The sequence below is a fragment of the Lipophrys pholis genome (genome assembly GCF_963383615.2).
Source record: "Lipophrys pholis genome assembly, chromosome: 16".
NCBI classification, from domain to species: Eukaryota; Metazoa; Chordata; class Actinopteri; order Blenniiformes; family Blenniidae; genus Lipophrys; species Lipophrys pholis.
Genome location: NC_137634.1, coordinates 21,266,118 through 21,409,559, shown reverse-complemented (window position 1 = coordinate 21,409,559; position 143,442 = coordinate 21,266,118). Strand labels below are relative to the sequence as shown.

Here is a 143,442-nt window from a genome sequence, read left to right as displayed (position 1 = left end):
TTGAAGTGCTGTTGATGTTCTGGCAAGGTTTGCACGTTCTACCTGTGCCTGTGTGGCTTTATCTGGCTTTGTTTGGTTAACTGGTGAGTCTAAATTGGTTGTATGTGGGAACGTGTCCAGCAGGGACAAGCTCACCTCCACTCAGATGAAGCTTACAGGATGCCTGAATGGATAAACGATACACAGAAAGCTTGTTTCGTAGCTAACCACATTGTCTGCAGTGTGCACACGTAGACAAAAGCAGTTGTCAGAGCTGACAAAACAGCTCTTGTAATACTTTAATCCGCCATTTAGCCTTGATGGAGAGTGGATAAAAACTCAATTAATGTTTCATGCCCCACTCGAATGTCATTGTAACAAGATATAAGATGACACCTAAGTTTTTAGCTGGGTATAAACACATAATGTGATATCTTGCAGTGTCAGAGCTGTGATGAAGGAAAGAATGTCATATAATTGCTGGTTTTCTGAAGAGTTCATGGGGACTGACTCCAGAAGACAGATCAATGCTATAACACACTGAGCAGCAGTTGCTCTGTGAGTTTCTCTACAGTACATGTCAAGAAGAATTCATCATGTGTTGCAAAAACTCTCTCTAGGTTTAAGAATTAGTGATCGCTGTTTGAAAGAGCTAAACTAAGAGTTCATTTTAAAAGGAGAAAAGATGCACAATAACAGCAAGATTTCTATTATAAATTCCTTTTTATGTTAAGTCTGCATGTTCTCCCTGTGCATGGTTTTCTCAGTTTTCCTTCCACCGTGCAGAAGTAGGCATTTGAAGTTAATTACCTGGATTGATGGATGGATCGACTTTAAAAAGTAACCCTAGCCCTTTTTTAAAAAATTCTTTTTCATGGCTCATTTTGAGGAATAGCACACAGACTTCAAATATCACTGTAACTTGGATGACAATGATAACACACTTGATGTCCTCTGATTGATTGAGCAACTCAATCCAAGCTTGGAACAAAAGAAAAATAGCGTGAAGCACAGAAAAATAGTCCCAGAAACCCGGAGGTATGTGGCTGAAAGAAATAAAGAGAAATTAGAAGTTGTAACTTTCATCCATCACTCAGCTCTGTGCTCATCTGATTGGCTGCAGAGTTTTCCAGGGTTAGAAATTGCACTTGGTGACACATAGAAATACACTGGAAGTAACCTGGAACATTTCTGTACCATCGAGCTCAGTGAAACAAGAAATCTTTCAGGTACAAAATCTAGTTTTTCATACGTGGATTATTTATTTTTTTTGCTGTTGTATAAGATTGTACACGCATACATCTGTGCATACTGAAAATTATATTTGTAAATCTATGCATGTATCATAAAGATTTGGAAATCCTTCTGGAGGCATTCATTGTTTTGGTATGAAAGAGAAAACAGCTGATTCACCAATCAAATAAAATAAAAAATCTGTGGATGTCTTGTATTAGTGTCTTTATTACTTCCTATGTGAAATCTTCATTTATGATGCAAAATTTGAGCTCTGCACATTTTATTAATTCATGTTTTCTGCTGAGCCGAGCGATCCGCCTGAACACCACAGGCCAGTTATGCAGAGGGCGATGTCTTGTATACACAGGAAACTGGTACAGGCAAATGCCTTGTTTTGCATTCGATCACCATAACGGAACATATGCGCCACGCCAATGGTCTTTCTCATCCACTCTCTGCATTTGAATAAAAATACACCTTGACGCTTCAAGAACAAAAGGGAGAGGGGAGAAAAAAGAGCCCTGAAACGTAAACTCGTCTCTCCTTGATATCCCGGCCAATTTATTCAGCCTGTCTGTCAGCGCTGCCATCCATCTGTAACATGAAGACAATGATGAAGTTGTTTCTCATTTGGCAGCTGTGGCCTCTTGTCAGGAGCTAACCAGTTCCTTTGCATGCGATGCGGATGTGCCAGCATACCTTTTAAAGCAGGCCAGTCTTCATATTAAGCTGGTCGAGCTGGTTGAAAACAATCAGTAGCAGAGGCGTATGTGGAGGTGGAGGGATCCAGAAAGGAGGGGTGAACATGAATTAATCAGACCGTGCATGTGAATGCTGTTGACATCTGCATACGCCGATGCAATCAGACCAAGCCGAGGCAAGACGGGCAGGTGGAAAACTTGGAATGAATGCCACTGGAAGTGCCGAACGTCGGGCGCACCTCCTGAGACAGGAAAAAATAGCATTCAGGTGACACATCCTGTGTGTTTAAAAAACATCAGTAAATGCTTGAAAAGCTGACAATGGAGCGGCAATTCATTACAGCAAATGTTGAATACGCCCAGATGAGGACAAAGCGCACACCTACTGTAGAAATGTGACTGAGTGCAACCACCACATCCGCGCAGACCGCAGCCTTTCAGACCACAACGGCAGTGAAAAGGATGTCAGTCAGCGTCTGACAGCAGAAAGTGTCCCGCTCCCGTAGCCTTTCTTTAACCCCGCTTCAGCATTTAGAAAATGCAAACACATGTTGTTCAGATCTGCTGCGTGCCGACGTTTTGTGTTGATATTTTCTCATTTGTGCACGTCACATGAATGAAAACCGCAACTGTACGCAGCAGACTGCGGAGCAGCTGGCCGGTCAGGCTTTGCTCAAAGGCACCTTCATGCTGTTTACAAAAAGAAGGAGAAAGATTTACACTTTTCTACACGCGCTGGAGCCTCCGATCTTCAAACCACAGTCAGAATGTGCCTGGTCCTCCAGCTGCTCTGATGGAACAACGCAGAGGTATCAAACATGACACCTTCTCGCATATACAAGTGAACGATTCATTCGTCACGAGATGAGACGACCCAGCCTCTGACACTTGAAGCAGTGATGGATGGACTCAGAACAACTGACAAAGCCGAGGACGATACTTTAGTGGAGGCTCTTTTGTCAACCGGAGGAGGCGTTTGACTGGATGAGGGAAGGAGACACCAAAGTGGACAACTCGACTCCCCTAAGCAAACTCCACCAGAGTGTGTAGTTCAGATTACACAGATACTTAAAACGCACTGCAGACGATGAACGCAACAAATACAAGAGCAAATAAGTTCTTACTGCCCATATGTCCATGCACGCAGAGACAGGAGAGCGTAGACACATAAATCATGTGCGCTGACATCATAATCTTCTTGAATGCAGAGTGAAGCCTTCAAAAGAGCACGATGACGGGCCGTCTATTCTTATTTGGATCCTGAGAACAAAGATTTGTGGGTAAATTAAGGACTTTGGGATCTATTATCGGGCAGGAGTGAAATCTGAGTCTGAATGACGGAAGAGTTCAATGGAGCTACTGGTGCAGGAGAATGAAATAAATTAATATTAGACCATATGCGCATGTGTTTTCAGTAAACCCTAAAAGAAGTCTACTGGTAAACACATGGAAAATCTGTATTTATCTTAGGCTCAGGAGGATATAACAAAATGGTCCAAACTTCAGTCCTGGCTTATATATTACTGGATGAACAACAGCTTCCTCGAGGCTGTTTGTGATAATGGCAATTTTTACAGCCGTTGATGCATAAGTATACTACATGATCCACACTATGGCTTCATGGATTGATCTATTGGGGTTTCTTCTTCTTCTTCTTTGCCACTGAGCATGAAACTTCTCTGGGTGTGTGGTGTGCTTAACTAATAGGTATCGTAAAATTATCCACAAAAAGCATGAAAAGAGACAGATTATGAGACAGATTTTGTTCACATATACCACTGTTGTGCTGGGCTGTCTCTGATAGATACATAAAATGCCTTTCATCAGAAAACAGATCATTTTTCATGTAACACCTCATGTATGTATGTTGCATATTTTTATCTGCACTTACAGTAACTTGAGTGACTGTGATTAAAAAAAGATCATGTTTGGTTACACTGTCGGTTTTAACTTCACATGGATCCTTCAATGATTAAGAATTGGCCCAAAATATGCATCAATACTCTACAAATAAAGCTTCAAATGTCAGTGCAAAAACAGCCTCACTCCCTTTCTGAAGAGATACACACTCTGTGAACACTGCTGCATTTATCTGCACACAAATCATAATGACTTTGTGACTTTGGCTGCAAGAAAATTATCAGATTAGAGCACTGAAGGATGAACTGGAGCTTCACCTGTGACCCTCAAATTCAGTGGCCAAGTTCACCGATACTGGGAGCAAATCCCTGCAGCCACTTTCTGTAACCAGCGGAGTCTAAAGGAGACGTTCAGCAATCAAATATAGGTTTAAAGTTCACGTGTCTGTGTACTGCGGGGCCAGATAGACAGACCTTTCACAAGGTCACAGATGAAAGAGCAGACCAGTTCCACAAACGAGATAGAAAGAAGGAAAAGACTGATTTATTGGCAACAACGTGGAGATGTGATGGATCTGGCCATCGAGGGAGCATTCCTCACTGAGCAGACGCGATAAAGAGGCAGAGAGAGAGAAACAAAAAGAGAACAGATGTGGCGAAGGGGTAGAGCGAGAAAGCAAGCAGGAGAGAGAGGGAGGAGAATCGGAGCTAACAACAAGCAAATGTGTCAAAGTGAGAAGAACAAGAAAGAGGATCATCAACACGATAAAGAAATACACACACATATATATATATATATAAGCAAAGAAACAGAGTAATGCTACAAAAAGGGCAAAGAAAAAGGATAAGAGGCTGATAACAGAGGGAAGACTGAGAAAACAGAGAAGGGATTACAAAAGGAAATGAGGAGAGGTCAGATGGAGTCGCTGAAGTGAGCGAAAGGAGAGACAGAGGGGGGAAAGGAAGATCCGAAAGAAAAAGTGAAGAGAAAGATAAAGGAGAGAGACGGGAGGGGAGGGGAGAAAAATCGGAGAAAACAGCTTCTTTTTTTTTTTTTTTTTAAGCCAGCCAGGAGGAGAGTGCCAGCTGTGTTTATCTGACCTTTGACCTCAAGGCCACTCCAATCTGCACACAACCCGAGTCCGACTAGCAGGCGTTCACAGACACACTCGCCTGCGTCTCGCCACGGCGTGGATTACTGCCGCACTGCTTCACCTGATTAGAACAGAGCAAAGGTTAGGGCCACCGAGCAGAGTTGGTGAGGAAAACACCTGGAGGAGCAGTAATCATCCCCAAACAGACCAACTGCAACATTTTTGTACGTCTTTCAAATCATGAAATATTTGAGATGTTTTGACATGAGATTAGGTCATCGGTTGTTTAGCCCTTTCCTTGTCGCACAGTGTGTACTGGCTGGCATCATAGAGGTGCAGTTTGCATGTTATCCCTGTGGAGGAGGTCAATAAGTGTCCATGTTCGGATGTACTCTCGTGACTTCTCTGTCCACATTGCTGATATTTACAGGGTTGAAAATGGGATTTACATTGAATTGTGCCACAGGTTATGCTTTGTTGACAGTGTGGTGGACTGAATTTGGCAAAAGTCCATAACCTCCCTATCTATCATTTTTTAAATTATTTTTTCACTGCCCAGTTGGAATTTTGACAATTTGTCTTGATTTTTCTGTGTGAACTCTCATGTCCTCCCACAGTCCAGAAACACATTCAATTGAGGTCAATTTGTAAGTTTAAATTACTTGTATGTGTGACTTTTTCTGTGTTTGGAACACATCGCCACCACTTAATGACGATCCGTGACTCAAACCAAGAAAAACCTTCCTTTCATTCATTCATTGGATTAAAAAAAAGGTGCAGTTTGCACTCGAGATAGATGGTTAAGTATCACAGTGTCTTAATACAACAGAAAAAAACAAGTTTAATGACGAACGATAATGTAAGATGTAAATAATCCCCCTTTTATTCCCAATCAGCTTCATTTTAATTAAAGCCAAAACTGTTCACTTATGCAACTTCAGCCTTTTTTCGTGCACAGAAATGAACTAAAATAACTCTGAATTGACATAAACCTCCAATTTTTTGATGACAACACCTCAATCCACAAAGCGTACAAAAACCAACTGTGGGTTTCTTCCACTGTGGTTGTCAATTCAGATGACAAGGGATAATCATCACCTAATGTTAAGTAGTCGGATTCAACGATGGATGGATGGATGGATGGATGGATGGATGGATGGATGGATGGATGGATGGATGGATGGATGGATGGATGGATGGATGGATGGATGGATGGATGGATGGATGGATGGATGGATGGATGGATGGATGCCAAAAAGGGCTGAGAGATCAAATTATATTGAAGAATCAAATATTACTAACTTGGAATTTTGTGGAAAAACAGACCAAAAAGCAAAAGCTAAAGAGATGAGGGATTCACAGAGAAATGTTTTAATAAGAATATTGTTTAACCCGAATGTCTTCCGAACTGAACAGGAATGCTCAATAAATGTAAATACTGCCTCCGTCTTGTAAACTAAAATGCTGTGATGATTCTTTTTTAGCTCAGTTTTTTCTCTCAATAGTTCTTTAGCTGTTTACAAGCTCATCTAGTAAAAGAATATGAATTATTCTATATTCTATGAATTCATTTGCTGCAGCCTCAAGGAAAATGTTATAGTTCTCTTAAGCTATTGAATGAATGGCAATGTTTGTATTCCAGACACATATATCACAACTTTGTCATTAAAAACATGTGTACATGCAGTATATACACAAATACAACACAGTCCATGTATTATCTCTACAGCTATAGTGTTTATAAACTCACTCATGTCACAAATGCCCACAAATAGTAATTATGTCTGAAAAGGAGGAAGCAAAGCTGGTTTGATCCTACTTCTTCTTCTATATCTCAATTACTATTTGATGTGTTCCTCAATCATATAAAGCCTGTTTGTGTCACTGACTACAAAGTTGTCTGTTGTTTCCGCGTTTGTCGGGGGAATTTAAAAAAACAACAGCTTATGGGCGACAGAGCAGTTTGACGCAGGAGGAAATTGAAGATGAAGTCACTGAAATTATTATTAGATAATGAGGCCCAACATCACCTCACACCAACAGGTACAACTCTACCAAACTTCTTTACATTCCTTTTGGAATATGTGTGCGGACACTGTCCATCTTGTTGTTGGGTCTGTCACTGTACTGTAAAGAGGGCTCGCTACAAGGAAATGTCTCTGCAGCAGCCTCAACCGATGGCTCATGTCTTGACTTTTAGCCCAAAAAACAATGGATCCTTTATTTTCCATAATGACAAAGACCAGCACAGTGTAAACCAGGCTAATGGGGATTTTTTTTTCTTCAGACTTCACAAAGCTCCCCTAATGCCAAATGAGCTCTTGTGCAATAGTTTATTCAGCCCGAGTATTAACTAACCTGAGTAAACCAACCTGAACATGAAAACTGTTTTACAGGTTGATGATTTCAGTTGTGAACATGATTTTATCTTTAGGTTTGAAGTCACAATATGCAGTGTATGAGCAAACTATTGATTGAATAAACAAGTTAGAGCCAAAAAAACGCTTTTTCTCTTTTGTTTACAGCTTCAACTGTATTATTAAGTTTCCAGGAGTCGGACCAACATGAGGTGGAAGAAAACCAGAAAGGGGGCTGTTTTTCTTGATTTTTGGAGCCAGAGGAGGAGAGCTGCTCCCTAATTCTGCAGCCCTGGCCTCTGGCAGTCGGCTCCTCTCGCAGACTAGACACACACAAACACACACTTAGAAAACAATGTGTAGGCCAGATCAAAGCCTGACAGCCTCCGCAGACCCCCACTGCAGACTGAACTTTGTCTTCGGTCCTCGGTGCCCGGCTCTCTTTTGTCCACAGTCGGGGATTTCTGAGTCGTTGCTTGACATCTCCTCCATACCCACATTTCTGAGGTGTCCTCCCAGGTTTCCTCTCCCTATTTCAGCCCTCCGTCCTTTCGTCTGTCCCTGTGAAATATGTTCTGCCGGATTCAGCTCCTTCCTCCTTCCTCCTTCCTCCTCAGCTCGCCTGTCCAGGAGAGCGAAGCAGAAGCAGCTGGCTTTACACAGGAGAGGATGTAGATGGAGGAAGAGATATGGGGCGTGGGAGACAGGAGAACACGGGAGACTGTGACAGTGGGTGAGAGAGGGACTGAGAGAAAACTACACATGCAGTAAATATGAAACTGTTATCACAGGAAGATTTAGATTTTGACAGAAGCTCAGCGTCTTCCTCAGTGTGCTACACCAGGCTCCAATGTTAAGGTTTAAGGAAGATGAAGAAATGTGTGCATCAGCGACATTGCAAAGCAAAAAGTAGAAGCCGGGATGTCAAAGTCATTTTAGTTCAGGGGCCACATGCAGCCCAATTCCATCTGGAGTAGGCCGGAATGGTTAAAAACTGCTATAATATACTTTAAACTTACACTTTAAAGTTTTTCTTGGTTGTGGTGCAGAGTATAAGTGATGAAAATGTTTCTGTAAAACCAAACGATTACTACTGAAAATGACTACAATCTCAACATAAAGCCGATTTTAATGATACTTTCTGGTGCAACATGCAGTGAAATGTCCAAAAGACTGTTGTATTATGTATATTTTTACAAACCCACCCTGACAAATGCTAATTTGCATTTCCGTGGCGAGGTTACGAGGTTACGAGGTTACGAGGTTACGAGGTTACGAGGTGGCGAGGTTGCGAGGTTGCGAGGTTGCGAGGTTGCGAGCTTTCATGTCAATGTCTCAGCTCCATCTCGGCCATGGCAGGCTGGTTTTGGCTCACGGGCCATATGTTTGACACCCCCAGTAAAAAAGCGTGGACCTCTTATAGAAACAAACCTGCCTGAAGCAAGTCGAAGATGAAGTATTCTAATATTTAAATACTTGTCCTCTTTAGGAGACTAGAGAAATATAAGCAAACATTACATGTTTAATTGGAATGTCTTTTCAAAACCAATCAACTAAGAATGGACCAATGGTATCTGACAGCAAATAACAGAAATAAACTTTTAAGTCCTGGAAGGTGCACCATGTGGCCTCCACGTGCATAAATGAGCCTTTGTCACAAATAACCCTCTTCTAGTGTCACTAATTTTCCTCTGTAGTACCAGTTCTGAGTAATGCAGGTTGGAATTTTCACGCTTGCCCATTTTTCTGATTCGAGAACATGATGCGCAGTATATCTCTCCAACTCACGTGCCATTTTATTTTTTGTTTAACTGTAATCTAAATGAAAGACGGAACCAACTGAGGCAGAAAACTTAAAGACGATGTCGAGGAAACAGCTATGGTCCCACATTTGGAAGAAATACTGCCAGTGAATATATTTACTTTTTCTGCATTTTCATCATTTCAGGAGTCTCAAAGCATTTTACATGATCACCATTGGGAGCAAGTTCTCTTAACTCTCGCCTAAAGACACTTTGGCACGTAAACAGTCGGAGATGGGGATCAAACTGTCAACCACACAATTGGAAGATTACCACTTGAGCCTCAGACAGCTCAGTGAGATGTGTATTCACATTTTTAAGGTGCGTTTTCGAGTATGACGTACATTACAACAAAGGCTACACGCAGAAGTACTGTAGCCTCTGGTCAAGTCTTAAATATTGGCAATTATTATACAGCTATGTTGTTATTGGTATTTTACAAGTTCAGGTATTGGGAAGGCTGTTTTATGCCTGTGGATGGACTGATGGAGAATAGCAGGGAGCAGAATGGGAATTTGATACCAAAACATTAACAAAATAGAACAAAAACTATTTAAATCAGCCTTTTCCAAGTGTCTTGTCATTGAGCGAGTTGTCAAACTTAGATATCAGGTTCAAACCCTATGCAATGATTTTAAACATTTTAAACAGACTTTACTTATATAACACATAATCACCATGGCGACACCACAACATAAATCCATAGCAGAAACTAAACAGATCCTTGATGTTTTCTGAGAGACTTCAGTCTGAATCAGTGAGAATCCACAAACACAACATGTGGCTGACATCAGCCTCACGGTTAACATTTGAAGAGCATCGTTTGGCCACTAACCAGTTCAAACTGGAACATCACGTTCAGATATATCCATATTTCAAGTAAACAGTGTCTCTATGGTTTGTTGCTACAAATGATCGGAGACTCTCTGCATGCATGAGTGAATTTCATTTTCTTTTTCTTTTTGTATTTGATTACTCTTGTCCTGGTCTTTGATTGAAACTGAATAACTTTAAGTTTGCGTTTCCAGTTTGTCTTGAGTTTGTGCACCAAGGTTGCCTCCAACGAGGAAAAAGAGGTTAAAATATGCATCATACTGACAGCAATACTTAAACAAGATAGAGATAAGTGTTCAATATGCAGCTTTTAGTTCAAGTGAGGCCAATTGTAGGCAGAAACCCATTTACTGCACTCTCCAAGTACATGAAAGTATACACTGTACATCTAGACAAATCTGATGAAAACGTACATCAGATCATGATTACATACAGAAAAGGAGCATTTAAACCTTCAAACATACAAACATCCTCCCCCCTCATCTTCCTCACAATGGTTAAGGCCATTTTCCTGTTTGCAGATCAGTGGAAGTGTGTCAGAGCGGCTGGGAAGATCCACTTTACATCGACTCTCCTAAACGAGTTCTCCTATTAACTGTAGATCATACTGTCAGTATACACATGGAACCAGTTTGTTTGATTAGAATTATGGTATGCTAATTAACAAAACTACATTTATGGTTGTTTTACATAATTACTTTGGATTTTAAAGACAGTAATGCCCATATTTCTAAAAACCTTCAAGACCACAATCGCCCATTTAAGGTGGTGTAATGGGTAATTCTCTCAACTTTAAGATTATCTCCCCTATACCTCTCAAAAATACACACATTTGAGACTAAATAGTAGCTCTAAGGATCAATTTACACAACATCGTTAAGTAAAAGTTGCAAACTTTTGTTGCCGTTTTGACCTTTGGTGTACATGATGACGTTGTCCGTGTACATCCGAGTACATCCCCAACAATGACAGTGCAGGATTTCAGAGTGTTTTGTGCGGCTCTGTCTCTTCAAATTAACAGCACTCCAACAAAGAAAAACAATTCTACTCTCATTCACCACACCATCATCTGGATCTGACACATTTCTCGCATTCACAAGCTACCGAGTCAGATTATACCACAAAGAAAGACAGATTAAAGAAGCTTGACTGTTTACATTGTATTGTTCTCGGTGTGATTGTATTACAGAAAACGCAGCACCGACTAGTGGCCCGGCATGCAAACTACAGCTTTGGATTTGGATGAATTCTTTATTCATTTCAAAGAAATATTGTAATTTCACCATAAACTAATTAAACTTCAAGGGTAAAGTCTCTCACATCTCAATTTCGATCATTTTGTGAATTCAAATGAAAACAGGATTTCCACTCTCGTCGCCAACAACAACAACCCCCACGTAGCCTGAAGAGAAAAAGCACCGCGTTTCATCATCATGAATTCCATGACATAAAAGACACAACGGCATCACCCACGCAGTCCCGAATGAAAGAAAAAGCCAAGATCTGGAGGATTACCACTGCAAACTCACCCCCACTCGTCTCAGATGGGAACACTTGGAGTCGACACAGGCACCTTTCACATCATTCAATCTCACATATACTTAACATATTAATTTGGCATTTGAGGATTAGTTTCCTAAATTACAGAGGCGACTGTTGATTTCGATGATCGATAGAGTGCTTTGGGTTTTAGCACACCCGCTGTGGGAATGACTCACTGCATTATGCTTCTCAGACTGAGACAAACAGAGATTACCGAGCTTATCTGCTGCCACACAGGTAGACGCTCTTTCAAACACACACTCACGGACTTTCGAGGACACACACTGGCAGAGGCAGACAGTGGCTAAAGCCTTAAGATACACACAATTAAGCACAAGCACCAAAAGCCTGAAAACAAATCCTGCACTGTTGCAATTACTGAAGTGCCGCCGACTTTTGACATTAAAGAAAAAAGAAAGGTAACTTTTTTTTTTTTTTTTTCCTCAGCCCTTGCGCCCATGGCGCCGCGGTGGTTGACGCGTACGGCGGCCGCACCTTCGGTGCTCCTGTGGCGCGGGGCGGGTAGCTGGACCTGCAGGTCCTCACTGGGCCGGGCAACGTGTCCTCGCCGAGGTGACGGTTTGTCATGAATGTTTATCCGATGAATCGCATGACGAAGCAGTTTCATTCAGCACACGTGATTGTGGAATGGTTGACCTCACCCGACGCTATCCATCTTTACAGTCTATCACATTAGTGTCTGTGTTCTTTTTCTCTTTTCACTTTTAATTGGTGGAGTCTCCTCGTTTCTGGTGGCCAGTGCACTTCCTTTTTCATTTCCACTAAAAACAACAATCAGTTTGTGTTTGCTTCTTGTCTTGTTGCGTCGTGTCTTTTACGTGTCCGTCCCCACTCACCCTATAATAATGTGTTATTTCCCACAATGGTTCTGTCTCGGTTCCATTTTTTACTCGGTTTCGTCACTCACCGAAATGATGATCACTCGTTGCTCTGAGATCTAATGATGAGATTTTAAACTGTAGCTTTAAGGAACAAATAAGAACTTAAATTCTCAGTTTTACTGATTACATTTTCACATTTTAGTTTTAAAGCCTATTTAAATCCTGCTGAAAAAAACAAAAAAAACCTCTGTGTCACGTCCAAGGACTCATCAATGAAAAGTAGTATCTCATAGTCCCATGATCGCCTTTACCAACATGTGGTTTTCAAGTTAAATATGCAGCTTGAGTAAGAGGATTCCACTTCAAATTTCAAAACTTGGATCACTAAAACGCTTTATTGAAATGATCTAGTTGCATATGAGAGGATATTACACAAGACCGAGTCAGAACAATGAAGTGTACGAACCACAGATGTCCCAACTTTTGTCATAAATTACTTTAGCAGTAGTATAATTAAAAACATTGACGTTCCAGATGTTTTGGTAATTTACAGACACAATGTATTTTTAGCTCATGAAATCTAAATTTAGGGACATCTTCCAATATTAAAAGCTTTATTCAAAGTTCTTACACAACAAAACTTGATTTTATTGCCCATTTTCCTTTTAACAAATTCAATAAACTCTTCAATTTAACTGAAATGCGTCCAAAACTACGTTGAATAGCTCTAATACTATTATATTAAATCCACATAAATGATGATCCGAACACTTAAGCAAACAGCCATCCTGCAGTTAGAGAGGAAATCATTATTAAAAAATGTTTATCTCTGTAATAAGGCAAGTAAAGCTAAAACATAGACGATTTTTTCTTTCTTTCTGGCAATACAACGTTAGATGTCATTTAAGTTCCACCACATTTATAAAAACAGGCGGTGAAGCCCGACGACATTATAATTCACATTTAATTCATTCTTTCACCGCTGAGTAATGTCTTGTTGGTTATGTCTTCATTCACAGCGGCCTTCCTGCTCTTATTGGAGAAGTGGGGTCACTCTGCTTCACCGACAAGATTTTTATGAGTCTGGATTTTAAATTGAGACTTTAAGTGTCCTGAGATTATGTCGGTGTTGGTTCAGTCTTAACTGCCTCCCAGACAATATACATTTTGAGTAAACAGAACTACCTGTTGACTACTTAAGATTATTTTTTTCCACCGTTCAGGTTATTCAGAGAAGCAGAATTTGGCTGATAACATTATAGATAAATTTCATCCGTGTGAGCCTCTCTCGGAGAGTTCTGTTATTCAGCTTATGATATGAGTCTATTGTCTGGAAATGAGACATAATTATTGAAACTTATTTTAGAAGTGCTTTAATGGCTTTTATGTGACAAAGTGGCAGAATGAGAGGAAAAAATAAAAGTCATATTAATGGTGATAAACATTGTGTCAAGTCTGAAATATATGTGAGTATGGAAATACTTTGAAGTTTTAAGAAACTGAAAATACACACAGATTATATTTAAATTTAAATGGTTGACTGTAAAATATACAAACTATGAGAAATGTAATTCTATCAGATTAAGAAAGAAAATTAACGAAGGCAATAACGAAAAAGGGTGTGTGTGTGTGTGTGTGTGTGTGTGTGTGTGTGTGTGTGTGTGTGTGTGTGTGTGTGTGTGTGTGTGTGTGTGTGTGTGTGTGTGTTTAATATGCTGTATAACTAAATGTTTAATCTACTGCAAATTAAAAAAAATGTTTACACTCATTGGCCACTTTTTCAGATAAAATTCTTATTCTTAAACTCTTAAATTCTGCCACTCTCTTGAATGTTTATGAAGTGGACAGAATATTAGAAACACTCACATATAATAGAGCCAAGCTAAGATTTGGTTGAAATAAAACTGAACAAAAACAATCATGGTGAATCAGTGGCAGACCTGTTGTGATGGATGATTCTGATTTCAGCCGCCTTTAAAGGCCCAGTCTTGATGATGGAAACACGACAAATTATTTACATTATTATTTCCCAAAATTGTTAAAGTTACACTGGAAGCAGGAAAATATTGGATTAAAAATAAAGGAAGTTTTCATAAGAAGACAGTGGATGGCTTCCTTTATCATGTGTTTCTACTAAAGAACAACAATTTCACAGCTTCATTAAATTACTCTTTCTAGAGTCCATCTTCGTGGCATTTATACTGCTCTCTATAGTGGGGTTTTATTAAGAATAACAAATGTGAGTATCTAAATGGCAGTGATCAAATTACATACATGGACTAACACCCCCCCCACACACACACACACACGCACGCATGCACACACAAGCTTACATGATGCATTCCTTGGCCTTTGACCTCATAACGTTGTGCCTAATCTTAACTCTAACCTTAAACTAACTGCAGCCCCTAACCATGTATACATTTAAAACAAAGCGGAGTCCAGCTGTTTGTTTTTTCACAAATCCCAAATAATGTCTTAAGTTTTACATCTCACAAAGAAAGTAAAGTCCGTGCGCGCACAAACACACCCCCCCTAACCCCGGACCCAACTCGTCAGCTATCCACCTTGTTTGCTCTCGGTTGGTCCTGAAAAACAAATTAGTCACACACATATTTGACTTTTGTACACACATACACCCGGCAACAATCACAACAGGGACTTCACCGTCGTACGCGCATGTGCAGACGCAGACGCACGCATCTCACACGCATGTGCACGGCGGCAGTCAGTGGAACACGTGAGGACGTTAAAGCGAACACACCCTAAGACAAACACGCCAACATGAGCGCATTCACGCTTCTGCAATTCAAACGCGCACACACACACACACCGACGCTACACTGGTGGTCCCGCTTGGGGAAGAGCTAAAGCTTCTTTTCTTTTGTCTCCCGTGGGAGGCCCAGACAAAAGCAACAACCTGACAGGTAAACAAGCCGTCATGTTTGGGCAGACCCACCTGAGAAAGGCTCTCGCCCTTCTCAGCCTCACCCAGGAACTCCCTCCTCCCACCATCTCAGGCTCCAGTCTGCGGTTTGGCCTCCTACCTGGGTCTCCTCTTTGTGTCTTAAACCATCCAGCGGTTGACTTAACGTCCTGATGTACTTCATAAATCTGAACAGAAACACAGAGCTCATCTGGAGCTAATGGGGAAGTCTCACATGAAACAAACCAGGAATTCTCTTTCTCTCTCTCAGAGGTTTTTTTTTTTTTTTTTTTTACTCCCCAAGAATAATATTTTCACTGCGAAGCTGAATGATTTGAAGCAGACCCAGTAAAATAGTTATTTTTTATGTTGTAATAATGCTCCACAAGCACAGGACATTTTTCAGCTTTAACAATAATCGCATCAATAACAAATAATTGCAACAAGAGGACGACATTCTGTGGTTTGATATGTGTGTAATAACCAACTGTCTTTAGGACACGAGGGTTAACGCGCAGTGAGAAATTCAGTTGAGACTGTAAGAAATATATAATTAGGACAATATGGTTGATTTTTGTTGGGTTTTTTGGGGGGGGGGGTTACTGACATTTCTCTATTGGCAAAAGAAATACAAGTTTCAATGTTCTTGAATGGTGCCACTTTTGGATAATTTGACTAAGTGAACAAATACAAGATCAAAATTAGTTCACAAAGGCAAACACTGGGAGATAATGTGCATTGGGTTAAGATAATATTGATCTTAGTTGTGCTTGTTCAGCCTATGCGGCACTGATGTGAACATTTTCGGGTCAAAACATGATTGTCTACAAGCTGTAAAACATCAGTGCCCTATTTGATCAACATCAGAAGAGGACGTGTGTCGGGATTCAGAAACTACAGAGTCTCTTGGAGGACAAAATTTAAATTATATAAAAAAATCATTTTACGTTTGTTTTTGTTTTTTTAATTTAATGCTTAGTTCGGTTGTGGCAGATTATAAGGTTTGATTAGGAAGTTTTGAAGTTAAATAACTTTAAAAAAAAAAAAGTATATCTATGCACAGGAAAATCTGCTAATACAACCTAATGATGATCAGACGCGTAAATAAAACAAAAATATAAAAAGATCTGAAAATAAAATGGGACCTCTGTGACACATCAATACATCAAAAGGGTTCAAATGTCGCATTGACGTCACTGTGAACACCGACAAGTAAAACTACAGCACAATGATGCGCTTCATTATCAATTATGGAACTCATTTAGCCAATTTCTGCGTGTTTTAACTCAGTTTGAACACGGGGAATTTTTTCACGGTGAGGTATTTGTTATTAGCAAAAGTCAAAGGTCAACGTTTCATTTAAACCTACAATCGCTCGATAAAACTGTCAGTGGGAGGGCAATAAAACCCGGAGGAGTTAAACTCTGTGTTACACGAGAAAGCATGTGAAGCTCCGATTGCGTGTGCGGCTGTGGGAAAACTCTCTTTACTGAGTGAAGATAACCAGAGTCCCGGCAGTTCATCCTCCTCCTCCTCCTCCTCCTCCTCCTCCCCGGCTCCTCTTTAACCTGGCCTGCCGGGTCAGGCTACTGTATGTGTGCTTGTGCATTAGTGTGTTTGTACCTGTTCTGATCAGCGCTTGCGTCTGTGTGTCTCTGGCTCAGGCAGGCCGCCATGGGAAAAACATGGAGGCAACGAAACAGAGGAGAACGAGTTTCTCCTGTTGGAAACAATTACCTGACGAGTTCTGGTGCTTTTACTTTGCCCTAAATATTTATTAATCGTCAATTTTTGCTCATTTTGACCCCCTCTCTTTGGCAGAGCCGGAGCTCTGTGTTTGAGCTTTTGATTGATGCACTTTAAATAAGAGGTTTCTTTTTTTTTTTTTATTTCTCCACAAGCATGCCGCTGCCTTAAATAGCAGTCTTCAAAAGAATCTCCAGTCCTCGTGCACATTCCCCCGGCCTTGTTAATGACAGTGTTTTAGTGATTTTTTTTTTTTTAATGTCTTTTTTTATCAGAAAGCTGAACGTGAGAAGAAGCTAAAGTGGTTCTCGCTAAAGACTCTGGTGTACAGCTTCAGAGCGGCAGATACTGTTTTATCTGACAATCAAGATAAAACTGCCAGAGTGAGTTCACCCCTGCAGCTTCTCCCTCGCTCCATTCCCATACCTGGATCATGTAGAGTTCCCAGGGAAGGGCAGTAAATTGTCCGGCGGGGCGACGTTGTCCTCTCCCTCCTGAATACCTTTCACTCTGAGAAAGAGAGACAAGAGAGGAGGCATGTTGAGTTTCACCTACGTGTCTTTTCTGAAAAACACATACATCACTTTTCTCTTTTTCTTGTATTTCTTCTTCTTTTTTTTCTTTTAAGGGGAGGATGTGAGTCCGAGGTGGAGCAGCACGTGCGTGCGTGTGAACATGTGCACTACTTTCTCAGATGCAACAAAGTCGAGGATGAGATGAATAGGCGGCGTGGCGCTATTGTGAGAAATCAAATGTGTGGTTGACCTTTTGTTAGTGGACAAACACTGCAGAGGTCCGACGGCAAATATGGAATCGGCTTAATCAACCTCGGCGGTTTCACTAGATCAATAAGTGAAGCGCACACCGTGCCAGGAGCACGTCACCTCCACGACGCTCTTCTGACGCTTTAACATCTCCGAAAGGAGTCAAATACACAGGAGCTTTTTAAAAATAAAACACACAACGCCACAGTCTGGAAGCTGAGGTGTAACTCAGAGCTGCGTGCAGTCATTACTGGACCCGAGACCGACGTTTGACGTTGTTTATGACCTTCAGACCCGTTTCAGCAGTCACTTGAAATTTTATGTCTTCAGTGACCCTAAAACTCTGAACAAAAAGTAAAAAAAAAAAAAAAAGTCTGATTTGTTGTTGCAGGTTTCTCGATCATCATAATTCAAACAAACATATGCAAACCCCCCAACAAATGTGAATATTTAACAAGGGTCACATTTGGCTATTGAGCAAAAACATTCTATTGATCAGATCAGAAACGTTCCTGGAAATTGTAGGTATTTGATGTGAGATTAGCCCGGGAGGTGACTGCACGCCACTATATCCATTGTGTATTTTACATAATTGATAATGATGAATTGTAATTAATGTCACAGTTATTACCTTGATAATATATTATTGTCACTGTTGATATTGTCTTTCATACTCTTTTGTTTTGTTATTCTTCATTTACTGTCCACTCACTGCTGTAAAGCTGCAAATATCCCCACTGCAGGACACATTATGGACTATCTGATCGTATCGTGTCGTACATTACCTCTCCTCACCTCCCAATCTTATCTTATCTTATCTTATCTTAACACCTGGTCTAACCCAACTAAGCCTCATTTACACGACAACAATTCTAAGAGAAAACCCCAAATTTTGTTGCATTTTGCGCGTACGTTTACACGACACCGTTGCTCGGACTCACTGAAAACAACATTTTGAAAACGGCTCCCAAGGTGGAACCTTTCATGAACATTCCAACTGCGTTGTTGTGGGCAATGTGCAAATCTAAATATTCGCTCCTTGCAGCATCCGATGCCTCCGCCCAGAGATCTCCTGTGACCACTACGCCGAGGTCCCGGACCCCAGGTCAGGAACCACAGGTCTAACGTTACAGCATATTGGACCATATAGCCCGGCGTTATGAAGAGACAGAGGGTCTAGACACCCGCTTTCTTTGAAAAAGAGATTATTTCTTCAAATCATTGATGTTGGGATGGACACGGTTCATGTCAGATGCACTGGTTTGGTACATGGTGACACAAAAAGAGTTCATGTAGTGCACAAAACATGACACTATCTCAACAAGAGATCCAATGGAAACACTGCAAAGGTTTTCTACCAATTCAATTATCTACCAAAACGTGGGAAAACTGAGCAAGCTCAGTCGTCCTGCAACATTGAACCCTGCAGCTGAAGAATCCCACTGTGGAGCCTAAACCAGCTGAAGCTATGCTTGTTCCTTATCACAGTTTACTCTGTCGCGGATAATAAAAACCACCACGTCAAAGACTCTGTAAAGGTCTGCAGTGAGTCATGACGGCATCTCGTGAGAACTGTGTACACTTGCATGGGTTTTTATTTTTTGTGAGTGTGCAGCTACACTGCAAAATGTCCTGCAAGGATCCTTATCTAGTTACCATGTGTATTGGTTTAGCTTTTGTTTTTTATTTGGTGTGACCCATTTAAGAGGCATCACTTCAGTGAAATATGTGGATTTGTCCAGATTTATGTGTTTAAAAGAAAATCTACAGAATCTAGAAACAAAGCACTATTTTGATTTCACTGAAATCGTATCATATATGAAGTGTTCTTACATATTTAACGAAAGACAAGATGAGTGCAGACTTTTTGCAGTGTACCTTGTCTTTTTTCTGTGTGAGCTTGACTAACCTGTCTCTGTGAAACAGCATCACTGAGAAATTTACTGCCAGAGTCACTGAGGAAAAAGGGATCAGGCATCAGAATAAGTCATTATATTGGGGGAAATCAACATGGATCACCAGCCACGAATGAGCTCATAACAGCGGCGTGTGTGTGAGTGTGTGTACACATGGGAGTCTGTTTATACAGTGGGGCAAAAAAGTATTTAGTCAGCCACCGATTGTGCAAGTTCTCCCACTTAAAATGATGACAGAGGTCTGTAATTTTCATCATAGGTACACTTCAACTGTGAGAGACAGAATGTGAAAAAAAAATCCAAGAATTCACATTGTAGGAATTTTAAGGAATTTATTCGTAAATTATGGTGGAAAATAAGTATTTGGTCAATAACAAAAATTCAACTCAATACTTTGTAATATAACCTTTGTTGGCAATAACAGAGGTCAAACGATTCCTATAGGTCTTTACCAGGTTTGCACACACAGTAGCTGGTATTTTGGCCCATTCCTCCATGCAGATCTTCTCGAGAGCAGTGATGTTTTGGGGCTGTCGCCGAGCAACACGGACTTTCAACTCCCTCCACAGATTTTCTATGGGGTTGAGGTCTGGAGACTGGCTAGGCCACTCCAGGACTTTCAAATGCTTCTTACGGAGCCACTCCTTCGTTGCCCGGGCGGTGTGTTTGGGATCATTGTCATGCTGGAAGACCCAGCCACGTTTCATCTTCAATGTTCTCACTGATGGAAGGAGGTTTTGGCTCAAAATCTCACGATACATGGCCCCATTCATTCTTTCCTTCACACGGATCAGTCGTCCTGTCCCCTTAGCAGAAAAACAGCCCCAAAGCATGATGTTTCCACCCCCATGCTTCACAGTAGGTATGGTGTTCTTGGGATGCAACTCAGTATTCTTCTTCCTCCAAACACGACGAGTTGTGTTTATACCAAAAAGTTCTATTTTGGTTTCATCTGACCACATGACATTCTCCCAATCCTCTGCTGTAGCATCCATGTGCTCTCTAGCAAACTTCAGACGGGCCTGGACATGCACTGGCTTAAGCAGGGGGACACGTCTGGCACTGCAGGATTTGGTTCCCTGTCGGCGTAGTGTGTTACTGATGGTAACCTTTGTTACTTTGGTCCCAGCTCTCTGCAGGTCATTCACCAGGTCCCCCCGTGTGGTTCTGGGATTTTTGCTCACCGTTCTCATGATCATTTTGACCCCACGGGATGAGGTCTTGCGTGGAGCCCCAGATCGAGGGAGATTATCAGTGGTCTTGTATGTCTTCCATTTTCTGATAATTGCTCCCACAGTTGATTTTTTCACACCAAGCTGCTTGCCTATTGTAGATTCACTCTTCCCAGTCTGGTGCAGGTCTACAATCCTTTTCCTGGTGTCTTTCGACAGCTCTTTGGTCTTGGCCATAGTGGAGTTTGGAGTCTGACTGTTTGAGGTTGTGGACAGGCGTCTTTTATACAGATAACGAGTTCAAACAGGAGCCATTAATACAGGTAACAAGTGGAGGACAGAAGAGCTTCTTAAAGAAGAAGTTACAGGTCTGTGAGAGCCAGAGATCTTTCTTGTTTGAAGTGACCAAATACTTATTTTCCACCATAATTTACAAATAAATTCTTTAAAATTCCTACAATGTGAATTCCTGGATTTTTTTTTCACATTCTGTCTCTCACAGTTGAAGTGTACCTATGATGAAAATTACAGACCTCTGTCATCATTTTAAGTGGGAGAACTTGCACAATCGGTGGCTGACTAAATACTTTTTTGCCCCACTGTAACTGTTAACACTCGCTGTGTTCGAGCCTTTGCTCGGCCTGGTTCCCCCGAGCGAACAGGTACTCAGTGACAGGCAGGGAGGCTGTGGCAGCTTCTTAATCATTCCTCCCAACTTTTTGTTTCTCCTCTGACAGTCCTTCGCTCTTGTGTGACGGCCCACATCGCCGCCCCGGCCTGCTTCCCCTTTCAGGGCTCCTGAAGCGAGACTACTAATGCACTTGCTGCTCTTTTCGCCGCCTCGTCGGCCCACCCTGAGCTCCAAACTGCCGTGACTGCACAGGACGCTCACTTTGTCTCTCCTGTTTGTCCAAAAATTGTTTCAATATGTATTTTTGGGATCGGTAATGTTTGCATAATAAATCTTTGTGTCAGGGGAGAACAAAGAGAGCTATAGGTCAGAACCTGGGCGGGTCTCTCACACACACACACACACACACACACACACACACACACACACACACACACACACACACACACACACACACACACACACACACACTATCTCTCTCGTTCCCTCATTAACTCTCTGCTATACTTTCCATTCTCTCGCTCTGCCAGGTTGTTTTTCCAGCCTGCTGTCAGTCGGTTTACGTGGAGACGCATCAGACCCTGTGCAGAGGCTCGAGCCAGCTTCTTCTTCTGACTAACCTTTGGTAGTTCTCATGCCCCGAATTTCGCTTCCCTCACATGACCAGATACAGCAAGGTGCTGAGCATCTGCAGAAATATACAACATGAAGCAGAGACGAGCTATAAACGTGCCGCTTCCCCACAAATGTAGCACATGATCCAAGCGAGGGTTATATGAGTAGATGAAACATGAACACATGGAGAGATGAGCGGATAATGTATAAAAACAAAACAACTATCTGATTAGCAAGCATGCTGAACACGCTTGAACAGTAAAAGGTGATGCATCTCACACTCATTTTTAGAGACAAGTTCAAAATTGTGAAAGTGACTGTTAAATATCACTTCAACCTCCAGAAATGGATCTGATTGCTGGGGTATTATAGCATAGTGGCATTCTCTGAAGTGTCATGACTCCCAGTCCAAATTCTCCTGGGACTTGGTAGTTTTCTAGTTAAGAGTCACTGTAATAACGATCCAACTTGGTCGTCTGTCAATACGAATGTCCATGGACTCACTTTTATTAATGTTTATAGCTTATTAATAATAATAATAATGCATTGGTTTTATATAGAGCTTTTCTGGACACTCAAAGATGCTTTACATTGCATTATTCATTCACTCCATACTGGATGGTGGTAAACTACGTACGTAGCCACAGCTGCCCCGGGGTAATCCGACGGACGCAAGGCTGCCAAACCGCACCATCGGCCCCTCCGACCACCACCAACTACTCACTCTCACACTGCATTCACCCAGGCTTCCTGGTCCCTCACAATCCCCCATCCAGGCACTGACCAGGCCCGACCTCACTTAGCCTCTGAGATCCGATGGGATCAGGTATCTACAATGTCGGATTGTTTTTTGCATGCACATCTGTGTGTTTTCATCACAGAAGCCACCAACAACACAGGTAAACGACATAATTCTTTGTTTCTGCTGTTTCTGTGGAAACGAATGTCGTTTTCGAAACGTTGCCGCATAAATAAGGTACTTTTCGGAAACGAAAATGCCAAAACTATGTTTTCACTTGAAACTTTTCCATGTAAATGGGGCGCAGATTTGCCCCTGCACCCTGCAACCTTAAGTTAGATAAAGTGTTGTAGAAGATGGAAGTATTTTGTTGATACGGGTTCAACTTGTGTACATTTCTGTTTCATCTTTCATATTTGTTTGGCTCCATAATCAGTGGATGTGATGAGAAGGCTGAACCAAAAAATACATTTTCTCTCAAATTTACTACTTTTTCCCTATTTCTGTGAATAAGATATAAAAGTTATTGGTGGTACACTGACCTTGAGTGTACATAACCCAGGTTGTAATCTTTGTTGTAGTTTGAAATTTATCCGCTGTAAAAATAAAGTTTATGTTACAAGGTGCAGAATTTCTGTGGGGAGTATTTCAATCAACTACGCAAGGTAAAAAGTCCAGATGAAAACAACATTTTGTTGAGAGCCAGATACGTCCTTAGAAAGTTGGTAAACTATTGTAAAACAATATTAATTTCACACCACCAACTTGTGTACATCTTTGTTATCGCTGACATCAGTTTGTTTTTGGTGCAACAGAGCAAGTTTCATAACATCTATTCAGCAAAAATTGTCCAGCGTGGTTCAGAAATCTGTCAAATCACAAAAAAAGAAAAATCAAAGAACCGAGCAGACTTGTTCAGCCACTTCACTTTATACCAAACAGTCTGTAACCAGAGCAGTTACATGACCTCAAGGATTTTATCATCCCGCGCTGGTGACAGAAGCAGACGGAGGGGAAAGGAGGGGGCGGACAGGTTGGCCTGATGAGCGAGAGGCTGGGTTTGGAAGCTGGGGAAGCAGGAGAGGGGAGAGTACGGCGATCTTAGCGAGACGGCGCAGGGCAACGCAATCCCAAACACAGCAGAGTGCTGTAAGCCCGAACCATAAATCTCTGAGCTCGACCAGAGCCAAACTTGTTCAGTGCTTTGTGCTGCACCAAAGGCCAGAATCCAGATGTTAGACACAGAGATGGTAAATAAAACAATTTTTTTTAAATTGAGAGAAAAACTTTTTTTTCAAAAGCTTCTTGTTGGAAAAGTGCATTTTCTCTACATGTCTTTAATGATTATTAATATAAGCCATGTGCAGCACAAAGAAGATTCACATTATATCCAACAGAAGCTCCCTCAGTGATTGAAATCAGTACTTTAATCCCATTCGGAGCAGCACAGATATTATAGCACCATTGGCTCATTGTAGCTCAAGGTGTTCCTGAATACAAAACAGGCCTGTTCCTCTGGATTAGTTTTTATCATTTATAGATGCAGGTGGATTGAAGGGATAAACAGATATGGGAACCTCATTGTAGAATAAATGTCTGAGGCTTAAAATCTTACTGTGCAGAGCACAGCGATGGTTTATTGTTTAAGACCTTTGCCTCTGGACATGAACTCCCGCTGGTGCGGGACCCATTTGTATCCCATGTCCTTGCTGCCGTTGAGCCTTTTCTCTGCTTTCAGTTGCCTCAATAAACAAAATAAAGGCAGCAGACGACTCAGACTGCAACAAAACATCTTGATCAGTTCATGATTGCCTCTGATGTTCCACAGAGGAACAATAGTATTTAGGGATTTGGAGCTACTGTGAAAAATGAAAAACTCTTGAGAAAACTACAGTGCTGCTCTTCCACCACATTTATACCCACCTAATTCAGGTACATTCTTAAATACAACCACACAAAGAAAATCAGATCACAGAATATGAAAAAAAAAAAAAAAAGACATTTAAAATAGCAGCATTCGGCAAAAAGCTTTTGCTACAGCCTCATTCTTAGTCAACTGTGATTGGCTTAAATTAAACCTGTAATTGAACCTTTATTTTGAAATATCACACTGGTCTTCGCTGATAGTTTTCCAATTCTCTCAAATGGGAATTTTCTTAACCAGACTTTCCTGAAACAAAACAAGAAAGTGAAATAATTCTCACTTTTTTATGTGCATGTCACTATGCAGTGGATGAATTTATGAATTTTAAATCGATAACAAAGTAATATCTGTTAAAATTGAATACTGCTTAAATTTAGAATTGTATTGTTAATGTTTTTGTATAGAGCTTAATATAATTGAGGGTTGTGGGGCTTTGCAGTCGAATCAGTCCATCACAGGTCAAACACAGAATCCCACGCCTAAGGGCGATTTCGAGCCACTAATTAACCTCAGATGCATGTTTCAGGACTGTGGGACAAAATCTCAGTGCCTGGTCAAAACGTATGCAAAGGAAAAACATGCAAACTGCAACATGAGGCTCCAAGACCAGAGAGTCTCACTTAATAGCAAATAATCACATATTTATATTGTGGTTGCACCTAATTCTTCTAGAAGAGTCAGAAAACGGTTCAAGAGCAGGCTGCATGCCTTTAGAGTAAAGATTTCTTGAAGTTCAGTCAAAGTGCAGACAGCAGGACAGTGGAGCTACCAGTTTTGGTGGTCGGCCATTTAAACATAGTACAGAGAGGAAATCTCACTTTAGCCAGCACCGGGATCATGCTCAGATGAAAAACTGGAAGTGAGATGTCCGACTCTCATCAGCGCTAAGCCAAAGAGGGCTGCCGAGTTTGGACAAAGTGGAAAAAAGCGATGATGCCTCCTTCTGAAATGATGATCTGTGCAGCGGCCCTGTTTACGTTGGTAATCTCTGAGCCCAGCGTAATCAAAACATCGCTAATTTCACTGCCGATTGGAAACTGTGACATCTGTGTTTTCTACACACTTCAAGGGGGATGGCTTCAAAGAAGAAGAAGAAAAAGAAAAACTCTACTGGGAAGCATCATTCCTCATAATAGCCCCAGTGATGAGAGGATGACTTCATCCTTGTCCGCTCACATGTTTTCAAGTTGATAGATATCCATAGGAGTGGAAACTTTATGCAGTAAATATTCCTGCATCGAGTCTGTCTCGCAGGCTGTCGGGTATCTTCCTGAGCATCTGGATAGGCCGGGTAGACGGGTGTTCGGCTCGTTGATGTGCAGAAAGACTTGTGAACTGCTCAGCAGCTGAAGGGTTTCCATCCTGTCGGGCCGCCAGACGTCGAGCTCAAGAAACCCTCCTGATGGATTCTACAGAGTCTGGGCGACACGAGATTCATAACATGGCACTTCTTTTGCTCTTCGCTCAGCGGAAATAGGCCTCACACAACTAAAGCCACCAGCTCTGCCTTATTATGACTGTCCTGGATGGGGACCTCGCTGGGAGTCAGGAGAGAAAGCCCCACAGCAAAGAGGAATCACACACACACACACACACACACACACACACACACACTAAAGACCATTGCTTGGAGGTTAATTAGATTTGAGGAGCCTGAAACATGATTCATAAAAATACACCAACTCTGCAAATGTGACATGCTCGTGTGGGCGTGTGGTCATTTCAACTTTAAATACACACTTCGGTCGCAGCACAGAGCCACAATTATGTCATCCTCACTGGGAGGCCAACTTGTGACCGAGCTCCTCCAGCACAAGGACAGATTCGAATTACAGCTAATTAATCAAAACAACTAACAACAGTGTCTATATTTCTATTAAAGTAACAGGATAATGTTTTTCAATTTACAATGCATGTATTTAAAAAATATAATTGACATTAATTCTTTTGGAAGTTTGGCCACATATGATGAAGACATCTGTGGGCCACAAGCTACCAGTTGCCCAAGTCTGACTTACACATTGAGCTCTGACAGAATCAAACCCTCGCCTGATGGGGTGTGGGCTTGTTTACCATCTTTCAAGCTTGTATCAGCCATTCTGTTATTTAGGAATAACTATTTACACTGCGGAGGTGACCATCAGACAGGCCCTGGCCACAGACACAGACACAGACACACACACACACACAGACACACACACACACTGAACGGGATAAATAATCCCTCCACCTATTTGCACAGGAGAGAAGAGGTCTCGGCCTCACCTTCAGGGTACTACTTAACTCCTCGAGTCACTCGTTGAGTAATCACAGCATTCTGCTGCCTGCCTACTGCCTAATTACAGTGTGTGTGTGTGTGTGTGTGTGTGTGTGTGTGTGTGTGTGTGTGTGTGTGTGTGTGTGTGTGTGTGCTGGAGTGTGAAAGACTCATTATTTAACAATGCAGGCCTCACAAGTTGACAATTGCACAGGCTGATAGTGAATATTATTATTTTGTGTACACAGTTGCACACAGACTAGCTGGGGTCACTGGAGAGGCCCAACAGGAGCCAGAACTCCTATTGTAGCTCCAACAAAACATGCAAGTTTGATATGTAATCATCTGACAAGAACATATTACTGTCACATACACACGTATAGATAGATAGATAGATAGATAGATAGATAGATAGATAGATAGATAGATAGATAGATAGATAGATAGATAGATAGATAGATAGATAGATAGATAGATAGATAGATAGATAGATAGATAGATAGATAGGTGTGATAATAGAATATGTAACAAATAGAAAGATAATTATATATACAATGATATTGGTTGATTGACAAGAGAAAGGTTTCGTTTTTATATTTTACTTTTCTTTTTGCTTTGTTGTTTTTTTTACATGAATCCACATGTTTAACATAACATCCTAATAGTAAATCAATTTGCATAAAAGTGCATTAATGTCATTGTAATGTCTCTTTGGAGCATGTTATCCAAACAAAACTTAAATCAAACACACATTTTAGACCAAATCGGCTCTTTAAGTTTCCGTTTGGGTTAAGTTTAAGCACCTTGAAGAAGTAAAAGTCCAAATCATCTGTTGTTGTTTTTTTTCTGCACATCACTCAGTCTTCTTTGTTCAAATATTGACATGTCCATTTTAACTCGAAGCTCACCTGGTGTGCTCCCCCAACCAGAAAAGGAAGAAAGAAAGAGAAGAAACAGCTGACGTGAGGAGAGGTGATGGAAGTCTGAGAAGAAGGAGGTCTGTCCCTCCGTGTCCTGGAGGGAGGCCCGCAGCTCCCCTCTAATCCCCGCAGGATCCCTCTCTCAGCTCGCAGAGCCCGGCTTTGCTTTGTGCGCAGCTCTTGGCCCAGTTAAAAAGGAAAGTGTAAAGGGTGGGACAAATTTCACACTTTCTCCCATGTCTCAGGCCAAAAGAAGGAGCTTGTAAATCGAATATGTGGAGCTGGAAATTATTCTTTTTTTTTTTTTTTTGTAGCAGCAGTGGTTCGGTGTCTCCGCTTTGTATTGAAATCAGGCCTGAAGCAAGTTTTGCGCAACAACAATGATAAGAACGCCAACAACTCCCACGATATCTTAAATCTAAATTGAATTATTTTCTAATGCCTTGTTTTGATTTTATTGAGACTTTAATGCTTTAATTAAGTTTTAATCAGAGATGCAATCGGCCCTCATCTTCCAGTCTAAATACTTTAATCTCAGTTTTGTGCGGCCAGGCGCTACTTTGCCTTTTTAGGCCTTTTTTTTCTCTCCATTAGTCGAACAGCGCCACAGCTTACCTGATCCAAACCAGTAGAGTATTTGCTTTAGCCTGAGGATTGTTTTGTTGTCATCGTTTTTCCTGTTTCCTTTCTCTTTTTTCCCTCTATGCGTCCACATTTCTCAGGAAATATTAAACAAGTACTATTTGAAAAGAAAAAAAACAAAAACATGATGACACTCGTTCACATTTTAAGTATTCAATAAAATGTTTCATTAGCAGAATGAAACTTTGCTGGATTGATGGAGACTTACAACATCCAGATGATATCCCATGCAATAATATAGAAATAATTTAACGCACGTGAATGTATGCGTAAAAATTTTATTTTCTGTATTGTTAATAATTATTATTATTATGAGTGAAGTTGCGTCAGGAAGGGTAATCCTGCGTAAAACTTGTACCAAATCAAACTATGTGGATCCCATGACTTGTTATGACGACACTGGATTGAAGCAACGCAAACGTAATTGTCTGCGTATTCATGCGCAATAAATAATCAAATGTTTTAAATTTATAACAGGGCAACAACATTTTCATTTTTATTATTATTATTATTATTATTATTATTATTATTATTATTATTATTATTATTATTATTATTATTATTATCAGTAAAACAACCAGAGGACCAGAAGTACGCTTGTTTTCTAACAATTCTACAGCGGAAACATACTTTTCAACACTTTTCAAGCACTAAATGTTCCTTTTTTTCGACTCCAAGAAAACCTCTGTGAGTTCATCATGAACATCACAACTATTTTTAAAACACAGAACGAAAACATTACGATTGTCCCCAAAGTTTCGTACAGTCCAACTGATTATTCATGTATTTGTCTCGTGAAATCAAGAATAGAAACTGTGTATGTAAACATTAACGGATCCAAAGAAACAGGCAGAAATAAGTCGGACCTGGAGGGTGAATTTATCTAAATACGATGATAATAAATGCGCGGGGTAAGAGGAGAGACAGTAACAGGGAATCATGCGGGTGATGAAGTTTATGGGTGACGGGGATGAGGAGACTGACAGACTGAAGATGGGAGGTGTTGGCGGCTGCTGGGGGTTGCGGTGTCGTGACGTCATCCCGAGGCGTGCAGCGGAGCGAGGCAGAAGAAAAGCGAAGGCTGCACATCGGACACAACCAAAGCGCAGATTACCGCGGACGCAGCATTTTACGCGCAGCCGACGCTAGTGTGGATTTACTGAACACCTGCATGGGGAAACTGTGAGGCTTCTTTCTTTTTTTTCTGTCGTCGGCTGGGACACGTCTGGTGAGTAGAACACGCACCTTGTCCGTGGGTTCGGCGGGCTTTCATCCGCAGACGGTCATCTCCTGTCTCTCTTTTGGGTTGTTTTACGTGTCGGGATGTGTGGACGTGAACTATGCATGCCCCTATGTTTCGAGTGAAATAGGGATTAAATATTTGCAAGGCTGGCTTCATTAATAATTCGTAGACGTACGTGAGATGATGGTCAGAGAGGCTGTAGTGACCGTACAGAGGCCGAAGACTGTGTTGAAGAAGCTTTACGCACAGCTGCGCGCTCCGGATTTAACCGTGCCTTCATTAATCCACGTTATCACTGTTATTCAGAGTGTCTGAGCATTAATATAACACAGATGAAGCATGCTGTATTAGAGTGAGTGTGTCCTTTGAACTGGGACCGACTCTTAAATTAATATAAGTGGTGGATTTTGTGCACACTGAAGCATTCCGTGACCAAAAGGTGCTGAGTGAAGATTTACCGAGGACGTAAAAACAGCACTGCAAAGGATTCCTGCAGATAAGAGGTGTGTGTGTGTGTGTGTGTGTGTGTGTGTGTGTGTGTGTGTGTGTGTGTGTGTGTGTGTGTGTGTGTGTGTGTGTGTGTGTGTGTGTGTGTGTGTGTGTGTGTGTGTGTGTGTGTGTGTGTGTGTGTGTGTGTGTGTGTGTGTGTGTGTGTCACGGCAAAGGTAAACGGATAAATGGGTTAAGGGAGGCACAGGGGCCTCAACATGAAAACAGGAGCAGAAGCTATTCAGGTCATAAACCAAATATATGAAATAAATGTGTGACGCGATTAAGACAAAATCTTTGATGAAGGGTTTTTGTACAATAGAGCTTAGTTTTATTTCTTTGCTTTCAATTTAGCTTCGTTATCCTTGAACCTTCCTTTCAGTGTTTTTTCTCTTGTACCATTTGCCTATGTGTTCAACATATGACTTAAAATAGAATTATACTAAACATGTTATTTAGAGGAAATTAACTGTACTTAGCTTTGAGAAATATTGAATTTCAGAGAAATGTTTCTTCTGATGTGAATCTTCTTGGTTTTCAGGCTGCTGGAATGGAACTGAATCTGACGAAAAATGTGATTTCTTGTGGAGACTCGGGTAAGACCTCTGTATGAAACGTGAAATGTCTGATCCTTTTTTGACAAAACTATCACTTAAAACAATGGGGGGTGTATGATTTTGCCACAACTTTGGTTTGGAGCAAAGTCAGATCCAGTGCGCATGAAAACAAATAATGCTTTTATGCGTAATACGTAGCAAATGTAAGACTGTGGCACAACTAATGTGCGGAATAAAGCAGTGCAATTTCAGATAAAATACACATTCAGCAATTTATTCATTTGTGTATTTGTTGATGTATTTGGTTGTTTGATTTCCAGTGTTAATGGCCTCCTTCTCAGGTTTTTTATATGTTTTTGTTTGCCTCTGACGACAAAAAAAAAAAAAAGAATCAAGCAAGAAGCATGCATGAATATGTTTCATCTTAGGGTTTTCTTTACACTATATATATTTTTTTTACACAAAAAAATAAAATCGACGTTTTCTGGATGCAATCATCAGACCAAAACAAAAAGGCCAATGCCTTAAATTGGAGACGTGACAACTTTGGAAAATATCCGAGGCTTCTGGCACGTTAAATGCCAGACATGCGTGTCAGGCTGAGACTGATTGTGTGCAATCCATTTTAACCTAATTTTCTCTCAGGAAACAACCATTTATAATAACAAACCAGCTTTAGCCTAAAAGGTCAGACTCCAAACAGTGTGGCATACGGTTTGGATTGCCCAGCCGTCTTTGTTCCTATAGTTTATTAGCCCAAGCAGGAGCTTTTTTTTTCATCATTTATAAAAATGACTTCTGCTTGTTTTGGAAAACTCTTTTTGTTGAACTTTCTGTCTTCACACTTAAGGATCATCCCGATTTTAGTTCAATTATCAACACTTACTTTCTTGTACAGGCTTCAAATCCATTCAGATGTCAGTTTGAACTGGTCCACTGAGGATGTTTTATTTACACCTGCATTCCCTCTGGACGGTTGTTTGTTGGTTGTCAGACTCCAGGTCAAACAGGCCTTGGACCAGGCAGGGAAACCATCACCAAGGCAATAATCAGCTCTGTCCTTCTCCAGTTACTCACCGGGTCCTGTTACATCTCCTCTGCCCTCCTGCCTTTGAATCTGCTGGCCAGCTTTAATTTTCTATATGCTTTGTTTTTCACCCTGTGGTTCGCTTTGGCTGTGCTTGGGGAGAAAACAATATACCCAGACTGTATTCTCATGTGTGTTTGGTGCCTGATTAATGGTGCTCGCCGAGTTTATTTTCACTTCTTGGAGGAAAAATATGAGTGTTTGCATTGCCACTGGCCTTTAACCTGTCCTGCCGGATGGAAAGGCTTTTTAACTCATCCATCACACGCAAGTGCCCTCCAGAGCAGAGGAGGAGCACCATGCGGGCAAAGGATGGAGGCTGAGGAGGCTGGGTATTTAGATTACCCCCATCTATCAGGCTGTAAAGTACGGGGGCAACAGACGGCAGAAATCACAAGGACTTCACCGCGACAACCTCCATGTGCCGCAAAATCTTTCTAAAATGGCCTTTACAGTTGGTTTATTATTATTGTAAGTAGTTATTGCTCTGTAATGGACTTTCAAGAACCAGTTTGTTTGATAATACACAACGTAACAGATTTCTAATATATTTTAAAGGAATTTAAAGCGACGCTAAACTCAGTTCCACCTCAGCGCCGATACTCAGTGACCCCAAAAGTGTATTTAACCTTCAGACTCTGCATAGTAATTACCACCTGCTGATCAACATCGCTCATCATTTATCTGTCAGTCATCTGTTTTGTGACTGTGTAGTCCGCAAAAAAAAAAAAAAATTACAAGTGGGGAGAGGACTGTGGTTTACTGCACACGAAAAAACACTGCGGATAAACAATGACAGCAGAAAGCCTCAGTGAGGCATGGAGCTGGACAAGCTAATAATAATAACAACACATATTTTGATATAACATTGCTATAAATATTTAAAATCACTGTGTTGATCTGTCAATGTGTCTCCATATGTATTTATTTAAATACACGCTGTCAAAAAGTGAGCCGCTTTCTGCTCCAATGGGCTGAATGAACATAGATGGGAAAAAAAGCAAGTGATTCTAAGGAGCTTGCACAATTGTCTTTTTGAAAGGCCTTCGGGGGAGTTTTCCGGTCGGACGGGGATCTCATGTCAGAAGTCACTGCTATACAATGGTCGAAAATGCTCGAGACTGGCGCCGGTGACAGTCCGAGTCTCAGACAGTGAGGCCTGAGCCGATGCGTTTATCTGACGCAGATAGATCAGAGACCGAGCTACCACAAGTCAGCAGGTCAGCGGATCTCATATTGCATCGGATACTGAAAACTAGGACCCAATAATCACCCGAGAAAATGGAATTAGGAAGCTCGATTGTGTTCAGCTGGTAAATTATTCTTTGCGTAATTGCGCATAGACCCAAGGGACTTTTTTTTTTTCTGACCGGCAGATTGTATTCTGGGTGCATTTTTTTTCCAATGTCGTGATTCAAAAAGGAAAAAAATTAATTTCTTGTAACCACTCGCAAGATTTCATTAACAAAAGCTACAGACCAGTCGAACTGAACGGAGACCAGCGCACCAAGTTCACTATGAAGCTCCAAACATTTTAAGTGTTTCAGAAGGGCCACTTTGAACAGTAGTGCGTAAAAGGAGGATCAAAGAGACGGCGGCCTATTTTGGTCCAAATTTTAACAAAAATACATCTTAATCCCGACTTGACGAAATGCACCACATACTCAAACCTTCGGGCATGCACAGCTACTAAGAAAGGCAACAGACGCAGAACTTCTGCAGCTGCTGCATCGGTGCAGCCTTCGAGGCACGTTGGAGTCCAGCATAGCACACACCGAATTCAGCAAATCCACATCTGGATGAAACTCAGGCACACGTTCAAACGATTTTTGCTCGAGCGCTCTGCGTGCGCGTGCGAGGTGACATTGAAATCCCATCAGACTGTTTTGCTCTCATGGGCCGATTCTGATCCTTTATCGCACTCATGCTAAATAACCTGCATCCCAGAAGGCCAATTCAGGGAGCCCGCGCTGCTAAAACGGACACGGTGCGTTCAAGTCCGCCTACTCTGGGATGCTCGTCTGCAACATGCAGGCCACGGCTGCCATTTGCAGACTCCGGAGGACCAAACGGACTGAAGGCGAATATGTGGCCAACAGCAGCCGAATGTGGGTGTCAAGGTGATGGTCGATCGCTTGGCTGTGATGTAATTCGAATTAAAATTTGTAATCGTTTAGTCAAAATCCAATAGTTATTCAATTTTGATTAAATTGTCGGAATAAAATCAGCAGCATGTCAGCAGTGCATTGCGTGATGTTGGCCTTGCTTCATCAAATACATCTGATGTACTATTCTTTTGTACGTGTGTCTCTAAGTGAAAGGGATTCAATGGGCCGCATGACAGGGTGATTCTCTTTTGTTGGCACCACTCGTCTTTCATACGCACAATAAGCTCGATAAAACCATAAAAAGGGAAACAGTAACTGGACAGGCCGGTGTTATGTGGCAAATGTTTATTCAGCTCGGTTCATATATATATAGTGTGCGTGCGCGTGAGTGTGTACACATAGCTGCCTCGCGCTTCACACATTTCAAACATGCCTTCACGAATAAAAGGCCCATTTCATTCCAGAAGAGTAAATTGCGTGCTCCATCGCGAGTTGCTTGCATTGCTCATTTCCGATGGGTCAAAACGCTGCAAAAAATACCGTACGCAGTTTCCCATACACACACATTGTTAAAAGTAAGTCAACGAAAAGGTGAAGAATATGTTACTGCCATAGATTCCAGTGTTAGGGAAACTACATTTGATCAAATCTGTTGCTTTTCATATTTTAAATCTCTTGTGTAAGACGCTTCTTGATGTGCATGTAACATACATGTCTGATTGATTGTCTTTTCAGCTTGACGTCACTCTGGGTGGGTGTTTTCTTGTAGTGGAGCGCTTTTGGTGGGTGGGACTGGCTCGTTTGTGGGAGGTTAAAGGCGGGAGATGGGAGGAGCTCCGCTGTGGGTTGCGGAGTCCGAGCTCCTCCAGTTCACAGCGGCCACAAGCTTTTCCCTGCAGCGGATAGAAGCAGAGCGCACTGGGCTGTCACTGCAGCAGAGGAGGGAAACTGGGCTGGGAGATCTTTTTTTGGGGTTTAACCCGCCTTAAGTGACTTTACCGTGGAAGAACTAAAACTTTCGAGGAAGTTCTCCATGTGCGCTTCATCCTCTCATGTCGCCGTGGGTGTCTGACAGCGGTTGGACGTTTTGTAGAGTAGCTGCCGAGGAAAGCTTTGTGCGCCCCGGGATTCACCCACTTTCCTCTTTTTACGCATCCTTCTCTTCAAGGTGGGATGAATTTGGACAGAATCGCAGAGGCAGTGAGAGCACCGCCGGCCCGCGACGTGGCCCCCGCGTTTCATTTACAGAGAACTTCAAACAGCAGCCGAGAAACTTTAGAGAACTCAAGCAGCGAGTCTTCAGACACAGAGCTGGCAGGTACACGATCAGATTGCTTCTAGCACCTCGATTCCTCCTAAGTGCAATAACAGTTTATTTTACTGCGTTTACGCACGCGGATAGTCAGACAGGCATCCCCGACAGTTTAACGATACAAAAAGGAGACGTAACATTTTATTTGCTTGCCCTGGCGTTTGCCTGATTTACTTCCGTTTTGCGCCTGGATAAAATACAACAAAACACATTTAGAGCAATTTTTATTTGAGTCTTTTCTGTGTTCATGTGAAGAAATCTTGAGTTTTTGGCGCAGTTGCACAACTTTTTGTGTTTATTACGCTGGTTTGAACCAAACACTTGGCAGGATCCCGAGAGCTGTCAGGAAAAAATGTGCAGAGCAGCCTGGCCTGCAGTCAGTGAATGCATTAGGCAAACTATAAATATCGGCTGCGTCCACCAATCTAAACTAAAAGCCAGAAGGTCTGTGTTAACATTTCGCGGAGAGGCTTTTTGTCCTTTCACCTCGCCACTTTTTAATGGACTTGTCCACATGTGGAAAAATAACAAGTGCAGATAAAAGTAATGGATTTGTTTATTCAACACAACAACATTTACGGCGCATTAGTTCAGTGTTTTGATATTTTATTACATTTATTTTAGGGTTAACAGTTAATATATTGTTACTTTTAGTGACTGACCTTTGCACGTGTGGCCTCTTCAGTTTAATGGGAGAATCTTGTCAGTGCTTGAATACACGATAGGCGCTGGGAGATAACAGTATGCTGATCTCGTCGTAAAGAAAGTAATATTGATCTAGCTGTGAAAATCCAGGGGGACTTGACTGTTTGAAAGAACCGTTGTAATACGGGCAGACATGTTTGTAAATGTTTGGCTTAAATGTGTCACTTCTCTTTGACCGAGGCCTTTTTTTTTTTGGTAGTAAAACATTAATTTGCAGTTTTGACTTTGGGTTATTTTCTTCAGTGAGAAAAAGAATGGCATTGTTCGGTATTCAACACAAAACACTTGCTTATTTGCATATAGCATTCAAAGTAGAGGGTTGGTGCTGTATACAGTTATTTCACCACGACTTGTGATCCACAGAGAAAGAGAGGAGCGCTGAGCACAGGAGCGATGACGGAAACGCGGATGACCCCAAGAAGAAGAAGCAGCGACGGCAGCGGACTCACTTCACCAGCCAGCAGCTGCAGGAGCTGGAAGCCACTTTCCAGAGGAACCGCTATCCGGACATGAGCACCAGGGAGGAGATCGCAGTGTGGACCAATCTGACCGAGGCCAGAGTCCGGGTAAGCCGAGAAACCATGCATGCAGGCCATGCGTTAAGTGCGCGTAATATGTGCGTAATACGTGACCAAAGACATTTTCCGGGTTGTTACCGCCTGTGGACGTCCAATCAAATAATGCACAAGATAATAATAATAATAATAATAATAATAATAATAATAATAATAATAATAATAATAATAATAATAATAATAATGCAAGGACACGTTAAATAAATAAATGGCATTTTAAGGCAATTATCAGATGATCAAATATTAATAAGTTCAACTAAAAATGCAGACGATTTATATTTAAAATAAAAACTACAAATCGACATTATAAATTTAACAATAGAATGCAAATTAAATTGAATAATAAATGTGATTCCAGTCTACATTTTCAGAAAGGAGTTATGACTTCTTTTTAAATATAGTGACATCGCCACATGTGATTACTGGTCGCTTTACATGGCACTGATGTGTAGCCTAATATACAGTTATACATTTGTACCTGCTTTTGACAAGTGTGATGCTAGTATAAATACTATTTCCCTATTGAAAATAGAACAACTACAGGGGTGTTCATCTGACATACTGAAGTCTAACACTGAACTGCATCATAGTTCAGACATTAAATCAGATATAATCCCCACCTCAGTTAAAATAACTTAAATTTAAATTGCATTTAAGCAATAATATAGCAATACTTAACGCGATTCACATTGAAATTAATTGTCCGAACTTCCTGGAAATTGGACATGTTTTGTTAATAGTGTCTGGACATTGCAGGGATTTTTCTCATGATGGCCTCGCCTCCATTCTGCACCCCTTGTTTCACTCCGTGGAGGTTTCTCCTCACGTCGCCAAATTTACTTGCAGCTATTTAGGATATTTCAGCATCAGAATTCATTCTGCGGTGTGTTGGGACAGAAATGTTATATTTCGACAATATCTGTTTTAAAACCTAATCGCTTGTCCAGCTAGAAAGAAATTGATACTTTATGTTGTAGTTTGAATATTTGCCGACGTTTTGAATTTCCCCTCCGCGTTAATGAAGCAGGTATTGACGCCCCCTGCTCCTTTCTCCCAGCAAACGGGTCGAAAGAAACGCGCGTTGGGCACAAAACAATTGCAGTTGGTTTTCATTTACAGCTGGCGCCTGACAGCCTGTCCTTGCAAAAAAAAAAAAGAGAAAAATCCACCGTCTCAAATTGCATAAAAAATGCATACAGCCTTTTAAAGGGCAGGGGGAGAAGTTAAAAACAAGTTTAGAGTGCAGGGTTTTTCATCTCTGGGACTAAAGTGCATTACAGACAGTGCAGCCTTTTAAAGAGACTGGATGAAAAGAGAAGCCTTGTAAAGAGAGTTGCTGGACTCGGAGCGGCGTACATGGAGAACTGCGACATTTTAAACCCTCAAGTGTTTAATTAAACATGTCAGGAATCGTGTTTAATTAAATGACATTCACGCGCTTTTCTATTTTGACACTGTCTATGGTTTAATTAGTTTTAATGAGGTTTTTTGTCTTGTTAACGTGACATTAAAAGCCAAAGTATACACTCATTGCGCACTACAGGAACCTCAGAGAGACACTCAGTGTTTCCTCAGTCAAATCTTTCACGTCTCTGTGGGCAATTTGTCTGCAGCACTCTGCTCCCTGAGCGCCTATAAATAGCCTCCTCCCGCCCGCGCGGCGTTACCACGTGTAAACTGTTTCTACTATGAATTAAAAATGACGCGCAGTGAAGAAGAACGGATATTTTGTCAGGTTTCGATAAGGCGTGAGGATTACCAGATTCATTTACAGACATCCCTCCCGTGATGTTTGATTCCCGGTGTAAACGGGAAGGGTTTTGAGCCACATGCAGACAGGCGTTACATTAACAACACGGACGAGGCAGAAATCATCGTCATGTCACTGAGTGTAATACTAAAATTCATCGTTAATACCAGGCGGAGGACATTTATATTATACATTATAGTTTTGTTTTATTTATGGAGTTAAATACAAGATTTACCCAAATCTAAATAATTAAGCGTTTTTAATAAAAAAAAATGTTTTACTTTAAAATTTAATAAAATTCAGCGATGAACATTTCCTTTCAAAAATAATAAAAACAAATATAATGAAGATCTTTAAATTAAGTTTGTGTTTTAGTCCTATTTCACTTCAGCTATAATTCTAATCAATGATTATTATAAACAAAACCTAATAAAAAAAAAAAGCATACATAATATACAGAATCTGATCCTTTTCAGCTTCCGTAGTTATATTTTAAAGTTAACATTAAGAATAATTTAGATGATTTTTTTTGGCAGGTTCTCTTGATACAGAAAACTGACAGTTGTGGATTTTGTTACCTCAACACCAAATCCAGATTATTATATTCACCTGGGAAAAGTATAGGATCCCAATCAGATCCACAATCTTGACCTGGCTACTCCAAAATCAATTAAAAAAAAAAGGCTTAAACCGATTGTATCTTGACCAAGTAGAACGCATGATATGCATGTGTTAAAATGCCATTAAAAAAAATATTATTTGGAAGTAAAACTCACGTAGCGATATTAAAAGTATTTTTTTTAGTACATTTAGGAATGTTCAAGTATTAATAAATTTCAAGGAAATTGGTCCTCAAAATAATCGGAATCTAATTTAAAGATCATTTAATGGTGTTTTTTTTAACCTGGCATCAACAGTTAAGACGATTTACGCACGATGTATTTGAACCATTTGGTAATTAGAAGCTAAAGCTGTGAATCTAAACTGTTCTGTGGCGGTGTTTGGACCACTGAAGCGCTTTATGTGAAGCTGTGGTTAACGTGCGTGTCTCTCCTGCAGGTGTGGTTTAAAAACCGCCGCGCAAAGTGGAGGAAGCGGGAGCGCAACCAGCAGATGGACCTGTGCAAAAACAGCTACCTGCCGCAGTTCAGCGGCCTCATGCAGCCGTACGACGATATGTACCCGGCGTACACCTACAACAACTGGACCAACAAGGGGCTCACCCCGGCGCCGCTCTCCACCAAGAACTTCACCTTCTTCAACTCCATGAGCCCCCTCACCTCGCAGTCCATGTTCTCGGCCCCCAACTCCATCTCCTCCATGACCATGGCGTCCGGGATGGGCCACTCGGCCGTGCCGGGCATGCCCACCCCGGGCCTCAACAACATCAGCAACCTGAACGGGATCGGGACGTCCGGCATCAACTCGGCCATGTCGTCCTCCGCGTGTCCGTACGGCCCCCCCGGATCCCCGTACAGCGTTTACCGGGACACTTGCAACTCGAGCCTGGCGACCCTCAGACTCAAATCCAAACAGCATCCTACATTTGGATACAGCGGTCTGCAGAGCCCCGGGTCCAGCCTGAACGCCTGTCAGTACAACAGCTGACCGCGCACGCAAACGTTACAAGTATATAGATAGATAAGTATATAGAGATTAAATATATAAGTGATAAACGGACACGGTGTCAGAGCTTATGGGCGACCTGCGGATGGGAAAAAAAAAATCAAAGACAACTAAACTGGATTAGTTGCAATCACTTTTCAAAAAAACAAACAAAAAAAAAGAAAAATGGATTATGCGGGTTACATGTGTTTACCAATGAACTTGCACAGCAATTTAAATGGTCCAGGTTTTTTGGGATTTTTTTTTTTTTTTTTTTTTTTTTTTTTTTTTTTTAATAATGAAGACGTGTTACATTGCTGCATTGTACATATCTGAATGTAAATATATACAGGTCTAAACATAAGAACCAGACGATGGATTTCTTTTCTTTTCGCTTGCTTGCTATTTGAAGATTGACTCGACCAAAAACAAGGAAAAGCAAGAAAAAAAAAATTATTAAAGTGTCGAGCATTATGTATTGAGACTCAATGAGAGAGAAAAAAAAATAACGGAAGACATCTAGTCCATACTGTACATATTTTATACTGCTTCTGTGTGCTTTCTATTTACCGCATTACGCAGGGTGCCACCGGCCCGTTTTGCCTCCATGATGCCTCGAGTTTCAAATGTTTTTCCTCACTTTGTTTGCTGAAATAGAAAAAAAAAAATCCCGCATGTTTAAAACTTGAGTGCAACGTGTTTTGTACGATAATGTAAGACTTTGCAGAAGTACGTTCATTAGCCTAAACTGTATACAAAAGGTGATTCAAAGTCCTCATGTGTTTATGGTAACATGTTTGTTTGAATAAACTCCAGGAAAAGAGAGGTTTATTTCAAGTATATACTTTAGAGTAGTCTGTGTGTGAGGATGCAAGCCGCAGAGATCCAGCTCCCCCCTCAAGAAGAGAAATACGACTGGACTATTTAAAAAAAAAAAAAACACACATAACGATTTTAAGGATTATTTTAACTTTCATTTCTCTTGGTCATTTTGAAGCGTAATTCCACTTTTTAAAAACTTTCACATTTGTGCACATTTCTAGGAATTGGATGAGAATCGTTTATTTAAATGAACACGACTGTAGCTCCAAAAAAAAAAAAAAAAAAAAAAGAAGAAAACAAAACAAACACGTCTCTGATCGTTTGTATTTTCCACTCTGAGTCTGGAAGGAGGCATTAAGCGTGTGCGCGCTCAGCCGGATTTGGCAAGATGCTCACCTTTTCCACGTGTATCAAGACTTCCAGCTGAAGCGCGTTTTCGTCTTTTGTTAATGCTTTTCGTAGGTGTGTGGGTCTCATTGCGCAGGATCATTGATGTAACACCAAACAGATTATTTTCAAATGAGCCAAAGCCCGTGCGGGAATGTACCTGCGCTCCTCTTCTCATCCAAACGCACCAAACATTATTGCGACATTTTACTAACTTATAACAGGGCAACAGCATTTTCATTCATTATCATTATTAGTAGTAGTATTATTAAAAGCGTATGGATTTGCATCTGTGAACGTGCCTGCAGAGAATCGTAAAACAGCGGTTTGGTGCGCGTCAGTCTGGGATAATTATATCCGACTTGCATTTTTTCCACCTCACGATTTACATGAGGATAAAAAGCGGCTCACACTGACCTCACGATATTAAAAAAAGGCAGGTTTTTAACACTTTAGGTCACGATTCAACGCAACTCCAAAACATGTGCGCGCAGAATGAATTCAATCAACGCCATATCTTGTTTTCTGACACCTGCAGAAATCCCCATATCTATATTACTCACCATTAGGCTGATATTAGTGTGCTGCACCACTGGAGCACCGAGGACTGTGTGTTTAATCTGATAGTGCTATGTGCGCGCGCAATGCGAGGATTAGGAAGCGACACTTTATTAAATCATCAAACATAAAACAGGCCTAGTAAAACAGAATAATTACACTATCTGCAAGCTAAGGGGAGAAAAGAACACACACTTAAACGTAAACCACAGTGCTATTTTCCCATGCTCACTAAGTGCTTGTTGTCCCATTGTGTTGGACTCTATTAGAGTCATGATACTGAGATTTTAATTTTAATGTTACATATTCCAAAAGTAGATTCCATAGCACTCATAACGTTATCTTATATTTATAAAAAGTACAATACAGTTTGCTCTAAGATATAGTATAACACAACATACTACACTAGTGTTTCTCTTGTAGTATTATTCTGATCTAACTAAATTTAAAGTCATTATATAAACTGAAGGTGACACTTTTATTTGGAAATCAAACGTTCTAATCAAATTTCTCGCACAGTGAGTGTGCATGTGTTTCACACTCATTTTAATAAATGACTTCCCTTTAGCATTCACATCCTCATATTCTTAGATTTGTAGCTGTGCAATAGTTATTTATTTAAGCATTCACCACAATAATTCTGAAAAATCTAGGCGTTCGAAAAGATTGTGGAAACTCTGTTTGTTAGAATAGAATATAATAGAATAGAATAGAATAGAAAGTTGTTTCTCTGCAGCTCGGTCACAGCTCCATTGAAGCTCTTTGGTCGTCGAGGTTTTATTCACAACAAGTCACAACAGTAACAGCGACGGCGCGCGCCGCTTCAAATTCTTTCCTTGGGCGCGGCCGCGCGCACAGCAGCGGGGCAGCGCGCCCCTGCTCGGAGCGGGCATGCGCACTGGCTCTGGAGTTGCAGAAATCCGCTCCGATTTGGAAATATTGCACACAATAAGCGGTCCATTGTGATTCATAACAAAATCAAAATGTACAAAGTAAAAGTTGTCGATAACACCCGTTTAAAAGTGTAAATATGTAACTGCACGCGACGTGAGCGAGCATACACGGGGGTGGGTGGGGGGTGCAAAGTTCAACAGTAAATATTTGAACTCGTGTTGCTGTTGCGAGGGAATCCCCTCTGCCCCTTAATTATTATTGATAGGACGAATAAATACAGAATGAAAGAGAATGGGTTGAGTAGATTGTGTGTCGCACAGAAATACATTAATTGAGCGCACAGGTAAAGGAATTACAATCTGTGCGCAACAATTAACCTTATTGTGCCAAACCGGCACTTATGGCAAGCCATGGACAACACATTTGTCAGTAACAAGCCAAAACCGGACACATCAGATCATTAATTTTAGCAATATCAACAATCCTTTCACATTATATGACATACATAAGTCAAAATGTCCTATTTGTCTTTTTAGTAGTATTACGATCATGTTCAACTGATTTACTGCTCCGGGCAATTGCCGATACCAGACTGTGTATACCTGCAATATATGTATTTGCATACAAATCCCAGCTGAGCTCTGAATGGCCTCCACGTGCTTGTGCTCGGTAATAAAGCTGTGAAAATGCTCTGTATCACACAGAGAGGCAAGTCCAAGTTTTAATGGCCCAGACACAGAGGTGACTGATGAGAGTTCTTGTGTTACATTAAACACCATCAAAATACATTTAATGAATACTTATAATCTAAAGAATTTTGCCCTGGGATTAATAAAGTATTTATATTCCATTCTCTTTCGAAAAAAAAAGCTAAACACCTTCTGGTTCCTGTGATCATTTTGTCTGTTCCCGCTGGTTGTTGGGACAAAACATAAAATCGATAATACAGTCACCTGACAATCTGAGAATCAATGGCTACAATAACTATAGTTTCTAAACATGAAGGAAAGAAGAAGAAAAAAAGGATAACTGAAGAAAAGCCGAAACATTCAAGGAACGATCAAGCAATGAAGAACGTCGATGATAATGAAAAGGAGATCATGCTGTCGTCAAAAACTATTTAGTTGTACTGTCATTTTGCTTTGCTCATATTTACAGATTCCATATCTTTCCACTTAACATGAGTACGATAATGTAACTGGGAAACTACAACGCTTAACATTTTCAAGTTCCCATTTACCAGTTTATGATGTTCACGTAACGCCCAGGTGCCACTTGAAAAGTTCCCTGTCTGACCATATTAAAAACGGGATCTTCCTCACGTCCCAGTGAAGAAACAGGACTGGGTGACCCCGTTTCTGTTGCAAATGCACTTTAGCTGAGTCGATTCATTTAAGGCCCACCAGTGCACGCTCTGCAGAAGAAAAACAAAAAACAGAAGAAAACTTCCCACTCTCTTAGATTGCAGAGTCTTTATTGTCTCCATCAGGCTGCTTCCTTCGTAGCTGACATACTGGTTACTCTCCTCTGCTTTTACAGAGACGCTACACACGTCTCACTTATTGCAACACAGTCAAGAACACATCAAAACAAAAGTGGATATATAATAATAAAAATGTGCACGTATTTCTCAGTGAAGCAACCTACCCACAGAGTCAATGCAACAGCAGCTTGTTAAAGAGAAAATATACACAAGTGCTCTATTGAAGCTTGCAGTATATTCTTAACCCACATAAATCTTACGCAGGACCAATGCGCATGGGCTTTAACCCCTCATCAGGCAAACAAATATGTACTTTGGCATTTTATATTTGTTCACATAGTATTTATAGAAAGTAAAAAAAAAAACTTTTAACATGAGTCAGTGCTCCAGATTTACACTTTTAAATTGGAAATATAGAAAGAACTGAAATGTAATGCTTATTTGTCAATCGCAGGGAGCAAATACACATGGCAGTAGGCTCATTTTGACTGCATGTCTCATTGAGAGTGGGGTTTTTTTCTTTCTAATAAGTTGTTGGAATATGATAAGATATGACAACAGGATTGTACAAGTTTTTCAATAAATCCACTGAGGAATTTATAAGCTAAAAAAATAATGAAACTGATTTCATTTTGGTCATTTCGGGATTTGTTATTGACATTTTAAAGCCACAAAAGTAAAAACGAAAGTCTTTACACACATGTATGTTTCATGTTACTTTATTATTTGTCCTACTAGTATAACTTGTCTACTTTGTTAGACGTTATATTGATGCACAAAGGGAGTGACGCCTGTGATTTTATCATATGTGACATGTAATGACAATAATTCAAATCAATTCAATGTGCAATAACAACTTTCTAAAGATTAAATTGTTCAAATTTTTCAAATTAGTTCAATATGTACCTGTCAAAATGAAACTTTTCAAAATTATGATGATTGCACTATTCTTAATAAGTTGATTTTAATGATGAAATGACGATTATCGGAAAGCTGGTAGAAGGTGTTGCTCTACATGAGTGTTTTTTTCTTTGCATAGCCCCTCAGATGCGTCTATGAATGGCAACATACCTTTGTAGAATCTCGAATTTGTTAAAATATTACAGTGAAGGCAATTGGTGGAGGACACATCCACTCTCACCTTCAAAAGCCAAAGCCTCAGAACCCCCTGTAGCCTCCAGCTCCTGGACCAGAGGTTGAGAACCGCTGTTCTATGTCCTGGAGGCCTTTGAGCCTCGGGTATAATAACGAGACTGCCATAGCATTACATTTTGGAATCAATAGCCCAGTGACAGCATATTTTTAGCCCTCAGGGCCCAATAAGAGGCTCATGTGACTCGAGTGGGAGGTAGAGTGTAGAGGAAAACTCAAGAGTCACACGAGGTTTGCAGAAATGAATAATGGGAGCAAAAATAAGGAAGAGAGTGTACACATTCTCAAACATTTCATTCTGGCGGCAATTCAAAATGAGTTACATATAAGTGCAGATTTTACAACAAGGGGACGAAGCTTGACTCGATCAAAGCTGGTCCATTCAGTACATTTCGAATAAAGCTCCATTATGAACCAAGGCCTTCCACCGTTGCCCCACTTCCGTTTGTTTTCTGCCACCTGGTCCCTGCGGCCGCTTAGATCGTCCTCAACCTGCACTACAGCTGCCGCATCGTATAAACACACCAAGTCCCCACTTTGGATCATAACCCATAGTCTATTTAAAGGCACGGCACCAACTCCACTATAATAAAGCTGACCCTCTCATCCAATAATGGCAGCAAGGGTCCACGAGATAACACGGCAGCACCGGCCACTGGCCCAAAAACGAACACGATGTTTATCTCCGAGTGCATTGCAACTAAAAAAAAAAAAAAAACAGCTGTGCACGTAAATTATCTGCTTTAGATCCCCGCTCACTATTTCCCACAAAATAACACAGCTTTCAAACATTATGAATGCTGAGCGCTCTTTTGGGAGGCCATTAGTTTGGTCTAAAAAAATAAATAAATAAAACTGCAAATACCTGAAACATGAGTGAGATGGATCCATTACAATGAACATCTGGCCTCAACATATCAGCAAGCTGTTGACAACAATGAGCTTTCCATCAGTCACTTAAAGCAGACAGATTTTGATGGGCCACACAGTGATGTAGTGCAGAGGTGTCCAAACTAAAACCCGAGGGCCGGCCTCAGCCATTAGTCCGAGCTGAAGCGGCCCTGATCTGACCCACAAGGGATTATAGCTCTTGACAGCATTGGACTTTTCAGTTTTAACACTGTCTTTAAAAAAGAAGCTTTACAAAAACGTGTGTTTGTGCATTCCCCCCCACCCGCCCCCAGAACTCCAGTTTACTCCCACATTCCCGAAATGTGCATTTGAGCCTAATTGGGGACCCTTGGTTACACGTCAACAAAGACTGGAAACCGCATTTTTGTTTCAGACACGTTCCACATTCACACAGCAACGTTTTGAAAATGATCGCAGCACACGCAGACATGTCAGGCCACTAGTTGGTGCTGTGTTTTTATAACCCCACCACCAACACACGCACACAGAGAACAGCACAATGGAAACCTTCCAGCTCCTTTAAACTCTCTTTCTTAGTTACATAGGCCCACACAGTATCAGCTGATGCGCATGATGGCGTCATAAATGTTTGTAAACGTGCACTTCGTTAGAGAGGTGCTGGTGGATTCAAAAGAGAAAATGCTTTGCAGTCCTCCATTGTTGTTGTTGACCCAGTCGCACATGTGCAGAAAATCTCCTCTTTGGCTGTGTTGACCGATTGACAATCAGCTGGTAACCGTATCACTTTCGTATTCGTTGACTCGCGGTCATCATGGACCTATTGGCTGGATTGCCTCTTCCAGCACAACATGGATATGAAAGCATTTGTAGAAGAACTTATCAAACATAGTGAAGCCTTGAGGCCTGTTACGCATGTAATTTGGGATGTGTATTTAAAATAATGTCATCCGTCCTTCATATTGGCATTGTTGTGAATCATTACATCCAGTAGGGGGCAGTGCACGTTATTGGTTTGATGAAGGAATAAAAAACTAAATCCATGAAAAGGGTTCTAAAATAGCTAAAATAGGAATTTGTGTACAATTTGGTCTGGGGGTTGTAATTCATGACCTTATAGTTTCAACTTTGCTTGAGAAGATGTTTATAAACTCTTCACATAAACTCTTCTCTTTGTCCGAATGTCCAGACAAGTTAATGGAGATATGTTTGTACCCACACACACACACACACACACACACACACACACACACACACACACACACACACACACACACACACACACACACACACACACACACACACACACACACACACACACACACACACACACACACACACACACACACACTTACAGTCTTCACTCGAAGGAATCGCTATTTCTGTTGTCTTCTGTGTTACTTTCGCTAATCATACATGCGCTATTCTGCTCAACACTGCCCCCACAGGCAATGAGCTGTATTAAACCGTTTGCTACGCACCCGCAAAGTCCCTGAAAATGCACCAGACGAACAGAAGACTATCCATCTGTGTATTTAGCATAGAGCATATTTGGGCCTCAGCATTTATTACTAAAAAAACTAATAGAAAAAACTAAATAAAAAAAATACAATATGTTAGATAACCTAGTATAAAGAGAAATTTAGAGACAACACAGTCCTTATGATAAAATTGCAAAACAAAAGTCTTAACAAGCCAGCCGAGGAAATTACTCTTCTCACAATAACACAACACACGATAACAAGAACAGTATCTCTGAATCGGTTAACGTCACCACTTCATACTTTAAAAACAGACACATTAATAAATAAGCCAATCGTCTTCAGAGGAAATAAATCACACTGCACATTGTCCTTTCATATATTAGAATAATCTTCCCCCTAATCTGAGAGACATGCTCGATATTCCATAATCATGAAGGCAAAAGTGGTAAATGGCTAGTATGTGTTATTTTGTCAGTCAGACGCAATCCTCAGTGCCTCGTAGATCAGAGTATCGAAGTTTGTGTGCAAAGAATAAATAAATGCACAACCCTTCAGTAGATCAGGCCCATAGTCAAATATCGAAAGGCTAAAAAAGCTTTTGTGTCAGTATAGTGTGTCTCCATACACTTAAAGTCTGTGAAGTATTTAACATGTCAGACTTGGAGGAAAGAAAACACATCTTAAGATCAAAATAAAGTAACAGGCTGAATTACTGCTGATAGCTCTTTGATTCTTACACTGTGGCTACAGAACTCAAACTCACGATGCAGCATGTTTTTGCTTTTGCTCACTTTATCACAACTTCCTTGTTGGTTTTTAAAAGACAGAGCAGCCATTAAAGCAGACACCCTTCAAGCAGTTGTTTAGCCTTCTGCCACTGTTGTGGTTCATTGCAACACAAGCCAACTCAAGCTTTGCCCGTGTGTCATGGATTAAACACACTGAAAACACGCGAATGAAAGCCACAGTCATAACAAATGTCCAGGTCCATTTGCTTCTGAATTTTGAGACGCTATACAAAATGTACCTGTAAAGAATTTGAGGTGGTTTATTTGTACTAACACTGAGGAGAAGATTGGTTAATATCTGAACTGATACAGATCTAAAGGTGTGTCTTTATACCGCATTAAATAGTTGATTTAACATCCATCCATGCATATTCCCTTTAACCAACTGACAAAAGATCAAATGTAGGAACACCTCCAGCATGAAGAACTATAAGATATGAGAAACATACAATCCCATTTTGACAAAGTCTCATTGTTCCTGTTACAAACAGGTTAATTCATCAAAATGCCTCACATACAAACACATGACAGTAACTAACTTCCAAATGGATTGCACTGGAGTTGTTCCTAGTCATAGAATAAAGACTTTCTTTTGGACTGAAACTTGAAAACTATATTTGTTTTATATGATTTGAATGACAAAACTTTGAGTTGATATGAACTGCCTGCCCTTAGAATGACTTGGAAAGATTTTCTAATAATATAAACTGGTTTATTGGGTGTCATCATCACATCGTTTAAGTGTAGTCATCTCAGGCGTTTGCGTAATTTGAGAAATGTCATAATATTGCTAACTTGATGGTACATAACACATGCAACCCAAGTGGTTTGACGTGTAATGACCATCCAGAGCAGCTTTCTGCTGAGTCATCATATAGGAACACTGTAAACCTCTTGTTTGTCTTTCAGCTCCACCCTTCAAGGGGTCACTTCAGAAAATCCTCTCCCTCCATCTCAGCCTCTACTGTTACACCAACCATCTCCATGTCATCCTTCACTAAATCCACAAATCTTTACTGGGGTCTTCTTCGTCTTCTCCTCCTGCCAGGAAGCAACATTTACAACATCCTTCATCCAATATTTCAATCATTTAACCCAGGATTGTCAAACATAAGGCTTGTGGGCCAAAACCAAACCACAAGAGGCTCCAGCTCAGTTCACCAAGCAAATTGTCAAGATTTAAAAGGATTTTTTTTTTCTTTCCCACTCATTTCTTAAGAGTAGTGGACACAACACAACAATGAGACCCGAGCTGAGATAGTGATGCTGCCGTGAAAGCTGGACACCTCGTTGATATTAAACTAGCCTCAAAGCCATGCTGTCAGGGTGAGTTTGTAAAAACACATGTAATGCAACAGCTATAGAAGACACTTTTGGGACATTTCACTGTATTTTGCATCATTAAACTTGGCTTTATGTTGAGATTGAAGTAATTTTCAGTAGAAATTGTTTGGTTTGATGAAATTCTTTTCATCATACATATTCTGCACAACAACAAAGAAAAACATTTTATTTATTTAAATTTGAAGGTTATTACCAGTCCGGCTGACTTGAGATGAAAATGGGCTGCATGTGGCATCTGATGAGTGTATATATATATATATATATATATATATATAACATCCCCCTTAAAATGTGTTTTTTAGGCCAAATCGCCCAGCCTTATTTCATCCACATGGTTCCATCATCATTAGAAGACACTTTCTGCTCCATGGGCTGCCTGTTGCAGTCAGATTGATTTGTATTCCTGTAAACACCACATACTTTAATATGAGGTGAGAGGTCAAAGGTAAATACTGTGCAATCTATGCCATCTCATATGATATACACATATAGCTCTTGCAAAACAAACAAACAAAAAATTGCACAAGTTACAATTTTTGAAAGATGTCTTTTGTAAAAATGTGCACTTAAACAGATAGATAGATAGATAGATAGATAGATAGATAGATAGATAGATAGATAGATAGATAGATAGATAGATAGATAGATAGATAGATAGATAGATAGATAGATAGATAGATAGATAGATAGATAGATAGATAGATAGATAGCTAGATAGATAGATAGATAAATAAATAAACATCGACTTTATAATGACAACTTTAGAAACTTTTTTCTACACAAACATTCCCAGATTGTGAAATGGGAAACTTGCCACACCTCCACAGCAGACGAGATGTTGTTTGTGTTACACAGGAAGATTTTAGGCTCGTGGAAAGTCAAAAACTTTGCATAGTGAAACTTGTTTTCTCTTTGTGATACACTGTCTTACCTTATTTCCGAGCCTCCTTTAAAAACACATGAGCGCCACTCTTTGTACTGTAACGACCTAAGTGTCCTTTATTGTTCATTGTTTTGTTAAACACTTATAATCTGTATTGTCCCTGTTTTGTTGATGTGGTTGTTATGGTGATGGGATGAGCGGGCTCCTGGGAGGAGGGGCGGGGCGAGAGAGAGGCTGCCCGAGGAGATGCCGGAGCGATTGGATTTGGAGGGAACCGTTAGCTTTTCGCGGAGCTGTGGAGTGTTATTGGCGTAGTCACGGCCAACAGTGACTGTTTTCTGTTGTTAAATAAACGGTTAACCGACTGCCTATCGGTGAGTGGTTCTTGGGAACACGAAACATTACAGTACGTTTTGTTTTGACACTTCCTGGTTCAACCACTCCTGGGTGGGGGTGGGGGGGCGGTTGTTTATCAAATGGGACTTTTTAGACTTGTGTTTGCAGAGATGTTTACTACTTGTATGTTTTGTGTAATATGACCTTCAAATAAAATGTTGTAAATTTTGAAGAAATGATGTTCCCATGTAGTGTTGAGTTCCCCCACTGGTGGTATAGTCCAGTTCAGGTAAAACGCGCACCAGAAAAGGTTATTTCAAGAGCTATGATATGATTGGACATTGTTAATGGGGACATCCAATAGTGGCAATATTTCCTTTATTGAGTCATGTTAACCAACTCAAGAAAAACTGCTTGAGTGACATTTTTCTTTATCAATGTTTAAAACTTGAGAACACTTTATTTGAAGCTGATCCCACATGCTTCCATAAATGCTCACCAGAGGACGAAAAGGCCTTAATCAGAGATACAGTTATTTAAAGAGCTTTAATGATAACTATTCTAGATAATGGTTTCCTCTGTTCAGAAAAACTAATTATACATTTTATTGCTGTATGTACTGATTTGCATTTTTAATGGCAAGGAGCCACAAGCATGTATGGGAAGTCCAAAAGTAGTGGACAATGAATGCTTTTTAAATGTGTTTTTTGGACTATTTTGGTGAGTTAAATTGCCCTTGACTGGGAATGGTCAAATATAGCAAAGATTTATATAAACGCACAAGGCCTATATGTAGGGATATTGCCTACACAATGGCTGAAATATGGACTGCAAGGTGGATGTGAACGCTCACAGTAGTAATTTGTATAATTCCCATTGTGCCTCCAGCCGAGAGACCTTGAACAAGACACCAATACTTCCAGGGAGAATAAGCCAAATATCTGAAATGGCTCAGTGACAACTCATCTGACCTCCTCCCTCCTGGAATATTTCAGTGCATTTTCCACATCAACACTGTAGATTAGATCTGATAAGTTCTGTACAGCCACATTAAACACACACCCAGATTTTGATTTGATAGCTCCAAAGTCAACATGACGATCCTAATAAGTGATATAATGAGCCACCATTTACATTGTGTGGCAAATTACACTTTGATTTATGGAGCTGAAGATTTATTATGAAAAACTGTATCACTCAGCCTGAAGAGCATTTGGCCAATAAGTGTGTGCTGTTGCAAGCCCAAGTACAACAGCATGAATTACTTTAATTATATGTGTCCAGAGAAAATGATGTTATTACCGCCAAGACTCTGCCTCTGTGCCGCAGTAATTCTGACAAAGCTGACACATGACAGTCATTTTGGGATTAGTGGCCGTGCTGAGTCGAGCTGCAGGGACTTCACAGCCTACTTCTTTTTTTCTTGTGTGTGTGTGTGTGTGTGTGTGTGTGTGTGTGTGTGTGTGTGTGTGTGTGTGTGTGTGTGTGTGTGTGTGTGTGTGTGTGTGTGTGTGTGTGTGTGCGCGCGCGCACGCGCGTGCATGCACACACACGCCCAAGACACACCAAAGGAAGCTGTGGGTGGCTGAGTAAAGAATGAAGTTGACTGTATTTATTTTAAAGACAATCAATTATCTGACTTCTTAACTCATCTAAGTCCTTAAAAGCAGTGTGGGCGCAGTGACTGTCAGTGATACCGATCAAAAAGAAAATTCCTGAACAAAGCTGTGGCCCTACCTGAATTCGCATTTGCATTGATTCAATGGGAAATTGTGCCAAAGGCCAAAAAGAGCAAATATTTGAAGCACATGTAAAGGCGGAACATTAAAAAAACTATTCAGACAGAAAACAATCGTAAATGGGTTTTACTTATTTTGTGAATTGTACCATTTAAGGAGTCTCAAAATACTTTACATGATCCATCACATTCAATTAACTTCACTTTACGAACAGTGAGAGATTTGATCATGAAACACTCATCATGAGTTTGTGTTATAAAACATAGGAGGCAAAAAACTGACTAAGACGAGGAAGTTCAAATGGTATTCCGAAGACTCTCAACTCTAAAACTTCTAAGTCTCGGGACAATACGGACTGGGAGTCATTTAATCCTGGATGCTGACATTTTTGTTGTTATTGTTCATCTACTCTCGCATGAGCGGAAGAACTATTTACTCCAGCAGTGGTTCGCATGCTCAGTGGCAGCATTTTCCTACAATCTGAGAAAGGTAAGACCTACTGTCGATAGACCCGGATCGACTTCCAGCATTGTTCACGGGACATGGTAAGGCAAACTATCAACAGACAAGTGTGAGAACTTAAATAGACACAGGGAGTGAGACACGGTTGACGACATGGAGGGTAGAGCAACAACACACCATCCAACACACCACAGACATGAACATAACCAAACATGAAATATGCTCAGGCCAAAAGTGAAACACAGAACATAAACCATGAGACGGTGGACGTTAACACACCTATAAGTGGATAAAACCTATAAGTCATGAAAAGCGAGGAGTTGAGGATTTGTCCAGGCAGCCACATTAGGTTGTCAAGTTGCAAACTGTCATTCTGTACTTGTCTGATCTCTCAGAGCCTTTCTTTGTGGAGTTTGCACTTTCTTCCTATCAGTATTTTTTTCTATACGTACTCCAGTTACCTCAAATAATGTGGATTTGTGAGCTGTAGCTGTGAATGTGTTCTGCATCTCTGTGTGGATGCTGTAATGGACTCGTTATCTGTACAAGGTGCACTCTGTCCCTGTTCAGTCTAACATGGTGGAAGGTGCCCTGATCGTCCAGAAAGCATCAAAACCCACTCGGCTGTCTTCGAAGTCCGTCCGTCAGAGATTTTAAAAGTGACGTTTTTGTCAGCTCTTAAAATACTTTTTCCAGTTTTGGAGGTTTTCACTGATTTTCACAGGACAGCAACGTTTGTAATGGACGTCGGTATCAGGAAGCTTCTGCTGAAGCTTTCCATCACTCTGGAGTCGACGCCACAGCCATCGCTGCGATCCATCTCTTCTTCGAAATGCACAAAAACAGTAGTAACCACCTGCCTTATGAATGGAGTAAGACAGCGTGACGCCACCATTTATCGGTAAAACAGACAATATGTTTCTGTTCACACAGATGAAAACAGGCCGTAATGGTCCGGTTGCTGCCGCTGAGCCACATGGGAAATGGAAAAACAGTGTGCATTTGATCACATAACGAATGCCATACAAATGTCTCTGCAAATGTTAAGCTCCCGGTTGCTTTCTTGGCATTGAGCTCACACTGTGATTACTATCGGCAGTGAGTCTGCAGCGGGTCCCTCAACAAACCTGCTCACATGCTAAACAGTGGCCCATACTCCTGTATATTCTCCCCCTGGAGGCTCCCAAAGCAGACTTAAGTCCAGATTGACTTTGGATGACCTTGTTATCTCTATTCGCTAGTATCGGATTGCAGCTACCAATCTGCCCTCCACCTCAGCCCCTCATGGCCGGGGAGTGAAACTGCAGTTCACATGGTACAGAAGAAATATGGACCGATATCAGCTGCTTGGAAAAAATCCCAGAAAGCCTCTCTCATGCTTGTGGTTTCTTTTCTCCTCCACTGATTAAAACGCCACTCCATTGCTCTCGTTCTGCCTCTGTTAGTCTTTGGGGCTCCAGACATTTATGCTGAAGAGAATTATTACTTTTCCATCGCTGTGTCTGTACAAAAAAAAAAAGAAAAAAGAAAAGAAGGTATCCACCACCTGCCTCATCCCACTCATCCATTCTCCACTTTTTCCTCTCTGTTTGTCATTTACTCCTCTCCACCTCTGTAATCGCCCTCCCCACTGCCACTGCATCCATCCCTCCGACCCCACCCCCCACCCCACCACCCCCATTCCTGGTCCTGCTGGTCTCTCTGTCTGTCTTCTTCTACTGCTGTGTGTGTGTGTGTGTGTGTGTGTGTGTGTGTGTGTGTGTGTGTGTGTGTGTGTGTGTGTGTGTGTGTGTGTGTGTGTGTGTGTGTGTGTGTGTGTGTGTGTGTGTGTGTGTGTGTGTGTGTGTGTGTGTGTGTGTGTGTGTCTGTGCAAGCTGGACTGCTGGCGGTGCAGAATTAGTAGGTGAAGCTGGAAACGGATTAAGGAGCCAGGATCCAGAGAGTTCCCTAATGGGAGGGCTGGCTGGGCTGCCTGGGCTGCCTGCTGCTTCTGGCCATCAGCTGAGGCCAATTATACGACGGGGCCACATCTGGCCCGGTCTGGCCCCCGGCTCGGCACAGAGGAACCACTTTCTGGTCACTTATGAAAGCCTCCACTCGCTCCTTTGCAATTAGAGACTTGTACTGATCAATTAATTACTGCTGGTGTGGAGAATAATCAATTAATCAGACTTCATTCAACGTCGAGCTGTAGATCGGCTATCAAAGTTTTCAAAAAATTGAAATTCTTGTTACAAAACAAGAAACATTTTTTTGCATTTCTCTGCTCTCAATCACTTTTAATCAAGAGGGCCATCCAAGTCTTGTCTTTAATATGATTTCTTAAAGGATCAGTTTGTGCTCTTGATTGAGAGTAGACACAGTGTACATGAATAAAGAGCAAGGCCTTCTAATAAATCCAAATGTGCCATATTTACTGAACTGTGTCGTGTAAAAATCCAGACAAAGAGACAAAGGCACATTTTTAGTGCCACTTTGCCAAATGGTTGATTTGAATTTCAACTGTATGACTGAAAAGAGAGCATACTTATTTTGTGTGCTGATTTACAATTTCCTTTAGTAGTTTTTAAGGAAGCAGCACGGTGGTTGACACTGTTACTTCACAGCTGAACGGTACCATAATCAAGCCAGCAGCCTCTTGGTTTTCATGTTCTCCCTGTGCTTGAGAGGGTTTCCTTGGATTGTTTTTCCCTGCATCTCTAAGCCCCCGTTTACACCACGCTTCACGCCAAAACGCATATTTTTTGCATTTGCATTTCAGAGAATACTCGTGCTTATACAGCAATGTTTTGAAAATGATGTCTGTTTACCCGACGAAGGCAGAAACACTGAAAACGATGTACTTTTCATGATTTGTTTGTTTTTGTAATGAAACCACACCCACAGAGAAGAATGCACTGGAAACATCAACAATGGGAGTTCAAGGACATTCGTATGGACACACGACCAAACTGGATTGTTATTATGGATGAAGGTCAACTGTGAAACTACCAAGTCCCAGGAGAATATGGACCGGGAGTCATGGCACTCTGAAGGCACATTGTTCTTATTGTCCATCTACTGAGCATGTGTAGATGAACTATTTACTAAAAGTTCCACCCCGGAAGCATTCTCTAGAGGTTGCGTTTTCAGTGGCTGCCACTGGATGGATGTATGGATGTATGGATGTATGGATGAATGGATGAATGGATGTATGGATGGATGTATGGATGTATGGATGTATGTATGTATGGATGTGTGTATGTATGGATGGATGGATGGATGGTTTACGAGGTGCCTAATACCCTTGTACCAGACCACCCCCTCAGACTAGCTCGTATTTTATGAGCCAAAATGGCCACTCTGGTCTTTCTCTCTGAGCTCTGGCTCAAAGCAGAACCATCATGCTGCTGTTAGATCCATCTTCCTGCTTAATGAGGATCACAAAACACTTCCAAAATTCTATATGCTATATGTTTCAAATGCATTCATTTATGTCTGAAAGGCGTCGCGTTATTATAAAACTTTTTCTAAATATCTTACCAATACTCACACTTCCCACCACCTAGGTTGGGAAACACTGGACTATACTCACTTCTTAATACACGAGTTTAAACAACCTTCTACTGAGACGATACATGTGCAGTTCACAGTGTATTCAGAAGCAATGTGGTTTCTGTCAGTAACATTAGAAACACTTGAATTCACCGCTATTGTTTCCAGCCTTGCTGTTGTCTTCCTGTAGAGAAACCGTCTGAGGGGCGGCAGCGAGGATCAGCGTACGATTTAAAACACAACAGATGCGATAGTTGTCTAATTCACGTGTCGACTTGACCGTACAGATAAATGATCACATGGGGTGGATGGGACAGGGGGTTAAGTGCTCACAAATCGTCTTCGCAATATGATACATGTCTAACTTTGAGCACATGCAGGAGGTGTGTGTGTGTGTGTGTGTGTGTGTGTGTGTGTGTGTGTGTGTGTGTGTGTGTGTGTGTGTGTGTGTGTGTGTGTGTGTGTGTGTGTGTGTGTGTGTGTGTGTGTGTGTGTGGCCTGGATGGCCTTCACTCTGAAGAAGCAAAATAATGTGAACATTTTACAAATTATACAACGCAATAGAAATTTAGAGATTAAATGCCATCTGCAAAATAATTAAATAACACTATTATAGTAACTGCAGAACATTGCAGTATTTTTTAGTAGCCTTGACTGTTCAGTAGTTGCTGGTACTGGAAAATCTTCCATGAAACATTTACATTTCCCATGCCTGATTCACCATCCTCCCATAGTCTCTCATTTTAATTCACATTTCATATCAACTGGAATCATCCACAATACGTTCTTCAGAATTTGACGAGAATACAAAAACAGGCCTGGATGGACATTAAATGGACAGAAAATGTGTTTTCTGTCCATTTAATCACTTCCCCCCGTCATTGGACTCAGTATATATTACTGGTTGAGGTCAGGTACAAACAGAGAAGAAGAAACTTTCTGTTTCACGGACGAGCGACAAAATGTTTCAGTTTCTGCTGGTTGCTTGTTCACATCCTTGATTTTCAGTTCTTTGTAAACCAACCAGAAGCATGAGTCACGTTTAGCAGTCGTATCTGCAGTTGCAGAATGTGTTTTCCCAAACATTACCTATAAACATGCAAATCTCTTCATTCTTTAACCGATTCTTCAATTGTCTCAAGTGCTAAAACTTTTCTGTGATATGGTATTGATTCTGTGGAAATGTTCAGTAATACTTATTTTTCTGTGTTTTTCTAAGAGTTTTTGTGTTTAGAAATCCATTTTTTTTTAGAACTGGACAAGAGGGTTGAGACAAATTAATATGATAAAAAGATAAAATGCTAAAACATAAGTATACCAGGAGCAACAGCTACATGTTTTATGGATCGTGAAAAATCTTCTATTACCTCAAAAAGACTCATTATCATTAGATCCTAGTAGATATGTGCAACAATATCTCTTAAAGTGAATTATTCTGGTGCTTCTCATCATAAAATGGTTAAAAATAAGGCAAAGTAAGCAACTTTCAAATTCCACAGTCCATATTTCAATAGGAATCTGAGTCTTCATTACAAATATTTCAAACACTAATATCAGACACAACACAACAAGTTGTTAAAAAGTGAATGCCTCCATTTTCCAAAAGTGCCAAATTGTTAAGTGTAATGATAGCCTGGTAATTATGGGACTTTTCGCACTTGAGGTTAAGAACACGTAAATTAATTATAATTATTCACCGTTTGAATGACTGCACTGCTCAACGAGCATTTCAGGTATTCAACATGTGCTGCAGAGCATAATTATCGTATTTAGAAGAAAGAATCAACACAAAAGCCATTTGTGATGCAGTCCGACTGATTTGGCTTTTGTAAAGTTTTCTGTTCTCTTGCTTGCAGAGCAGTCGGGGAAACACAGAAGCCCGATGTGACTCATCCCTTACCAAATCGTAAATCACAATAAATCCCCTTCCTACTGAGTTTGACCTCTTCCTCATTTCACTCCACTCTGTAAAGCCAAAAACGGGAACATGTGGTCCGGAGGAGGCCTGTGGGGAAAAGTGTCTTCTGGATCACCGGCGAGCCGTCCACCTTCATTTTAATTTAATAAACATGACTTAAAACAACAAAAACAACACGACAAGATCCATCTGATTGAAACGCCATTCCTTTATTAAAGAATGTTTGACAAATACAATAAAAAGCATCAAAATGTGTGATAAAGACTTTATTTAAAAGAAAAAAACCGAGGTAGCGTTTGGAGACGTAAAAGAGAAACTATATTCCTGACAGCAGTGTGGAAAATGAAAGCAGGGACACTAGAAAAGGTTCAAACTGGATATAAATGCACAGCAATTAGGCATGAAGGGCAATCCTGTCGATAAACTTGGCCATTTTGATGTCTCGTTTGGAGATCCCTCCACAATCATGCGTGGTCAGCGTAATGTGTACCTGTGTGGAAACAGAGCGGGAACACAAACAAAAGCATATTTGATACAACAGGAAGAAAAATACAGATTTAAGCCTCGTTTTCACAATGATTCAAGTGAAAACGTTTAGTTTTTGTGCTTTCGTTTCAGGAGGGTTTTGCGTTTACATGGCAACGTTTTGAAAACAACGTACGTTTACACGAGTACAAGAAAAACTACAAACAAAGCAGATAGCATGCCAGGCCACTAGCTGGTGCTGTTGGTTGTTTATGTAATGAAACCATAAACACATGTGGAAGTTGGATCGTTGCTGCGGTGACGGTTCTACCAAACTAAACTACCCAGACCCAGCAGAGTATGGACTGGGAGTCAGGACACTCTGGAGGCAAACATTGTTCTTATTGTCCATCGGGTGTATGAGCAGAAGAACCATTTACTACGACCTTGGTGCACACGCGCAGTAGCAGCAATTCCGTCGTTTATACAGGGACGGAGCCCGGGCATTTTTAGGAAAGTAATTTTCCCCTGGTTTCACAGAGATGGAGCGTTTTCAACAAGTTCCCCACCTTGTGAGCCATTTTCAAAAAGTTGTGTTTTCAGTGGCTCCGAGCACCATTGTTGTATAAATGGACACCCGAAACGCAATTAAAGTTTTGCATTGTCACTTGAAAACCTCCGAGTAAGCGTTGCCTAAAATAGCATTAGAATTACTTAAAGAACATTTTTTTGCAGTGATTACTATCGATAGGTAATTTGACGGTGAAGCAAATCATCTGATGTTGATAGTCTCGTAGTTTGAAGTGATTTTTCTTCATCTCTGCCCACGAATGTTTAATCAGCCAATAGATGTTGCTCCCCTCAATTCCAGGGAGAAAAAAATGTTTGTAAACTCACAGATTTAATACTTACATCCAAGAAAATGACAGAATTTAAGAGAACATTAGCAGTAGCTCAGTATACAGCATCTACTTTGTCGAGGCTGAACCTCAGTCAGTGTGGGATTTATGTGCAAGTGTCTGGTGGAAAGTGCTGCGGGGGCCCAGAGACCTGTAGCACCGTTCTACAGCCACTTTAATAAAGAGTGGATTAGGAGCAGCATTCCTCTCAGAGCTGCCCGGTCCACCACACAGTAACTCAGTGGCTGCAGCCTAATGCTCAGAGATTTTCAGGGACTGGGTTTGTCATATCAACCACTACTTTATTCTTGAGGCAGAGAAAGTGAGAGAGCATGTGGGGTTGTGGAGGGGGAGGCAGAGATATTTGCAGAGCTTTTCGCAAGAAAAACGACGGGATTATAGCGTGAAGCTATTGAGTTCTTCTGGTCGCTCTGACGGAGCCGGAGTGTGTTTCAGGCTTTCGAGCCGGGAGCTCTCCAGACCCGGCGATGATTGTTTGACATGAAAAAATCTGACTTTATCCGTGGGTCGATTGATCTCAGCGTGTCTGTAATTTGTTTCAAACCAGCCGTGGCATTGTCAATATGGAAGTAAATCAAACGCGTGGCCGGGATAACGCCGTTTGATTCGGCAAGCTGTGATTTCTGTAATCGATACTAAACAAATGTAGCGCTGCAGATTACTCCTCGGATCTCGACGACAAGGTGCGAGCAATAAGGCGGGGAAAGCCGTTACCCTATTGTAAACGTTGAACCACTCTGGGTGATGGTTCATCTTCTCCGCCTGCAGAGCCACACGTGACATGAAGCCAAACGCCTGTTGGGTGGAAGAAACAGTGGGCTCAGTTATCAAACATCGACGGGAAGAGACAGTAGACCTATGAAATGTGTCTTTAGCTTCATTTAAATAAAGGTGTGGGTAGAATATCACCTGTTAGTATGATTAGCAGCTTAAAGAGACAAGCAGTTGGGAACATTTTGAGATGAAAACCAGCGAAACACACTGGCAGCATTTGCTAGAAAGATCAGATTCCTTCAATATCAGCTTGTATAATCCAGAACACAGTTTTAAATTTCTCCTCATAATGCACAGAATTCTTAAACCACCAAGCTGCATCAACACCTCAAAGGGCTGACAGGAGCGCATTGTCCCAGCAGGACACTTTGTTCTCAAGACTGCTGCCTGATTGGAGTTTGTTTATTAGCTTATTACCGTTTGCAGAGTTTTCTCCTCTCTTATGAGAAGTGCTCCAAGTTTCAGTTCTGGAGGATAAATTAAAAACTTCACTTTTACCATAAATGTTTAAAATGAAAAGTTTTCTTAGTTGAGCTGCTTTAGGTTTGGAAAACTGTGAAACCTGCCGGAAGTTTCTTTGTGCTAAAAGGAAGAAGATCTTCTTTACTTTAAAATAAATTTGTCTGATGAGCTTTTTTCCTTCATTTCATTATAAAGTTAATGTGCTTTGATTGTGTTAAAACTGGCACCACTAGAAAATGACATTGCAGTTTATATTTGACTAATTGTCAAGATCCAAAATCATTCAATCTTGCAGATCACTCTACACGGGACACAAAAACATTCCCAAAATCTTTTCCTGTATGATTCTTCTTTAAAGTATTTATGGTGCTTAAATACAAACTGTGAACAAACAAATTAAAACTATCAAGTATTACAGCTGAAAGAAAGACGTCATTCCACAGTTTTCCAAGTTTTTCTTTGTTGTTTCTTTAGCTTCTTAATAGGCGAATGTGCATTTGTGAGTAGATATGAATAATGGTAAATGTGTGTGTATCCTGTGAGGAATTTACACAAAGAATAATATAACTATGTATACTACATATGTATTTTAATATATGCAGCGGACAGTCTATGACACTGTATGGAAGTTTACTGAAGACTACTTTGTGACGAGTATTAGAGAAATGGGTTCAACAAAACCACAACTACTCTTACTACATCTTTTTGGACTTGTCACGTTGGTTTTCTTTTTGTTGGTGAAATCAAGAATTCAATCACTATTCAAAGCTATACTGATAATGGACAAAATTAAATACTTCAGAAAAACAACTTTTGATAAGCTTAATCAAATATTTTAGATTCATAACAAAACATGAACAATTCTGAAGAATTAATTACAAATCTATGGAGCCATATAAACTTTGTTTTCCTCCTCGGGGGAACAGGTTCAAGTGCAGAAACAACCTAAAATACAGCATTTTGTGCATAACAATTACTCCCCCACCCTGTGTGTGTGTGTGTGTGTGTGTGTGTGTGTGTGTGTGTGTGTGTGTGTGTGTGTGTGTGTGTGTGTGTGTGTGTGTGTGTGTGTGTGTGAGAGATAAAAAAGCCTTTAAAATTAAATGAAACCTGCAAGCAGTTCTTGTAAAAGTGGTTCAAATAAAAGAGTCAGAACATGTTTCTGCAGATGTGCACAGCACAAGGCTCAATGCTGCCATCTGAGGAATGGAGACGCGCAAGGCGGCGTCCCTGTGTATGCAGAAAACCTCCCGGACTGCACGTGTACATTGTACATACTTCCACACCCACAGAAGGGCCAGTGCATCACGCACACACACACATACACACTCTTCATATTTCGAGTGGGGCATGTGGCTCTCTCTCCAATCACGCGCCATACAGGGAGTGATTACGGTTATTCTAATTATCTACAAAGAGGAGAGTGAAATCCCTCCTCATGCTCACTGTGAACAAAGTTAGAAAAAAAAAATAAAAAATAAAAATCAGGTAGACCTATTTCAGAGCAATTTCCCACTGCAATCTCAATTAAGCCCCTAAATGCTTCCTCTCTGCCTAATTAAATCAACTGAAATGCCATTGTTTACAGGCCGTGGCTGCGGCCCCCTCCACCACCTGACATGACGAAACAGAATTACTCTCTCCGCGGAAATTGCATTTAGCCTTTTTTGGTGCGTTGTAGCCAATTTCTCCGCCGGGCAGCCAGGTTCCCGTGCAGCGCGGCGCGTGTAACACGATCGGCAGCTTGATCAAATTGGTTATCAAGGAAACCGTCTCCTGATCAATTTAAGTAATTGGCATATTCCTGCAACTTGACCCTGCTGGCACCAATTTGGAGGCTGAGGCGGTCTGCTTTTTCTCAGTTTTCATTGGCTCTAATGGGGATGGTTAAGCAGCCTGTCATGTCAGGTGTTGTCCAAACATGTCCTCATTCTCTCTCGCGCTCTTTTCTTCCTGCTCGTCTTGCAGCTGAGGAAAACAGGTAAAAGCTTTCTGTGTGTCTGAAGGTTCCTGCACATTGTTCCTTTTTTTTTTTTTACAAAACACCAATTTATTTTTTTCTTCTTTCTTTCAAACCTGAACAAAAGGTAATGCCACGGCCTTTGACTGTGACTGTGCAGTGGCAGGAACCAGATATTCTCCGCGAGATCTTCCAAGATCTCTACAGGGAAAACATAGCAGGTACAACAAAATCGTGGGGAAAAAACCACAATAACACATAGTGGCAGATAATCAGATGTAGGAAGCTGGTACAGAAGGCAACAATGCATTAAAAACATTCATATGTAGTTGTTAGCATTTTGAAAGGTAACAGCATCAATACAATTTAGAAGTTTATGTCAATGATTCTCCAAACGGCTTGGTTTCCATGGTAACCTCATAAGAATTTATTCACATGTCTCCAAGTTGAATTTAGAAATTAATATTTTGTTGGAAACATTAGAAAAAAGTAGTCATAATAAAAGTTAAATACATTTTATAATTCAAACTTTGCCTTTGACCAAAATCATAAATCGAATAATATTGTATCATTAGTATTTCGCATTTGAATAAGTACAAAATTTAAAATGTGGAAGCGAAAAAGGGTTTATAATATGAGCAATCAGCAAATAGTTAATGCAGCTAAAGCATCACAGGGACTATGGATACAGTTTCATTTTTCGTGAGAAATCTTTCATTTTCCGGGAGAACTGAGTTCGTTCAGCATTAATTCCTCCAGGAAACAAGGAGTCCAGTGAAATGGTAACTGTCAATCTGCTTCGAGACGACAGAGAAAGAAACAGCAGCTCTAAAAGTTTTCACACAACACTACAAGCAAACATAAACATTCACATCTATAAGCACACATTTTGTAATAATTGGCGGCATAAAAGCAATAACTGATTTCATAACACCGAGCGTTCTACTGATCCTGGGTCAGTTTTGTTAAACTTCTGCTTCAAGTGTCGACATTAACAACAGACCTTACTGAGCACATCAAATGTATTGGCAAAGTTGCATTGACCTTTATGACCGTAAAAGAAACAAAAAGTTGCATTAGATTTTCTTTCCTGAACGTACGTGCATTCATTTATTACCACGAGATACAAACACTTTTCGCCACCCTGGCCTGCGTGAAAAGCGCGTGTTGCTCCGCGTTTAACGCGGGGGAGGATCCCTTTTCACGCTACATGACCGCCAGCTGGGTCCCGCCTCTTTAAAGCGGCATCACAATAACACTTTTACAGACTCGCTGACATTACGACCGGTCTGCGACTACAAACATGTGCGGTCACATCTGCGTGATACGTTTCCACAGATCTTCGAATATTTGGCAGCAGCTCGTCGGGACCAGTAATTGGTCACTTTAAGTCACTTTTAATTTAAGAAGCAGATTTCTCTTCCAAAGGCCAACTCGTGGCACGATGGGAGTTTTGCGGGGGTGATTAAGAACAAATGTTGTATTAGCATCCAAATGAGTGTGTTTTCCATTTGCATTTTGAATCAGTTCAATTGACAGAGCACCAGTCGAAACCCCAAACGGAGCTTATGCTCGTTATCCAAGCTTCAAAGTGCTGTATATTATGCGGGCTGTTTCGGCTTTTATCACGAGTAGTGTCACACTTCCAGAACAATTATATATGTGCCCATTTGGACCTCGCTGATGTGCAAACGAACCACAGAGCAGAATGTGATTATTAGGAGGAGAGAGGAATGTGGAACATAAGATGATAGATATGTAACTTGAACCCTGACTAAAGACTTTACAAAATAAGAAAAGAAAAAGAGAGAGAGGCTGAGCTGTCATCCTCTACTACAAGTGAAATGGGGTTGGATGTCCAAAAAGGCCTGAAATATCTGGACCCACATCAGGCGGTGGTCCCTGGGGGGCAGTAAGCAAAGCAGCAGGACACAAAGCAGGCCAAGTGGCGTGTCCGTCACCCACAGGTCATCTTGACATCCTCCACTTGGGCCAGACTGAAAATGAAACCAGCCACTCCACTCCCAGCCGAGGTCTCGTGTCAGCAGAGGTCAAGGGCTCTCTCTCCCGAAGCGCTTTGTTTAACCGTTTGTATTGTGCGGGCCACACTTCTCCGGCGCGGCGGGTCAGCCAGACAGTCAAGATATCCGTCCGCTCAGCCAGCCAGCCGGCCGATCCAACTGGCCCAACAAGCTGTTGCTGTCAGAGTCGGATAATTTGACATGACATTACGCAGGCCCCCCGTCTCAAATAATCAGAAACACCCGACAGCAGACCCCCACTACGCCCCCCACACACACACACACACACACACACACACACACACACACACACACACACACACACACACACACACACACACACACACACACACACACACACACACACACACACACACACACACACACACACACACAGCTGAGGAGCCATTTTGGTGCTATTACAGCATGATTGTCATACAACACTGGATGAGACAATTTGACGTGGGTGCAGAGTGGTGCTCGCTCTCTCTCTCTCTCTCTCTGTCTCTCTCTCTCTCTCATTGCGGCTGTGGGCTGCAGAACAGGACTCAGTTTCAAACACATGTGTCTGTTATTTACAGATCGGCTTTCCACCGCCGTGCAGTCCAAGGGCTTAAAAAACGCCTGCTCTGCCTTGCCAGGACTAAGTGCATGCAGATTGTGCCTACGCTTACTGGCCTCCGACAGAAACACATTCACGCCGATGCAACCGAACACATGCGACCTCCTCGCCGACGCACACTTGAAGACTCCCTCCACTACCACCCAATGATTACCCAGCAAGCTCCATCATCACCCCCTGGAAACCTTCACTGCTGTGATTTCAATGCTAGTGGTTGTGGTGATGATGATGAGGATGATGATGATGATGATGATGATGATGATGATGATGACCACACCTCTTATGTCTCATTTCTTTTCTTTCTCAAAGAGCTCCTCACAAGCTTCCAGTTGGCCGGACCGGGCTGCCCACTACGTTGACAATAATTACGAAGCGAAGCTGCCAACGCTGAGCTCCTTTCATGTGTGTGTGTGTGTGTGTGGGGGGGGGGGGGGGGGCGCTCCGACGGGCACGTCAAACATGGCGAGTATTAATCTTCTCAAATTAACATTCCTAAAGCCGAGAAACATATTGAACAGCTTCAACTTGATACCCTGACAGAGACGACACATGCTCTGCCACCTGGTGAACACTCGATGGGCGACTGAAGCGTGTGTGTAGCACCTCTTCACGCACGTCAGCCCCTATTTATGTAACAAGTGTCATGTAATGGTGTTGAGGCCAACTTATGCAAACCCCCTCATTAACTGCGGGGCGACCAGCGAGGGCTTAAACAGACATTGGGCCCGTCAAAAGACAGCAGACGTCAGGGCCATCTGAGCCTACCCGAGGTCTGATGGCCAGATTATCTCACCACCTCCGCTCTGGAGCCACACCTCACCACGTCCCTCCGGCCTCTTCTTCTTTTTCTTTTTACAGGCCGGGATGAATGCTGGATGCCTCCAGTTCCCAGGGAAAGCTCCGCTTTGGAGACGGAGGTGGGAACTGAACACCTCTGCCCTGAGTGGAGGATACAGTCTAAGCACTTCTATATGGCGAGGAAAGTGTACACACAGACCAGGGCTCAGATTAGAGTTGGCTGAAGTTTGTGTGAAACATTTTTGAGCAGTTGGAACATTTTCTTGATGGAGGATTGTTTGTTTTCACTCTTATTTTTGTCCAACGTTGAGTGTTTGAAGGCCAACTTTCATCACTCCACATCATTCATAGTAATGAGTCAGAAATACTCCAAACAGCGAAGCAGACGATTCACAGACGGCATCAAAACTTAACAGAATAATTCACTGCAACCATCTGCCTGAGACGGGGAAAGCGATGAAAAGTGAGCAATGCCAGCAGCTTATCAGGCCGATCCTCGTGCATTGGTACCGTGGGCATGTGTGCATGAAGCAGGAGGAGCAAAGCTCGGGGAGTTTGGTTTACCCAGGGGCTCAGTTTTAGTTGTAGGACATCTTATTTAACACAAGCAGACCAAGGCCCATAACGAGAGGCAGAGGCTTCAAGGAGATTTGAAGGAGAGGGAACCCCCCCCCCGACTGAATTTAAAACACAAGGCGGGTGGAGGTGGGGGGCACAGCGCAGCAGAGGGAGCAGAGACGGCGATCCCAGCACAGCGACAGCCTCCTCCAGAAATCATATAAGCTGCCTCCCTCTCCAACCTGGAACTTAAGTCTGGGAGCTTGTAATGCGGTTATTGTCTGTGGTGAGCCGCAGTTTCGGCATGTTGTTTGTCTCAAGTTTGTGACATTTTCCTTTCAGCACAAAAAAAAATAAAAAATTTGCTGATTGTTCAGAATTTTAAGAGTACAGTAAACATTTGAGACTATTTATTTTTAAATATCTTCCGACAATAATGTCAGTGGAGATTCTGGAGCTCCGAGTTGTTTTACTGCCACATTACTGCTGATTTGAAAGTGCAGAAAAGAGTCATTAAAACACCACTGAATGTATGAAATATACTATTAATGTTAAAATATGGCAGCATGTAGTTAAACACAGTATTTCATTGATCATAGGAACTGATTTCGTCAGAGGCCACTAAACATATTCGATCATACCTATTTGATAGTATGGTATAACACTTTGGTCCATCACTAATGTCATTTAGATGATTTTTTTTTAAATTTTATCATGAAATAGCTCATTCCTTAGGATTTCCATCAACCAATAGTTTCTATATCTGTCAGCGTTTCTTTTTCACTTTGTTGCAATATATTTCTTTTCTTTTCTTGCCTTGTAAAGTAGAGTGAATTGTCTCGTGTCTGAATGCTGCCACATAAACAAACTTGTCTTATTCATCATTTTCATTTAAACTGCAAGTCAGAAATATTGGTTAAAAAGTTTTTATATTTATTATCGATTGATCCGGTAAATTTAGCAGTCTTTATATTCTTTGCGTTGTTTTAAGCAGGACGGTCTGCTCCACGGATAAACACGACTCCTTCAATAAACATCCGACACCTCAAACACATCACAGTCCGACCCGTTCTCCTCTTAACTGCTCATTAAAGAGATTCACGGGCAGAGACATCAATTAATACTTCCACCTTCTGCTCGAGTTCAATGGCACATATTTAGAGGGGGGGGGGGGGGGGGGGTGCTGACACATTCTTGACTCTACCAGCCGTTTGTCACCAACTAAAAATCTGAGGTTCTGATTAAGTTGCCAAAACAGCGACACTGTACCAGAACATAGACTATGTAGAACATGAACTGAATATTTTATCAAGCACCCTGAGGTGACTTCTGAAGCCATGTAACACGTATTCCATTCCTACCTAATAAAACCTTTGAAAGTCACAAAAAATAGACCAAACATGAGCTTTTAAAACAGTCGTGTTTGTATCTAATCAGTCTTTGTCATATTATTTGTGATCACAATATCAGTTGTTCTGTGATCCTGCTGTCATTCTTTACCTTATTCTTAATTTTATCGAAATGATTTTCTTGGTTAATTAAAGGCCAATAAATGACTAAATACACCACCTGGATTTCTGCATCCCTTCCCGAGTGCTTCTCTCAGTGGAGATTTGTTTACATGAACCAAAAATAATCAAGTCACTTCTGGTTGCAGACATTTATCATCGTAAACTTTCCCTTCTTTCATTAAAACGGGTAGATTAAAACGGGACATTATTCAATCGTAAATGCAGCTTTTTAAAGGATCTTTTTAAGGATTTTAAGGGCTGAATATTTATGTGCAAAAGGATTCATGCCATCGTTGTCAACCTCGGCGAAGGCAGCTCAACAGTTCCTCCACGAGCTGCATCCTAAAGCTACCAATTTCGCTGGTGTCGCATAGATGTTTCCACTCCGTCTGGCAAAATGTGGAGCAGATGGTCACCCGTAAACAAACACTGCATAAAGCTCATGCGCGTAAACAATATCAGTGACTTAAAGAACATGCACTGCTCCGGCCAGAATTTACAGTATTAAAGACACACACACACACACACACACACACACACACACACACACACACACACACACTCACACAGAGAAGTTTCCACATGTGATTGCAGGGATTCTCACTGACCAGAGCAGCCCCAGAGAGAGGATTTCACCTCTCAAACCCGATTAAATCTCCCAGACTTGACAAGGAAAATAACTCACAGTTACTTCTCAGACTACTGCCACTAACAACAAGCTGTGTACCCACACACCACAGATAGATTACCGAGCTGGTTACAACAGCATCATAACACTTTCCACTTGCTGTAATCAAAGAAAAATAAACTCAAAGAAGCAAGTCCAGCTGTCATGTTCCTTTTTAAGTTAATTTGCAGCTCTGAGTGGCTGCTTCTCCTTCATGCACTCAGCTCCAATGCAAACAGTGGACGCCCACAGCTGTGGGTACAGCTCTGCCGCCCCCTGGAGGCAACAGGAGGAAGCGTCAACAGGCTTTTTTGTTTTGTTTTGTTATTCTCATTAAAAAATCCTGGGGATCTGATTTCCCCGAGCCCATCACTTGCAGATAAGTGGGGAATGGAAATCAGCCAGCATGTCGCTCCTCATCTTCATTCCCCTCCTGTAAAAGCCCTTTAAGAGCTGCCATGAAAAACGAGCTACAAGTATGTGAAAATGCATCAGAGAATTGGGTGGGTGGGTGGGGGGGTGGGGGGCTTTCTGGACAGAGAATAAAAGAGTGAAGGAGAGCGACAGGGAGACGGACAGAAAGAATGGCCGACATGCGAAATTGGAACAACATGAGCTCACTCCCCAATAGCATGGGGCACAGGCTGTGAATGAGAGACAGACAAAGAGGGAGGCAGAGATAGGGAAAGGAGGGTGGCAACGAGCAGAAGAAGCAGAAAAAAGAAAAGTAAAGTACATCTACCAGAAGGAATGATGGGGTTGTTAGTGGTTTGTGAACCAGATGAAACATTTTAACCAATTTGATTGTTTGTGAAAGAAATCATTCTGATCAAAACCCCAATTGCTGCCAACTGGGCCGCCTGGCGCGTCTCAGGGTAATGCAGCCTGACGTGTCGGGGTAAGAGGAGAGGCTTTAGAGCTGGGACGAGCAGATGGGGGAGGTCAGCGCTCGCCCTGCGACTTCAAACACGTGGAAGTGTAAAAACAGACTATTTTAGGGGATAAAACAACTAACGACTGGATTAGAGGAAGTCCGCTAAGTGGCCTTGAGACGTCGCACAATGCAACGCTCGCCTGAGGTGGCAAGCAGCTCACTAAAGGTACACAAAGACACATTTACATTCAGTTTTTCATTTCAATTTTACCCTTACAATCCAACGGAACAGCTTTGTACAACAGCATAATCAATAGTTTTACCAGGAAACAGGAGTAAGGAACATTTAATGTATTTATTTTCTTTTGTCCACAATTTTCTCCAAAAAGTGTGATATCAAATCAAGAGATGTATAACATTTCATCTTAATAACATTTGGTCCTATTTGACGATTTCAGGACATCGACAATGTACAGTTATGCATTATCACTGCCTACTTCAGTTAAAGTAACAACTGTATCTGAGACATGAATGTTGTTCTACTTTATTTTTTTGATTTCTTGACTTGCACCACTTCTAAACCCCCAAATTAACTCCTGTCATCTGGTCAACATAAGATAAAACGTGAAATTAAATTAGTAGTGCAGGTGTAATTGAACTGCAATTAAACAAAACCCAGACTTATGTTTAATAATTAATTTATGTATGTTTTTTTTATTTTGCTAATCTTGGAGAGAAACAGTTTTAAAAAGGACATTATAAAGATAGTCTTTGATTTTAAATATAGTCTAATATAGTGTGTGTTGAGTCGACAACAATTCCGTGGTTTTCCCTGAATAAATATCCATTACAAGCTTTAGTCTCCAGTAGAAAAACAATGCAATTACTTACAGATAATTGTGCAATTATTTCATTAATTCTTTTAACCAATTGACAGCACTAATATATATATATATATATATATATATATATATATATATATATATATATATATATCTAACAAGTAGTTCTAGGACCATCCTTTTTTGCAGAAATGCAATAATTGTTATATTTCTTTGTTTCATGTATATTACATGTAAGAAGGTAAACTATACAGCAGGAACTGATGTAAACAACTTTATTTAGCTTTATGTTACGTGTTGTATTTTTTTCCCGGAGCAGTTGGGGGTTAACAGGCTTCCTCAAGGTGCCACAGTGGTGACCCGTTCTTAGTGGGATTCAAACCTGCAGTTAAAAGCTCACTTCTCGAAGCAACCCACTGTGAATAAGCGCAACGCTTTAGTCTCTGGAGATGAAGATGGAGTTGCTGAACGGCACATTCAATAAAAAGGGACGAGGCCCACTTTGCTTTAATCCATGTTGGGAGTTTGCTTCTCAGACTGAACTTAAATAATATGAAATATTTTCTTGTGGAATTTGATATGAAAGAGCTGGAAATGGGCATTGTGAAAGTGATTTGGTCGTTTAGTTTGCTCAGAGGCGCTGGAGTTGCATCGGTTGAAAGTGACAAGAGGATTTTGTTTTTGGAATGAAACATATAAACGGTCATTCTTAAAGTAATACAGCACAGACAACAGTAGAGGACACAGGTTACACACACATACAGAACAGATACAGTAGGATGCATTCAGTCATGCTTTTCCCTCTTCTTTTTTTTTGTTAACGGCATTAATACTGATCTTTGTTTGTTCCACTTCCACTGCAGGATGAGCCAACAAGATACTGTTCAGGCTGATTTTGTTTGAAAACATGCCATTATAATCATCCTTTGAAGAGCAGCAAACTTTCCACTATTATAATAATGGAAGAGAATTAAAGATTTGGCGCAGAGACTGAAGGTGATAGCTCTGTGTGCAGACAAAAACACAATTGTCAGATATCACAATACCTTTTATTTATTGCTGATATTGTCTTTCAAGTGCTACGTTCTACCAACCGAACTGGACAAAATGAAACATCAACCCACATACAACATGAAACAACCAACTCCACATTATAAGAAACGACATTACACTTCAGGTTTCACAGGAGAACCTCTGCTATAAAAAATATACAACCTATTTTTACATGCTCCAAGCACCAATTAAAGGAATGACCAAATGGCAAAATGAATGCAGTGTCACTTTTTTCAACCCTCTCCCCTAAATCCACTTTAAGCCAAACAACCAAACTACACAACAAATAAAAGCAGTCATGCCGGTCACAACGTCCCCCTTTCTTATCAGAAGTCAACTGGGCTTAATCATATGTGTGATCTGTGTATGTAGTTTATTGCATGTTGAATTCTACATAGGCGCAACAGAGAAGTGGACGCGGGAGAGACAGACTTAACTGTAGCTGATTGTCCAAAGACTTTAATAGCATATTATCTGGGTAGATCGGTGCTTTTTGAAGTGTGTGGTAGGTTAACAGAGAGCTTCAACAGAGCACAGCAGCAGGGATATGGAGTTCAATGGTAGGCTGTAAACAAACACACAAACATCACCCACCTGATTAAAGGTTTTAAAGTGAAGCTCTTTGAAAATGGCATCTCGGTCCTCCAACTTCATCCAGCCTGTGGCCTGGAGCTCCATCAGCTGCTGATCTCGGTCTGCAGCGGAGAGCCAGTGGGAGTCTGACGACTGCATGTAAATAATCCTCATTTAATAACATCTCATCTCAAAAACTAGCAGTTTAAGGGACAGATCACATCTGATTTCACAACTCTTGGTGCTTAAGTGCTGATTCAGCCCTTTCATTGTCAGTTTAATGCTCTTCTCTATAATAAATCTAAATGCCATGTTACCTACCGAGTGTTTTACACATTTCACCCAGGAGGAGGCAGTCTAGCACCAAACATGACTGCCACTTGAGAATTTTACAAACTAAAGACAAGGACGAAGCAAAAACTAAATCCTGCACGATTGCAATTATCCACAAGCACTATGTGATTTCAGAAAACATGCGTTTTTATGGAGATATGCCAAACTGCTAATTAATATTTTGCAATTTTTTTTTATAGTAACAGGTATAGTAACTCTTAATAAACAATTAAGAGACTACAGCTTAAGTTTTAACAACCCACTTTGAAATGCGGCATGGTTGAAAAAAAACAAATAAAGAGAGCAAATTTTATTACAAAACCTTAATATTTGTCTCATTCCAAACAGGAAACACGTGGTAAAGTCTGTCATGTTGACACTATCATGGAAGTAAGACCACAATGAGGATAAAAATCTGGCATTTGAGCTCATAAAATCCTGTGATGTAAAAATCATTAACGCCGAATTAAAGGATGCAACATAAACAATCACAAAATGGTCAGCAATTTTGATATTGACGAGAGTAAATAATCAGATAGGCACATTTCATTAATTTGGGCTATTTTCCAATGGAGTTCGCCACGTGTTTCCCCCCCCCCCCCAAGAACGCGCTTATCTGGAACCGACACGTTTTGCACGGCGCTCGGCTCGTGAGATGACTCCCACCGGCATGCATGAAACACACTTAAGCCTCCTGAGCAATAAGATGCTTATGAATGTTAATGCTAAAGGTGTGACAACACTCACCATGTTCGAGGAGCAGCTCCTGGAGAGAAGAGGTGACCTCAGCCGGGTCAGCAGGCTGCACGGCCATGAGCCGCCTGTCCGCAGGCTAAACATTAACGCAGACATGAATGAATGTTGTTTTCCGTCCGGTCTGACCTCAACTCACACCTTTCTCCCCGGTGTTCGTGTCAGATCCGACCTCCACTTCGATCACTCACTCCTTCCCTCTCGCTCACATGGCGCCATGGCTGGTTAGTTTAATGCCTGATTAAAATACCTGAGTTAATGTAGCGGTGAACCAAACCTGCAGACCTGAAGCATCTGCTCTGATCATGGAAATACAATCAAATAAAGTTCATTTCTGTCACACTAATCGAAAATAACCTGCACTTTTCAATGAAAACTAGAGTGGTTCAAGTGACTGAAGTGTGAGTTTGACACTAGCTGACCCCCGTTGATGCTCCCTTTTGTTGTTGACAATTTACACCAACCTTAAACCTTTAAGCCAGTGGTGTAAAATACATTAGTTAAGTGGCCACATACAACACAATATCCTCTTGAGTGTGCAGGACTGGTGAAATACTGCCATAATAACCCTTTAAATGCAAACTTTTCTTTGTTGTACTGCAGAGTACACATACTGGAAATGTCTATATTTTCAATTACTACAAAAAATTACTACAATCTCAACATGAAGCCAATTTTAATGTGCAAAACACAGTGAAATGTCCAACAAGCTTCTTCCATAGCTGCTGCATTATGCATGTTTTTACAAAGTCACCCTGACAGAATGACTTTGAGGTTAATGTTAGTTTGCATTTCTGCAACGATCGCAAGGTCTCAGTGTTGTGTCGCCACTAAATGTGTTTTAAAAAATCGCTTTTTTTCCCTTTGAAATGTGTACAATTTGCTTTGTGGTTTGGCCAGAGTGGATCCTCTCGTTATCTGTCTTGATCCATAGGTCTTGTGTTTGACATCCCTGTTTTAAGGGCATTATCTCAAAAACAATATTCAAGTGAAGCTTGCTTAATTAAGATCACTGAATCTGAAAAAAAGATATAATTCCTTTTACCTAATTGAGGCTATTACATAACTCATACATAACAGTGTTATCTGGAAGTAAATTGTCAGAAAGTCAGTCTGATGTGAACCGTTGCAGTCCTGCAGAGCACATTTAAAATGTAGGTAATGATTTATTCATCTCATCTAATATTTGTGAGACTAGTAACTTATAACAGGTTGTTGTTCTTTCACGAGTAGTCACACAGTTAATTAATGTCCAAGTCTCACAGCTCGTTAAATTCTAGCAGTCAATGGTTATAATCACATGGCCAAGTAGTCTCCATTTTAGCTCTGTTAACTTAGTAATCATGAAAAAATGTAATTGAGTCACAAATTTGGGAACATTTAAAACGCATGAATTATCACAATTGATTATTTTTGACTTAAGCTGCAAAATTTGGGGGAAGGATTGTTGTGTTAAGAGTTTCCTCTTCTCTACCGCAGCACGTCAGACCTGAAATGCTTCATCTAAACCTTTACCATCTTTATTAAAAATCACTCTTTAGATTCATTCAAACACTTTAAACACAACCCCGATTTCCAAAAGCGACAGGACGCGGTCTAAAATATAAACAGCATGCAATATTGATAGACCCATATTTCATTCCTGATAAAAAAAACAGAAAAACACTCTTGTGCTCTGCATTCGGCCAAAGTCAGCTGGTGTCACCTCAAGATAAGAAGATGGCTGGATGGAAGACGCTGAACGTGAACATAATCAGTTATTTTTCGTCAACATTTCCCCGTGTCAACTTTTTGGAGATATTTTGCTGTAATTAAATTCCAAATGAGCTCAAATGTTTTATTTTCAACAATCAAGAGGTTGTTTTAGTTTTCCTGTTAAAAAAAAATAAAACAACAACAAAAAAACATGGGTTCATGAGAATTGCATGTCATCACATCCTTGTTTGTTTTAATAATTTACACCGAGTCCCAACTTTTTGGGGAAAAGGGGTTTGATTGCAGTTTGTGTGTTTTCAGTCCTGATGCTCGTGCTCCTGTCCGGGTATGAGCCAGCGGATGCTGTCTGTCCGCAGAATGGCGTAAAATGTGAAGCTGGTGATGAAGAGGATGGAGAAGACCAGCAGCCAGTCGATGCCCGTCACGGGGACGCTGGGCAGCGGCCCCAGGAGGTCCGCCTCGGTCACGTTTCTGTCGGCGCCAGCCTCAAACCCTGCAACACACCAGACGAGATGAAGGAGCCGTGGTTTCAGGATTTTCACTGCTCGATTGAGAAGTTTGAGTTTTCATCTCGGATGATGGATGAGACGGACATGAACCATGAGCCTTCGGCACGAGCTGAGCTCCATATCTCTGGTCTCTGTACCTGTCTGGTTGGAGATGAAGAAGGTGAGCGTCTCCAGCGTCCGGTCGGTGTGGTTGAAGCGAGCCATGGGTTTGGCCCCCTGGAACAGCAGGATGTTCGGCACCGCCACCGTGCCGAACCTGGTGGAGAGGCTACTAGAGGGCCGAGACACAGACGGGACACAAGGGTGACAGATGGCATGTGGTAAGATATTCATATCTGTGTCATCTGCTCTGATACAGTCTCATTCTTTTATCTTTAAGTCAAAGACGAGGTGAAACACTCATGTTATTGGATATTATTGATGGCTTTGACGAGGCACCTCAGGACTTTGTGGTTGTTCAGATATTCTGCTGCATATTGCAAACTTTTCCTTTAACCAGTGTGCTTGCTGCATAGATAATTCATCAAAGATCTATGTAATAGTGTCAACAATATCTGTGGAATTTACAAACGGTCACTCCTAGAGTCTTTATGGATAATCCTTTGTTAAATGTTTCATTCTATATTGTGATATATTATAATATAACTTACAGACAGAAGCATTGCTTTAAAACCTGAGATAACATTTAAAGCGGAAAACGTTCTCGTCTACCAGCTTTTAAAAATGGACGAAAACAGAAAAGTTGAGAGTGTGTTGGTATGAAGTGAAAGGGCGCAGTGTAACCGTGCATACACTTTTTGTTTTCCATCAAGTCAGGGGCGTCCAACTCATTTTAGTTCAGGGGCCACATACAACCCATAATAACCTTTAAATTTAAACCATAAAGTTTTTTGTTGTTTTTTTTATTATGATACGGAGTGTACATGATGAAACTGTCTAAATGTTCCCGGAAAACAAGCAATTAATACTGAAAATTACTGCAACCTCAACATAAAGCCAGTAACTGGTGCAAAATACAGTGAAATATATTATGCATGTCTTCACAAAATCACCTTGACAGCATGGCTTTGAGGCGAGTTTGATAGCAACCATGTAGCAATCTTTCATGGCAGCACCACTGATATCTCAATTCGAGTTTCAGTGTTGTGTCTGGTACTCTTAGAAATTAGTTTTTTAAAAAAATCCATGTTTTCTCTGAAACCTTTACAATCGTGCCTGCCGGATCGGAGCCTCACGTGAGCCACTTTTGGCCCATAAGCCTTATGTTTGACACCGCCGTTCCTACACAATACATACATTTAGTTGAGCTTTTTCGACACGGTGCAATGAAACCCTCATCTAATCACTTATTAAACTAATCACTAATAATAATTTAACTGTTTCGGATACAGTGTAAAACTGAAAGAGCCGCCACGGTGGTCGAGACGATACATCCCGATGCCCTCTACCTGCTGTGCTGCGAGGCGTCCAGTGCGAGGAAATGCATGCTGGGAAACACCCGTGGCAGGGCGTTGAAATGGGGAGCCAGGCTGGCTGAGAACTGGCACCAGGCGGTGAAGAACAGCACCACCGAGCACTCGGTGCTGTTGGCGTTGAGGAACTCCATTAAGTCCTGAGAGACGAGAGGAAGACGTGAGGCCTGGGATTAGTGACAGAAACCAGAAACTCCTCATTCTACTGATCGAGTGGGGTCAACCTTCAGACTTTCACTGGTACAGTATCATCGTTTGCTTGAACAAGTATTTTAGCTAGAGTATTTAGACCCCCATAAGGCCTAACTAATAGTACTATATTCATTTCCTTAGGGGAATTTCCTTTTCCGCATTGACCCTCCTATTTCTAGGGCGCAGAGGAATCGAGCCACAGTGGTGAGCTGCCTGTCAAAGGGACTGAACCTGTGAACTTCCAATCCCAAGCCCCCCCCCCCCCCAAAGTATTAAAAGTGTACACACACCCAAAATACTCTGTTGGGAGTTGTTGTATGTGAGCGTCGGACGGCCGTGCGAGTACCTGTGAGGCGTTCAGGACCTGCACGGTGAAGTTGTCCAACCCTGTGACGTTCCTCCGGTCACAGTTCACCTTGAACGTCTTGGCGGCGTCTGTGGCGTTCAGCTCTTCCGTTCCCCCCGAGTCGGCGTGCACAATGTCCAGGGTGACCTACGAGGAAAAGCCCGGTGAGAAGTCGGCCTCTGCTGCTGGAGAGACGCTTCAATAACACAAACTACCAAAGTAGTAAACTGATTCAACCATTCCAGTTACTTTAATAGTATCATAGTAAGTATGTTAGTGAAAACATAGAATACAAATCATGCATTTCTACCAAAACACCAAATGTCATGTAGGTTTTGTAGTCTTTGTACTCCTAAAATGAAGATCAGCATGAAATTCTCCCATTTAAAAACGTTTTAATGTGCAATATGCAAAAATGATGAGGATTGAAATAATAACATGGTTTCCATTAACAAGTAGATGACGTATGTCTTTATACTTTCTTTTGCCCATAATTTACACCTGCTGGGATTTTTTTGTTTTTGTTATTTTTCACGTTGCATCACCAGTTAATTCCGTTTGCAGACTTTTTTTTTTTCCCCATCCTTGATTTGTGCTTTTCAGCTTCTGACTTCTACTCCGTGGCCAATAAATATATATATATATATTTTTTTTTTTAATGAGTTAATTGCACATTTTTGGGAGAATTCCTCATTTAATATTAAATATTCTGTCATTTTGAATCTGCAAAACAGTGCATGGAAACATAATTCACTTTTCAGTCGGTCTAAATGTTCACATAAATATTCAACATATTGTGCAAACGTACTATTTATCATATTGTTACACTCTTTACCATCAAACGGTTAAGCTCTGACGGAAGCTCAAAGCTAAAAGTAGGTGTCGGGCAAAACTCTTACTTAATATTGTCTTTGTGACTTGGTGAATAATTTATTTATGTTCAAAACATTTAAAGCAGTCGAATTAAAAAAAGAAACAGAAAAAAAGAAAAACAGATTCTGGTTTGTGACGATGAACCTGCTGTGATGTTTCGGCGTCACTCTCCTCCTGCGATTCGCCGCCATCAGCCACAGCAGGCGAGCCGCACCGCTCGCTGTTTTCATCGCAGAACGGCGAGAAGCCGGACAGATAGTCCTTCACATTTTTGGGGAAAAGGGATTCAATGTCAGACGGGTCGATGGGGGTTTCTGTCCCCATCACCGCGTCCGCAATCTCAGCAGTCTTGAACTGCCTCTTTGGCCGAGAGTCCAGGTCGTCTGAGTCCACAAACTTTGGGCTGTTCTCCAAATCCTCCGACATGATGACCTCCATGGACTCATCATTTTCTGAAAGAATTAAATTAAAACATTTTAGACTCAATATGAAGCATTTCTCTAAGAACTTTCCTCCATGTTTACCTTGTAATAGATAAAATCACTGTGCCAATAATACAATTTTTGCCATTTTCTATGGAGAGTTAAACATTTGACCACATAAAAACATAAATAAATGAATCGTCAACATTGCAGTGTCTTCAAAGTTACTTCAGATAAAAATGTTTTCTGTGGTTGTCGCGTGTGGCCGAGAGATGGACTGACCATCACAATAAGGTTGGAAAAACATGAGGTAACACAAAGAATAATCTGCCTGAAGTTCAGCTCTGAAGTTCAGCTTAAATTGATCTGCACTGATTCTAGACATCTAACGTACAATTTATATCCTCGATGAGACTATTTATGAATGAAATAACCAGAATTCAGCCTCCAATAGTTACGTAGTTCACCTTGCCCAGCCACAAAAGTTTGTAATTTTGAATAAAGCTTTAAACCCACCCTGTGGTTGTTTTACTGTTTAGCTCACAGGACATAGGAATCTTATATTTCCATCTCTGTGCCTTTCTCCTGTGACAGACTGGTGATCTGGTGTACTCCACGTTCGCCCATAGTTTGCTGGGATTGGACCCTGTACAAGATTATGTGGTATAGAAGATGGATTTGATCACTGAAGCATATTACCTCTTGTTTTTATGATTTGGTTCACGTGTTTTAAAAGGCAATTGTGAAACAATTAACCCTGTTTGTTATCATGTTACATATTGTGTCCTGGGGACATTGTACATGAAGACCTGGTTTTATTGTGATCTACAGTGACAATAATGGCATTTTAACTGAAACCATTCATATATTTTTCAAAACACTGACCTGCAACTGCAAAAATACAGAATTGTACACCTGCGATACCAATATAGCAATCGCTTCAACCAGCCTGAAGAAAACTGGTTTTATCGTCAAAACCGTGAATAACAACAAGCTGACTGTAAACGTGTATGAATACATGGATATTACGACGTTAACAGCGATTATTAACAATAACATTATTTTGAGCTCCAGATATGTTGTTATGTTAGCACAGTTCAGCTAGCGAGCAGCGGCTGGTTTCTTACCTCGAGCAGCGACGCACGAAAACCTCCACAAATCACAATATTGTAACATAAATACCAACGCGAACGGAAGGTGGAGTTTAGTCACGATCTTCGTCATGTTTGTTTTATATCTTTAGAGGAAAAAAAAATATTTGAGTTGGTCACACCATGATGAGATGTAGTTGTTTCTGTCCTAGGAACTAAACAGGAGGAGGTTCGGCGGACGAAAGCAAATGTTACACAGAGCAAAGTCTGCTTCCGCCCAAGAACGGAACAAGGTTTGTTCATGAATGAATGAATAAATAAATAAATAAATAAATAAATAATTAAATAAATAAATAAATAAATAAATAAATAAATAAATAAATAAATAAATAAATAAATAAATAAATAAATAAATAAATAAATAAATAAATAAATAAAATCTTGATGTGATCATTCGGAGAGTTATGGTTTGTGCGTGAACTATTGTTCTGCAGCTCACGCTTGCATTCTGTCTGAGAGACAGAGGAGAACAATGTGTTGGTGTGTTAGAATATTCAGAGTGGTTTTACAACATGTTATGGTGTGATGATGGGTATGTCATTCCCCTGCAGCTGTGATTGTGTAGACAAATTAACATTGTCATTTTTTTGAATAGTAAAATTAGTGAAATCCAGTAATTAAAGGATGAAATTACCCTTTAAAGATTAATCCTAGTCCCCTGTCTGAATCAGTGTGACATTTTTCTCAGACAACGAATGGGGAATGTGTCGGTAATCCGAAGCTTCATTTTCAGATCTGTGGCTATTAACTCCTCTGTCACAGACGGCACATTTGATTATCTTTCTTCATGTGCTAATATTATTCATCCATTCATCCATTGTGGTGAAAGGCAGAATTCACTCTCAATAGGTCACCAGCCTATCCCAAGGAAAACACAGAGAAACAGACAACCACACAAATTCAAATTCACACCACTGTGTGTGTGTATGTCTGTCTGTCTGTCTGTCTGTCTGTATCGATCGATCTATCTATCTATCTATCTATCTATCTATCTATCTAGTAAGATAATTTATTTGCTTTTCAGTATTTCTAAAATACTTAGGTACTTTAGACTCATAATGTGTACAAGAAAATTATCATAAGCATTAATTGATTATGTTTGGCATGACCTCCACCTCTGGCTCTGCCGAGTGGAAGCATTTTTCCCTTCCCCCTCCCTCCTTTTGTCTTTCCTAGGTGGGCGTGTGCTGCCTGCTGTTTGAGGTGTGGATGACTGTAGTCATCAGTTGATTACCTGAGTGCACGCACCTGTGGCAGGGCGTGGGCTACACCAAACAATGCACCTCTCTCTCCATAAAGGCCAATTCATACTCGATAAAAATAAGAAGAAAGTTCGGCAGTGCTGGGTCCTGCCAAACAAAATGACGTAATTTCCTTCGGCCAGCTCCCTCTGGCCAAAGAAATTTGTTTCTGCTGTGCCAACCGTCCTGGCCAAACTGTGTCGGTGCTGCACTGCCGAAACTTCTGCACTGCCGTGTGCTGCTTATCCATGCTCCAGCTCACTAATCAGTCATATTTTAATCATATTTAGCTTGTAACATCGCTACTGTTTGAGCCCCGCAGCTGGTTAAAATGTCAGAGTGCAGGCGTATGTGATGCACCTGAACGCATCACGAAAAGCTGTCAGTGCCTGTAGTTAAAACTGGACCAACATCGCGCAACTCTCATTTATTACTGAAACAGTTCAGCAAAATGCATTTCTGAAACCACTGGAGGTGAGAAATAAACTGTGCAGTTGAAAAGTTAAAATATCGCTTCACAGACGTGTGGCTGCTGTGAGGGGGCGTGGCCTGCGAGTTGGACAGCTTCATATCGGAGTATGAACAGTCTTGTTCGTTCTGTCTTTGGCCTCATTCCACACAAGCTACACCACTCCAAGACGAATTGCCTGCCGAAATGCCAGCCGAGCCTCATGTCCACTCAGAGTACAAACGCTTCTCGATTCCCTAAAAACATCTTTGAGAAAAGGTCATTCATCTGCAGAGTCAGCTGAATCGAAATGGACTCATTTACGCTCCGCCCTTTACCAATCCGGGCTCGAGGCTTTTGGAAGGAAGGAAGAACGCAACCAGGATTGGTTTGAAGCCAACTGGTAGGAAATGGAGTAGAGGTAAAGCGTGCTGCATATTTAGTCTACATGAGCAATCAATGTCAGGCTTCAAGGGATGCACTGAGAGCTGGACGGAGTAGATGCCAAAAGACGGCCCGATGCTGCGCCAATGACCACTGGCTGAAGCTTAGTCAGAAGATCCAGTCCAATGTCGACTGTGGAAACACTGGTGGCATGTACGCAGGCATTAAAAAGGCCACAGGACCATCAGCTACAAAGAGTGTCCCACTGAAAATCCAAATCTGGAGAATTTATCACCGGCCAGAGGAAGCAGTTGGAGCGCTGGGTGGAGCCCTATCTAGAACTGTACTCTACCCAAAACATAATTTCAGATGCCGGCCTTGACACCATCAGACAGCTGCCCACTCTTGCTGAACTGGACGAAAAGCCTTCAATACAGGAACTCAGTAAGTCCATTGACTCCCTGTCGAGAGGCTATAACCCGGGCGAGGATGGAATTCACCCAGAAGTGATAAAGCATGGCAAAGACATACAGTACTTATCCCTGACTTGTACGATCTTCTCATACTTGTCTAGAGGGAGGGCTCCGTTCCGCAGGACTGGCGTGACGCAAAGATCATAACCCTCTATAAGAACAAAGGTGACCGCAGTGACTGTAATCGCTACAGGGGCATCTTCTTGTTGAGCATTGTGGCCAAGATCCTAGCTAGAGTAGTCCTGGAGCGACTGTATGGTCTAGCAACTCGAGTCTACCCTGAAGCCCAGTGTGCTTTTAGGGCTAGCAGATCCACCATTGACATGATCCTCTCCATCAGACAACTGCAGGAAAAATGTCGGGAGCAGAACCAATCACTCTTCATCGCCTTCATTGACCGAACTAAGACATTCGACTTTGTTAGCAGAAGTGGGCTTTTCCTCATCCTGAAGAAGATCGGCTGCCCCCCAAAGCTGCTTTCCATCATTGAGTCCTTCCACACAGATATGTACAGTACTGTCTGCTACAATGGGCAAATATCAACACCATTCCCTATTCCAAGTGGAGTCAAGCAGGGCTGCGTTCTCGTTCCAACACTGTTCGGGATATTCTTCTCAGTGCTTCTAGCACACGCCTTCAGGAACAAGGAAGATGGTGTCTACCTTCACACACGTTCCGTCGGCAAGCTGTTCAACCTAGCAAGACTCCGCGCTAAGACAAAGGTTAGGCATGTCACCATCAGAGAGGCCCATTGAGTCCCTTGTCACTTCATTTGTTAATAAAGTACACTAAGAGAACTCCCGAAAACCGTGTCTCTGTCCGCACCTGAGTCTGAGTGTGAATGGTGACAATGTTATCAAATGTATTATCATTAATTGCTATCATGATTGGGCTATATTATATTGGGAACACATATATAAATATTAACCTGGTTTTATTTACCTGCTTTATTAACCCTTCAGTGTCGCATCCTGTGGCCCATGACTTGGAGTGGTTTCAGTCTGCGGGGCTCTGTCACACCTGGACCAGAATGCAGGACTCTTCTGGTAGCCCCACCTGCATGGGTGAAAATCATTCCGACTCTTGACAAGACCCACGGATGTGCAGAATCCCCCCCAGGACTCAATGGGCATAGTTGGAAAACACTGGTTATCTGTATCTGTCATCTTGGTGGAGATCGAGACCACGGTTGCCAATATAGATCTCGCATTTGGAACCCCCCCTCCCAACACACACACACACACACACACACACACACACACACACACACACACACACACTGTGGTGTGACACTATTCTCCCTGGCCCAGAGTGAGCAATGATACAGTGGGACCATTCACCTACAGGGAGGGCTGGCCGTGGTCACAAAATGCAAAAAAAAAAAAAGACACCTATCATGATAATTGATTCTCTGAGAGCTTGGAGAGATGGAAAAGTGTAATTGAAATGTCACAAAAAAACACTTAAGCTGTAAAACTGCTTCTCTTCCAGGAATGCTGCAGGATGAGATAACCCACCCTCACATATCAGTTTTTCACATTCACAGAACTGTGAGTATAAAGATTATACAGACACGTCATGGATAGACTGAGAGGCGTTTCTCTGTAAACAGAAGGTGAACTTTTAGATTCATTCACCAGCACCAACAAGGAAGATGGCGCAGCAAGCAATTCGGCAGGAGCGAGAAAAACTGAGTTGTTCAATCTGTCTGGAGTTTCTGAAGGATCCAGTCACTATTCCCTGTGGACACAGCTACTGCATGAGCTGTATCAAAAAATACTGGGACAAGGATCGAAAGAAACCGTTTGGATGCCCTCAGTGCAGGAAGCACTTCAGACCGAGGCCTGTGTTGGTGAAAAACACCATGTTAGCGGAGATCGTGGAGGACCTAAAGAAAGTGGGGCTTCCCGCTGCCTTACCTGATCATTTCTACGCCGGACCTGAAGATGTGGCCTGTGATTTCTGCACTGGGAGGAGGCTGAAAGCTTTCAAGTCCTGCTTGGTATGTTTGGCTTCTTACTGTGAGCATCACCTGCAGCCTCACTATGATGTAGCCCCGTTAAAGAAACATAAACTTGTTGAAGCCAACTTTAAGCTTCAGGAGAACATCTGCCCTCACCATGACGAGGTGATGAAGATCTACTGCCGCACTGATCAAAAGTGCATCTGCTATCTCTGCTCCATGGATCAGCACAAGGGTCACCAGACCGTCTCGGCTGCGACAGAAAGAGCAGAGAGGCAGACTAATCTCACAGGGAATCGAGAAATTATTCGACAGACAATCCAGGACAGAGAGGAAGACATGAAGACACTTCAGAATCAAATAGAGGCTGTCAATGTTTGTGCTGATAAAAGTGTGATGGACAGTAAGAAGGTTTTCAAAGATTTGATCAGTCTCATTGAGAAGAAAAGCTCCAAGGTGACAAAGAAGATCATTATCCAACAGAAAACTGAAGTGGGTCAGTTGAAAAAGCTTCAGGAGAAGATGCGCCAAGAGATCGAGGAGCTGAAGAAGAAAGACTCTGAACTAGAACGGCTCTCATTAACAGAAGATAACCTTCATTTCATAAACAGGTACCAATCACTGTCACTTCAGAGTGCTTCTACAAACTTACCAAGCAAAAGTCTAAACTCTCACAACATTGAAGAAATGATGCTGGCTGTGTTGACCCTGAAAGATGAACTGCAGGCGACTCTGGGTGAAGAGTTGGTGAAGTGTGGACAGAGTGCCTCTGAAGTGACTGTTCAAGAGCCCAAAACAAGATATGGGTTTCTGAAATATGCTTGGCAAATCTCACTGGATTATTCTGATGAAATTATATTTTGTTATTTATTGATGTGCTTATACTCTGTTATAATGGATTTGATGTTATCTTATGTCATGTAACGCAGTGGAAAATTACCGAGGTAAACAGCCTTTATGAAGCTGCTTTATATCCTGAAGTATGCACAGAGGTTTTCTCCCCCTGGCTTCAATAAACTAGTGAATACTCCATTTCCCAGCAAAGCCTTATCTGGTTGGAACGGAATTCCCGTTTGTGTGAATGTCAAGGTGAACTGTCTGTTGTTGTTCATTAGAAAACTCAGAAGTCCAACTGTGAGTGTATCCAACCCCTCCCTTCTTTGCTCTCTTACTCTGCAAAAGTAGATAAGAGTCACGGGCGCAACTTTGTGGGCGCACTCTCCTGCAGAAAGCTTACTGTGCTCTGTATGCCTTGAAGCTTCAATTATAATAAAACACTCCAAAGACCAAAGGTTTGACAAGCTCTTTATTCCAAGCAGCAGAAGAAAATTTGCCATAACAGGATCCAGTGACTGCAAACACATTTCTGGCTCTGTCTGCTAACAACAGAAAGGCAACAAAAATGGAAGATGAACAGTCAGAATATTCAAACCCTGAAACGTTTCTGAAATAGTGGCAGGTGCTGGGCTCAAACAGCTTGACCGGGCGTTGTTACTGGGAGGTGAAATGGAGCGGCCGAGTTTCCATTGCAGTGGCCTACAAAGACATCGGCAGAGCAGGGAAGAAGCCTGAGTGTGCGTTTGGACATTATGAAAAATCCTGGGCATTGCGGTGTGTCAGCAGTGGCTATTCATTCCACCATAACAACACCTTCACTCCGCTCTCAGGTCCTCATTCCTCCAGAGTTGGCGTGTATCTGGATCACAGTGCAGGGACTCTGTCTTTCTACAGCATCACTGAAACCATGACTCTCCTCCACAGAGTCCAGACCCGGTTCACATAGCCTCTCTATCCGGGATTTTGGCTTCTTGACACTGGAGATTTTGCCGAATTCACGTTCTCAGCCCGACCTCATGTAGCTGCACCGGAGAGCTTAAACATTTAATGATTAATTTAAATTCTAAAGCTACAGTTTAAACATAACTGGATTTTCTCATCATGACAGAATAGAATTACACCACATTTAATAAAATTTTTATGATGTGTGGTATAGTTGAACTCAGAAATAACCATTGCGACTTTTCAAAAACCTTTGTTACAAACAGATAATGATTTATTTTCATTCCTTATTAATGATATTTTAGCATTGTGAAATAATTTGTACAATACAGCTGTGTTGAGGTGCTAAAGATTGTCCAGGTAAGGTATATATCTAATAAATATTTACTGATTTTGACCAATAAATATTAATATAAAATTCTGTTTGGCTCAACCCTACAGAAGTATTTATATTCTATTCTATTATACTATATTAACTGAACACATTGTTTATGAAATGCTTATCAAAATAATCTATCCATCCATCCATTGTTCATCGCTCATCCTTAGTCTGGTCGCGGAGGCAGCAGTCTAAGCAGGGATGCCCAGACTTCCCTCGCCCCAGACACTTCCCCCAGCTCTTCTGGTGGGACTCCAAGGCGTTCTCAGGCCAGCCGAGAGACATAGTCCCTCCAGCGTGTCCTCGGTCTGCACCAAGGCCTCCTACCAGAGGGACATGCCCAGAACACCTCCCTAGGGAGGCGTCCGGGGGGAAACAAAACAGATGCCCAAGCCACCTCAGCTGGCTCTTCTCGATGTGGAGGAGCAGCGACTCTACTCCGAGCGCCTCCCTGGTGACTGAGCTCCTCACCCTATCTCTAAGGGTGCGCCTAGCCATCCTACGGAGGAAACTCATTTCAGCCGCTTGTATCTGGGATCTTGTTCTTTTGGTCATGACCCAAAGCTCATGACCATAGGTGAGGGTAGGTACAAAGATCAACTGGTAAATCGCCGTACGCCTTTTGGCTTAGCTCCTTCTTCACCACGACGGACCGATACAGCGACCGCATAACTGCAGACGCTGCACCGATCTGCCTGACGATCTCGTGCTCCATCTTCCTCCCACTCGAGATCAAGACCCCGAGATACTTGAACTCCTCCACTTAGGACAAGGGCTCTCCAACGACCTAAAGGGGGCAAGCCACCTTTTTCCAGTCGAGAACCATGACCTCGGATTTAGAGGTGCTGATCCTCATCCCAGTTGCTTCACACTCGGCTGCGAATCGCACCAGTGCACGCTGAGGTCCTGGTTTGATGAAGCCAACAGAACCACATCATCTGCAAAAAGCAGAGACGAGATCCTACGGTCCCAAAACCGGACTCCCTGCGGTCTCTGGCTGTGCCGAGAAATTCTGTCCATAAAAGTTTTGAACAGAACCGGTGACAAAGAACAGCCCTGCTGGAGGTTAATGTGCACTGGGAACAGGTCCCACTTACTGCCTGCAATGCTAACCAAACGCCTGCTCCGGGCGTACAGGGACCAGACAGCCCTTAACAAAGGGTCCTGGACTCCATACTCCCGGAGCACCCCCCACAGGACGTCCCGAGGGACACGGTCGAACGCCTTCTCCATATCCACAAAACATATGTGGACTGGTTGGGCGAAATCCCATGAACCCTCGAGCACCTGGTGGAGAATATAGAGCTGGTCCAGTGTTCCGCGACCAGGACAAAAAACGCATTGTTCCTCTTGGATCCGAGGTTCAACTAACAGTCGGATCCTCCTCTCTAGTACCCCGGAACAGACTTCCCGGGGAGGCTGAGGAGTGTGATCCTCCGGTATTTGGAATACACCCTCCGGGACCATCGGGGTGGTCTGCCACTCCAGAGGTGCTGTCCCTGACCGCCATGCGATGTTACAGAGATGTGTCAGCCACAACAGTCCCTGCATATCCAGAGACTTAAGGAGCTCAGGGCAAATCTCATCCACTCCCGGTGCCTTGACACCGAGGAGCTTAGCAACTACCTCTGTGACTTCAGCTTGGGTAATGGATGAGTCTACCTCTGAGAACCCAGCCTCTGCTTCCTCAGCGGAAGACGTGATGGTGGGATTGAGGAGATCCTCGAAGCATTCCTTCCACCGCCCAACGACATCTCCAGTTGAGGTCAACAGCTCCCCACCTCCACTGTAAACAATTTTTGCCTCCACCACAGCCCGGGCCGCGGCCCGCCTGGCCTGCTGGTACCTGTCAGCTGCCTCGGGAGTCCTATGAGCTAACAACACACGATAGGACTCCTTCTTCAGCTTGATGGCATCCCTTACCTCCGGTTTTTACCACCGGGTTCGGGGGTTTTCCGCCACGACAGGCACCAGAGACCCTGCGACCACAGTTCCGAGCAGCAGCTTTGACAATGGAGGTGGAGAACATGGTCCACTCTGACTCAATGTCTCCAGACTCCCCCGGGATCCGTGAGAAGCTCTCTCGGAGGTGGGAGTTGAAGATTGCACGGACAGAGGGCTCGGCCAGGCATTCCCAACAAACCCTCATGACACGTTTGGGCCTTCCGAGTCAGTCCAGTTTTCTCCCTACCCAGCACATTCAACTCACCAGCAGGTGGTGATGAGTTGACAGCTCTGGCCCTCTCTTCACCCGGGTGTCCAAGACATGTGGCCGAAGATTGGATGACAAGACCACAAAGTCTATCATTGACCTCCGGCCTAGGGAGTCTCTTCCTGTTGCTTCCTTTATTAGGAGTTGGCATGGTTGCTGTACACGACCGGGGGGGAACGCTCAAAGAGAGAGAGAAGAGAGAATATTGAGGGGGAGTGAGAGAGAGAAGGTGGGGGGGGGGTAGGGGGGATGGGGGGGGATAACATACAATAACCTTGTTAGTGCTACATATGTTATTTGCAGGTATCACACTGATCCAAATACTTTCCAACTGTTATTAGATTAAACCAGCCTGAGCAGCTCTATCTTGACAGTAACATGATTTTCAAGATTAAACCAGCTGAGCAGCTCTATCTAGACAGAAACATGATTCTATCTAGACAGAAACATGATTTTCAAGATTAAACCAGCCTGAGCAGCTCTATCTAGACAGAAACATGAAGCAGGAACATGAATTAACAAAGAAGCAACAACAAAAGAGGAACCTGATTTTGGAAAGTTGAGCAAATTATGACAGAAAACAAAGCAACTTCAACCACACATCTCATGAGGAGTGGAAATGTGTGTGTGTGTGTGTGTGTGTGTGTGTGTGTGTGTGTGTGTGTGTGTGTGTGTGTGTGTGTGTGTGTGTGTGTGTGTGTGTGTGTGTGTGTGTGTGTGTGTGTGTGTGTGTGTGTGTGTTGTAAAGCTACTTCTCTTCCATGAATGCTGCAGAACGAGAAAATCTACTCTCACACATCCGCATTTTCACATTCACTTATTCAACTGAGTAAAAAAATTATACAGACACGTCATGGATAGACTGAGAGGCGTTTGTCTCTAAACAGAAACTGAACTTTTAGATTCATTCACCAGCACCAACAAGGAAGATGGCGCAGCAAGCAATTTGGCTGGAGCGAGAAAAACTGAGTTGTTCAATCTGTCTGGAGTTTCTGAAGGATCCAGTCACTATTCCCTGTGGACACAGCTACTGCATGAGCTGTATCAAAGACTACTGGGACAAGGATGAAAAGGAAACGTTTGGATGCCCTCAGTGCAGGAAGGATTTCACACCGAGGCCTGTGTTGGTGAAAAACACCATGTTAGCGGAGATCGTGGAGGACCTAAAGAAAGTGGGGCTTCCCGCTGCCTTACCTGATCATTTCTACGCCGGACCTGAAGATGTGGCCTGTGATTTCTGCACTGGGAGGAGGCTGAAAGCTTTCAAGTCCTGCTTGGTATGTTTGGCTTCTTACTGTGAGCATCACCTGCAGCCTCACTATGATGTAGCTCCGTTAAAGAAACATAAACTTGTTGAAGCCAACTTGAAGCTTCAGGAGAACATCTGCCCTCACCATGACGAGGTGATGAAGATCTACTGCCGCACTGATCAAAAGTGCATCTGCTATCTCTGCTCCATGGATCAGCACAAGGGTCACCAGACCGTCTCGGCTGCGACAGAAAGAGCAGAGAGGCAGACTGATCTCACAGGGAATCGGGAAATTATTCAACAGACAATCCAGGACAGAGAGGAAGACATGAAGACACTTCAGAATCAAATAGAGGCTGTCAATGTTTGTGCTGATAAAAGTGTGATGGACAGTGAAAAGATTTTCAAAGATTTGATCAGTCTCATTGAGAAGAAAAGCTCCAAGGTGACAGAGAAGATCATTATCCAACAGAAAACTGACTTAGGTCAGTTGAAAAAGCTTCAGGAGAAGATGCGGCAAGAGATCGAGGAGCTGAAGAAGAAAGACTCTGAACTAGAACGGCTCTCATTAACAGAAGATAACCTTCATTTCATAAACAGGTACCAATCACTGTCACTTCAGAGTGCTTCTACAAACTTACCAAGCAAAAGCCTAAACTCTCACAACATTGAAAAAATGATGCTGGCTGTGTTGACCCTGAAAGATGAACTGCAGGCGACTCTGGGTGAAGAGTTGGTGAAGTGTGGACAGAGTGCCTCTAAAGTGACTGTTCAAGAGCCCAAAACAAGATCTGGGTTTCTGAAATATGCTTGGCAAATCTCACTGGATCCAGTGACTGCAAACCCGTTTCTGGCTCTGTCTGCTAACAACAGAAAGGCAACAAAAATGGAAGATGAACAGTCAGAATATTCAAACCCTGAAACGTTTCTGAAATGGTGGCAGGTGCTAGGATCAGACGGCTTGACTGGGCGTTGTTACTGGGAGGTGAAGTGGAGCGGCCGGGTTTCCATTGCAGTGGCCTACAAAGACATTGGCAGAGCAGGGAAGGTGTCTGAGTGTGCGTTTGGACATTATGAAAAATCCTGGGCGTTGCGGTGTGTCAGCAGTGGCTATTCATTCCACCATAACAACGCCTTCACTCCGCTCTCAGGTCCTCATTCCTCCCGAGTCGGCGTATATCTGGATCACAGCGCAGGGACTCTGTCTTTCTACAGCATCACTGAAACCATGACTCTCCTCCACAGAGTCCAGACCCGGTTCACGCAGCCTCTCTATCCGGGATTTTGGCTTCTTGACGGTGGAGACTCTGTCGAGCTCAAGTTCTCAGTTTGACTTCTTGTGTCCAAAAGTGTCCAGAAAGTCAAAGTTTTTATTGGGATAGCCCCAGTGAGGCACAGAGTCAAGCTGGGGTTTTTAGTGAATTGACAATCACCCCGGAGTAATTCCTTTATGGTTGGGTACAAATTCATTAAAATAACATTGATAAGCTTTATTTTGTCTTTCATGATTAATTTAACTTCTATTGCTACAGTTTTCTAACTTAATAAGAAAGGTAAGTTGATCTTCTGATCATGACGATATGGAATCACACCACATGTAATATAATTTTGTATAATATGTGGTATAAAGTCACATAATTGCAACTTTTGAAAATCCTTTGTTACAGATAACTATTTATTTTCATTGCTTATTATTGATATTTAGGTGTGTTTAGTAAAGTGTGATTTATTTTGTACAATGTAACTGTATCAAGCTAAAGATGGAGCAGTTGACATATATCTCAATATTAACCAATATCTAATACACAATAATATTTAATTCTGTGCGGCCTAACTCTACAAAGCACCTTCCGTTTGGGATTAATAAAGTATTCTATTCTATTCTATTCTATTCTATTCTAACTGAGCAAATGCTTTATGAAATGGTCATAATTAACTCTCCATAGAGAATATTGCTTATGCAAAATATCATGTCATGTATGAAACTGAAGTTCTGAAGTTCGGGATTTGTTCTTGATATTTTGGAATGTGCAGAAGATTTTTTCTTTGCTTGAATCAAATGAGGGAAGAAGGTTGTCTGTATGTGTTCTGCAAAGCTTTTATGACTATATAATATGAAATCACATCATTTTTATCCATTTATTTGTCTGTACTCGATGTTTTATCTATACAATATTTCACTATCGCACTCCAATAAACATGCATTGTTTGTAAATCCAGTTTGTCTCCAATTGATGGGATGGTTTTCTGTCTTAATCTGCGTTGCAAAGGTTTTGGCATCATAATTCTAACTATTATTATAATATAAAGACATATTACTACCTCCTGCCTGGAACAGTTTACAGTGAGGCATGGCATGGAAAATTAGACATAATAAATTGTTTTCCAGCAGCCAAATGAAGACATTGTCAGACAGTGTTACTTTCAGATTTATTACACAACGTTTGAACATTCCACAACAATCATGCAGCAATAAAATTGGAATTATACAAAGCTTCGAAGGCTTGGCCAGTCACACTGCAGGAATAACTGAGATTCACGTCTTCTAAAAACACTCAGATGTGAGGTAATATTGTCACTGAATCATAATTCAGTGGCAAAACACTGTGTGGATCGAATGGAGTGAAAGGAAATCCCTCAAAAAGAAATTAGGATTAAGGTAAATGAATAATCTACCAATAACTGTAGTAAATATTACAACTTAATAAAGCCTAGTCAGTTAAAAAAAAAAAATCTCAATTTGCTTTTACCAAAATATACGTTTCCAACATTTTGAAATGTAGAACTGAAGAACTGAGGCTACATCTGAGTCTTTACACTTATAATCTGTCACACCGAAGAAACCACAAGGTCTTGTATTCCTACTTTACCAGATGAAACGGATGAAACTGCACTTTTATCAATTATCTCCCTCATGACAAATTTTCTGCATAAAAGTTGCAGCTGAATTTTTAAAAGGTCTTTTGTACGATTGCAGGTTTTTAAAACAGATGTTATCATACGTTATCAGTAACTACTGTTCCACTACATGATGTACCAAACAGATTAAATCTGTGGATTCAGATGTGAAAAGATTAAATCAAATCATTAGAATCACATTTTATGTTCTGTAATTCAAAGCGATTAAACAAGTTTCTCTCTCTCAAATGTGCATGGTAAGAAATTCACGTGTTGACAATTATTTCAGTTTTTTAAAAATAAAATCACTGCTGTATGGGTTTAAACTTTTTATAACCTCCTTTAGGCGTTAAACTGAACTGAGGCCTTTTATAATAGAGGGGCCAATGAGAGCAAAACACATGTAATTTATGATTTCACAAAAACAAAACAAATTGATAATAGTACCATTCGAAGTCAATGCTCCTCTGAGCATGTGCACAACGGCTTTGATTATTTCGATTTAGGCTTTTCTTATAATGTCGTATGAAGACGTGGGGTGTAAAAAAAAAAAGGGAAAGAGAGAAAACATCCTGCGAGCAGTTATAATTTCACAAAAACCAACAGAATCAACTTTAAAAAACCTTGTATCACCAACACAAAAAAAGGAATCTGAATGTGAGACGACCAGGCACCATCAATGAGAAAACATCAGGTTCACATCAAATGCAGCTACATCGGAGTTCTACATAGATAAGAAGGACACCACATTAAAATCAGAGTAACAGATGGGTAGAAAAGTGATCAGATCTGAGAAAGTTGTCAGTGTAAAGTCATTTACAATGCATTTAAGAGACTGTTGTTTTAATCATTAACTCCATGAAACATGTTGCGTGAGAGTCGGGTTATAAAACGCAATAAAAATTAAAACAGTCGTTGGACAGCAGGTCTTATTTGTTTTTTCATTCCATTAACGTTTTGCACAACAACTGTCATGCTCTGGTTATTCCGTGAGATGCGGGAGTGTTTGATGGTTAGATAAGTGCGTAATCTTTGGTAAAAGAGGGTGAAATCAATGTCTGTGTGTGACATTTTAAGTACCTTGGTTAACACGACACAACGAAAGCAAGTGATAAAAGGCCTTGTACACCTGTTTAAAAATACGACGAGAATAGAAAGTGATAGTATCAAAGTCTCCACTGTACGATACATACAACAGATTATTGCACCAAATCGAGCTGTTTCATAGTTTTGTCATGAGACTGTTTCTCTCTCCGGGTGAGAACGACCCGTGAACATAATCAGAGTCAATCATGTACAACCAGTCTGCAGTTGGCAGATATTTTCTGTCGGATCATCATGAAACATATTTGATCTGTGCTGCATTTGAGGAGCAGGTTGTCAAATAATTACAGAACCAGTCATTTTCATACACAGTTGTACAGAACATCAGTTCCCTCCATGTCAGGTTCAAGTGCTTCATACGGTTATTTGGTAAAAAAAAAGTAACATCCATCCATCTTCAACACCACTTCATCCAACTCACGGCAACTATGGGGGACTTCTGGGAAATTTAGAGTCAAGAACTAACCCCAAACGTGATTCATAGAGTCTGGGAGGAAAGTTAGGAAAACCCCAGACATGCACATGGAGAACATGCAAACTCAGAGGATCGCTGTTCAGCCCAACAGGGTAATATTTAGTGAAAAAGAGAAATAAATACATTTATATTAACGTTTGTTAACATCATTGGACAGTTGGCGTTATTCAAAATAACAAAGACTCAAAAACCAAACTGAAATACAACTAAAATACAAAGACATGATCCTTAATCACTACAAAAAAATAAGGCAAGTATTAATATCACTGTTTCTACCCACAGGGCGGTGCAGTGGTTAACACCCTCCCCTCACTGTGAGAATATCACAGGCTCGAGTCTGGTTACAAGTGTATCTTCTACCACGTGTACTCCCAGGATATTCCCAAGTGACTTCAAGCGTGTGGTTGGTTTGGCTCTGAGTTTGGCTTGTGATGGACTGACAACCTGCCCCGGTGCACCCTGGGTAAAGCCTTATAGCAGATTATTGGATGTACATCTACTTTGATGTGCACTCGAGGGCGCCCTCTATCTGCGGCCAAGTATGAAAGGTGGTGCAACCCAATGGAAAATATGACAAAAAGAGTGTTGTGGTGGATTTGTTTCCTAAATCTCATTTAAGATTCAGAATGCAACAATTGTGTATTTGCTGATCAGGATGTAAACTCGTGAATAACATGTTTCGGTATTTGATAGAAGCCTGGCATGCAAACATCACATCAAATTAAAACATTTAGGAGGTGTTTTATTTTTTTTTTTGTACCTGCCACACCATTCAAAGTGAGTGGACTCAGCAGCACAATCATAACATGATATTCAACCTGTTCAGTGTCTTGGAACAAACATATATTTTAAGAAGATATTAAATTAAATTTAAAAAAAATCTTGAATCTTCTGTTTCCATCAAAATCTGCAACTCCAAGTTTTCAAGAAAGGTCAGAGTAATTCTTTGGGTCACAGATTTTACCCTACAATGTGACAATGACACAAGATTTCAAAGTATAAAAAAACCCCAATGTGCTCATTTTTGATACGTTTATATACACACACAGATCTTAGGTGAACTGGATTATATAGGTCTGATTCAATTGATTCGAGATGCTCCCAACCTGAACAAATAAGAATATGCAGAGACACACAAACATGATGAGACAGTCACAGGTTTTGTTGTAAGTATTGAAATTTAAAGCAATGCCTTTTGGTTAACTCTATCTAATTTTTGGATGACAACCTTATGAGAACAGAATGAAACGCTTATTAAATGAAAGGTTAAACTGAGCGAATAAATCTCCAAGAAAACAAAATCAGACTTGTTCTTTGGCGCAATAAATGTGAATTCTAGGTGACATTTTTCATATTTAGGGTGTTTCATTGTCATGCTGCATTTGTGATGTCAACTGTGTGTCTACATGAGAAAGAATATTTCTTACAGTCGAAGCCAAAATTGCCATAATCTATTCGTTTAGTATAAAGTTTGCTCACGACAAGAAAACAGCAGTATTTCCATATGCGTAGAAGTGTAGTCTAGAGGTTGGATTGACAAATCTTTGTTGGTTGATATTATTGCCAGATATTCATGGGGCTAACTCGTTAGCTTTTCCTCGTGTTGTGAATTGCCCAACTTGAAAGTTCCAAGATTATTATTTTTTTCTCCTTGGTTTGCTACTTTAAGAAGAAATACATCAAACAAGGATTATGTGTTTAAGCGAGTCTAATTTTAATATGAACCGAAATTCCTAAATCACACTTGGCGCAACAAAAGGTGACATAAAGCAGAGAGAAACAACAAAGTCTGTATTAATTAATGATTAGCAAAGGTTAAAGGTCCCATATTATGCAAAATTCACTCTCTAATGGTTTTCTAACGGTAATATGTGTCCCTATAGCAGGTGTACGAGGCCCCAGAAGTGAAGAAAGTCTGTCATTGCCCTCACTTGCTTGCTCTACATTTTAGCGAACGTGTGCTCCTACAAGCAAATCTGAGATTTTCCCTTCATGATGTCACCTGGGGAACTAATCGCTACCTCTGGTAGTGGCAGAGGTGGAAAGTAACAAAACACATTTACTCGCGGTACTGTAATTGAGTAGTAATGTTTGTGTACTTGTGCTTTAATTAATTTTATTAACTGTCATTTTACTTTTTCTTAAGTATACTTTGCTCCATATTCAATCATATCCGTTACTGAGTAAATACTTTAAAAATAAAATACTGTAGTGAATGACGGGTAGGAGATCAAATTTCCGCTAATGTCACAACAAAGATGGAGACTGAGTCGGGCGTCTGTGGTACGGAACCAGCGCAAAGCGAAACCTCGTCCACTTCCGCTGGAGCTGAAGTCGAAGAAAACGATGTGAACCCCTGGCCATATTTAAGGGAGCACTTCGGCTTCAAGCGCAAGCGAGGCCACAGCATTATTATGCAGCGTAAGCTATGTTTGGCCAGAGAGAGACCGAGGTAGCAGCTTTTAACAATTCCACATCAAACCTGCGAAAGCATGAAGAGGTAAGTGAAACTTGTAGCGTCATGGTTAAGTCATAGTTTAGTAAAAGGCCGTGCTCAAGTTAATCGCAAAGATGTGGGCGCATGACAGGACTCAGTCTCAGGAGAGACCATTCTCCTGCAGTCAGAAAAGTAACCAAGTCACTTTTACTCTGAGCACATTTTACGAGTACATTTTCAGACAGGTAATTTCAGTTGTACTTCAATAAAATTTTATCAAAGTCTTGTACTTTTACTTGAGTAGAATATTCTATTACTCTTTCCATCTCGGGGTAGTGGAGACTCCCTTTCACCCTTCCTAACGTAGATGAGCTCTGCCCTCTAAAATGACAATCGTGCGCTATTTTTTCTCCTCGCAAATGCTGCCAGAAAACTCACACATGCCATTAGCATTTAAAGGTACAGACACAGAAAGAGCCTGTTCTCAGTAGAGCTCACTACAGGGACTTTTAGACTGAATGGAATTCAGGACAAAGGCTGGATTTGGGGAATACACTTTGAATACAATGTTTTTGGACCTCTGACACCTATTTGAAATGGTTGAAAAACTGTATAATATGGGACTTTTAAGAAAAGCTGTGTTTTATTAATTTTTTTACTAATAAAAAAAATAGCATTAAAAACAAAAGCTCAGTTGGAACTAGAATAGCAGTGTCATTTCTCACAACAGTCAGTAAGATGAGTCAGCATCTGCATGCAAAGAATATGAAAACCTTCTAGCAAGTGTTTCGGAGGAATTATGCTTTGGATAAAGTAATTTTCTGGAGCCACGGAGTCAGATTTCAGTTTTGGGGAGCTGTAGGTTCATCTCCAGACTGCCAACGGGCCAGGCACTCGGACACAAGCCAGTCACTTCTGATCGGTGCCAAAAATAAACGCCACATTTTCGCTAACCCTTCCTGACAGTGTTGCTACTCGTCGTCCTCATCCTGAAGACAGTAGCGCGATGAACATTCAAGCAGATATATGAATCTTATGAGCAACCCCTTCCTCTTTGTTTACAGCGTTTATGCGGGAAATAATCTTTCCAAGCACGTTTCCATTATGTGACGGTGTAAAAATGCTACATATAGCACACTAAAAAAATCCAACTACCACTACAGTAAGGTAAAGCCCCTCCATCGATGAACACCTTGTATTTTTTACACAGCGATGTGCAGTGAAACCTTCCCCACGTTATGGAGCTCCAGCAACAGCACTGAGAAACCAACAGTGATTATATGAGGTGGCAGGCACACAAATGACACAAACACGTTTAATAGAAAATGTCTTCCACGCAGCCACGGAGTAGAGAAGGATCCGGATCGCCCTCCACATCTGGCAGGAAACCTGTATATACGCATGTCTTATTCCAGCGGTGAAGGATGGAGTAGAAACTGAGTAAAGCGTTTACTCATCGGTGGTCTTCTCTTTGCAGGAAGGTTCACAGAGGAGTTCTTTGTGTGGGAGCGGGTAGGGGAAGGCCGCTCCGCTGCAGGTGCTACTGTAAGCCAGTTTGTTGAGGCGCGAGAGGCCCTTGATGCTGCCGGGTGGCCGCCCGGGGCTCACCTTGTACCCCGCCGCCCGGGTGGTACCGAGCGGCCTCCCCGGGCTCGTCTTGAACCCGGCGGCTCTGGTGGTGCCGAGGGGTCGGCCCGTGCTGGTTCTGTATCCGGCCAGCTTGGTGGTTCCCAGGGGCCTCCCCCGTCGGCCCGTCTTGCCCGCGGCCTTGCTCTTCTTCTTGCCGTCTTCCGGTGTCTGCTCGGCGCCCTTCAGGCCGGGGAGCTTCCCAGCGGAGCGGGGGTCGGCCACCAGGACCTCCTGTCTCTGGCACAGCATGGACTTGTGGCTCTGGGTGGGTAAGGTCATGGGAGCCAGGGTCATCTGCAGGGACGTGGGAGGGGGCGGAGGGTAGAACTTGCTGGCCTGCGAGGTGCACAGGTCGAAGTGGGAGGCGGGGTGGTGGCCGTCCTCCGCCAGGCACGACGGCCTGCTGTTCATGCAGAAGTCGCTGCTTGTCACCTGGCGCATCATCTTCTGCTGGGGGACGGACATCACACACAAATACATTAATATCAACACGTCTGTGCAGAGTTTTATTTTCTGGTGAGTGCAAGTTAAATATAATTCATCTAAAGAGAGATGGATAGATTTGTGACAAAAATGTCTGACAACAAAAGGTTCTGAGATTCACTCTAAATCAGGGGTGTCAAACATGTTTTAATTCAGGGGCCACAAACAGCTCGATTTCACCTTGAACAGGCCACAGCTATGAAATAGTGTCATAATAACCTTTAGAATTGAACTTTAAAGCTTTTCTATGTTGTGATGATGCAGAGTATACGAGATGAAAATGTGTACAATTTCAACATGAAGCCAATTTCAATAAAAGCTTCTGGTGCAAAATGCAGATATTACAGACCAAAGAGGTTAATGAAGTGAATTTTGTAATTTACTAGTTCCAGTCCCATTACCAACAGGTCACCACTGTATGTCCCTGAGCGAGATCCTTAACCCCCAACTGCTCAGATCGCAGCATTCAAACATGTAGATCACATGATGCCCCTTTGGTGACCCCGAAAAGGAGCAACCAAAGGTAACACAGCAACCAAACGTACTTCTCTTGTTAATATCCACAGGAACTATCTCAGGAACAACTTCTAGGAGCACTGGGATCATCTAATCAGGGGCTGAGATGCAGGTTGATGACGGCAGATCACAGAACTTGGTACATTTTGATTGTTGTTTGTTCTAAAACCAGATATGAAAAACAGTGTCAACTATGTGGAATAATAATAATTAAAAATAGTCTTTGTCTCAGTGTCATTTCATTGATATAATTGAAAATAAACTGCTTTTACCTTACTTCCCTAAACATTTAACAAGGTATCTGCATTGTATTGACATTACTTGGTATTGGAAGATACATGTGGCTGAAGAAAGTGGGGAAAGTGACAGGATGAGACTTCCTGCATGTTTGAGCTCACAACTACATGCATTCTTTGATTTACAGTCTATTAGCAGAATGAAATGTCTCATCCATGGTGTCTCTGATATGAACAGTCTTCATCACGCTGTAATCTGCTCAGTGCTGCCCCTCTGTGGCTGGAGGGCTGTACGACCATTGAGAGGTGCATTACTGCTGGATACAGCTGCATTTGCAGAGTATATTCAATTCAATGGCCACATGGGGGGAACAAAAACATGCAAATTTAAGGTAATGTGTGTGACTCGAACCGTCCAACACCCTGCAGACAATATGTATATTACAGAAAACACACAACCCCCATTGTTTGTGACATCAAACACATTGAAATGTGTTGATTCAATTTAGGACAACCCAAATGATGTACAAAGCCAGAAATAAGAACATAGAGAACACGTAAATGGAGAGAGAGGGTGGCTGTAATATAAATATTAAAATACAGTGTTTAAATCACAATGTAAGAAATGTGCAAATCAGTCAATGTAGGTGAATTTATTGAATAATTTTGAGTCCAAGTCAAAAAAGAATACAAAGATAAATAATTTTAAACGGATATAATGTGTGTGTATGCGTGTACTCATGTGTACAACCTGAATATGAAAACATGTTTACTTGTAATGGATTTATAGTGATTCTGCAATTATTTATTTTGTAGTGCCAACATGCTATAACATCATATAAGCTTGCATTTATGTTCATATTTAATTTGTTGACAAGGAAATAAACCATGTGACACTTTGAGGTGTCAGAGAATAGTTAAGAAAAGTGCTAAATTAATGATCTTCATCACACTGTGAAGGGCTCATCACTGCTTCACTAACTGTACCTCAAGGTTAGAGGATGAGGATGAGTAATATAAAATAGACAAAAAATGACTAATAGATGAAAGTGGCAGTCATAATATGGGGCGAAGCAGCCAGTCCAGTATTTAGTATTTAGTTTAAATGATAGCATTTCGAGTGATACACCAACAACAAGCTGCTGGAGATCTCTGAGGAAGATTCTGACTGAAATTTAAAAGAGCTGAAGACAAACTGACTCACTATGGCCACCTAATCAAAAATACTAGTCAGTTAGTTTTCTATGTACAAGGCCCCATCGAACTGTCGTGTGCCAGCCCACCACTAGTTGGAGCCACAGTGCATCAGACAGCAGTCCACCTCAAGCCGACAGCAACTTCAAAACAGCTTTGTTTAGGATACCAACCATATATAATACCTCATACTGCCCGGGTATAGACGATAACTCTTCACACATTGATATGCTTCTACATATCTTAGGCCTGGCTTACATGCCTCCGTCTCAAGTGAAACAATAATTAAACCGCACACACATGCGCCATAAACATTAACAATGGGAGAACATGGACATTGTAGTGGACAGACAATGAATTTGGATTGTTATTCTGATGAATGTCGACTATAAAACTACGAAGTCCGAGGAGAATATGGACTGGGAGTCATGACACAAAATTGTTTTTAATGTTGATCTACTCATGCATGTGCTCAAGAACTATTTACGACAGCCATGGTGCGGACGTGCAGTAACAGCGTTTCCGCCATTTCCACAAAGACGGAGTTGGAGCATTTTTGAAAAGTTCCACCTTGGAAGCCATCACGTAAACGGCCCCCCGAAACGCAATGAACATTTTCGATTTTCACTTGACAAGGTTGTCGTAAATGGAGCCTCAGTAGACGTTAATGGCCTCGGGAAGTCATTATAGCCTGAATACACTGGGCTGAGACGTAAAGCATTGCACACCACCCAATGATAGATTGTGCCGGTTTTGTACTGTTTTCTGAGTGTCTTCCTTATTTTAAACTAGTCAAACACTCTTAATTAAAATTTTAATTTACTTAACAGAGAAATTAGTTGCTCGGAGCATCCCCTGTCCACAGTTTAAAGGGAAAAATGGGAGGTTGAATCATTAACAGACAACTGAGGCTGCAGCTCTGTGTTGTTACTAATTAAACATTGACTCACTGCTGCCCCCTGAAGCACAAAAAGGGCATTACCAAAATCTTCCAGGTTGCACCTTTAATAACATTTTCTGGACACACCAGCTTCACCTGACAGACATTAACCACTGATCATATGATTTTTCCTATTTGCATGCTTATAACACCCAGTGTTTCTCCTTGCAGTTGTTTTCAACACGAGGCTGCCTGCTGAACACAATCTGGGGTCAAATACATATTTGATTCGCAGGATTGATTTGCAGGATTTCCCCAAACCTCCTTTTATTTACATTGAGGCATTTCATGAAAGTAGGTCAAACTGTGCAGATGCTATTTTAATTGAGGCAAGTCTAAATGTTTCATGCTACATAAATATTGTGGGGAAAGTGAGAGGTGCTTTTGAGCAACACCTATCACTCAGCTGAGATGATGTATTCCTGCCCTGATAAATAACCCACCTTATAAAATATACGTTTTATTATTGATGATTGAAGCAAAGAGGCAGACTGCAGCTGAAAAACATCATGAGACTCTCCTTGTTTTCTGCAGAGGGAATCTGGATTGAAGGAGGTGTGGACTTTTACTACCACATACTCTAGTCTACACTGTCTGTAGTAATATTCATTCACAAAAAAATTAATAAAAGAAAATACAAATATGCACATGGATTCAGCATCTTTTGCGTCCAGACGACCAAACAAACCCGATGCCCCCGGTGTCACTTTACCTCCCCAGTGTAATGTGCAGCACTGACGCTCCACTTCGCCCAAATAACAGGCTTTAAGGGGGAAAAATGAGACTCGGATTTTTTTTGTTCCAGGACGCACGGAAAGTGCGCAAATATCGCGTGCGGGCGCGTGCGCCCGGGGAGCTTTTTGTCGTTCGTTAACAAATAGCGGCGGCTCGCCGCCGGCTCTGGCTCGAAGGTTTACTGTACCTCGATTGTTTCGCAGATCTCGGAGCAGAAAGGGTTAAGGAGAAAAATGATCTTTCATCCCTCAAAGCGCGAGTCGATACATTTCCACAAATGTTTCTCCGCACCGCAGGACGTCGGTAAGGTCGCGCACGATCACCGCGTCGGATCGTTTTACAACGCGAGTTTTAAAAAAGATAAACAAAAAAAGGTGAAGGGAGGCGAGGTGGGCTCAGTTGGAGGGGCTTTTCTTTTAATTCCCAGCTCCAGCGGTTTGGATAAGAAACGCAGCCATTTTCCATTAAAAATTAATAAGACGGGGAGCGCAGTCTGAGCATGCGCACTGCAGCAAACGGAGGCTGTGGAGGCTGTTCTTCTCTTTCACACGTTTTCACTCTTAACTCCTTTAAAAAAATACTCATTGCCATGAAACGAGAGGGAATACAGCTGCAAGAACTTCCTTTATTGTCATGAAATGGAGGCAGGATCCAGGTTTTTACTAAACACTTCCCAACACCGATGAATAATATACAAAGGAAAGGCTGTTGAATAATTAAAATAAGCAGTTGGTACAAATACAAAGTATCCCAACAGGTTTTGGAGTTTATTTCCGTTGTGACATGTTTTATTGTGGAGTAAAAACAGCTTTCATATGGGACTCTCTTATGCAAATAACAACAACAGAGCAAGTGTGTCTCTTTATTTAAAGAAATATTGCAGATAGTTCACGGTAGATGTTTGATGACTGAAGATATTAGACTGTATAAAGACCACAGGCAAGGCGAGTGGAGCACGGGGGGAAACGCATGGAGCAAAACAAAGAGAAACTAAAAGACATTAAAAAATGTACACAACAAGATTTTGAACTGCGCTGATAAAAACTGCAGAGGCCACGGCGTGCAGAGGGAAGGAGAATCCTCCTGTGAGCCTCCTCTACAGCACTTTGTATCGGCCCTTGCTCGTTGGCTGGTAGGAGTTTTGCTGAAAGACAAAAAAAGAAATGATTTAGTGCTGTGATCATGCCGATATTTACTGAATAGTTTTGTAAAACAATAAAATAAAGTCAGAGATGAATAACAGGTTGTAGTAAGAACTTACTAATCTAATGAGCTCCTCCTTGATTAAGCGTGTAATCTCCGTTTTGGCTTTCTGCACAGCCAGCTCATTCGCACCTGGAAAACAAACACCAGAATTAACAAGATGTTAAAAAACATTGAGGTTGTAGTCCTGCCATAATCATACTGCTCATGTCCAAATCTATTCAATATGGGTTAACTTAGACACATTTAAACAAGTTTCTACTCAGAAATACAAGCCCTCACAGGAAGAGACCTAGAAAAAAATTAAAAAGAAGCCAAAGTTCACACACTTCTGCACCCCCAGGAAGTTTTATTGATCAATCCACTGCTAGTTTCAATCACGCCACAAGTGCTAGATGATCTTATTGATCAAAACATTGCAGGGGAAACTATGAATAAAACATTGAGGGAGCAGAGCAGTGTGAAAGTCCCGCTGCTTTTTCATCAAGTACAAAGAGCCTGTATTCTCCATGAACGCAGGCCAAGTGTATCGGATGCCGACATGAGGAGATGATCACTGATGGCAAAACGTTTCCTAACAGAAGTACAGACACACGTCTCTCCATACGTACTCTCAATAGCCAGATAGATCTTGCGCTCTCCTTCTTTGGGCTCTTTGCCTGGCGGGAAATAGGTTCCTCTGATGGTGATGGCGGCTTCGGAGTATTCACCGATCCTCTGCAAAGCTTCTTTAGAGGTCACCTTCCACCTGGCCGTCTGGAGGATAACACAGAAAAAAGCTTTTGCGTTTTTTGCAAAGTACAAACACAGATTGCAAATTTTTTGCTACAGATTTAAAATTCTGGAGCTTCCTACTGGTCTGAAATAAAAGAACTCAAAGTATTTTTGTTGTGAAAAATAGTTTTGACTACAATTACTGGGTGATGATAGAGTAACTGCATGCGATTACTGTAAAATATTGTTAAAAAAAATAAGGTAAACAAGCGAATGAAGCCATTCAAACAGTATTTTTTGTATGAGATTATTAATCAGATCATTTAACACTTTAAACTGAAATGTCTTATTGAGATTTCTCTAGTTGATTGACAAGAGCAAGCAACACGTACAGTAATATGAACATTTTTAAGCTTTATAAGATCTAGAGGACAGATCCTCTGATGTAATATATATAAAAAAGCAACATGTATTCTGCATTTTCTGTTTTAAAGTAAAGGCTATTTGTCCAAAGACTTAACAGAGGGGTGTGAAACGTATGTCTCCCCCTTCTGCCTGGAGGACTAATTACAAAAACACGGTCAACACTGTAGTAGCTGTAAAACAATAATGCATTGTTCTCAGCATCCCAAGTATCTCAGCATATTGGGAAACAAAGCTAATTTTCTTTATGGCAAACAATTGGAATTTCAGTGTGAAATCATCTGGTCAGCACAGCTGAACACAAAATACAAAAATGTAGGACGGTAAAACATAAATATTTGATGACGTAATGTAAAAATCTGCTGCCCCAAAAAGAAAATTTCTTAAATTTTTAACATTGTGTTATGCATAATGCTTTCAGAGTTTGATGTCCTGAAAGTGAAATGTGCCTGAGGTGAACGTAATAAATCCACTGAATATCTGAGTGTCGCTGTGTTCTGCTGACCTGAGGGAAGTCGTTGATCTCGAGCTCCTCCTCGTATCTCTTGACGGTCTCGGCCTGCTCGGCCGCCTGCCGCTCCTCCTCCAGCTTCTCCACGGGAGTGTAGTTCAGCTTGGCATTGATCTTCTCAGCCAGCTGTTCTGCGATGGTCTTGGCCGACACGGACGGCGTCATGATGGTGCCGCCTCGCAGGATGGCGTTGGTGGCCTGCTGCATCACGTCCTGCACACAAGAGAAGCACATTTTTACTTCATGGAGACGCGACGTATGAAAGACTGACTGTCTAAAGCAAACTATTAGAAACCCGAGCCTGTACCTGAGCCTCGGCGCCCAGGTTCTTCTGAGCGTTGATCTTGAGTGCCAGCCTTTTGGCCATTTCCAGCTTCTGGATGTTTCCTGCAGATGTCGGTCCGAACCCGGGAATCCCTCCGAGAGCAGCTGTTGCAGCAGCCGCAGCTCCAGCCGAACCGCCGGAGGACCCGGGAGCAGACAGGTCCTTCACCCTCTTCTTGGAGTTGAACATGCTTTCAATTTGCTCTTCGATCTGAAGAGTCCGAAACATTTGGACAAAATTAATTATCATTTACGTTATTGCACTTGAGGATAAAAACAGTTAATAAAGCTACTCACATCCAGAGCTCCGTCCTCATCATCAGAGTCCTGCAGTCCGAGAGCAGCTTTCTGCAGCTTCTTCCTCTCGTTGGCCAGGGCGTGTTCGGTCTCGTCGAACTTGAAACCTTTTCCCGAGAAGCCACTGCTACTTTTGATGGTCTTACCCTCCTGCGTTGGTGGAATAGACAGAATGAGAACAGTAGGAAGAGAGCAGTGCAAAGTTTGTTTCTGCTTTTCATTAGATAGATAAAACAGAATAAACCTGGTCACAAAGTTTATGTATTATCATAATTAGATTTAATGGAAGCTAACTAACTAAAGTAGAAAGAGAAACAAAGAGCTTATGTCAGTGTTAAAGATTCAAAATTGGGACAGATGGTATCATTTTCTGGACTTATTATGAAGCATATTTTGATATTTCATACATTCAAACATTGAGAGGAAATTAAAAGGGGAAGAAAAAAAAAGTCTTAATTTTTTATCTCACCGCTTTCTGCTGGTCTTTGAAGGAGGCCCAGAGCTTCTCCAGTTCTGGTGGGACCGGCGAGGCCGACAGCTCCAAGGCTTTGATGATATCGCCGGCATAGCGAACCTGATCCTCTGTGATGAAGGTGTAGGCATAGCCCTGAGACAGCGAACAAGATGTAGAGAAAAGCAGGTGGTCAAGGTATTTCATTCAACGCTACTAAATACACAGGATTATGCTTGAACCCTGAAACAAACTCACAATTCAGCTTTGAGATGGAAGCATAATCAAGTCCAGGGGATTCTTTTTCAGTGACTGACCTTATTTCCTGCTCTGCCTGTACGTCCGGCCCTGTGGACATAGTCCTCGTAGTGGTTGGGGCAGTTGTAGTTGATCACCAGGATCAGCTGCTTGACGTCCAGGCCTCTGGCTGCCACTGAGGTGGCCACCATCAGACGACAAGCTCCGTTCTTAAAATCGTTGATGATGCTGTCCCTGTCATACTGGTCAATTCCTAAAAAACAGTGTGTTTTGTTTTTAGAAGTGTGTGAACAGCTTAAAATGTAATAACGTCAAGGCTTATCTGATGTACATGGTATTAAAGAAAAACGTAAAATCATCTAATTCAGGGGTGGCCAACCCGCGGCTCTTTGATCCATGGGTCGGGCTAGTTAGAGCATACAATGGCAAGTAAACAAAGGCTCAGGTATAGAGACACTTCAGATAAGCCACACGGAGCAGGTATGTGAAGAAGAAGAAGAAGTTAATTAGTGGATTAGACGTAGATAGAGTTACACCTGCTGACAGCAGCTGGGAAAGGTGCCGGCAGTTTTATTGAAACGTCATCAGCACACAATTGACGCCTCTTTCCCATCGATGTGAGGTAGACTATATGCTACAAGCTCCTTTTTGTCAAAAGTACTTTTCTTTGGAGCAGCAGAAACAATATAGTTTTCTATGAGCAGCCAGCTGTGTGACCAGAGAGCAGAGACTGTCTGCAAATTACAAACCACTGCAAAAGCGAAGACCGATGCCACAAAAACACCTAATGACATGACTGGTATTCACTGCAGCGCCACTAAAATCACTGCAGCCTTCACTTGATCACACTACCACGCTTGGTCTGATGGTGATTAAACGTTGGTGTTATCTGCCTTCACTGTTTTAGTGGTTTAGCAATTTGCAGACAGTCCCTGTGCATTTGTGTGGCTGAGGGTGAAATTATCCCTGTTAATGATATAAATCCATGCCTTGCCGACTGTTGTCTAACTTTTGTAATTCCAGATATGGAAATGTGTGAATGTACTTCACTTCATGTTATTTCGTGTCTGCGTGAGAGAGGGAGTATATTTGTCAGTCCAATTTGTATGATGTGGCTCTTTGTACTGCCACCGTAAGTTTTGTGGCTCTTGGGTCTCTGACTGGTCGGCCACCCCCGATCTAATTCAAGCTGTAAGTAGTGATGTAAATGGTCACCTTCAAATCTTTGCATTCGTCTGTATCACGTAACTGATTGAGGGAATATAAAGAAGCAGAAAAACACAACGGACCTCCCTTCGATTTTTGGGATTTGGATACAGATTTGTCTGCAATCTATTTTGTCTTCTTTTCTATGCGATGGAACAAGCAATAAAAAGGAGATCTTCCTTTGTCTGTGAGCATAACAAGGTGATTTCATCTAATTAAGCATGCACATATTGACGAGTAGTGCACTAAAGCCACGTTTCCACCGCAAAAAAAGTGCAGGGAAAGAACGGAGTGGTTCGGAGCGGTATTGCAAAACAGACCCCAACCGGAATTTGGGTGGCGTTTCCACCACAGAGGGGAGGGTTAAAATGTAGGCGGGGTTTAGAGCTCCGCAGATATGTGACATTGCAACAGTAATCTCAGCCGGGGCGACAGATCTGGACCTAATGAATCCTCTATTGTTTACATACTCCGCTTTGCATTAGTTTAGTTATTTTATTTTTATTTTTTGCAGCCACAGAGCTGCAGGTGCAACTTCCGTGTTGGTTCCGAGAGAGCGAATGTCGCCCCGGCTTTGTGACACCAGAGTGCGCTCCGGTGTCACAAAGCCGGTCGGTGTCGCGCCGCTGGTTGTGATGGCTGCAACTTCCGCATGGAGGCAGAGATCGCAGACGCAATGCCAGGACAGACACCGCAGCTCGGCTCGAACCAGCTCCGGCGTCCCGCATATTCCAACGTCGGGAACCCGGAGCAGCACGCAGCGGTTCACGCAATGGAGAACCGGCCAGCGACGCTGCCTCGCGCCTGCTCTTTCAGGACCAATATGAACGTTGCGCAGCAAAAAGCTAAACAAAAAAACCCAACCAGTGCAAAGCTGAATATGTTAACAGGGCATTCATACAGCCGACATATTATTAATATTAAATATTGAGGACGTGTAGTAAATCACTGACCAATCAGCAAAAGGTTCCTCAAAATCAGACCCGTTCCATGGTCCCGAGTACCCCGACGGAGGGGTAGCAGAAAAGCCTCCACCTATGGAGCGGTATTTTCCAGAAAATCCCAAATTCTTCCGTTACGGTTCGGGTTTCTGCAGAAACCCGAACCGTAACGGACTGTACCAGTCCATTCCCGCACTTTTTGTGTGGTGGAAACACGCCTTAAGTCCCCAGTGATTAAGGAATGTGATTATTTGTGTATTGGCCTTGTTAATTAAGTCGATTCAATCCTTCACACACCAAAGCCCCGTTGTCATATTCGTTCTGCCTGTTTTACAATAATAGTCCACTTGATGGCACAGTAGAGCATCATAGCTTTGAAAAGCAGATTCAGTATGTGAGCCGGTACCTCCATGTAAAGACATGCAGGGGTACGAGGCTTTCATCAGGTCTTTGAGCAACGCGTCTGCGTGCTCCTGTTTGTCCACAAAGATGATGACTGATCCCTTCTCCTGGTAGTGACCCAGAATTTCCAGCAGCTTCAGGAACTTCTTGTCCTCCTCGATCACCAGCTACAGGGCAGAGAGCACAAAGAATATTAGAGGTGATCAGACAAAACAGATTAACAATGAAACACTTTTAAGTTAAAACTGGTGGCTTACCACATGTTGCTCCACATCGGAGCAGACGACGCTGCGGCCTCCGACCTGGACCTCGATGGGCTTCGCCAGGATCCTCCGAGCCAGTGCCTCCATTGCTCTGGGGAAGGTGGCGGAGAACATGACTGTCTGACGGTCCGGTCTCACATTGTCCACAATACGCATCACCTGGTGGAAAGAGCAGACGACATGGTCAAGTGTTGTTGTCTCTTAATAACTTGCTGCTGGTTTTAAGATGATCCATATTAGCGCGCAGTTCTACAAACATTAAACTATTATAAACCAACTTGTTTACAAAGCACAATGGAATGGTGACGAACTCTTAAACACCCACCTGTGGTTCAAAGCCCATGTCAAACATCCTGTCTGCTTCATCCAGCACCACATATGTAGCTCTGCGCAGATTAGTAACACGACCTAAAAATCGACATACAGGAGCAAGAGGAAATCAGAAAACTGTGAGAAAGATTTAACTACAAAACCACACTGACTTCTAGAAAAAGACATTTAACAACTCTAACAAACTTTGAAAACCTTTTCAGGATACAGATACAGCTACTTCACATTTCTGACAAAAATTTTAAATTCTGCACATTTTCTATCCGCCAGAGTTTGATTTTATAGACTTTTTCTCAGTTCTCTGCTCGTCTCTGGTCTTGCGTACCATCTCAGGGGCATGAGGGACCTGTAAATGTCAGAAAACAGCCTCAAGATACAAAACAAGAGATGAAGCCCCTTCGAGCATTATCTGACCGAGCGTCTTTTCACCTACAAGGGAAACATATTACAGATTACCTCGCATGTGTGGAAACAACAAGACCCCCCGCCCTTCACAAAATCACTGCTCAAAACACAGACATTTAAGTTCTAAACAGTCTTCAATCATTAATCCAAGATACATCAATAAGTGGGTCAGAGTATTCAAGAGGTATGACATAAATATAATATCATCTGAGTGCTTGGTAGTGATAACAAGAAGCAGCCATATTAAGGCACGGTTGAGTTTCACTCTTCTTTTAAGATAAATTACAGAATGAGACCGACCTACATTCATGTTCAAGTACATTAATCAATCTGATCATTTCCAGCTCAGAAGTTAAGGAACATCAGCACCAGATCCACCTACCTGTACCGGCCCTGTTCTTCAGGAAACACACCACTGTCTTGTTGATCCCAAAAGTGATCAAATAACGTCAAGAGTTTAGTAAAGAGGTACTGGGTCCGGATTATTGTCTGCTTTAATCATACTACAACATTAATTCCATGCAAAGTCATTACAGAGTTCTTGTGAAAACAATAAAGATGATTACTGTGTGTTAACTCACCACTGTTGGCCCCCAACATGTCAATCATTCTTCCTGGCGTGCACACGATGATCTCGGCTCCCCGCTTCAGCTCAGCGATCTAAAATTTAACAGCAAAAAGCAGCTAACGGTCAGATGCAATTATTCTTTTCTTTTATATACTGAATATACAGAAATAACATACAACTACAGGAGGAGCTTTTCATTATACTTGTCTAGTTTCTCATGAAATCATAACATGCCATTCTACCTGACAACACACACCCCGATCTGCACACGAATACACTCACCCTTTCCCTCATACCTACACCCAATAAACAGATTCACCTACGTGTCAATATCCACACATGGCATCCTTCCAATCTTTCCTCAATCCTTCCTCCTTCATCGCAGATTGTAGATTCAATTACTCTTTTCAAGGTAATAGTTTGACTAAGAGCCTAACTTTAGGAAACAATAAAAACGACTCCTTTTTTGAGTAAGAGACAGTTTGGTAAAGTCAGTGTCTGCCAATATACATTTACTTAAAATACCATTTCAGTTTAGAAATGTCTTTGTGATGGTACTTGATGGCTGTAGCCAATGTATTTTTATTTTAACTTGACAGCTCTGGCATAAATGACAGGATTCGTAAAGTGGCAGCTGTGGTGATATTAAATGTTCACAAAACAAAAATTTAAATCTTTATCAGTCTTTTCTGCCGCTGATGAATCAGTGTAACTGCCTGGCAGTAGAAACAATGGCCTATAAACCAGGAAGGTGGTTGAAACACATCATCTGCTTATAAGTAGGAGACACTGTGTCATGTTTTTCAAGATAAACAAAGCATGCATAGACAACTTCAATGTGTGCATTTACCTGTTCACTGATACCCGTGCCTCCATAAACACACACCACCCGGAGCCCCAGTGGCTTGGAAAACTTCTTGCACTCCTTTGTGATCTGCAGAGCCAACTCTCTGGTCGGAGTCATGATGAGAGCTGCAGGAAGGACAGTAAATATATTGTCCGTCTCAGTTTGCAGCAAGATGTTTTAGTAGAGTATTCTACGGATGTAACATATCCTTCAACGGCTTTTGGGTATTATAAAGATTACAAAAGGATTTAGCAGTCAGTGTGTTAAAAAAAGAAAAGATGTTTCATCTTCATTTGATGTTGACAAATTGAACAACAATGTTTATACTTATTTGATTTTGGTCAACAAGCATAAAAACAACATTTTGCCAGTAGTTGAGGTGAAGTCCAAATAAAGTAGAAAAATCATCTCTTCCTTACAGATGGGGCCCTCGGACTCCTCCAGGGGCCTCTGGTCCATGATGTGTCGGAACATTGGCAGAAGGAAAGCGATGGTTTTTCCACTGCCTGTCTTAGCGATGCCGATGAGGTCTCGACCAGACATGATGGCAGGGATGGCCTGCGCCTGGATCGGTGTGGGCTTCTCATAGCTGTGCCTGGACGCAGTAAGAAAATTCAAGGTGACCATGTTTTTTCTATCATACGAGTTGTAGTTTTTAAGTCAAAAAAGAGTGGCGTATATCTTTTATTAAATACAAGTAGTCATACTTACACCAGACTGAACTATTTTTCATTATATACAAGATATGTTTCCAAACAAATGTGCTGGGCACCCCAATAATCATCCATCATGTCTGCAGTTAGGTTGAATCAAGCTCACCTCTTCAGGGCACTGAGGATCTTCATCGACACCCCACACTGCACCCAGGCCTTGATGGGTTTGGGGCAGCCCTTCCCCTTCACAGTAATGCCCTCCAGTTCCAGCCTGTATGAACTTACTTCTACAATTATGAAAAGAGAAAAATTTATTTTTTAGTGACTGATTACAGGGACAACTAGCAGCTTTACTGTAAACGCTCACAGTAGTAACTTATAGTTACACGTGTTCAGCTGTGATTCTGCACAGCATGACTAAAACCCCTTTATTCAAAGTCTGGTGGAGATCTTTGTGTTGTGCTCACGGACCTTCTGGGGACATCCTGGCCAGCTCTGGCACTTCCACGTAAAAGTTTTTGCGGTACGACTCGTACTGGATCTTCCCGTGGTCGACAGGCTCCAGGACCTTCCTCTGTTTGGTCTGGTAGCCCGTCAGAGCAGTCTGCAGATCCACCTCCTCCTCCTCTGATGAGTACTGCCAAAACACATCACACAATATTTAGAGGGAGGCTGAGGAGACCCGTTTAAATTAACTAATTCTGAAGTCTTAAATGCATTAATTTCAAGAGAGGAGGAAAATAGAGATATAGAGATAGAGATAAGTGTAGAGTTAACATTTGATTTCATCATTGAAGCAGATATTCAGAGACACACCTCCATGGCATCTTGGTCGTTCTCCATCAGTTCACCCTTCTTTTTGTGCGTGTTCGGTCCTTTCTTGGTTTTAACAACTGTCACCACTTTGGTTACTGTCATTGATCCTTTCTGATTAAAACAAACAAACATCCAGTCAAGAAACAAAAACGCCCAATGTCTTTGAACATTAAAAATTAACACAAAAGAAAGAAAATAGTCAATATGAACATGTCCACTGCTGCCACTGTCAGTTTAACGGGCGAAAGGTTTTGTACTTGTTCTCACCTTATCATTTCCCCTCATGGCTCCCATGTTGAACTTCTTCACCTCCTGCTTGACCTCCTCCATGTAGGCGTCCAGAGGGTCCACATCATCGGTCTCGCTCAGCTGCTCCATGGGCTCCTCCTTCTCCTTTTCACCCTCCTCTTTCATCTCCTCCTTTATGTCCTTGTCTTTAATCTCCCCCTTTCCATCCACTTCTTCGTCGTCATCGGCATCCATTACAGCCGAGCCCTCCTCATCATCATCTGAAATAAACACATTATTTCAAGGCCATGCAGAGATAACAATACATGCCCGTGTTTATATGATCAGTTACAAAACAAAACATTAATAGGCTGATATTGCAGATGCTAAACAAATATTGCTCAATGAATAAGACTAGTCATGGACATTAACAATCAAAACAGCCCCAATGTGTTTGTTTCGTCAACAACGCTTCCTCACCATCATCATCCTCCAGGCTCCATTTCTTGCCCTGTTTCATTTCCTCCAGCTCTTTTTTGATCTCTCCGATGTTTTCGATTGCCTTCTTCCGCTGCTCTTCTCTCCATTTTTCCACTCGCTCCTTCCTCTTCCTCATCTCCTCCTCCAGCTTGTTTTGATCAAAGTCTTGCTGCAGGGGAAAAAAATAAATATCTAAAATAATCTCTCTCTATTTATCTTGTTATTATCATGGCAGAATACGAGAACTGCAGCAGGGTAGAAAGAATATTTGTGACTTACATCCTCAACCTTCTCGTCTTCTTTTTCCTCTTTAACCTTTTTCTTCTCGGATAAAGGATCAACGTTGTCTTTCTCTTTGCTCCTAGGCCTAAGGGAATGATTAGAAAACACAAATGTAAAATAAACCAGTAATTAGTTATAATAATAATAATAATAATAATGACAACAAAAAAAATACACCGAGTAGTGCATGGTCAAGCAGTCTTGAGTGTATCCACCCTTTGCCATAGTGAGCTGGGATTGACTCCAGCATCCCAAGCTGGATGGATGAACACTGTCCCTTGTTTACACCAAATTTTAGTCAATATCAACTTTTTAATATCAACTGATGTGTATTAATGTGCTTTATGCAATACATAAACTTTTAAAACTTTTAAATCAGCATTCAAGTAGTAGTCACCCCACTACTCGTTCACTCATTAAGTCTCACTTTTCATCTGTCCTCCTGCTTTTGCTGGCACTTCCAGACCGGGACCTGCGCGCTCGGCTCCTGCTTCCAGACCTCCTCCTGTCTCGACTCCTGGACCTCCTCCTTTCTCTGCTCCTGGAGCGCCTGGGCAAAGATAAAGAAATCACTGAATAAGACACAGTCCCGTGGTGTTCTGAAAAAACCCCGGGCTTCTCTGTGTCAAGTCCGTCTAGAAGGGGTTTGTCTGGGTAGCCCACCTGGGTCGTTTCCTGTCTCTGGACCGGGACCTGCGCCGATCCCGGCTACGGGACCTCTCCCTCCTGTTTCGGTCTCGGTCATCTTTCTTGGAGCGTTTGTCCGGGGAGCGACTCTTGGACCGACTACCCGAGCGGCCGCGAGACGCGGAACGTTTCCTGTAATGTCTGAGAAGCAAACAGCGCATTAATTGAGTAACTGCACATGAAAAATGCCGAGTAGCTATTCCATTGCTCCTGCATGGAGCTCCTGCAGGCTGACGCGTGTTGAACGTCTCGTTAGCCGACATGCTAACATTAGCCTCTGAAGTTAAAGCAGTTTCTTAAGAGCAGCAGGAAGTTTAAGTCCAGTAAATCAAGAACACGAAGGTCAAACTGACCTCAGAAATATGGACATACCTTGACTCGCGTCCCATTGTGCCTCTAAAGAGTTTAGAGAAGTGGAATTATTCCCAGATTAAAATGACTCCAATGGATGTTTATGTCGTTCTATTTTTACGTAGAAACTCTGCGACTGTCACGTGACACGTCATGAACCCGTGCAGTGAAAGAACAGAGGGCCCCCTGGCGGTGTGAGGTCAAATTGCAGCCCAGAAGGAGCCCAGAGAACATGTCGCCACAGGTGGTGAAAGTGAAGATTATTAATTTTAAGTGCTGAAAAAGTTTTTTTCTGCATTCTAAATCAATAATACTAGACGAATAAATATAACATAATATTGTGTTTTAATTGAGCAAATTCAGCTGCTGCTCTGTAATGAGCTTAAGAATAAATTTAATGCTAAAGATTAACAGAATTATTGAAAAGGAAAAGAAAAACATATATATATGTGTACAGACTATTAAATGGTGTGTCCCAGTGTTCATTTTGTCGTATCTTATGGGTTAACCGGAATTGTAGGTTCTGTAATGGGGTGTTTGTGAGATTATAAAACCATCTTTTATATAAAGACACTCCAGGATAGTATATTGTTTTACTTTAGAAGATAACATTTTTGACTCACAAATATGACAATTGAATCCTAGTTTGTGTGTGTGTGTGTGTGTGTGTGTGTGTGTGTGTGCGCGTGTGTGTGTGCGTGTGTGTGTGTGTGTGACTAATGTTCAAAATTCAAGTTTCATTAGTACTTTAACCTTTGCCTTTTTGACTTGAGTATTTGAACTACTGCTTAACCGTTTGACATGCAAGTGACTGTATTTGGTCATTTCTGCATTCTTACCTTCGCCAATGAAAGTTGGGGTGAAGGTTATGTTTTTGGCTGTGTACTTATTTATTGGTTTGTATGTAAGTATGGATGTGTTTTACCAACTTTCTGAAAAACAAACCACTTACCTGAATTACATGAAATCTTTTGGGATGATTTGTTTTTTATCCAAGGACCAATTGATTAAATTTTGGGATGCTCACGGTTAACCATTCACGAATAAATCCCAAAGACCTGCAGAGAACTGTTGCATACAAAGTGGATGGGAGAGGCACCTCATGGAGGAGTTTAGAGATCAAAAGAAATCAAATGAGATCCGTGTCTACAGTGATAACATGAAGCAGTTCGAGCGACCATGACAAAAGATGGAAGGAGTGACGTGGTGGATCAAATAACCTTGTAATCTATTGGTTTCCGTGGTGACAAATGTGGCGTTGGTGAAGGTATGCGCTCGACCGAGTGTTTGTTCTAGTCTGTGTGACAGTAAATTGATCACAGTGGGATTCAAATGTTGAATGCTGAATTTTAAAAGAGCTTTTTTTTTTTAAGAAATGTTATTAACCAGGTGTGAAACATCTTTCATCACCTCTTACTCACAGTTGCTTTATTATGGGTTAAATCAATAATGAGAGTAAGTTTTACTGGAAAGTGTTGCTTCTGTCTCCTACAAATCTCAGAGAGCCGCAAAGGAAAACATGTAAGAAACAACCAGGAGTCAAACTAGAGTACATCACACAAGGAGTATTTATTTGGTATGAATCGTCCTGCTAACGAGGCTGTTTTACATCACATCAACACTAAATCCATTACTTCAAATATGTAGGATACCGTCACACATATTTAAAAACAGCTTTACCTTTCTGTAAACCCATTATATCAAAAACAATCAAGTAGATCAGAGAAGTTGTGGGATAAATCGCACGGTCAGTTTCACAGAAAAAAAGAAAAAAAGAAAAAAGTATTCACATTAATAAATTAGTTTGGGTCAAATTAAAGCGAGGACATGTAGAAGTAAGGAGTATCTGTATGAAGCTTGAACAAAAGCTACGCAGGACACATCACCAGAAATACTGAACACATAAGCATATAAATTACCCCAAAACCCCCCCAAAAAAACGTTCCCGCTTATATACGAAGTTCGCTGCGATTTTTAAATCTCGCAGCCGTGCAAAAATGAAACGCTGCACATTTCAAGACTAAATGCTTCGGAGTCGAGACGAACAAGACGAGGAGACCTGTTGGTAATGTCAGTGGACCCTTTTATAACGGACAATATGCTCATTCTGCCCACGGCGGAGGTTTGCCACGACACGAATACAGAGTTAAAAGGGTTCTTGAGATAAATCCTGAAATGAACGATTTCTGAAGCGTTTGAACAGTGAAACTAAGGCTGAATCTCTAAAGCTGCAGGACCATGTATGTAAACATGTAATATTTGAGAAAGCGTAGGAGCGTCTGCACTTCTCTTCTCAACTCGTTCAGACGATGATCGTCTATTTGGGCGCTGCTCTTCTTGCTTCAACTGAGAACTCCACCCCCAACACCCCCAAACCCCCAACACCCCCCCCCCCCCCCCCCCCCCCCACACACACAGTTAAGTTTAAAACAAAACCTAAGACCTCCAAGGAAAAGAAATGGCAGTATTCGCATTAAAAAAAGAGCTAAAAGAAACCCAAGGATAAAAGCAAACGTCTGATCATTGAACTTTTCGGAAAAAGCTCCATGACGTCTATTTTCTTTACATTTTGTCTTGTGACTTCCACTTGCAGTATGAGTGGTGCAGCTCTGAGGCGACGGGCGACCGTGCGAGGGGAAACATGGAACTCCATGTGCAGCTCTTTGCTCGTTTCATTCTTCACCTATCAATTATAACAAATCAAGACTTAATACTTCAGATTTATTTCTAAACTTGTGGTCTTTCCACTTCAATCAGCACATTTTTTTTTCCTATTTATCTTAGGCTCTATTTTTTCTACTTTTAATATGCATGATGTTAGTGTGAAGTGTTGTTAAGGCATGAGCAGACCCCTGCTCTGCCCGATACGCCACAAGCCCCTCAAAACAATTTAAGGTTTTCAAGCAGGTTTTGTCTGGCAGCAGAATCGAGAGGCTTTGCTGTAGAATGACTCAAAATGAACATTCTTGACAAATTATATTTAAAATTAATCTGTAATTATGAGTGAATGGTCAATGTTGTAGTGTATTTTCAATTATTGCGTCTGTATGCGGATAATAATTGTAAAAGTAGGAACTGTACTGCAGTACTTCTAATACAGTAGAGACTCAATATGTATATAATCTGATGAAATGGAATATTTCTGGATCAGAATGAAAATCTGGCAACATGAGACTCAAATATCTGCAACTGATCTTCTATTGTGTAAAAATGAAATCCCATCTTACTTGTTTAGGGAGAAGACAGGGATCAAATCAAGAATATACAATTATTAAATAATACATCTCCCATACTTAAATGTCGCTGCTACTAAAGTGAATACACTGGGCAGAGCTCTGGTAGTTTATTTGGGGCAAAATATCAACAGAAATCTCCTTTAATGAATAAGTTAAAGCAAAAAGTGAGCGTTAACATATTGTAAATGAACCTTGTTGCTGAGTGCATGACGCTGAAACCCCAAAAGGTTTGCTGAAACACTTTCGTTCAGGCATGTGTTCAATTATACCTCATGATTAAAGTTGTCTGACGTAAGGCATTTTACTGGAAATCGTCATTTCCAAATGATCCAGTATAAAGTCGCTAAGTTAACCCATATCCGCCAACTCCGGGCAGGCCAAAACAGAGGGACAAAGAGCAACGTTCGCGCCGACATACGCGTCTTTTCAAACAGTGGGAAGAAGCCGGAGAATCTACAGGAAACCCACGCAGGCACAGGAAGAACATGCAGCCTCAAGCTTGCATGTTGGGTGGTGCAATGAACTCCAGGATGAAGCTATGAAATAGACTGAAATGATGGATGGATTATTGGGACCTGAACAGAAATGAGAAGTATCGCCCAGCCCGTCGACGCACTCCAGTGTTTCCCAACAGAGAGGGCGGTTGCCCAGTGTAACAATAAACGACGGTACATTCTTCACTCGTACGCAGAAGAAAAACTGTCTGTGTCGCTGCTTCGGCTCACTAAGAAGAAAACGCAGACCCAGGCGGTCTGGAGCAAACTGGGTCAGTTAAAGCCGGAGAAGCTAAAACAATGAGAGGTTGTCCAAGTGGTGGTGTGCGGCCCTGATCATGGGGCAGCAGGGGCTCATTTTCCAGACTGCCAATGACAAACAAGCACCAGGGGGCGCAAACGAGCATGCGTTGTTGCAACAGGGGGAGCTAAGGGGGGGGGGGTGGAAGGTGTTGCACTGCCATCCGCCGTCAGGGGGTCTCCGAGCCGAAGAGCAGCAGGATCTCGTGTGAGAGGATGAAGGTGAAGAAGTAGAGGCAGAGGTCGGCGAAGACGTCGCCCATCCTCCGGTACGTGTCCATGGAGCGGTTGATGACCTCGGCAGGGATGCCGGACAGCAGGAGGGCCGCGGTCAGCACGGTGGTCTGGGCCTTCTTCTCCACCTGGAAACCACATTCAAGTTCGAGCACTTACCAGGGAAAGAGACCATATTTGTTTTGTGCATCACTTTACAAACATTGGGGCCATTTATTGAGAAAAGGGTTATTTTTGTTCTATTTCTTACAAACAGCATGGAAGCCATGTTTGACCTTAGACATCTCCTATTCCCAGTTACTTCTCTTGATTGATGCATTCATCAGGAATAAAAGTGAAACTCTTGGTGTGTTTTTTGCAACTAACAATGCAGTGTAAGACATTGGTACACAATAATGGAAAGGCGGTTCATAAGGGGCACTAAAGCCCATGTAGAGAATTTGTCATTGGAAATGCTCAAATATGTTTGATTTGGGGAATTTTGCACCATGTTGAAAAAGATTTGATTTTATATTTGGCATGTGACAGTGCATCCTTACGCACATTATTAAGTAGTGGCATAACAATGTGGTTGTTGTCACTTTCTCAGCTGTCACTGCTGCCATGAGGTCTAACCATGTAAGGAAGATGGTGCCACAGAGAGGCGCCGGGTTCCATTTCAACTCTCAAACGTACAAAGAAACTCACTCACCTTTGGAAAGTATTTGGACAGTCCCATGTAGGCCAGTTCCAGAGTGAGAAAGGGAGCAAATATTGACTGAAAAATAATGATTCAACAGGGTCGCATCAGCAAAACAAGGAACATCAATTCAAATACTGTGACACACACACACACACACACACACACACACACACACACACACACACACACACACACACACACACACACACACACACACACACACACACACACACACACACACACACACACACACACACACACACACACACACACACACACACACACACACACACACACACACACACACACACACACACACACACACACAGCAACTGCGTCATCTCACCAGATACTTGCAGACAAAAACCCGGACGAAAACAGCAAGGAGGACGCTGCCGACGAGCCTGAAGATCCTGAAGGGATCGAGCTCCTCCACCTCCGACCCTCCGTCCTGCGCAGGCTGTTCATTGGCCAGCTGACCCCGGAGCTTCATGGCGTCATCAAACCGAGACACGTACTTCTGGAGGAGTCGACGTGGCGAGCCGCCGATGTCGTCCGAGACCCGCTCTCCCCTCGGTCTCTGTCGAAGCCCGCCGATGTCATCGTCCAGAGAGCCTGCGGGGAGTTCGCCGCAGTCCGGCAGCGGGGAGCCCCTCCGCTCGGGGGTGGCACTGTGTGAGCGGCTGCCAAGTCCCGAAGCCTCGGCCAGGAAGGGGGACGGCCTGGTGGAGGGTGATGAGGAGGACCATGGCTCCGTCCTGTCCAGGTCCAGGTGGAAACGAGGTTCTGTGGGACGCCGAGACGCTCCTGTTGAGAAGACAACATCAATCACATCACTTTTAAGGCCCCCTTCTCCCCTCATGTCTACAACAACTACTCACAAAGGGCAATTAGCTGATAGTAGATGATGTTTGTCAGAAAGCAAAATAAATGAAAGATACTGTAGCACCCTGCTGATTAAGTCCTTCACTTGTAAAAAAGTCAAAACTGTATTAAATGTGCTCACAAACCTAGTAGACAGCTTTTCTATGGCTATAAAGACCACAAATTCAGTTAAAGCAACACATACTGGTCCTATAAGATGGGTTGTATCCTTCCTCCAGATAGTTGCAGTCCAGTGCAATAATCACAATGGATTAAAGTCTATGAAGGGCTATAAAGTTCCAATCTTTCTGCTAGACAAGGGTGGCAACAATAAATTAATGTAGGCACATATTTGTAAGTGGTTAGCGTTTCTGCATCACAATGGGAAAGACAAAATTAAAATACTGGGTTCAAATACTGTCCGGGCCTTTCTGGGTGGAGTTTGGATGTTCTCCCCATGTGCACAGGTATCCCCCCACCCAGAGTCCCAAAACATGCATGTGAAGTTAATTGGCGATCCCAAACTGTCCCCTAAATGTGAATGAGAGTGTCTCTCTCTCTGTGTTTGTCCTGTGACAGACTGTCCAGGGTGTATCCTGCCATCGCCTGTAGTTGGCTGGGATTGACTCCAGTTTCCTGCGAACCTGAACACAATTCTAAAATAAAGATTATTCTTCATTTATCAAAATATAAATGTGATCTGGCCTGTATTGAGTTAGCTTCACAATGAGAACATTTTAAGTCAAATTCTTGTCCTTTATGATTCTCTATGAAATACATTATCAATTCCATGGACAAAGAAGTGTGACTTGGAGACTATGAGTAAAATTATGCATATATTTATGGGTTAAAATAATTCTCATTAGTTTCAAGTTACAATGATCTTTTAGGTCAACTGATTCCAGAGCATTGGCACAAAGAGGATGTGGCTGGTGTGCTGGGTGCCTCCTTTATTAATGAGCATATCTCTCCAATATGACCTGATCAGAAGGCTGATTCCTCGTGAACAAACGGCAATGAGCAGACAAAAGCAGGGAGTCACTGGACTGCCTGGAGAAGACCCACCCAAGCAAAAGTGAGGGCTGGCAACAGGCTGGTTTATCTCCACATACCGTTGTTTTCAGATTCGGTTTTGGCGTAGCCCACGATTCTGTTCATCCGATCCTCTGAGTTCATGAGCAGCTTCCTCCTCCGGATCTCGGCTCTCCTCTGAGCCGCGGACACTGAGCTCGTCTTCTCCTCGCTGGCCTCGGCGGACTCCATTTTCTTTACTAAAAATGGAGCTGATGATCACCGACTATACGATATAGTCACGGCACATAAACGTGTCGATGTTTGGGCTGAATGTGGATAACCCGGAGGCCTCAGATTGTCAGATTAGACGGTAAACATAACGGAATGGACCGAGCCTGTCTGCACACAGGGCGCACGGTGGTGACGTAGATAGATGACAGTGCTTCGTAAGGGTCTATCCGCCCGGAGTGTGACAGTTTCCGGTGAGAGGGGAGTGTTTCCGCCCGGAGTGTGACAGTTTCCGGTTAGAGGGGAGTGTTTCCGCCCGGAGTGTGAGGGGCTGCCAGTGGGGACTCCAAAATGGCCGACAATATGGCGGCTGCCTGGAGATCGCCACCATATTGTTCCGCCATTTTGTTCTGAATCACCACCACAGCGCCACCCTTGGTGGGAGGCGGTAGTACATGAAATATGGCCGCTTCCTTCTTGGGATCCTCGAACTCCACTCGCGTTTGTTCCGCTCCTCCCTTTCTTGTTTCCGGGCTGACTTCACGCGATCACTCAGGAACAGTTTATGGTTACTCATACAGTATTACATTTTGAAAAGAACCGGAGACCTATATTCTGTATAAAACAACACGTGAAGTTAATATTGAAGAGAAAACTTTATTACCTATTTTGAATTCAATGACAAGAAACTCTGCACTATTGTTAATCTCTATATTTTATTGGAGAAATTCCCACTTTCATCCACAATAAACACTTAGCTTCAAGACCTGAGCTACATTACACTGCCCTTTTAGTTGAAAAATCTACTTTGCTTAATGAATCTGAAGACATACATACATAATGCAAAATTCATCAGGATTCTGAATCTGAAGTCAGAATACTAAATCTCTAATCACTTCCGAGATACATGCATTTGAATATGACAACCTCAGATGGACCACAAATCTGCTTGTGCAAATATTAAAAATGTTAGCTCAGTTGAAAACTTTCAAAGTTTCACTAAGGTACTTAGATTACATCTCTGTGGTTAATCTTACATGATATTTTGTGCTTCAAGGAGGATAAAGCAAAGCTCAGCTCAGCCACACTGGGCCTGTACTTCTACATGGAGGTCAGAGTGATCGGCTGGAATCAGTCCTTTCAATTCATTGTGTATCGTCCAATCAGCTCCCAGACAAAACCAAACTGGGGCCTCTCATGCTGGACTGGACACAAGTTGATTCCAATAAAATATATCAACACATCTCCACGTTTCTGTAACGGGGAAAAAATGTTTTTTTAAATGCTGGTGTGAATCTCTCTGTAGAATTTTTTATTTTTTTTAAGAACAGAAATATGGCTGAATCAAGGTGACTTTGCTGTAGCCAATAATAATAGGTATATTAAAGTAATATTTTCACTGCTTATTGGGAAAAACACTTATTTTTTTCACACTGCCAGGAATTTCCTGCCCCGCTTTACTTCTGCCTTAACTATGCTGACGGTTTTTAAATGTTGATGTTTTAAATGTTGTTAGATTTTTTTCCACAGTTGGAAATGATATGGAACTCAGATAAGCCAATCTGTGGATTGCCCTGAGAACGCCCTGCACTCTGCCTGTGGCCTCAGCAGAGAGGAACTTCTCAAAGCTGAAGCTCATCACGACCAACCTGAGGTCAGAGGTCACCCAGGGACGGGATCGCCTCACTGGTCTTACAATAATCAGCATCAACCACAAGATGACAAGCTGCTGTTTGATGAGGACATCATTGATGACTTGGAAAGTTAAAAAAAACAAGCCAGGAAGCAGACATTTTGAAGGCAATATACTGTGACCTTACATATGTGTTATTTATAATGAGACTAGAAACATTAAGTGTCAGACAGATTTTTAATGTTGATTGGTTTTCATTGTTGCACTGTTGGGCCTGGCCTCCATGGTCACCCCCTCCGGCCAATGGGGCGTGGGGGGGTGACAAAGTTTTTTTGAGAATAAAGAAACATGTGGTCACCACTGGAAAAATTCGCCATTGGTCACGTGACCCCCACCAGGGGAGCCCCGGCAACCCCTCCCCGGAAGCTGCATTCCTTCCACCATCACAGTACGAACTTGGGTTCCCCACCGCAGGAACCAGGGAATCAAGTGAGCTTCCAGAAGCTCCTTCAATCTCTGTGTGGAGGAACCGCGGTTCAGAACCGCGGTTCAGAACCGCGGTTCAGAACCGAACCTCGCCAGAACTCTGTCCTTCTCTTCTCTCCCCCTCTCCCTCGCTGAAACTGTAAAATGTGAGTACATCAGTGTCAAACAGTGATAACATGAAGCAATTCAAACGACCATGAACAATGATGGAAGGAGTGATGCTGTGCTTCGAAAAAAGTTGTAATCCATTGGTTTCCATGGTGACAAATATGGCATTGGCGAAGGTATGCGCTTGACCGAGTGCCTATTGTAGTTGCTTATGGAAAGTATGGAAAGTGTGAAAAGTTGATATTCCAGTGATATTACATCATGGAAGTACAGTGGAGGGTATACCTCAACAAAAAATATCAATTTTTCAATACCTTGTCACGTGACCTTGAGCATCAATTCCATCTTGATAACGTCTCCTCCTGAGGCAGGGCATCAAACTCTACTTGAAGGGCGGCCCTCAGGTCGATGAAGTTCTGCAGTACAGAGGTACGAGCCTCTACACGGCTGGTGTTTTGTTTCTGCAGAAAGAGTGGGCCATTCCAGTTGAGGCCCCGCAGTCTCCGGCAGCTGTTCACCGATGATGTCACCTCCATGAGCTGGAGCATTGTTCTCCATGAAGATGAAATTTGGCCAGTGATGTTCACGCAGGAGCATAATGACTGGATTAATCATGTTATACAGGTCGTATGGACTTTTCACTGTATGCTTCAGAAAGTGTAGGACGGTTCTGTTTTGTCTAGACACCGGCCCACACTGGAACACTGCCACCAAACACTCGTCTGGTGACGACAGCGGCTGATGCATAGCATCTCCAACATCATTGGCAGCCATCGTTTCTGCTCAGCGTGACTGGACATTCATCGGAGAACAGCACGAAGGCCCACTGGTCTTGTCAAGCTTGACACCTGGTGGTGTCTTCAGTGACCCTTGCAGGTCAACTTGCACACAAACCAGGCTGATGTATACGATTTCCAAGACTGACATATTTGGCTACTCACATCCCTTAAATGTGCCTGGAGTTGAGCTGAATTATTACTTTTCAACTGCATTAGATTTCATTTTACAATTATTAAATCACAAAAAAAAAAAAACAGTACTTTCTTGCTTGTGAGTACTTCAATGTTTTTGAATTCATCTAAAATCACCAAGTTCACCTTTAAATGCATATTTCTTTAAATCCTTTTCTTATCAACTTTCCTGTGGCATCATTGTAGAAGCTCATCTGGTCTGTGGATGTGGCATCTCTTATCTTCATGACATGACATTCAAACAGGCTCAGTAATACATCACAAGCAAAGCAATTCTGAGTGTCTTTTATGTAAAAACTCATCAGCACCTGACAACCAGTGTTTGTTTTAGAACAGTTCGTACCAATTAGCACCTCAAATCGTTACTTAGTGGACAGGATGGCTTTATTGCTTTCAAATTAGATGTCACTTAGGAGTTAAAAAAAGATGAGTGTCAGGCTGACCGGAAAAGGAAAACTTGAGTCTTACACTCATTTCAATTTGTGTTGGTGCCCAAATAAATGCTTCATGGGATGTAAGATTACTTGGTGGGAGAAAAAAAAAAAAAAAGAAGAAAGAAAGACCCTAAATTCAAAGGCTCAAATCACATGAGTTCTCTTTCATGTCTTCTGTTTAAAAACGAGGCTATTTTCATACAAGGCATTTGTGCATAAAGACCAAAATATGTTAGTCTCTTTTGTAAATACAGTTTTACCTTTATAATACATAAATTACAAAATATGTGAAATCCAATGAAAATAAAATTCACTGAATTGGTCCAGTTTCAGTCTTGCCATCTGTTTTCCGCAGAATAAACAATTATCAGCCACCAAAACATTTAAAAAGTCCCAAACATTTTATTTTCTGAGCATCATTTCACCTTAGTTTATATACTAAAATCATCAGCAATTCTTAACCTTTATATAATGCAAGTCTGTTCAATATACAAGTATCAATAAGCATGATTAAAAGATCACAATGGCTTTGTTATGTCTGTGTTAAAGAATTTCCCATATCCTATTATATTAAAATATTTCATATATAGAGTCTGTATTTAAACAGAGGTTTGATAATAAAAAGTGAGTTCCCATACAAGGCAATTATAGAATTTAATCAGGTTGGGAGTCTCATAAATTAAACAATTAGGAAAAAAAGAAAGGAAAAAAAAAAAAAAAAAAAAGACAGACAGACTGAACGGGGGATGTGGTCAGAGGTGTCCCGAGAGAGAGCGAGAGAAGATAGCGGAGTCTCTGAAGGACAGACGAGACCAACCAAGCAGCTTTTCACCGCCAGATCTGCACATTCATGGCAGTAGGAGCAGCAAGGTCGGCCTACCTTCCAACACCGGTAAAACCTTAACAACAGAGTCTACGGATTTGTTCGTCACACAAATATAAAGACGATGAAATAAAAAGCACACTGTCCTTCAGGTACATTAGAGTGTTAGAGCTCAGGTGTTGTGTATACAAATACTCCAGGTGACACCCAAAAACAGTCTAGGAGCACAGACCTTCCTCATGAACCAAGTCTCATACACACATACACACATACATTTGTTTGACTCGTATTAGTAAAGACCGCCGTGCTTTTTAAACAAAAAAAACACTTCACACGTTTCTTTGCCTGCGCTGTATCTGAACGATACCTCAGTTAGACAGCATTGTTCTATGAGAATAAACACTGATTCATTTAATCATTGTAGATTTCTATTTTTCTTTCCTTCCGACACGCCGCTTGAGCAGAGTTTAAAAAAAAAAAAAAAAAAAAAAGGTGCCAAATAGGGATCAAAATCTATCGTTTGTGGAATCCTCGCTTTCTTCAGCCACACAATCCTATTTCAGCTCAGGTTTTCCTCAGATATGGTGGACCTGGAGCGCCGCCGAGTCAGATCAACAAGTACCCTCAAGTGCGCACTCGCATGATTTACAGATTCACACATACACTGCTGCGTGTCCTTGCTTCAGTGTTCTCTCATATCCCATTTGGGATTTATTTGGAAATCTTCTGCTGGAGGTGGAGAAGGAACTCGTAGTACGAGAGCGCCGACTCCGTTCGGTCTTCGATCATGTTCTGCATAAAGGCGGGTTTCAGCTGGCTCTCATCCCTGGTCACGCGATGAACGGAGGAGAGAAAACACAAAGATCAGTCCCATATTCAGAAAATGACATGGGAAAGTAACAGTGACTCAGTCCAACTACTCATTCGTTTCCTCCTTATATGGAGTATTATGTCCTGAACTGGTTCCTGGTGCAGATCTCCTGCTCCTCCACTTTGATGGTTCTGCCATCTCACCATCCTCAATCATTTGAGGTGCAGCATTTTAACAGCTGACCAACAATGAAGCTGAATCATAAACCTCAAACACAAGACAACTCTGGAATGCAGGCAGTATTTTCTTATAATACTTTGCTGAAATCATATTCTCAATGAAGACATTTTTAATAATACTATAGAGGCATAGTTTGCATTGATCATGCCGAGAAACATTAAACTCAATTGTAGAAGATTTCATGATTTTCCATTTGTGGTTTTTCCAGTGACGCTCACCTGATAACATGCAAGGAGGGGAAAAATGGCCTCTGATCCTTCAGCCACCCAACGAAAGCTCTGGTTCTCTGCGACTCCGCTGTGTCCAGTTCTGGGAGCTGATACTGTGCAGAGAGAAGGAACGGTCAGTTTTCCAGGACAAACGCTGAGAGTGAAGTGAATACAGTTGGTTGCATGGAGAGTGGTTTTTTTTGAGAAAAAAATGAAGAGAAGGTGAACAAAGGTAAAGTAAGTCCGTAAAAGTGCTGCAGCATCAGGTTTCCTACCAGATTATCAGGCACGGCAGCATAGCTGGGAACTCCCAGCACTTGTGACAGGAAGTTGGGATGGCAATTTCGTCCGATCCACAAATACATCACCTTGAGGAACAAAAGAAAAACAATGACACGATTACACACGAGTACTGAGGTCTACCACTGGAAATCTGATGGAGTGGTTTGGAATTTATTCTTGGAAGAAAAGCTTGCAAAAAAAAAAAAAGATTCCCTTTCCAATACGATTTGCTATCAAGGAAACAGGAACTGGTTATCTTTTGCAGGACAAAAAGTAAAAGCACCAAACCACAGCTAATCCAGAATATGAAGGTTCATGGATTATTAAATAGTGATAAAAGTCTATTTAGAAACTGAGACGGTAGCGAGTGGGAAAAATGCCAAATCAGACTTTCACTGAACATTTGTTCAGATGTTCGATGCTCATTTGTAAACGTACCGATCCAGCATCCATGAGGAAAGCTCCCTCCCTGCTGAGCTTCTCTACAGAGAGCTGCAGCACTTTGGGCTGAGGGATGGTCCGTTCGTTGATGTTCAACGCTCCCTGAGGAAGGAAAGAAGAGAGAGAGAGAGCGCGGCCTCTTTTAACAATAAGAAATGATTGAGCCTTTCTTCCACACTTATGCTTTTCAACTATACAATTAATATAAATCGAGATGATCTTTCTCACCTCATCAGTCAGATCATCCACACGGTACAGAGCAGGATGGATCATCAACATGGCGTAAGCGAGGGGCTGGTACTTCAGCTGACACATGGCGAACACTCTGTCGTCCAGCCTGGTGCTGGTGCCTGTCCTGAAGGCTTTCTGCACAGTGCAAACACACAAATCTCATCAGTATCGCAGGAAAGAAACTTGGGAAAACAAGTTGATCGTGGAACAAAAACAGTGTTGCAGCTGAACTGTAGAATAGAAATAAATGGCCGACCTGCTTGAGGAGAGCGAGGATGAAGAGCGGGAAGAGTCTGAGGCAGGCCGGAGACAGCAGCCCAGGCTGCTGGATCGTCAACGCAGACTGCCGATAGGACGCCAGCGAGTCGATGGCGGCGTTGGTCATCGCATCTCTGGCATCGCCCATACTGGCCGTCACTGAACGATCCACAGCTGGAGAGAGACAGAATCCTTCATCAGCAAGCACAAAATGTCTGTCACATCAAGTCTTATAGCAGCAGCACAACGTGCAGAAGACCTCAGTACCACTCACACAAACCACCTTTAAAAATACTACATTCATTATACAAGTCATTTAAAAGATGCAGGGAAGACCTAAAACAATGAGGTTTTTAAAGTTCAGATTGTTTTTGTGATTCAATTAAAGTAAAAAGTCACTGAATGAAAATCTAAAAGATAATCAACTAAAAGGTGATTGAAATAAAACATTTCAATATAAACATATATAACAGAGCACATACAAAACAAGAAAAGTCCATTAAATGTTGTACAAGTAAAAGAAAAGGCCTGCTGCTGAACCTAACCTATATTAATATGATGAAAATATTAGGTTCATAAATTAAATATTTACATGATCTGTGATTATATAAACAGTGACATTGTCCGATATTCATTGCTTATTAACTGAGACAGTTCAGGTGGGTAACAGATATCATATTAGTTTAATCTGCAGTGGGGAAAAAAGGAAATCTTTTCCTAAACCTTTGGATCTGTAGTGGAACATTGCGCTTCATTATAGAACTTCTACAGAGTTCATGTTCTCAATATTGATGGAATTAACTCTTGTGCGTCAGATTTCGAATGGAGGACAAACGTCTGCCTCTGTCTTCTGAGTTAATGTTACGCGAGCTGGGACGGACTTGCACGTGGTTGCTAGGCAACAACAGCTGTCGCTGCTTGTCACCATCTGTCAGTGCTAATAAGAGCGAAGTGGATGAAAAGCCTGTGAGGATTTAGTGTCCTGTCAATTTAAAGCTTATTTACTGTGGCAGAAAGAAGTAACTAAATGGTTAAGGAAATCATCTCAGGCATAAACAAAATAATATTTTTCTTTAACTGAACCTTATACAAACATTGTCATGTGTGACAGTACGTACACCATAGAAATTAAGAGTTGTGTGTGTTCAGATTTATAGAATCAATATTTATAAGTATTTGGGTACAAGTTCCAAAAGTCTAATCTATTTTGATTTTAAAGAAACTGTGATGCAGTGTAGGTGCAGCCAGTATTCAGAACTTACCCATACAAGCCAGCAGTCCTGAGATGGCTTGTACATCAGCCCCAGCAAAGATATCGGTCATAGAATTGACCACAGGGAGACACAAAGTGTGCACGCGGATCCTCCTCTCTCCTGCAACAGAATACTCAGTTTATATAAACCAATACAATATTATATATATAACATATATATTATAAAAAAGTGAATAAACTTTTAGTTAAAATGTGTGTGTGTACCTTTACTAGATGTGTAAAGCAGAGCAGCTTGGAAAGAGACGACCTGCATGTCGTCCAAGTTTTCCTCAATGGACATTTGAACTGCGAAGCCGGCGTCTGGGTTGACGTTGGGCAAGGACAACAGATCTGTGGAGCGCACAAAGAAGTTCCCGTGGAACGTGTGGATGGACAGGCCTGCAGAGACAAAGAATGATACATTAAGAATCAATCAAACTGAGACAAACAAGAAAAAAGCTAAACAAGGGCTTCGAGCTGTGAAGCATGTATATTAATAATAAGGGTATGCATAATGCACTCGTAAAAACAAACAGTGAGGAATGTAGATAAACATTTGAAGAGCCATTTCATGTTACGTGTTCTAATCTACCTTTGGTGCAGCGTATCCTCATGACGGCCTCAAAGCCAATTTTCCTGGTTAAATATCTCTTCAGATCCTTCTGGAAGCGCTCCACCTGAGCAGGGCTGTGCTGGTGGTGGTAGGAGGGGTAGTAGTGAACGCTTCCTGCAGAATATCTGGATATACAGCCTAGATGTGGGAGGGCACACAAGGAGAGAGGCAAAGCCAAGGACGGTTTCACTTTTGACACTCAGGAAATTATTTCAATCTCCAAGGAGTACAACAAATACATAACTATATGTCACGTTAAAATACCTAATTGCACACTCTGAATATGTGAATAAAGCAGAAGGTAAAATAAACCATGTCTTCTCTTCTGTTGAGACTCACCAAGTGAGGCGAGATCACAGTACTGAGAGCTGAGCAGGAACAGGTCGACGGCCACCTGTTGGCCCGAGCAGTCAAGAGCCAGCTTCTTGTAGAAGTCTGTGGCCGGGGCCAAGTGCTGGACGTCCTTATTGGTAAAAGAAAATACAAATAAATAATGGGAAAAACGACCCAGTTTAAAAAGACATTCAAAATGATTCTGTCTGAGTGACGGAAAATAATTAATCTAGTGCGAGTAAAAGACAAGACGATGCTGAACGCACTAAGACTTAAATCCTCTGGAGAATCCTGGTTTTACCTTAGCAGAGGCCCGCTGGTTGGGGTCCTCTCTCGACTGGAGCGCCCCCACACCGAGGTTAGGCAGCTGGGTCTGGAAAACAGACATGCGCCCCCCTGTGGGCGACAACAACTTGAAGGCTGCTTGCAGAGCGGAGCCCAGCGCGGACTGAGTCTCCATTGTCTTCTGAAATAAAGTGGGCAGGCTCTTCAGCAGGTCCTGCACAAGCTGAAAAACAAACATGGGTTTTTAAGAGACACTTTCATCCATTTACAATTCAGAGGCTACCTTTATTAACACTGTGACTACAGTGATTATACATTCTTGAATACACATCTATGATTGGTAGTTGCAGTTGTGCATATTAGGTCTCGTGGGTGAATGGTGTATACTGCCTTCAACTATTGTTGCATTAACTAAATCTTTAAGATTGGTTCTTTGAGTGACTCTTGCAGTGAAAACCTTTACTGCACAATGAAATGGTCTGGAAAGTTGGAAAAGTTGTTGATTTTTCCAGATGTAAGAGCAACACCCCACAAAACTGCCATTGAAATGATAGTGCGAGTGTTGCTTTGTCACACTGCTTCATGTTTGAGGTTATATTGATTCACTAAAGGAGTAGAAGTTATATATCTTACCTCTTTGCATTCATTGAGGTTTACTAGAAGGCTGTCTGGTGTTGGTAAAAAGATATCTGTGGAGCACAAATGGCTTTAAACCAACTGATGGGAATACAGTCAAATACACACACAAAAACAAGTGAAATAATCTTTTTTCTTACTCTGATAACAGAAGGAATACCATTATATGATAGAAATACCATTTATAATAAAATAGGAGTTGTCAAAAGTTTGTGCCGACACATTCACTTCTTAAGACCTGCAGAAGGTATGCAGGCAGCTATGGTGACCTTTGCGTCTCACCTTCTATGTCTGACACGATCAGCATCTGAGGCTGGGAAAGTCCCTCCTGGAGGTTGTAGAAATGGATGGTGCTGTCGAAGGTGATGAAGCCTACCTTTGTCCGTGAATCTCCAGGAAGCCTAAGACACAAACAGGCTTCTGTGACGTCGGGAACGAGATAAACCTTTTTGAATCTAGGAGCTAGTTAAAGAGTCCTGAGTAAATAGAGTAACAAAGAGGTACTTGATGCAATTTGTTAAATAGTTGTGAGTTTTAAATGCCATTTGTACTGACCACTAAGGGTGCAATCTCATTAATATTATTGAGAATGACAAAAGAAAGATAATGTAACAAATATTGTATAAAGGTAGAAAACATTCTGCATCGCCATTCTTGATTTCTATTCAATAACCACCTGCCATTTAGTTTAAGTTCTCACAGGGGAAAAAAGAAAGTTATTTTAAGTTAAACTTTTCACATACGCGTTGAGGTTGTCCAGTAGTGACTGACAGAAGACATTCAGGTAGCCTGTCTCCACTGCATTATGGGAAACGTCCAAAATAAAAAGGTAAACAGCAGGTTGCGGTGGCCTCAGCTGGACACAAACACAGAAAACACAACTCACTGAAAGAAACTCAAACACCCATTTGGCAATGTTGAGAATTGGATTGTGTACTTTAGTTCATCATATGAAGTAAACCGCATGGTTCTGGAAACTCTCCAGAGGGTTAAACTTACCATGTATTCTGAAGGAGCAATGAACTCAATGGTGGCATTTTGAACTTCGGGCCTTTTATGTGGTTCTCCATATGATCTGCTTACTGGGTTGTACATAAACTCCTCTGGAACTACAGAAACACAACATCTAATCAAATACATTCATCAGTTTGCTTTTATGTACATACAATTTCAACACCACACAATTACACCAACATGCAACAAACTAGATTTTGCTTTTCTTGTTTTTTTGGTCAGGCGAATTTCATCTAAAATTTATTTAAAACTAAAATATTACTAATATAGCTACATCAAAATATTTTGCGGACCAATACGACGGCGTAGGAACATTTTGACAACAATAAAGACAAAATGCAGTTCATTGCTGTATAAGGTGGAAGACATGTAAAGAACAAATGGCGGGGTTTTTTTTCTTTCCCCCAGACAGACGTCCTTTTAGAGCAGGGGTGGGGAACCCTGGTCCTCAAGAGCCGCAGTCCTGCCTGTTTTCCATGTCTCCCTGCTCAAACACACCTGAGTTATCATGATGAACCCTGCAGAAAGCTTGATAACGAGCCAATAATTGCTGTCAGCTGTGTTGATGCGAGGACACATTGAAAACGTGCAGGACTGCGGCTCTTGAGGACCAGGGTTCCCCACCCCTGTTTTAGAGCATACACCTTCCTGACCTCTTCCCAGTTTCTTACCATCATTGACCCGGAAGCACAGGTTGCACTTCCACCTCCTCTGGTCCAGAAAAGACACAAACGGGTTGATGTAGGTTCTGCATGAGCGACACCGGACAATAGTGCTGGATGTCACCACAGGAAGTTGCTGCAACAAAAGCACAGAACAAAATCGGCCTCTGTGAGAAAAGCTCACTGTGACTGCATTGCACACATCTGATTTCAAGTGCCAATGTCTGTTTCTGGTGTCCTTGTTTAAGACATCAAGTCATTGTGACAAGTTTTTGCCAGAGGAGTCATTAGTGAAATCCCACTGTGTAAAAACACTAGGACCCGTTAAATCTGCAAAGAGAAAATCTACAATGGGTGAATTTAATGCTCAGCTTAGAGATGCAAGACTCACATTTTATGTTAAAATCAATAGAGGGTGGTGTGCAGGGTGAGCGCCTCACAAATAAACAGTGAGCAACTTCACACCAGAAAATGGCTTAATTTCTTCTGAAAATGGCCTTTTAATAGTTCACATTTTTATAGTTTGGGATCTGATTTACTCAAGAACACATCGCATGGATGTCTGACGGCAATGACATTAGGACCACTGGACACTTAGTAAATCATATTGATTACCTTTTAAGAATAACACATTACCATGAGGGAAAATGTTAGGGAGCAAGTGAACATTTTGTCCTACAGAGGGGAAAAGAGGCATTTGTAGACAATTTGAATTTACACTTCAGTATAGAAATCTCAAAATCATTTATTTTCTTCTTGATCACTGTATCAGTTGTGTGCAAAAACTAAATTTTTTATGAGATTGTCCTGTCTGTATTTTAAATAGTATGTGCATTTGCAAATTTTTGGGTAGAATCATGTGATTTCTTTAAAATATATATTGTATAATAATGATGCTTTAGGATCCCAACAGGATCAGGATGGATTCCGATTCCAGATAAAACAGCTATCAAGGTAATTTTGGGGATTTGGGAAATAAATGGGAATGTTTTAGCCAAAAGTGAAAAAGACCAGTTTTGGAGTTGTTCCGACCATCTTACCATCACAACTTGGTTCTAGTTGCAGTTTCTATTAAGACTGGGCCAAGTAAGGAAAGGAGTTTGATCAGGGAGAACGCATGAAGGAAGGCATGTGTGGTTTGATACAGATGAGACCCAAGAGCTTAAATTCCTGCAGAATTTATTCCTGGTTCTGTTACAAAGATATCAGAATACACTGTAGAAGGTATGTGTGTGTATGTATATATACACACGTACACACACACTGTTGAAGTTAGCAATTTTAAAAATAGAGTGTGCAAATAAGAACGTGGGATTAGCTGAAGCAAAATTCCAAGAGCTCATATTGTAACGGCACACATTTCAGTTACTTGTCAGCTGTTGTTGCTGTGTGGATGTTTACTACTGCACAATCCACGTTGCATCAGCACAACATAGAATCTGTTGCATCATGAGTAACACTTGAATGTGAGGACAGAGAAAACTGCCTCTATCCCCAAACTCTTGATTTGTGACATTTTGATCAGAAACGTAGTAATAATTAGTTCCTCGAAGCTCAACAAGGATTCTTTGGTCTTCATTGATGTAACCTTCGCCTTAATAATTTGTTCTGCTGTGTTATTTATTTATTTTTTATACAACTGAAAGGGGGGGGACAGAAGAAGACTGACCACCTGCAAGTTAAAAAAATTTCAGTATTCAGGTTGTATTCAAGAAATACACAACTGCAGGGCCTGACCAAATAAAAGTGGGACAGTCTGATCTGTTCTGGGACAGAAAACCAATAGATTCATTGGGAACAGAGTAAAATTTAAAAAATGTTCTCATACAGGAACATGATGGATACATCTATGCCATCATACTGTTGCCATGTGTCATAATTCTTAAAGCTTGTGAAAAACATACATGGAGAAAACCTGGGCAGAAGAACTTGAGCATGTTTGCAGTGTTCATAATGGGTTAACCTAATAAGCAAACATGTTCTCATGTTTACACAAGTTTAAAGAAACATGCATGTTTCAAAAAAAAAGTGAACGAAAAAAAAAACTTGTTGAAAATGAAATATTGTTGATGAGCAGTGTATTAAAACTGAATAATAAACTAAGGCATTACCGAGAGATCTTTGAAGGGGTGGAGGAGCAGGCCAAGAGGCATCTTAGCTTTATTGAGCAGAGACTGGGTCTGAGGGATGCTGGTCAGCGTAGAACGGAAAACCCTGGAGGCACAAACACCAAAGATTCAAGCCCACTCATCTAAATGCCCTATAGAAACAAGTGTTGACATGTTAAGATGCAAAAATTCTCATTTTCAATCAATAAGTTTAATCATAATAATAATAATAATAATGCGGTATTAGAAGAAAATATGTTACTCTGGGCTGCAGTTAATCTTCTGCAGGTCCTGGGGGAGGCAGGGTGTTGGGGCTGGGATTGGGGTTGGTGGCAGCAGGTTCCGGTCCTGCAGCAGGTTGACAACTCTCAGGGCCTCTGGGGTGCTGGACTGGAGGCTCATGGCAGCGAGCGACGGACTCAGCTGGGCCATACCTGGGCCACTGGGCATCTGAGAGAAGGAATGATGACAAGCTATTCAGTTCTACATTCAGAAAACTAAATTACCCAAGAATTTAAAATAGGTAAGAAAATATTTTATCATTGGGTTTAAAAATACAGTAACGACTGTAGAGATGTTTTGATTTCTGACACAGTGAACAAATGAAAGAAAACTTGCTTATAAGAAAGCAAAGATGCGACATCCTGGTGATAATAGGCAATCGGCCCTGCTCTCACCTGAGGGTACGGTTGAGGTGCCTGAGTATAAGGCTGAGTGGCGGCTTGCAGAGCGGGATGCATGGGAGAGGGAGTCGAGGTGTTCTGGTACCCGGGGGGGAGGGAAGGGTAGTGGCCCAAGTGCCGACCGGGAGGTCCAGGCTGAGTTAGACCGGCTGCAGGGAGAGAAAAAACATAGGTGAGCGACTTGTACCTCTCTGCTCGTGCTGCTATATAGGTATTATAATTGCTAAGACTCAACAATGCATCCATCACTCGACATTTTACAACCGTCTCCTTCTTTATTGTAATAAGATGCAAATTGCAATCTGCAGATATAAGTAGCATCCACATGAGTGTTGGCAGTGAAATGACACCCAAGGGATTGAAAAGAATAAACTGTTTTTTTGTTGCACTTCTGACATCTTCATGAGCCAACGTGCAAATTATAAACATCTCTATAATTTAGCTTGACAGATAATTTGCCCACTGCTTGCAGCTGACGAGTATCCCCTCCACACTGCCACTACTAAGCTATATGTTTGAGTGTGTCAGAGAGAGAGCCATTGATAGATAATTTACATCTTTGACAGAATAAACAACACTGACTGTAAAATTTGCAACAGTAAGAAAAAAAGAAAAGACTATTAAGAAGCTTGAAAACCAAATTCAGTACATTTAAATCATGCGTGTAGTTGATGAGGAAAAAAACCCCAACAAAACACATCAAACTTACCCATTTTGTTGTCAACATGATTATAGCTATTTGATGCTTGTGGGCCATTTCCAGTCAAAGCTCCTGTGTCAAAGCAAAAACAGGTGTAATTTGAACTCTTTGGTGGCACTGGGCAATCAGCAGGCTGCATCGGGAAGGAAAGGTAATGCTGATGAAATGAATTGCATGGCGGAGAAAGAGTTCAGCAAGTTGGACAGAAGGGCTACACTTAAAGAAAAGCAATGCTAATGGTGGAGCTATTGATGGAAGTGATGATACTTGAAGGAGATGTGTACACTTTGAGGAGCATGTTTCTTTATAGGCAGCATGGATGTTGTGATGAGACTAGATGACACAAAAAACATAGTTCTGTAACCACCAGCCAAAAAGTATTAAGCGAAGTATCTTTACTAGTTTTTAACTATACACATTGCACTGAAAACTTAGTGGACAGTCAAAGGCCGCATGAAATAGAAAACACTGTTGTCATCTTGTTCAGTTATCTTTTGATTTGTGCCAATTGAGAGTAAAAAAAAACTCCGAGGGAATTGATACAACCTTTATGTTAAACAGTGCCAATTTTCATATGAGTCATTTTGCACTTGTATCCAATTGAAATAAATATGCAGCTTAACATCTGTATTATTTCAGATAACAGCATAAATTAACGAGGGGCTGTATGTACAAATGGCTGCTGGAATGTCAAGTCTGGAACGCTTCTCCAACAACATGAATAAGCAGCACTTTCAACATCATTTCAAAGGGCCTTTAAAAAATCCTTAAGTAGCACATCTTCTCAGAAGAAGTAGAACACCACAGAGAAGACAGGATCGGTACGGCAGCACTACAACAAAAACAGCAAGTGACATAAATTCAGCCACACCTGGACATTCAATATCCCCCTCCTGGCAGTCGGGCTCAGTGGGGGAGAGAGTGCTGTTCACAGCCCCCCCACACTGAGCTGGCATGTGGAGGAAGGAGGAGATAGAAGGGAAGGTAATCAGAACAAAAAATGATTGACTAATACAAGTAGTGGCAACATACAATCAGCAGTTCATCAAATCAGTATCTTTCTCAGTCTGACCGACAACCGCAACCTGTTCAGTTCAAACACTGTTATTAATCCGACGAAGGGGCAATTCATTTGTTGTTTCCCAGTGTGTACATCTACATGCATGCATTCTGTCCTCAATCTGTCAAGGAATTATGGAACGTGTTCTAGAATATGATCTCATGACATTTTGGTAAAGTCCAAAATGTCTAATTGAAATCTTTTCTGCTTTTAAAGTCAATAGAAATCAAAAAACTGAACAAATGAAGGGGGAGAAAAATCTTACCATCTGCTTTGGGTGGTGGGGGTGTGGCACTACCCAACGGGGGTCCAGTGGGAGGTGGGGTGGGTCGTACGTTTTGGGGAGGACCTGTAGGTGGAGGACCATAGGCAGGTCTGCTTGCTGGGTATGTGTGGGGAGCCATAGGATTCATTGGTGGAGGAGCAACACCTGTTGGAAATCAACAGCAGTAAATCTGAATCGTGAGTTACAAGATTCACTATAAATTTCTTTCCGTTTTTATCAGATGACTCGTTTATCATATGAAAAGAGAGAAAACAATGTCCAGTGCTTCTCAGTTTCACAGAGAGAAATACAGCAAGTCCTGAAAGCTAAAAAGCTACATTCACAAATAGTTTCACATTGTTTTGCTTCCTAAAGGGCCTCCATGAACATCCACACATTTCATGCTTGTTGCTTTTCTGCTTCAGCAGAAAGTTCACCAACAGCAGAGAGAGAGGGGGTGGGAGTGAGGGGAGGGGACACTTCTGCCCTGTTAACCTGTATCAAGTACACGGAGGACACGAGACATCGCAGAGGTGCTGTAACCAAACAAGCTTGGAGTTGTGGCGACAACAGCTGTGCTCCTTTAAACTTACAGCCAGCTAATGTCAGAGCAGCGACTCACAGCCAGTCAGTTCAGGGCCGTGTGTACACAAACAAACTGCTCAGTGAAGGTATTGATCAGAAAAGGCAGAAAGTAGATTCGCATTCAACTATGCAATTTGATTAAACAATTGTTTTAATCAACAAACATAAAAATACAGACAAATATGACTGATTTAAGAAAAAAAAAAGTATATCAAGACGCACAATAATGACTATAACAGTAATCCACGTCACAAAATATGATGTGCAGTAGTACCTATTAGTACAGAAACCAGTTACCTTTTAAGCTTCAGCCTTTTACTGATGAAATGGTTTGTATCAAGTAATCTGCTGACACTTTGTGAAGTTTATCATTTATTATGATAGTGTTTGAACACATTATGGATAGGGATCCTTGTTTATGGTATTCATAGTTGCATTTCTTTAGGTATTACAGTTTGATATAATAATAACAATAATGGCTGTTTAACACTTTCTCTCTATACTTGGAACTTTGATTAAAGCATTATCAAATAACTCAATATCTCAGGCCACAATGTACAGCCAATATGTCATTATTTTTGCCATTTTCAGCCAATGGGAGAAAACCATGCGACATTCTGGTCTGCTGTTTGTCACGTGAGCTCTACAAGTATCACACAAACAAAAAGTCGAGAGAAAAAAAAAATCATGGTTGACTTTCAGAATGCTGACGAATCACTGACTCAGAAGACACAAAATACACATCAAACTTGTTCTCAGATTATGTAACAAAGCCACGTCCTGTTTACCGAGATTCTTCACTATTCTTGATACCGAGAGAAAAAAACTTTGTCGTAAAGCTTAATAATTAATTCAATCAAGAATCCATTAAAGGAAACAGTTTAATGATCAGATCAACGTGTAAATTGAAATAATGGATCTGCTATAAAAGCCCAGTCCTCCATTTAGCTGGAAACAATAAACCTTTTTTATTTGAACTTTGTTCAAAATGAGTCTCAGTGTTCGGGATGAAGCCAGAAGCAACAGTTGCCAGCACATTCAACACGAGAACAGAGGGCAATGTCCGCTTCCAACATATCAGTATTACAGATACGCATATCAGCAGCGCATGTCAGAGAAAGATCACAATGACAGTAAAATAGCAGAAATTGTGTTACATAAAGTTCAGATGAAAGAAATGATAGTAGAAATAATTAAAAGAGACCGCATCCATAGGCACTTAATTCTGGAGCTGGTAATATTGAATCAGTGTAATTATTTTCAAGTTCACTGGCCTGATATTGTTAAACTCGAGAAAAGGATGATTCATCATGTATTGATTTGACCTCAGGGAACGCCTGCATCATTAGTGTCTCATTTACTCTCACAGGGAACTGTTGCCTGGCTTCTGTGTAATTACCTGTTCAATTACAAATAAAATATTTATTGTGCGCGTTCCATTGTGCAGAACAAAAAGCAAGATGAACTTTTAGAGGACCCGGAACATTCCTACCTGCTTGAGTGTATCCATGAAGAGAGGAGGGGGGCATTCCTGGGCCTGGGGGCTGGGTGGTGCTCTGGGACACATGAGGAGGTGCTGCAGTGCCATAAGCTGCTGACGATGGCGGTGGTCCTGCTAAGCTTGCAGCTGGACTCGCATGGTTGGCCATAGGGCCTCGAGGAAGCATGCTCATGGAAGGAGGGGGTTGCCCCATTGGTGGGGCGGTTGTGTTGTATTGCCATGCCGGAGCCCCAGGCTGCTGGGGGTTCTGGTGGTAACTCCCTGACGACACGGCAGGAGGAGGTGGTGTGGCCTGTGCCGGCAGCAGTCTTGGACCAGGACTGGGGCTTGCTGATTGCGGAGGGGTATGAGGGGGAAGACCGCCTATTGGAGGTGCAGACAACAGGGGACGACCTGCAGGGGATGGGTAAGAGGTTGGAGGTGGGCCCGGCTGATAGGAGTTAACTGGAGGGATAGGCTGATATGGTCCAGAGGGATACTGTCCAGGGCCAGGGGCAGAAGGAGCTTTGGCCTGCATTGGATTGTAGGCTGACTGGTGGCTCATGCCATAGCTGACTCCTGGCAGCTGCTGGAGGGCAACGGGATTCTGCGATGGTCCTGGAGACAAGATGAAAAAATAAAGTTACTAAACTAACCAAGACAAAAATTAGGCATATCATATACAGTTTTTTGTTTTTTTTTAAATGTCAGGCTTGGTGTTGGTGTTGAAAAAGTTCAGTTACTATGTTCACAACAAAACGTCTGCTGGATTGAAAGACAACAGATCATAGTCTCTTCATGCTTGACCACAACTAACATGTAATATTAAGGAGACGTAACTTAATGTCCAAAAGCTCAAAAACTAAAGTACATACAACTGTTGAGCTGAACATTGTTAAAGTCCACAGTCTGAAAGGGCTTGAATTTGTACTTTAACTACGGCAATTATGAGAAGAAGAAAAAAAAAATGGCACCTCAGCAGTGGTGTTAACACCAAGAGAAAACCACATGGCTTCACTAAATGACCAATGAACTAACAGCCCAGGCTCTAATCTCTTTACATAGATTTAATTCAATGATCAGCTATTAGTGACAGTGAGAGAGGGGCTCCAAGCAAAGTCTGACCTTCATAAATTCAACACAGCATTAACAAATGAGGCACTATAGATTTTTGCACAATCAAGAATCCCCTGACAGCCTCCCAGAAAGCCAAATATTAAAAAGAGGAATGTTCTGATTGGACCTAGAAGTGAAGTATAGCATATTCATGTCCTTATAAATATGTAATTAAAATAATGCAAGTAGCAGGGCTTTAACTGTTGTTGTTGTTTGCACCTGAAAGATCACCGAATGCAAAACAGACTTGATACTATCCACTTAGCCCTCTACTACATACAGCTAAGCCAGCAGAGTGAGAGGGGATTAGAAAACAACGCTTGTCAATGAGTAAAGATAGAAGAAGCATAATCAATGTCAAACTTGTTTCAACTCGTGAGCAGAGAAACTGTGAAACATAATGTCCACAGTTGCGTACAGCACTCAACCGTATAGAGCACAAGAGAGGGAAAAGTGGACACAGACCAGTTGCCCAAACCAACTTAAATGAAGGTAAAGAAACCAAACGAAGATTGTTTAAAATAAAACAGTGATTCCCTTCCAGTCAAGCTTGTTAAGACTACTGCTATCACTGACCTTAAATGGGTGGCGTCTGATAATTACCTGGGAAAAACTTAAATCAGACGTGTCGTGACTGTAGGTGAAGCCCTTGTGGAAATTACAATTACAATTCTTGTGATTCACTTGAATCATGATTTATACTATCACTATGTTATGATATTAATTTAGAAGGATTGTTGTTGCAACTCATCACATTCAATGAAAGTTTCCATTGTATTAGTACAGACTGATCACTACTCAATGAG

General features: G+C 41.7%; 9 protein-coding genes across 17 annotated transcripts in view; 3 read left to right on the top strand and 6 right to left on the bottom strand.

The window, feature by feature from the left end:
• The first annotated feature begins 29,592 nt into the window (after positions 1–29,592).
• pitx1 (paired-like homeodomain 1) lies at positions 29,593–40,089 on the top strand. Of its 4 annotated transcripts, XM_080482623.1 has the most exons (6): positions 29,593–29,726; positions 30,164–30,244; positions 30,772–30,826; positions 35,151–35,300; positions 36,363–36,565; positions 39,384–40,089. In XM_080482623.1, the coding sequence occupies exons 3-6, from the start codon at positions 30,781–30,783 to the stop codon at positions 39,930–39,932; spliced, it is 948 nt and encodes a 315-aa protein (XP_080338749.1). In that variant the 5' UTR covers positions 29,593–29,726; positions 30,164–30,244; positions 30,772–30,780; the 3' UTR covers positions 39,933–40,089. The 4 variants fall into 4 exon arrangements, with proteins under 4 accessions (XP_080338749.1, XP_080338748.1, XP_080338751.1 ...); XM_080482622.1 differs by lacking the exon at positions 30,164–30,244; XM_080482625.1 differs by lacking the exon at positions 35,151–35,300.
• An 18,683-nt stretch (positions 40,090–58,772) lies between these two features.
• LOC308121306 (pterin-4-alpha-carbinolamine dehydratase 2) lies at positions 58,773–73,992 on the bottom strand. The gene is made up of 4 exons (XM_080482484.1): positions 73,764–73,992; positions 72,705–72,836; positions 60,683–60,763; positions 58,773–59,073 (listed from the first exon to the last, which is right to left on the bottom strand). Exons 1-4 carry the CDS (start codon positions 73,866–73,868, stop codon positions 58,978–58,980), a joined length of 414 nt encoding a protein of 137 aa, XP_080338610.1. The 5' UTR covers positions 73,869–73,992; the 3' UTR covers positions 58,773–58,977.
• A 437-nt stretch (positions 73,993–74,429) lies between these two features.
• On the bottom strand, positions 74,430–84,313 carry txndc15 (thioredoxin domain containing 15). Of its 4 annotated transcripts, none has more exons than XM_080483948.1 (6): positions 83,939–84,313; positions 79,022–79,329; positions 78,005–78,151; positions 77,443–77,606; positions 76,132–76,265; positions 74,430–75,978 (listed from the first exon to the last, which is right to left on the bottom strand). In XM_080483948.1, exons 2-6 carry the CDS (start codon positions 79,313–79,315, stop codon positions 75,782–75,784), a joined length of 936 nt encoding a protein of 311 aa, XP_080340074.1. In that variant the 5' UTR covers positions 79,316–79,329; positions 83,939–84,313; the 3' UTR covers positions 74,430–75,781. The 4 variants fall into 4 exon arrangements, with proteins under 4 accessions (XP_080340074.1, XP_080340075.1, XP_080340072.1 ...); XM_080483949.1 differs by having other exon boundaries at positions 76,132–76,262; XM_080483946.1 differs by lacking the exon at positions 83,939–84,313 and adding an exon at positions 80,427–80,647.
• A 321-nt stretch (positions 84,314–84,634) lies between these two features.
• LOC308121886 (E3 ubiquitin/ISG15 ligase TRIM25-like) lies at positions 84,635–86,742 on the top strand (the record flags this gene model as incomplete). The annotated part of the gene is made up of 3 exons (XM_080483412.1): positions 84,635–85,879; positions 86,075–86,093; positions 86,413–86,742. Exons 1-3 carry the CDS (start codon positions 84,651–84,653, stop codon positions 86,740–86,742), a joined length of 1,578 nt encoding a protein of 525 aa, XP_080339538.1. The 5' UTR covers positions 84,635–84,650.
• A 3,499-nt stretch (positions 86,743–90,241) lies between these two features.
• On the top strand, positions 90,242–92,790 carry LOC308122091 (E3 ubiquitin/ISG15 ligase TRIM25-like). Its single transcript, XM_080483724.1, has one exon. It carries the CDS (start codon positions 90,259–90,261, stop codon positions 91,909–91,911), a length of 1,653 nt encoding a protein of 550 aa, XP_080339850.1. The 5' UTR covers positions 90,242–90,258; the 3' UTR covers positions 91,912–92,790.
• A 3,965-nt stretch (positions 92,791–96,755) lies between these two features.
• Positions 96,756–103,706, bottom strand: cUnh5orf24 (chromosome Un C5orf24 homolog). 2 transcript variants are annotated; one of them, XM_080483722.1, is made up of 2 exons: positions 103,413–103,706; positions 96,756–99,571 (listed from the first exon to the last, which is right to left on the bottom strand). In XM_080483722.1, the coding sequence occupies exon 2, from the start codon at positions 99,563–99,565 to the stop codon at positions 98,942–98,944; it is 624 nt and encodes a 207-aa protein (XP_080339848.1). In that variant the 5' UTR covers positions 99,566–99,571; positions 103,413–103,706; the 3' UTR covers positions 96,756–98,941. The 2 variants fall into 2 exon arrangements, with proteins under 2 accessions (XP_080339848.1, XP_080339847.1); XM_080483721.1 differs by having other exon boundaries at positions 96,756–99,568.
• A 130-nt stretch (positions 103,707–103,836) lies between these two features.
• ddx46 (DEAD (Asp-Glu-Ala-Asp) box polypeptide 46) lies at positions 103,837–116,006 on the bottom strand. The gene is made up of 23 exons (XM_080482825.1): positions 115,887–116,006; positions 115,491–115,655; positions 115,255–115,377; positions 114,825–114,912; positions 114,546–114,714; positions 114,105–114,346; positions 113,838–113,948; positions 113,493–113,658; positions 113,188–113,308; positions 112,788–112,963; positions 112,372–112,493; positions 111,535–111,613; positions 110,544–110,626; positions 110,213–110,377; positions 109,960–110,122; positions 107,466–107,659; positions 107,167–107,304; positions 106,698–106,847; positions 106,384–106,611; positions 106,071–106,289; positions 105,040–105,184; positions 104,487–104,560; positions 103,837–104,369 (listed from the first exon to the last, which is right to left on the bottom strand). The coding sequence occupies exons 1-23, from the start codon at positions 115,901–115,903 to the stop codon at positions 104,322–104,324; spliced, it is 3,186 nt and encodes a 1,061-aa protein (XP_080338951.1). The 5' UTR covers positions 115,904–116,006; the 3' UTR covers positions 103,837–104,321.
• A 1,412-nt stretch (positions 116,007–117,418) lies between these two features.
• camlg (calcium modulating ligand) lies at positions 117,419–123,130 on the bottom strand. Its single transcript, XM_080482572.1, has 4 exons — positions 122,788–123,130; positions 121,158–121,618; positions 120,821–120,886; positions 117,419–120,257 (listed from the first exon to the last, which is right to left on the bottom strand). The coding sequence occupies exons 1-4, from the start codon at positions 122,936–122,938 to the stop codon at positions 120,066–120,068; spliced, it is 870 nt and encodes a 289-aa protein (XP_080338698.1). The 5' UTR covers positions 122,939–123,130; the 3' UTR covers positions 117,419–120,065.
• A 3,260-nt stretch (positions 123,131–126,390) lies between these two features.
• The window catches only part of sec24a (SEC24 homolog A, COPII coat complex component), a 20,054-nt gene continuing 3,002 nt past the window's right edge, over positions 126,391–143,442 (bottom strand). Inside the window, exons 2-24 of one of the 2 annotated variants that reach the window (XM_080483846.1) lie at positions 141,533–142,138; positions 139,456–139,620; positions 139,002–139,079; positions 138,140–138,202; positions 137,425–137,579; positions 137,010–137,197; positions 136,751–136,853; positions 134,649–134,775; positions 133,963–134,072; positions 133,707–133,819; positions 133,246–133,364; positions 132,961–133,016; positions 132,344–132,550; positions 132,049–132,172; positions 131,689–131,847; positions 131,322–131,495; positions 131,107–131,217; positions 129,843–130,018; positions 129,584–129,721; positions 129,353–129,457; positions 128,908–129,000; positions 128,642–128,745; positions 126,391–128,198 (exon numbers count right to left, since the gene is read on the bottom strand). In XM_080483846.1, coding sequence (XP_080339972.1) covers positions 128,084–128,198; positions 128,642–128,745; positions 128,908–129,000; positions 129,353–129,457; positions 129,584–129,721; positions 129,843–130,018; positions 131,107–131,217; positions 131,322–131,495; positions 131,689–131,847; positions 132,049–132,172; positions 132,344–132,550; positions 132,961–133,016; positions 133,246–133,364; positions 133,707–133,819; positions 133,963–134,072; positions 134,649–134,775; positions 136,751–136,853; positions 137,010–137,197; positions 137,425–137,579; positions 138,140–138,202; positions 139,002–139,079; positions 139,456–139,620; positions 141,533–142,138 — 3,389 coding nt within the window. In that variant the 3' untranslated portion in view covers positions 126,391–128,083. The remainder of the gene's footprint in view (positions 128,199–128,641; positions 128,746–128,907; positions 129,001–129,352; positions 129,458–129,583; positions 129,722–129,842; positions 130,019–131,106; positions 131,218–131,321; positions 131,496–131,688; positions 131,848–132,048; positions 132,173–132,343; positions 132,551–132,960; positions 133,017–133,245; positions 133,365–133,706; positions 133,820–133,962; positions 134,073–134,648; positions 134,776–136,750; positions 136,854–137,009; positions 137,198–137,424; positions 137,580–138,139; positions 138,203–139,001; positions 139,080–139,455; positions 139,621–141,532; positions 142,139–143,442) is intronic. The other variant, XM_080483847.1, reaches the window with a different exon arrangement.

Excerpts from the sequence above, each read along its gene's own strand:
- pitx1 (XM_080482622.1), top strand. The coding sequence starts at position 30,781 with ATGGAACTGAATCTGACGAAAAATGTGATTTCTTGTGGAGACTCGG. Across the intron at positions 35,301-36,362 it reads TTCAGACACAGAGCTGGCAG|AGAAAGAGAGGAGCGCTGAG; the intron begins GTACACGATCAG and ends TGTGATCCACAG. Across the intron at positions 36,566-39,383 it reads TGACCGAGGCCAGAGTCCGG|GTGTGGTTTAAAAACCGCCG; the intron begins GTAAGCCGAGAA and ends TCTCTCCTGCAG.
- LOC308121306 (XM_080482484.1), bottom strand. The coding sequence starts at position 73,868 with ATGTCTGCGTTAATGTTTAGCCTGCGGACAGGCGGCTCATGGCCGTGC. Across the intron at positions 60,764-72,704 it reads ACTTTAAAACCTTTAATCAG|GCGTTTGGCTTCATGTCACG; the intron begins GTGGGTGATGTT and ends TCCACCCAACAG. Across the intron at positions 59,074-60,682 it reads GGTTCAACGTTTACAATAGG|GTACACATTACGCTGACCAC; the intron begins GTAACGGCTTTC and ends GTTTCCACACAG.
- txndc15 (XM_080483946.1), bottom strand. The coding sequence starts at position 80,523 with ATGACGAAGATCGTGACTAAACTCCACCTTCCGTTCGCGTTGGTATTT. Across the intron at positions 78,152-79,021 it reads ACGCCGAAACATCACAGCAG|GTCACCCTGGACATTGTGCA; the intron begins GTTCATCGTCAC and ends TTTTCCTCGTAG. Across the intron at positions 77,607-78,004 it reads AGGTCCTGAACGCCTCACAG|GACTTAATGGAGTTCCTCAA; the intron begins GTACTCGCACGG and ends CTCGTCTCTCAG.
- LOC308122091 (XM_080483724.1), top strand. The coding sequence starts at position 90,259 with ATGGCGCAGCAAGCAATTTGGCTGGAGCGAGAAAAACTGAGTTGTTCA.
- cUnh5orf24 (XM_080483722.1), bottom strand. The coding sequence starts at position 99,565 with ATGATGCGCCAGGTGACAAGCAGCGACTTCTGCATGAACAGCAGGCCG.
- ddx46 (XM_080482825.1), bottom strand. Across the intron at positions 110,627-111,534 it reads CATGTTGGGGGCCAACAGTG|GTCGTGTTACTAATCTGCGC; the intron begins GTGAGTTAACAC and ends GTCGATTTTTAG. Across the intron at positions 107,305-107,465 it reads CAGGCAGAGCAGGAAATAAG|GGCTATGCCTACACCTTCAT; the intron begins GTCAGTCACTGA and ends TCGCTGTCTCAG.
- camlg (XM_080482572.1), bottom strand. The coding sequence starts at position 122,938 with ATGGAGTCCGCCGAGGCCAGCGAGGAGAAGACGAGCTCAGTGTCCGCG. Across the intron at positions 121,619-122,787 it reads AACCGAATCTGAAAACAACG|GAGCGTCTCGGCGTCCCACA; the intron begins GTATGTGGAGAT and ends TCTTCTCAACAG. Across the intron at positions 120,258-120,820 it reads TGTCCAAATACTTTCCAAAG|GTGGAGAAGAAGGCCCAGAC; the intron begins GTGAGTGAGTTT and ends TGTGGTTTCCAG.